This window comes from Rana temporaria, chromosome 7, assembly GCF_905171775.1.
Source record: "Rana temporaria chromosome 7, aRanTem1.1, whole genome shotgun sequence".
In the NCBI taxonomy this organism is placed as follows: domain Eukaryota; kingdom Metazoa; phylum Chordata; class Amphibia; order Anura; family Ranidae; genus Rana; species Rana temporaria.
The window spans coordinates 196,945,641-197,089,819 of NC_053495.1; the positions used below are offsets into that span (position 1 = coordinate 196,945,641).

General features: G+C 47.5%; 1 protein-coding gene, 1 long non-coding RNA gene and 1 pseudogene across 2 annotated transcripts; 1 reads left to right on the forward strand and 2 right to left on the reverse strand.

Annotated features, from left to right (window-relative positions):
• Positions 1–535: 535 nt before the first annotated feature.
• On the reverse strand, positions 536–2,382 carry LOC120946061. The gene is made up of 2 exons (XR_005750643.1): positions 1,667–2,382; positions 536–1,276 (listed from the first exon to the last, which is right to left on the reverse strand). It is a non-coding gene; the product is annotated as an uncharacterized LOC120946061 (long non-coding RNA).
• Positions 2,383–5,508: 3,126 nt separating this feature from the next.
• On the reverse strand, positions 5,509–94,221 carry AK4 (adenylate kinase 4). The gene is made up of 6 exons (XM_040360766.1): positions 94,013–94,221; positions 88,785–88,976; positions 42,092–42,211; positions 28,756–28,928; positions 20,501–20,619; positions 5,509–6,183 (listed from the first exon to the last, which is right to left on the reverse strand). Exons 2-6 carry the CDS (start codon positions 88,927–88,929, stop codon positions 6,045–6,047), a joined length of 696 nt encoding a protein of 231 aa, XP_040216700.1. The 5' UTR covers positions 88,930–88,976; positions 94,013–94,221; the 3' UTR covers positions 5,509–6,044.
• Positions 78,182–78,312, forward strand: LOC120946313 (annotated as a pseudogene).
• Positions 94,222–144,179: the final 49,958 nt, after the last annotated feature.

Consider the following 144,179-nt stretch of genomic DNA (forward strand, 5'->3'; position numbering starts at 1 on the left):
CCTCCATTTAAAGTGTATCTAAAGCCAAAACTTTTATTCTGGTTTTGGATGGAGTAAGGAAGAGTTTTTTCATCTGTGTTCTATTGGGGAGATTTCACTTCCTGTCCCACAGACACAACAGGAAGTGAGAGTAAATCTTATCAGGAGTGTTGTCACATGATCTTTATCGGTTCGAATGCCTTCCCAAATGTTTGCATTTCCCATCACCTTCTGTCCTGGGGGGTAAAGAGAGTTCACGGAGCCGCAGTTTACCGCCCCCAGCCGGCCACCTAAAGGCTAAACAGCCACAGTAGGACAGTCGATTTCGGTCATTCCGTACAATAGGGCAGCACAGAAAGCCAAATTATTGGCTCACAGTTCATGTTCCGGTGCTGTAGTCTGAGGTCATGTCCCCGTGTTCTCGTCTCAGGTCATGTCCCCGTGTTCTCGTCTCAGGTCATGTCCCCGTGTTCTCGTCTCAGGTCATGTCCCCGTGTTCTCGTCTCAGGTCATGTCCCCGTGTTCTCGTCTCAGGTCATGTCCCCGTGTTCTCGTCTCAGGTCATGTCCTCGTTTTCTAGTCTCAAGTCATGTCCCCGTGTGCTAGTTCAAGGTCATGTCCCCGTGTTCTAGTTCAAGGTCATGTCCCCGTGTTCTAGTTCAAGGTCATGTCCCCGTGTTTTAGTTCAAGGTCATGTCCCCGTGTTCTAGTTCAAGGTCATGTCCCCGTGTTCTAGTTCAAGGTCATGTCCCCGTGTTCTAGTCTCAGGCCATGCCCCTTTGTTCTAGTCTCAGGCCATGCCCCTGTGTTCTAGTCTCGGGCCATGCCCCTGTGTTCTAGTCTCAGGCCATGCCCCTGTGTTCTAGTCTCAGGCCATGCCCCTGTGTTCTAGTCTCAGGCCATGCCCCTGTGTTCTAGTCTCAGGCCATGCCCCTGTGTTCTAGTCTCAGGCCATGCCCCTGTGTTCTAGTCTCGGGCCATGTCCCTGTGTTCTAGTCTCGGGCCATGTCCCTGTGTTCTAGTCTCGGGCCATGTCCCTGTGTTCTAGTCTCGGGCCATGTCCCTGTGTTCTAGTCTCGGGCCATGTCCCTGTGTTCTAGTCTCGGATCATGTCCCTGTGTTCTAGTCTCGGGTCATTTCCCTGTGTTCTAGTCTCGGGTCATGTCCCTGTGTTCTAGTCTCGGGTCATGCCCCTGTGTTCTAGTCTCGGGTCATGCCCCTGTGTTTTAGTCTCAGGCCATGTCCCTGTGTTCTAGTCTCAGGCCATGTCCCTGTGTTCTAGTCTCAGGTCATGTCCCTGTGTCCTAGCTTGAGGTCATGTTCCCATGTTCTAGTATCAGGTGACGTCCTCTTGTTCTAGTCTGAGGTCATGTCCCTGTGTTCTAGTCTCAGGCCACGCCCCTGTGTTCTAGTCTTAGGTCATGTCCCTGTGTCCTAGCTTGAGGTCATGTTCCCATGTTCTAGTATCAGGTGACGTCCTCTTGTTCTAGTCTCAGGTCATGTCCCTGTGTTCTAGTCTCAGGCCACGCCCCTGTGTTCTAGTCTTAGGTCATGTCCCTGTGTCCTAGCTTGAGGTCATGTTCCCATGTTCTAGTATCAGGTGACGTCCTCTTGTTCTAGTCTCAGGTCATGTCCCTGTGTTCTTGTCTCAGTCAATGCCCCTGTGTTCTAGTCTCTGGTCATGTACCTGTGTTCTAGTCTCAGGTCATTCATATTGAAAATACCCCCCCACTGAGCCTTATTCACACCCCCCTATTCCAGCTTAAGTTCAGCAGCTCAGATCTCAAACGCCTTTTTCTCTTGCCCTGAAGAAGGGCAACCCTTCCATCCCCCGAAACTATTTTGGAATTTTCTTGCCGATTAGAAATAAAATGTTATTCTGGACTTCCACCATAGGAGTGGTGCTTCTATCCTCCACCCTTCCCCCATATTCCCATAAGGACCACCCTAGGCCTAGTACAGCTTCCTACCAAACCTCCACATGATACTTACCATGAAACATAACATGCCAGGCGGTCCAACGCTTCTCACCCTTACCACTGTATGAAGCTATAAAACTGGGAAAAAATGTGGCTACTTTAAAATAGAACCCATCATTTTCTGGGCTCTGCCAACACTCCAGAGAATGAGGCCTTATGAGAATGATCTACATAAAAATAGAGGGCCAGATTCAGAAACAACTTACGGCGGCGTATCTCCAGATACGCCGCCGTAATTCCAAATCTGCGCCGTCATATTTTTACACCGATTCTCAAAGGCAGATACGTTGAAAAAATAGGCTTCCTCCGCCGACGTAAATTGCAAACGCCGGCGTAAAATTGTGTGCCATTTTACGCTGGCCGCTACCGTAGATTTTCTGCGTCGAATATGCAAATGACCTAGATACGCCGATTCAGAAACGTACGTGCGCCCAGCGCATTTATTTACGTCGTTTGCGTAAGGCTTTTTTCGGCGTAAAGTTACCCCTGCTCTATGAGGCGTAGCCAATGTTAGGTATGGACGTCAGAACAGCGTCAAATTTTTCACGTTTTACGTCGTTTGCGCAAGTCGTCCGTGAATGGGGCTGGGCGTAAGTTACGTTCACGTCGAAAGCATGGAGTATTTGCGGCGTAATTTTGAGCATGCGCACTGGGATACGTCCACGGACGGCGCATGCGCCGTTCGTAAGAAGCGTCATTTACGTGGGGTCAGGAGTAATTACCATAAAACACACCCACCTCTTCCACATTTGAATTAGGCGGGCTTACGCCGGCCAATTTACGCTACCATAACTTAGGACGCAAGTGCTTTGTGAATACTGCACTTGCCTCTCTAAGTTGCGGCGGCGTAGCGTAAATAAGATACGCTACGCCCGCACAAAGATCCGCTCAGGTCTCTGAATCTAGCCCTTAAGATTTACCTTTGCAAGGGGTGGGGGCAAGGGTTGGCTGCTTGTCTTTCCTAGGTAATGACCAATAAGGTGATATACTTACCTTATTCCTCGCTCGCGCCCATTTCCTCCTCTTTTGTGCCACCGGTCCATTCGAAGCCTCCATTTGCAGCGGACTGACATCATCTTATACAATGCAGGGCCAGCAGTCCAGCACTGTAATGGAGGATGCTGAGGGTCCGCCCACAGAGCCTCTGACTTTGAAGGAGACCACCTACTGCCAGGGGAGGGAGAGACAAGATATGTATATAACCTTATTTATCACCCCCTAGGCAGAATGAGCAAGGCTAAATCTTTTTTTTTTTTTTTGCCTGGAGTTCCAAAATGTAGGGTAGTACTAGTTTCCAATGTATTACTAAGTGGATAATTCCATCAGCCCAACAAATAGCAGCTTTCACTGTGTGAGGCGGAGACAGGTACTCTTTAAAGGCGTCAGCCCACCCAGAACTGATTTCCCAGATCATTGCGGCAGCCGGTTCACTCGCTCTCTGCCATGTAACACATCTCTCCAGTGACCAGATCCCTACAGAGTTCCCAGTTCTACCATCATTTCGGGGTCTCACTCTCCTTATTGTAATTCCCATTTATTTCCAGATATGTAGAATGCAGCAGCAGAAGTGAGACTCAGTGCCTGCCAGAATCAGGATATCTGGTAGGGACATCTTGCTACTGGAGTTGACATCGGGATATAAAAACAAAAGCTAGCCTAAAAATGAAAAAAAAAAATTATATATTTTTTGTACTCACCGTAAAGTCCTTTGCTCCGAAGGACACACGTGGAGAGCATCTCTGACCATTGGGTTATGGCGCCACCTTCAGGAGTAGGACACTAGGCACAAAAAACAAAAAACAAAGCCTAGAGGCCTAAAAAAATGAATAAGCTATTGCACTGACTGAAACCCAACCGTCATTTAACAGGGCACATTAGAGGGTAAGGAACACCCGATGAAGTGGATGCAGCTCCTAAGTCTTGAGATCCCAACGCACATATAAAAAACAAACACAAGAGGGCGCCTCCATCTAGGTGTACAGATGTATTTTAAAAAATGATATAAAAGACAATAAAAATGCACTCACAAGATAAAAGTAGATGAAGGCTCGTCATAGACCCATATAGACCTCCATAGGATCACTGAGAAGCTGCAGAGCTCTGTAGGCATGTCTGCAGCCTCAGGGATCCGAATGGAGGTCTATATGGACCTATGACAAGCCTTGACCCACTTTTATCTTGTGAGTGCATTTTTATTGTCTTTTATACTTTTTTGTAACCACTTTACGACCGCCCTGTAGCAGTTTTACTACTACAGGGTGGCCGCTGTGCTCAGGATCACATATATATATATATATATGATATATATATATATATATATATATATCTCTCTATCTATATATATCTATATATCGATAGATAGAGATATATATATATCTATCTATATATCTATCTATCTCTATATATATATATATATATATATATATATATATATATATATATATATATATATATATAGATAGATAGATAGATAGATAGATAGATAGATAGATAGATAGATATATATTTGATCCCGCACGTTCGGGTAGCGGACACGGATGCTTGCTGCCGGTGGCTTGCTCCCGCTGTAATTATGCGTCAATTAGCGGGTACCACAAACTCGATGTCCGCTGGCATCATCATTCATTACAGAGACAGGACGGCAGTCTGTCTATGTAAACAAGGCAGATTGCCATTCTGTCCATAGGGAAGGCATGGATCCTGTGTTCCTGCAAACCCCCACACAGCGCACAAACACTGGCCAGGAACACAGTTAACCCCTTGATCACCCCTGATGTTTAACCCATTCCCAGCCAGTGTTAGTACAGTGACAGTGCATATTTTTAGCACTGATCACTGTATTAGTGTTACTGGTTCCCAAAAAAAAGTGTCAGTGAGTGTCAGATTTGTCTGCCGCAATATGGCAGTCCCACTTTAAGTCGCTGATGGCCGCCATTAATAGTACAAAAAAATAAAAATAAATATCCCATAGTTTGTAGACGCTATAAATTTTGCGCAAACCAATCAATATATGCTTATTGGGATTTTCCTTACCAAAAATATGTAGCAGAATACATATTGGCCTAAATTGATGAAGACATTTGATTTTTTTTTTTTTATATGTTTTAAAGCAGAAATGATATATATATATATATATATATATATATATATATATATATATATTAATTGTCTGTATTTTTTTTGTTTATATAGCAAAGAAAAAAAAACTGCAGAGGTGATCAAATACCACCAAAAGAAAGCTCTATTTGTGGGAAAAAAAAGGACGTCAATTTTATTTGAGTCCTCTTTCCTGGCAAGGAGCTCTGATTTTCCGGCAGCATCTGTCAGGCTTTTTAGAGCGCATGCGCCACTGACGTCAGCAGCTGCATGCGGGGTAAATATCTCCGAAACTGAACAGGTTTATGAGATATTCATTCAAGCCTACAATAAGGCTTTCCTGCAGGTAAAATGAATTATTATTCTAGGCTTGCCTGCAGGTAAAAATGTGAAAGCGGGGTACACAACCACTTTAACAAATTGCTGCACCTATAGGGAGGCGCCCTCTTGTGTTTTTTTTTATATATATATGTGCCTAGAGGCCCACCCTGATGGTATTATTCAAACCCCCTAACAAGGCTGTGTTTCTGGTTTATTTTGTGCCTACTGACCTACTCCTGAAGGTGGCGCCATAACCCAATAATCAGAGATTAAGATCTCCACTGCGTCCTTTAAAAAAAAGAGAAATCTCTTTTTGGCGCAATGACTCTTTATAGGGGAGAGTCGCCCCAAAGCTGATTTTGCTGGACCGCAAGGCTCCGCCTCCAACTAAAAAATGACTTCTGAGCGGACTGACCCTTTAAGTGATAGGCACAGTGTCCTGATTATAGTAGTAGGTTTGCAGCTAAATCAGGGGACTTCATTGGTTTTTGAGACACAAATCTCTGCAACACTGAACGAAATCGAAAAACACTTTCCCAAAACATAAGTGCTCAAAGCTTCTAAAAAGAGAAATATATATATAACAAAATACCATATACAGCAATTTATAGAGGAGAACAGAGCACCACATTGATACGGCACACAAAGACCAATAAATAGGTGTTGGCATTAGGACTCCTCGGGGCGGAAGGCCTGGCTCGTGTCCTCGGGGTGTACCGGCGTGATCCGGGCGCTCAGCAGCGTGTAGATATATGGCCAGATTCTGTTGGTCTCTGTCCCTGAGAAGGTGTGCAGGATGCCTTTACTCCTATGGACAACAGAGATTGTGTTAGTAGAACGCCGGGCCAAATACTGGAAGAGATATCGGGATTCCAGATTAGACATGTGCAATTTGTTTCGTTCCAAATTAGTTTAAAGAATTTCGACAAATTTGTTAATTCGGAAATATCCGAACAAAAACCAACTTAACAAACTTTTTCAAATATTAGTAAATTAGAATATTCGGGAAAAAACGTAAATTCAAAGGAAATTGGTAAAAAATAAATAAATCGAAAATTGGTAAAAAAAAAAAAAATAATCGAAATTTGGGAAAAAAAAGAAAAATTGTAAATTCGTAAAAAATAGGAAATCATAACTAATAACTATTACTAATTATTATAACCTTTCAAATTTGTCTGTTAGTGAACGTAACAAATTTATCCGAAGTTATGAATTATGCGCCATAATTCAGTATTTTTCTTGATTGAGGTATTTCTGGAAAATACCAAATTTTGCCCATTAGATGGAGCTGATGAAATAGGAAATTCACATTTTAGACACATTACAGTGAATGTGAGATATGGCAAAAACGGTTACCTTATATACTACATAGCGATCCAGCACTGCTTCCTTCTCCGCTATCTGATCTGACAAAACACCATCACCTTATATACAGACTGGGGTAGATTCAGTAACAATTATGCATTTTTTACGTAGGCGCAGGGTACCGTTTTTGCCCTGCGCCCCCGCAAATTTACTGCGCTACCCGCGATTCACGGAGCAGTAGCTCTGTAAATTGCGTGTGCGCTCTTTAAAATTGCCCGGCGTAAGCGCGCGCAATTTAAATGATCCCGTAGGGGGCGGGAATCATTTAAATTAGGCGTGTTCCCGCGCCGATCGTAGAGCGCATGCTCCGTCGGGAAACTTTCCCGACGTGCATTGCGGCAAATGACGTCGCAAGGACGTCATTTGCTTCAAAGTGAACGTGAATGGCGTCCAGCGCCATTCACGAATCACTTACGCAAACTACGTAAAGTTCAAATTTCGCAACGCGGGAACGACGGGAATACGTAACATTGGCTGCCCCTGCTAATAGCAGGGGCAGCCTTACGCGAAAACCGCCGTACGCAAACGACATAAACTGCGTACGCAGGGCTCGCGTAACGTTGTGAATCGGCGTTAGTATGCAATTTGCATACTATAGGCTGACCACTACGGGAACGCCCCCTAGCGGCCATAGTAAGAATGCAGCCTAAGATATGAGGGCATAAGAGCCTTATGCCACGCATATCTTAGGCTGCAGTTGGCGTAACGAAGTTCCTGAATCAGGAGCATTCGTTACGCCGGCGCAAGTAAGCAATTGCGCTGCGTAACTACGGTTACGCAGGCGCAATTGCTCTCTGAATCCGGACCACTGTGTATTGCTTTTTTCTATCGCTTATTCTACAACAATGTTTGCCACTCGGCCAGGGCCATGTTTTCCAGATCTCTTTGGAGAATCACAGATACACTAATTAGTAGATTTCCTCCCACACTCCAAAGACATGCTGGAAGGTTAATTAGCTTCTGTCTATATTGGCCCTGGTATGTGAATGGGAGTTAGAGACCTTAGATTGTAAGCTCCTTGAGGGCAGGGACTGATGTGACTGTACATTGTATATGTAAAGCGCTGTGTAAATTGACAGCACTATATAATAAGTACTGTACCTTAAAGGGGTTGTAAAGGTAATTTTTTCCCCCTAAATATCTTCCTTTACCTTAGTGCAGTCCTCTTTCACTTACCTCATCCTTCCATTTTGCTTTTAAATGTCCTTATTTCTTCTGAGAAATCCTCACTTCCTGTTCTTCTGTCTGTAACTACACACAGTAAGGCAAGGCTTTCTCCCTGGTGTGGAGTGTCGTGCTCGCCCCCTCCCTTGGACTACGGGAGAGTCAGGACGCCCACTAACACACAGCTCCTTTCTCTATCTGCGACGTAGAGAGCGTCCTGACTCTCCTGTAGACCAAGGGAGGGGGCGAGCACTACACTCCGCCGCAAGCTCCGTGAGTGTGACCGTGGGTCCCGCAGAACTCGATGTCCGCCGGGAGTCCCGCGATCGTCTCACGGAGAGGAAGAACGGGGAAATGCTGATGTAAACAAGGTATTTCCCCGTTCAGCCTAGTGACAGGACACTGATCACAGCTCTCTGTGATCGGGAGCGGTGACCAGTGTCGTGTCACACGTAGCCCATCCCCCCTACAGTTAGAATCACTTAACCCCTTCAGCGCCCCCTACTGGTTAACCCGTTACTGCCAGTGTCATTTATACAGTAATAAGTGCATGTTTATAGCATTGATCGCTGTATAAATGGCAATGGCCCCAAAATGGCGTCAAAAGTGTTCGCCATAATGTCGCAGTCACGAAAAAAAAAAATAAAAAAAAATAAAATAAAATCGCTGATCGCCACCATTACTAGTAAAAAAATAAATTATAAAATAAAAATGCCATAAAACTATCCACTATTTTGTAGCCACTATAACTTTTGGGCGAACCAATCAATAAATGCTTATTTTTTTACCAAAAATATGTAGAAGAATACGTATCGGCCTAAACTGAGAAAAACTTTTTTTTTTTATATATTTTAGCAAAAAGTAAAAAAAATTGTTTTTTTTTTAAAATTGTCGCTCTATTTTTGTTTATAGCACAAAAAATAAAAACCGCAGAGGTGATCAAATACCACCAAAAGAAAGAAAGCTCTATTTGTGGTGTAAAAAAATACGTCAATTTTGTTTGGGAGCCACTGTGCCGAATCGCAAAAAGTGGCCCGGTCATTGGGCAGCTAAATGGTCCGGGGCTGAAGTGGTTAAATAATAATAATTTCCGGAAAGCACCAAGTGTCAATTTAATCTGGAAATCTAAAAGACATGCCCTGCTGACCACCACGGGGACCGGAGCTGAGAATCCCTGCTCTAGAATATGCAGAGCTGAATAATAATCCGCACAGCGGGAGGATGGAAGCCGTTTTCATGAATAAGGGAATTCACGGACTTCCTTCAGAATGCATTTGCTGTGGTTCTATAAGAGATCTCATCCTGAAATGACCCCGTTGTGGATTCGCTGTATCCCCCCCCCCCCTCCCCCATACATCTCTGAGATTCATACATCAGCCAATGAGGATGATTCGGGGACAGAGCTGTAGACAGAACTCCCATGTGATGTTATATAAGAAGCTGAATCACTGTCCCCTCCAGGAGCTCACACACTGCAGTTATTCCCCCGACTGCAGAATTCAGTGTCCTCGTCTCCTCGCTGTCCCCACCAAGCAATAAAATATGTTTACTTATAATGTGCTCAGCAAATCGCACACCTTATATCTCCCCATCTAGCACTTTTCATTTCAGGCTTTCTGATTGGTCACCATGACTTAGGACTCCTCTTGTGCTGCTCTCTTGTTCTGAAACTCTCTTATATGGACCATTAATTATTCAGAAGGCCAGGGCCATTTGAAGGAATTTGGGGGCCCCAAGCACCCCACCCCCCTCTGCATGCAAAGCCTACGTTAGCGCTACACTAATTTTTTAAACCCATGTTCTCACTCACCCCCCCCCCTCCCCCCTCCCTTGTCCCTATGTTTTTCTAATCTTACCTCCACATCTTCCCTGTAGGCTGCCGCTGTAGCGTGGCCGAGCTCCTCTTCCTCCTGTCAGTTCAGTGTTCTATCATTATGGGTCCCCAGCCCTCTATCAGATAGTGCCCGGGCCGGGTACCGCACGGTACAGGAGATTCAGTTTCCTGTGTTACCGGCCGGACTGAAAGGAAGTGAGCACTCAGTGTGCACTTCCTGTCAGTCCGGCCGTGAACAGGAAACAAAATCTCCTGTACCGCGCGCGGTACCCGGCCGGACAGGACTCCAGGAAGAAAAGGAAGAGGAGCTCGGCCACGCTACAGCCTGGGAAGGAGAAGTTGGGGGCCCCAGGCCAGCTCGGGGGCCCCAAGCAATTGTTTGTTTTGCCTGTCCTGTAGCGACGGGCCTGCAGAAGGCTGACAAGTCCCATTGCGAGGGATCATTTTCAGATTTCCCGGAGTTGGGCTTTACCAGTGCAGTCTCCAACCAGTCTGTTAGCTTGGAGAAGGGAGGAGCAGAGGAGTAAACCCACAGCCATGTTTTTTTTCAACAGGTACACAAGTCATATTGTTATTAAAGTAATATTAAAGTGTTACTAAACCCACTACAGTAAAATCAGTCTGTATATGCAGTAAAGCATGCTTGTTATACTGACTGTGGAACCCAAGGGGTTAATCCTCTGCATTGTGTGAAAAGGCTGTCTGATCCTGTCTTCTCTGATCCTCCCCTTCTTCCACTGTCCCCAGTCCATCTGCTGATAGCACAGAGCCCTAGGAGGCACTCTGCGCATGCTCAGTTTAATGTGTATTGCTAGAGAGTTTTTTTTTTTGGAGGGTGCATGTGATCAGCACAGGACCAATCGGCACTGTCCAGGGTTCCTGCAGCCTCATAGGACAGTCAGGGGAGAATGAAAACTCCTAGTTTCCCAGTTTTAACCAGACACTGATAGAAGTCACAAGACTGCTATATACTGCTGATGAGAAAAGGTATTTAGCAGTATAATGAGAGACCAGACTGGTTTTGATAGGTACCCAGCTCCCACTTCCTGGTCTGGTCGCCTTTCCCCCTAGGTGACTCCTCCCTCCCTGCAATCTTCTGGGACACGTCCCTTAAAAATGCTTGGCCACTGGCAATTCCCCCTCCCCTGAAAATGCGGGTGAGTGAGTGGGCGGGCGGGCGGCTCCACGCGTGACAGTGGCGGCTCCGCCGATCTGCGGGTAAGAGTGGGTGGCTCCGCAGATCAAAGCACGGGCGGCTCCATGGGGTGTCAGGCAGGCGGGGGAGCAGAGAGATTACATAATTTCTCACTGCCCGGTGCCCGCCATGCATCCCTGCAGTGCAGTTCCCACCCCCCTCACTGTGCAGGCAGACGCAGGAAGCAGAGAGATGACATTATCTCTCTGCTGCCTGAATGATAATCTGCTGCCTGACTCTGGGACACAGCAGGAAAGTGACACAGCAAGTGACAATCCATAACGTGTGGCAGGCGACGTGGCGAGTGACAATCCGCAACTTGTGGCAGGCGACGTGGCAAGTGACAATCCGCAATGTGTGGCAGGCGACATGGCAAGTGATAATCCCTGACGTGTGGCAAGTGACAATCCGCAATGTGTGGCAGGCGACGTGGCAAGTGACAATCCGCATCTGGCGACAGGCGACGTGGCAAGCGACAATCCGCAACGTGTGGCAGGTGACGTGGCAAGTGACAATCCGCAACGTGTGGCAGGTGACGTGGCAAGTGACAATCCGTGACGTGTGGCAAGTGACAATCTGCATCTGGTGACAGGCGGAGTGGCAAGTGACAATCCGCAACGTGTGGCAGGTGACATGGCAAGTGACAATCCGCAACGTGTGGCAGGTGACATGGCAAGTGACAATCCGCAACGTGTGGCAGGTGACGTGGCAAGTGACAATCCGCAATGTGTGGCAGGCAACGTGGCAAGTGACAATCCGCAATGTGTGGCAGGTGACAATCCGCAACGTGTGGCAGGCGACGTGGCGAGTGACAATGCGCATTTGGCGACAGGCGACGTGGCAAGCGACAATCCGCAACGTGTGGCAGGTGACGTGGCAATTGACAATCCGCAATGTGTTAAATGCAAAAACGTGTAGAGGGTGCTCAACCACTCAGTGATAATAAATGGTTAATTATAGAAAGATAAATTAAAATAAATTAATTTAAACTGTATCTGAGTATATATATAATTGAATAATACTACATTCCAATAGTGTCTCTGTGTCCAAAGGAATCTGTAGACATAGTCCCAATAAGTGTTCAAACAATGTATCACATGTGAATGAAAAGAAAAGAAAAAACAAATCTTCTTTCTTGAGTGTTCTTTGTGCAAAAAGGAAAGCCGTCACCAACAAATCCAATCTTCTTAATCACCCTCTAATTGGTGTTAAAGCAAACGAATGTGCTTACCAGAATAAATGGACTATTATCGTTAAACAATAGTCAGCTAGACATATGCAGGATTGTGCCTGCATGCACATCGGACAGGAGATCACCAGTAAGCCTCAATGCCAGGGATTCCAGATGGGATATATAATGAAAAAAGGCAATGGAGATGCCAATAGTGTGATAGAATATAGAATATAGTGGTCAGACCGGCCGATAAGGGGGGGGGACTCGTTATACTGAAAAGAGAATATTATTACCAAGAGATGCAGAGACAGCTTGATGATTCAAAAGTATACCAATTGCTGAGGGGTGATCCCACCCTAAAGTTAAAAAATCTACTCATCGAATGGGTGAATGAGGGCATTGATCGAGGGATTTTAAACACAAAAGAAGCTGATTATTTAATCCTTCATACACCTAGGATTCCGGTCCTATACACTTTGCCAAAAGTTCATAAAAATAGGGAAAATCCACCGGGGAGACCCATAATTAGTGGCATCGGATCACTTTTCTCTCGGATGGGGGAATATTTAGATGGTTTTTTTAAACCACTTGTATCACAAAGTCCATCATATCTCAAAGATAGCAAAGATTTAATTATAGAACTCCAACATCTACAAGCCACCAACCAAACTATTATGGTAACAATTGACATCGAGTCTTTATATACTAATATCCGCCAGAAAGATGCTCTTATAGCCCTACGGTGGGCTTTGAAGCGAGAATCCAAACTTAAGAAAATCCAGATCAATTTTTTGATCAAAGGATTAGAGATAGCGATGTCTAACAACTATTTTTGGGCCAATAACCAATATTACAATCAAATTGGCGGGGTGGCAATGGGGGCCCGCTATGCCCCTAGCGTGGCCAACATTGTTCTCAATAAATGGGAGCAGGAAACCATTTTTTTGGATCAACATTTTTCTTTGTGTTTCTATAGACGTTATATCGATGATGTCATTTTGTTTTGGGAGGGTCCAGAGGAAAGTCTGAAGCTTTTTCTTGAAAAAATGAATAGGAATAACTATGGTCTGACATTTACAGCAGAAACCAGTATGACTAGTGTCAATTATCTGGATTTAACCATAAGAAAACAAGGAGAAAGATTTCAGACTCTTACCTACTTCAAGGCCACAGATCGTAATGGCTTTGTACCTACCAATAGTTGCCATCATCCCCTGTGGATAGGGGCAGTGCCCAAAGGGCAATACATGCGACTAAAACGAAATTGTGACACAGATGAGGACTTTCGTGTACAAGCTAAGCATCTTACCAACAGATTCCTAGAGAAGGGCTATAAGACTGAGACTTTACAACAAGTACTCAACCAAGTTTCTGCTTTGGACAGGAAAACTTTGCTAACCTCTAAAACAAAAAAAGAGTTTAAAAGTGAAGCCGCCTTTATATCTGGCTTTCACCGGCAATACCGGCAAGTAGAGGCCATTTTTAAACGTCATTGGCCGATCCTAATGAAAGACAAAGACTTGAAATCATCCATCTCTGGTGTACCTAAATTCATCTACAGGAAAGCCCCTGGATTACGTAACAAAATAGCTCCTAACGTACCCGATCCACCTAAGAAACTCGTCACCTTTCTAGATGGATCTGGTTTCCATCATTGCACTCGATGCAAAGCATGCAGAACCACACGCAAGCCTGGAGACAAGAAAAAAATTACACAATTTAAATCTAATGTGACGGGTGAGGGTTTTACCATCAAACCCCTGATCACTTGTGGGTCTGATCATGTAACCTATGTACTGGAGTGCCCGTGCTCTCTTCAGTACGTCGGAAGGACCACCCGAAAACTCAAAATACGAATAAATGAACATCTAACGAACATTGCAAAAGAATTCCCTAATCATAGTGTTTCTAGACATTTCACGAAATATCATAACAGTGACCCTAGCCTTTGCACCTTTTATGGTATAGATAAAATCAACAAGCATTGGAGGGGTACACACATGACCAGGAGTGTCTCACAGAATGAAATGAAGTGGGTGCATAGACTTCGTACTATGCAGCCCAATGGTCTTAATATCGAGCTAGACCTAAATTGCTTTTTAGCTAATGATTAATACCATGATCAACCTAGGGATTGTGTTGTTTTGGGTATTAATATTATATTCTATTTTATTTAATAACCCCCTTCCCGTTTTTTTACTGCTAATCATGGTCTGACATTAACACATGTAATCAAACCCTTTGTCCGTATTGGACTGGGCCCTGACATTTAGTGTCCCTCTAATTAATAATCTATCAATTTAATTGTTGGTTGTGAGGTAGAGACTTTTTGTACCATTCCTTCTCCACCTTTATGGATTTATTAGATTAATTTTCTATTTTCCATATACACAATTTTTTTATATTGTATATTCTTAGTTGTATACATAATTATTTTTCTCTCAGAATTTCAAATGTGCACATGTGTACCAATTTTTCTATATTTTTCTACTATTGTGATACTTGGGTTGGATGGGTGGCTTGCACTACTGGAGGGGTGCAAAGCTATTCATTTACCCACATTCATGTTATTAATGCTGTGGATTTTCCATTGAATGTCTACAAGATATACTTAATATATTCTTATAATATTTTTATAATTTTTTTAACTTATATCTATTGTCTAGTTAATAATTATTTTCTAGCCATGTATATGTATTGGTTTGGCTTGCGAGATGGCCTTTTATTATACATTGCTCCATTTTGGAGCTTAAACGTGCACATCCGGAGGGATGCGAGTGTAGTATTTTTTAACATCCCCCGGTTCTCTGGTACTTGCTAGTTTTTTTGTGGTTAAATTTATTTGCTGTTTGCCTTTTGTGTTTTTTGAGTGACCTAGCAAACACTTAAACTTCCGCTGTTGTATAGCTACTATTTAAAAAGTATTATAGAACATGACTGCTACGTTCTGTGTATGGCTTAAACGACACCGCGGCTGCTTTCCATTTACCCTCTGAATTTGGACCAATCAGTAGCCTCTATGAGACTACATTTACCATCATGCACTAGTGATCGGGCACGCCCCCCTGAAGACGTTGTACCTGACGAAACGTACGTCGGAGGCGGACCCGATCACGATACGTGCCTCCCTGCCCTCACGAGCTGCCAGCTGGGACGCCGAGCCGCGCTGCGGAGACAGCACCGGATCAGACGACCCTATTCATTACCGCACCGCAAGGTAGTGGTGACACGCCAGCAGCCCCAGTGCCGGGTAGGCACTTTTAGAAGTAAGAGGCCATATGGGCCATTTTGTCTTTTTGATTTTTTTAATTTTATGTACAATAAATTTTAAAGTGGTATCACACTATTGGCATCTCCATTGCCTTTTTTCATTATATATCCCATCTGGAATCCCTGGCATTGAGGCTTACTGGTGATCTCCTGTCCGATGTGCATGCAGGCACAATCCTGCATATGTCTAGCTGACTATTGTTTAACGATAATAGTCCATTTATTCTGGTAAGCACATTCGTTTGCTTTAACACCAATTAGAGGGTGATTAGGAAGATTGGATTTGTTGGTGACGGCTTTCCTTTTTGCACAAAGAACACTCAAGAAAGAAGATTTGTTTTTTCTTTTCTTTTCATTCACATGTGATACATTGTTTGAACACTTATTGGGACTATGTCTACAGATTCCTTTGGACACAGAGACACTATTGGAATGTAGTATTATTCAATTATATATATACTCAGATACAGTTTAAATTAATTTATTTTAATTTATCTTTCTATAATTAACCATTTATTATCACTGAGTGGTTGAGCACCCTCTACACGTTTTTGCATTTATCACAATTAAGATTGTTTTTTGAGGAGCAGCTTTTATGTATTTTATTATTTAAGATTTATTTTTATTTTGAATTTTATTGTTTTGGCGCTGATTATCACTTTTATATAATCCGCAATGTGTGGCAGGTGACAATCCGCAACGTGTGGCAGGCGACGTGGCGAGTGACAATGCGCATTTGGCGACAGGCGACGTGGCAAGCGACAATCCGCAACGTGTGGCAGGTGACGTGGCAAGTGACAATCCGCAATGTGTGGCAGGTGACAATCCGCAACGTGTGGCAGGCGACGTGGCGAGTGACAATGCGCATTTGGCGACAGGCGACGTGGCAAGCGACAATCCGCAACGTGTGGCAGGTGACGTGGCAAGTGACAATCCGCAACGTGTGGCAGGCGACGTGGCAAGTGACGTGGCAAGTGACAATCCCTGACATGTGGCAAGTGACAATCCGCAACGTGTGGCAGGCGACGTGGCAAGTGACGTGGCAAGTGACAATCCCTGACATGTGGCAAGTGACAATCCGCAACGTGTGGCAGGCGACGTGGCGAGTGACAATCCGGTATCTGGCGACAGGCGACGTGGCAAGTGACAATCCGCAATGTGTGGCAGGCGACGTGGCAAGTGATAATCCCTGACGTGTGGCAAGTGACAATCCGCAATGTGTGGCAGGCGACGTGGCAAGTGACAATCCGCATCTGGCGACAGGCGACGTGGCAAGCGACAATCCGCAACGTGTGGCAGGTGACGTGGCAAGTGACAATCCGCAACGTGTGGCAGGTGACGTGGCAAGTGACAATCCGTGACGTGTGGCAAGTGACAATCTGCATCTGGTGACAGGCGGAGTGGCAAGTGACAATCCGCAACGTGTGGCAGGTGACATGGCAAGTGACAATCCGCAACGTGTGGCAGGTGACGTGGCAAGTGACAATCCGCAATGTGTGGCAGGCAACGTGGCAAGTGACAATCCGCAATGTGTGGCAGGTGACAATCCGCAACGTGTGGCAGGCGACGTGGCGAGTGACAATGCGCATTTGGCGACAGGCGACGTGGCAAGCGACAATCCGCAACGTGTGGCAGGTGACGTGGCAAGTGACAATCCGCAATGTGTGGCAGGTGACAATCCGCAACGTGTGGCAGGCAACGTGGCGAGTGACAATGCGCATTTGGCGACAGGCGAAGTGGCAAGCGACAATCCGCAACGTGTGGCAGGTGACGTGGCAAGTGACAATCCGCAATGTGTGGCAGGTGACAATCCGCAACGTGTGGCAGGCAACGTGGCAAGTGACAATCCGCAATGTGTGGCAGGTGACAATCCGCAACGTGTGGCAGGCGACGTAGCGAGTGACAATGCGCATTTGGCGACAGGCGACGTGGCAAGCGACAATCCGCAACGTGTGGCAGGTGACGTGGCAAGTGACAATCCGCAATGTTTGGCAGGTGACAATCCGCAACGTGTGGCAGGTGACAATCCGCAACGTGTGGCAGGCGACGTGGCGAGTGACAATGCGCATTTGGCGACAGGCGACGTGGCAAGCGACAATCCGCAACGTGTGGCAGGTGACGTGGCAAGTGACAATCCGCAATGTGTGGCAAGTGACAATCCGCAATGTGTGGCAGGCAACGTGGCAAGTGACAATCCGCAATGTGTGGCAGGTGACAATCCGCAACGTGTGGCAGGCGACGTGGCGAGTGACAATGCGCATTTGGCGACAGGTGACGTGGCAAGCGACAATCCGCAACGTGTGGCAGGTGACGTGGCGAGTGACAATGCGCATTTGGCGACAGGTGACGTGGCAAGCGACAATCCGCAACGTGTGGCAGGTGACGTGGCAAGTGACAATCCGCAACGTGTGGCAGGCGACGTGGCAAGTGACGTGGCAAGTGACAATCCCTGACATGTGGCAAGTGACAATCCGCAACGTGTGGCAGGCGACGTGGCAAGTGACGTGGCAAGTGACAATCCCTGACATGTGGCAAGTGACAATCCGCAACGTGTGGCAGGCGACGTGGCGAGTGACAATCCGGTATCTGGCGTCAGGCGACGTGGCAAGTGACAATCCGCAATGTGTGGCAGGCGACGTGGCAAGTGACAAGCTGCATCTAGTGGCATGCTCTGGGCTCCCACTGATTCTTCATTATGGTGCAATGAATCATATAATTTTATATTACAATGTAATAATATAAATAATGCGCTTCAATCATCCTGACACCATAACAACCATGGTTGCTATGATGATTCAAGCGCCAACATCAGCCATTTCCCCGATAAATTGCCACCAAAAAAACATATTTTCTGGCAGTGCCCCTCCCGAGACTGGACTCTGGATCCGCCCCTGCCTTGTATTTATGTCTCCCTACACTGTGTGCATCAATAGAAACACACAGCCCCATAGTCTAGGATGGCTAGGCACTCCCCCGCTCCTCCTTTCTTTATGCTAGCAGACTGGCTGGACACTGCACTGTCCACTTTTAAAGGCCAACTCGAGGAAATCTGAAAATCGTCCCTTGCAGGATGGGGGGTCCAGGGAATAGAGGAGAAGGGCTTCACTTACCGGATCCTTCGCTCACCGGTGGATGGCACTTCCCTATACTCCACTGGTGGACTTTCGTCCTTGGCTTCCTCACATCCAGTGCGGGACTATGGAGTCTGCTCCCGATAACCCAAAGTCCTTAGACCACTGGAGCAGGGGGGAGAGGAAGCTGTGGGGACCGGTCTAGCAGCACAGAGTAGTGGTGGATCTGGTAAGCAAATCTTTTCTGTGCCCTCTAGCAGAGCTTTTTTTCTCAGAAAATAGGTGCAGGAACTCAACCACGACCCCGTTCATATTTCACAAACAGTAGAAGGGTCTTAAAGGGGCATTAAATACCAGGATTGCATTACATACAGAGTGCAGAGTTCAGGGGGGGTTACATACAGAGTGCAGAGCGGTCACTTGTAAACACAGAAACCAGACTTCTGTGATTACAAGTGATTGTGGTGAGCAGGCACCAAAGGGTCTGAGCCAGAGGTGGTGGAACCGAGTTCCCCCTGAAAAAAAGCCCTGCCCTCTAGACCTAAAAGAACAATTGACCCCCCACAGTGCACTGTACAGGAAGACGGTAACTTTTCCCAGAGTTGAGCTTTAAAGCGGGGTTCCAACCGCAATTAGCATTTTTTTAAATGTATGTCCTTTCATCCTGCGTTTTTATAATATAAATCCGGTCACTTACTATTTTACAATCCGCATAGTTATTCAAAAAAGATAGGGCTAGATTCAGCAAAGATTTACGCCGGCGTATCTATTGATACGCCGCGTAAATTCAAAGCTGCGCCGGCGTATCTTCTTTCTGTATTCAGAAAGCGAGACACGCCGAAATTTGGCTAAGATCCGACTGGCGTAAGTCTCTTACGCCGTCGTATCTTAGGGTGCATATTTACGCTGGCCGCTAGGTGGCGCTTCCGTCGTTTTCGGCGTAGAATATGCAAATGACCTAGATACACCGATTCACAAACGTACGTGCGCCCGGCGGAATTTTTTACGCCGTTTGCGTAAGGCTTTTCCGGCGTAACGTTGCTCCTGCTTCTATGAGGCGTACGCAATGTTAAGTATGGACGTCGTTCCCGCGGCGAATTTTGAAAATGTTACGTTGTTTGCGTAAGTCGTTCGCGAATAGAGCTTTGCGTAAATTACATCCACGTCGAAAGCATTGACGATTTGCGACAGAATTTCGAGCATTTGCACTGGGATTCTTTCACGAACGGCGCATGCGCCGTTCGTTAAAGACGTCATTTACGTGGGGTCATGTTTTATTTACATAAAACACGCCCACCTCTTGCAAATTTGAATTTGGCGCGCTTACGCCGGCTGATTTACGATACGCCGCCGCAACTTACGGAGCAAGTGCATTGTGAATACTGCACTTGCCCATCTAAGTTGCGGCGGCGTAGCGTAAATAACATACGCCACGCCCGCACAAACTTACGGCGGGCTACTTCAATCTAGCCCATAGTTTATAAAACTATGTCCACCCCGTTGTCATTTTGCTTGTGGGCATTGTGAAGCCCACAAGCACTTACTTCCTGGAAGTCTTGGATGGGGAGTGATAATTGGACAGCGCACTGCATCCTGGGAAATGATGACACACATTTTCCAGGAGCATTAGAGGGAGATGATGTCAGGATCCTAGGTGATTCCAAAGGCAGATTTTGTGGGACTGCATAGCAACAGGCATTTCCAGATGAGTAAAAAAACAAATTTGTTTTTTTTTCTTTTTTAGGTCTAATGAGCACATTAATGAAAAAAAAAAACAATTTGGGATGGAAACTCCACTTTAACTCTTTTCTTGTATTCTTAGAAGGTATATTGTCATTGTCAAACAGGATACATGTCGTATGTTCCCCTGAACAGCAATCAATAAATATAAAAAGTAAACGTATTTCTAAACCCAAGTCAAGTATGATAATATATGATTTGACACAATAAAATATTCAAGAATGGCATAAAAATCACCCCATTAAAAAGTGATATAATAAAAGTGAAATTAATAAAAGTTGAAATAAATTTTAAATAATAAATATAACTCACTTATATCTTTCTATAACCGGTTTGGCAACATCTTTGTATTGGCGCAGCCTGGAAACTACCGCCTCGGGTTTATCTGCTTCTTCATGGACTAATGGCTCTCCGGTGACATCATCAATGCCCTAAACATCAAACAAAGAAATATTTAGATTCATAGGAAACAAGTCTTGGCGTGTCTGTCCTTCAGACCGTTGTCATCGGATGGACCGACCGTGTGTACGCGGCCTAAACTGGCAACCTGTAAAAAAAATAATTAAATTTAAGCGTTGTCTATGGAGATTTTTAAGTACCGAAGTTTGGCGCCATTCCATGAGTGTGCGCAATTTTAAAGCGTGATATGTTGGGTATCTATTTACTCGGCGTGACATCATTTTTCACATTGTACAAAAGAATTGGGCTAACTTTATTGTTTTGTCATTTTGTTTGTTTTTCCAAAAAAAAGGTATTTGAAAAATGATTGCGCAAATACCGTGCGAGATAAAAAGTTGCAATGACCGCCATTTTATTCCCTAGGGTGTCTGCTCAAAAAAAAACATATAATGTTGGGGGGTTGTGAGTAATTTTCTAGCAAAACAATGATGATTTTTACATGTAGGAGAGAAGTGCCAGAATAGGCGCGGTATGGAAGTGGTTATAATAGTTATATAACAGTTATGATGATGATGTTAAATCTTTGAAATAGTTACATAACAATCATATGACTGGACAGCTTGTGATTTGTCCAACACTCTAAATCAAGGTTTTAGCAACAAAGTATCAGACAATACAAGCTTTGTTCCTAAGAGCGCTTTGTCACGGTGTTCCATTCTACATTGTAACGTCTTCAATCACCCGCTGCGAGTTCAATTCTCTCTTTCAAAGATAAAACTTTTCTTCATTGTATCTCTCCTCTCTGCAGCTGTGGCAAGATTCCCCTGACCTTCAGTGTCATGGAAGAGAAAAATCGGAGGGATAATACAATAGGAGGTTGATTTAGTAAAGGCAAATAGACTGTGCACTTTGCAAAGTGCAGTTTCTCCAGAGCTTAGTAAATGCACAGTGGCTGCGTTTGATTGGCACGGTGGCTGCGTTGGATGGGCACAGTGGCTGCGTTGGATGGGCACAGTGGCTGCGTTGGTTGGGCACAGTGGCTGCGTTGGATGGGCACAGTGGCTGCGTTGGATGGGCACAGTGGCTGCGTTGGATGGGCACAGTGGCTGCGTTGGATGGGCACAATGGCTGCGTTTGATGGGCACAGTGGCTGCGTTTGATGGGCACCACAGGCAGCTCATTAATTAGGCGGTCGCCTAAGGTCTCACAGGGGCCTCGTGGCCGCCTAATTCACCCAATGTATTACCTCCGTTTTGGAGGGACAGGGGACCTTAACTACTTGCCGACCAGCCGCCGTCGTTTTACGGCGGCAGGTCGGCTCCCCTGCGCGAGAGCCCGTAGCTATAGGTCGGCTCTCGCGCAGGCCACCAATGCATTTTTATAGCACTGATCGCTATAAAAATGCCAATGGTCCCAAAAATGTGTCAAAAGTGTCCACCATAATGTCGCAGTACCGTGGCTGTACGTTGGCCGCTTTAAGCGGGCTAGCAGGCGCGCAAGCACCTGCTGCATGGTGGGGGTGCAGATGCTCGTGAGCTACAGTCGCAATGACCGCCGGCCCCGAGCAATCTCTGGGCACGAGAGGCAGAACAGGGACGTGTGCAAACACACACATCCCTGTTTCTGTGAGGAGAGGAGATACAGATCGTGAGTTCCTAATAGCTAGGAACCAGGATCTGTAATTTCCTATAGGTCAGTCCCCTCCCCCTACAGTTAGAACACACATCAGGGAACACACTTAACCCCTTGATCGCCCCCTAGTGTTAACCCCTTCCCTGCCAGTGAATTTTTTACAGTAATTAGTGCATTTTTATAGCACTGATCGCTGTATAAATGCCAATGGTTCCAAAATAGTGTCAAAAGTATCAGATGTGTCCACCAGAATGTCACAGTCCCGATAAAAAAAAATAAAAAAATCGCAGATCGCCGCCATAAATAGTAAGAAAAAAAAAATAATAATAATAAAAATGCCATAAAACTATCCCCTATTTTGTAGATGCTTATAACTTTTGGGCAAACCAAGCAATAAACGCTTATTGCGATTTTTATTACCAAAACATTGTAGAATACATAATCGGCTGAGAAAAAAATTACAAAAAAAATAAATAAAAAAATTGGGGATATTTATTATAGCAAAAAGTACAAAATATTGTGTTTTCTTTCGAAATTGTAGCTGTTTTTTTGTTTATAGCGCAAAAAAAACAAAACAAAAAAAAAATAAAAGTGATAAAATACCAACAAAATAAAGCTCTATTTTTGGAAAAAAAAAAAATTACGTCAATTTTGTTTGGGGACCGGGCAATTGTCAGTTATGGCGACGCAGTGCCGAATCGCAAAAAGTGGTCTGGTCATTGGGCAGCCAAATCTTCCGGGGCTGAAGTGGTTAATAAGAATAGATCTACACACACACAAACCCCAGATCTATCTTTCACTATGTTTACTGAATACAGTTTTCTGTTTCAAATATTTATTTTTATTGTGAATCTGTAGAAATGTGTCTTACCCGAGATTCTCACAGTAAGGGCTTGTTTAGACCTGCGGCTGGGGGGTTGGGGTGGGCGTTAATTACACACAGTGGAGCCAAGTTTTTAGCATCCCCCCCCCCCCCCCCCCAGGGTGCACAAAGGCAAAGCTGTGTACATTTCAAGACTGGATGGACAGAAATACAAATCTTTGGCAATCGCCCCCATATGGATTTATCTGTACAGGCTTCAAAATAGATTCTGGCTTTTCATCTACATTGCTGTACTGTATGTGACCATTCATTAATGAGGGGGGGGGGGGGGCGCAATGCGTTTACATACATCTCACCTTCTGTACAGTCCATGGAGACACACACAGCGTCTGCTTGGAACTTTTCACACTGGTTTGGTGACTCTAATTTGTGCTCTCCCTCCTCCAGTGTCCCCCTGTGTGCTTCACCCCCCTCCCCCCACAGTGTCCCCCTGTGTGCTTCACCCCCATTAACAGTGTCCCCCTGTGTGCTTCCCCCCCCCCCCACAGTGTCACCCTGTGTCCCTTACCCCCCCTTAACAGTGTCCCCCTGTGTGCCTCCCCCCACAGTGTCCCCCTGTGTGCTTCACCCCCCTCCCCCCACAGTGTCCCCCTGTGTGCTTCACCCCCATTAACAGTGTCCCCCTGTGTGCTTCCCCCCCCCCACAGTGTCACCCTGTGTCCCTTACCCCCCCTTAACAGTGTCCCCCTGTGTGCCTCCCCCCACAGTGTCCCCCTGTGTGCTTCACCCCCCCCCCACAGTGTCCCCTTGTGTCCCTTACCCCCCCCTTAACAGTGTCCCCCTGTGTGCTCCCCCCCCCCAACAGTGTCACCCTGTGTGCTCCCCCCCCCACAGTGTCCCCCTGTGTGCCTTACCCCCCCTTAACAGTGTCCCCCTGTGTGCTTCCCCCCCCCCCAACAGTGTCACCCTGTGTGCTCCCCCCCCCCCACAGTGTCACCCTGTACGCTCCCCCTCCCCCAGTGTCACCCTGTGTGCTTCCCTCCTCCAGTGTCCCCCTGTGTGCTTCCCCCCACAGTGTCACCCTGTGTGCTCCCCCCCCCCCCCACAGTGTCACCCTGTGTGCCCCCCCCAGTGTGCTTCCCCCCCTACGGTGTCACCCTGTGTGCTCCCCCCTACCGTGTCACCCTGTGTGCTCCCCCCCCACAGTGTCACCCTGTGTGCTCCCCCCCCACAGTGTCACCCGGTGTGCCCCCCCCCCAGTGTGCTTCCCCCCTACGGTGTCACCCTGTGTGCTCCCCCCCTACCGTGTCACCCTGTGTGCTCCCCCCCCACAGTGTGCTCCCCCCACAGTGTCACCCTGTGTGCTCCCCCCCCACAGTGTCACCCGGTGTGCCCCCCCCCAATGTCACCCTGTGTTCCCCCCCCAAAGTGTGAACCCTTGGTGTGTCCCCCCCCCCACGGTGTCACCCTGTGTGGTTTCCCCCCACAGTGTCACCCTGTATGACCCCCCACAGTGTCAGCCTGTGTGCTTCCCCCCCCTCCCCCAGTGTGCTCCCCCTCCCCACAGTGCCACGCCGTGTGCTGCCCCAGTGTGCTTCCCCCTCCCCCCCAGGTCTCACTGTGCAGGTGTGGCTTGAGTGTGGGCGGGGACACAGGGGGCCCCATGATTTTATATCACCCGGAGGCCCCATGAGTTGTCAGTCCGCCGCTGGCTTTTATAAGACTGCATACAGCAAGACATGCTTAAAAATAGATTGTCTTTTTTATCTACGTTAATGTCCTGTATGTGAAGCCATTCATCAATTCATCACATATATGTCCCCTCCTGTACAGTACATGGAGACAGGGCTGTCTTAATGAGAGGGCACACCTAGGGCACTGCCCAGGGGCCCCAGCTGCATGGGGCCCCCTGCACTTTCCCCAAAGCAGCTGGTCCTTAAGCCCACACTGCCCTGAAAATGGGGGCCCCATGATGGCACTGAGAGTGATAGATGCAAAGGGGAGGCAGTCTACATCCTACCTACTGTCATCATTGTAGGGGCCCCACAGTATTACTTTGCCCAGGGGCCCATGATGCTATTAAGCTGACCCTGCATGGAGACACGCACGCCGTTCACTTTTCACACTGGTTTGGTGACTATAAATTTTGCCGAGTTACAATACAACCATTGTAGGGCTAAAATACAAGCAGCAATTAGGTGGTTTGGTGGTTGAGATTCGAATGGCAGAAACTTGAATTATTTATGTTGAACCCGAGCCAGATAAAATAATCCAACTATGTTTCCTCCCTCCGGGGTCAGTTCACGTTAACAAGGACAGATAAATAGAACCGACGGATGGAGATACATTTTATCATCTTCATCCAATGTCAAATGTAAAACTGAAATACCAGTTCTGGTCAGCAGATGGCACTGCAGACATGAAATCATTAAAGTGAATGTAAACCTTCACCATGGACTTCCTAAAGTCCCGGCTGACAGCTATGGCCCAGATTCACAGAGAGCAAGGCGCACTTTACGCCGCCGTAGAGCAAACACCGTACGCCACGCCAACCTAGCTCGGAGAGACAAGCATTGCATTCAGCAAGCCAGTGCTCCCAACGCTGTGCCAGCGTGGCGTGGGTTTTCGAAGGCGCACGCTGGCGTAGTTGGAAGTGGGCGTGACCCCATGCAAATGATGGGCCGAGCGCCAGACACGTACGTATCACGAGCTGTGCATGCGCCGTGACGTGGACGCATGCACAGCACCCCCCTGCTCACAACCACTCCGGCACAACTGCCCAAGCTACACCAGATCACTGCGTATGCCGTGAACATAACGTACGCCCAGCCAGACACACGTCCAACGCACAATACGCCGGCTTGTGTTCCCTGGTGCAGACCTGAGCATGTCTGTTGCCGGGTTGCACCTCCTTTATGGGGAATAACTTTACGCCGGACGTACAACTTACGCGCATCTCGCGTAGCATGCGCCGGGCACACGCATGTTCGTGAATCGGCGTATTTCCCTCATTTGCATGTTTGAATGGCTAATCAATGGGAGCAGCACCATGCTCCCAGCCCATATGTGAGCCCACCCTACGCCGGCGTGTGCAGGCTACGTCGGCGGGGTGTAGCCTGTTTTTAGGCGCATGTTGGTTCGTGGGTCTGCCGCACATATACGCTGGCGCACATTTGCACTTACGTTGGCGTAACGTGTTATACGTCGGCGTAAGTGCTTTGTGAATCTGGGCCTATGCGTTTTTTGGTGCCTTTTGCAGAAACGCACTGCAGTCCATACAACATGGTTTTTCCATGGGACACGATCACATCTACGCTTTTTTCAGCCGCTGTGTTTTTTGGAAAGGGTCATGGCCTTTTTTTTTAACCACTTAAGCCCCGGACCATTATGCAGTTAAAAGGACCGGAGCACCTTTTGCGATTCGGCACTGCGTCGCTTTAACGGACAATTGCGCGGTCGTGTGATGTGGCTCCCAAACAAAATTGACGTCCTTTTTTCCCCACAAATAGAGCTTTCTTTTGGTGGTATTTGATCACCTCTGCGGTTTTTATTTTTTGCGCTATAAACAAAAATAGAGCGACAATTTTGAAAAAAATTCAATATTTTTTACTTTTTGCTATAATAAATATCCCCAAAAATATGCGACAAACTTTCACCCTTAAAAATCTCCAAAGGCGACGTTTTAAAAATGCTACAGGTTGCATGTTTTGAGTTACAGAGGAGGTCTAGGGCTAGAATTATTGCTTCCTGACACCAGGAAAAAAAAAGGTGACTGGGGAGGGAGCTTTAGCACACAGCCTGTGACTGACAGCCTCGGCTCTGTGTGAAGGGGGCGTGTCCCTTCCTTCCAATCAGCTCTCAGAGCGCCTGTAGAGTGTGGAACTGCAGCTCCCCACCTCTGTGAGCCTGTGAAAAATCCTTTTAAATTTCTGAGTTTTACAAGGATGTAGAGGAGAAATTGCTGAAGATAATAAGGTACAACTTATGTAGGAGGATTTGTGTGTATCACTTGAGGCCAGTCACTTCACAGGGTATAAGTAAGAGTAGACATGTGCACCGCCGAAAAATCCTTTTTTTTTCCATTTTCGTTTCATTAGTTTTTTTGCTTTTTGCAGAAATTCGAAATTTCGGAAATTCATAGTTTCGGGGATTTTCAAAGTTTCGGGGATTTTCAAAGCTTCGGAAATTCAAAGTTTCGGAAATTCAAAGTTTCGGAAATTCAAAGTTTGGAAATTCAAAGTTTCTTAAAACCGGAAATTGAAAAATTTGGAAGTTTCGGAATTGACAAATTTGTCAAAATTAGTTAAAAAACATATTCGAAACTAAACTAATTGCACGTGTCTATGTAAGAGTTTACAACTACTTTAACCACTTGCCGCCCGCCAATGACAGATTGACGTCGGCAAAGTGGTTGTAGAATCCTGACTGGACGTCATATGACGTCCTCAGGATTCTGAGCCGCTGCGCGCCCCCGGGGGCGCGCATCGCGGCAATCGTTGTTGCAGGGTGTCAGTCTCACGGAGGCTCTTTACCACGTGATCAGCCGTGTCCAATCACGATGTAAACAGGAAGAGCCGTCGATGGCTCTTCCTCACTCGCGTCTGACAGACACGCGTAGAGGAGAGCCGATCGGCGGCTCTCCTGACAGGGGGGGTTCGTGCTGATTGTTTATCAGTGCAGCCCCCCCTCGGATCGCCACATGGACTACCAGGGAAGCCCACCCTGGACCAGGGAAGGGCAGATAAAAAAAAAAAGCCCCCCCCCCCCCCCAAAAAAAGTCTGTAAAAAAAACGGAAAAAAGTCAGTAAAAAAAAAAAAAAAAAGCCAATCAGTGCCCACAAATGGGCACTGACTGGCAACATAGGTAAATCAGTGCCGCCCCACAGTGTCCATCAGTGCCACCCCACATTGTCCATCAGTGCCACCCTACAGTGTCCATCAGTGCCACCCCACAGTGCCCATCCATGCCCAGTGCCCACCTATCAGTGCCCATCTGTGCCACCCATAAGTAGCCATCAGTGCCACCCATAAGTGCCCATCTGTGCCGCCCATGAGTGCCCAGTGCCGCCTATGTGTGCCCATCAGTGCCGCATATGTGTGCCCATCAGTGCCGCCTATGTGTGCCCATCAGTGCCGCATACAAGCGCCGCCAATCAGTGCCACCTCATCTGTGCTCGTCAGTACTACCTCATCGATGTCCATCAGTGCCATCTCATCGGTGCCCATCAGTGCCGCCATATCAGTGCCCGTAATTGAAAGAGAAAACTTACTTATTTACAAAAAAATTAACAGAAAAAAATAAAAACGTATTTTTTTTTCAAAATTTTCAGTCTTTTTTTAGTTGTTGCGCAAAAAATAAAAAATCACAGAGGTGATCAAACACCACCAAAAGAAAGCTCTATTTGTGGGGAAAAAAGGACGCCAATTTTGTTTGGGTACAGTGTAGCATGACCGCGCAATTGCCATTCAAAGTGCGACAGTGCTGAAAGCTGAAAATTGGCTTGGGCGGGAAGGTGCGTAAGTGCCCTGTATGGAAGTGGTTAAACCCACTAATGACTGGCTCACTACCTCTGCTGGAAGTCCCTTCCAAGCACACACTACTCCTTTGGTATAATAATACTTTCTGAGGTTAGTTTTGCACTTTCCCTGCTGAGCGGATCCCACAATCCTCTGCATCACACAGGAACAGGAAGTGATATATTAGGGTCCTTACAGATACATTTGGAGGATTGAACTCCATGTTGTAGACTCGTCCGCTGGGTGGGTGGATCCACCGCGTGTTCAGGCGATCTTTCAGCGTCTCGAAAGGAATATTTAATGTTATTACTAAGTCCAGGTCATAGATCTTATCCAGCGCCTCTGCCTGCGTCCGGGTTCGGGGGAAACCTAGCAAACAAAAAGAAAGAAGAGCATTTCAGGTGTGTTACAAAACGAGTTCCGCTATTGGTTCATTATTGCTTCCCTCCCATATCAACCACCCGGGAATTTTTTAAATTCGAAAATTTGGAATTAAAAAAAAAAATTTGAAATTTGGAAATCTGGAAATTTGAAAATCCAAAAACAAGAATAAAAATCCAAATTTTCAAAAACCTGAAAATTCGAAAATCTAAAAAAAAAAAAAAAAAAGAACTAATTAACTATTAAATGATAGGTATTGGAATTTCCTTTTAAATTTGTCTGTTAGTGAGCGTAACGAATATGAATTTATCAAGTTACGAATTATCCATAATAACGAATGCCGTATCTGAATGAATGGAACGTAATGAAGTAATTATAATAAATAACAATAATAATAATAATAATAATAATGTATTATTTATTATTATTTCATTCCGTTCCATTTGTTTGGATGCGGCATTCTTTATTTCGGATCATTCGTAACTTCAAATAAATTTGTATTCATTACGTTCACGAACAGCCAAATTTGAAAGGAAATTTCAATACCTATAATTTAATAGTTAGTTTTTATTAGTTAGCTCGTTATTTAGAATTTTTGGATTTTCGTTCTAATTTTCAGATTTTCCTTTCTTATTTTTGCATTTTCAATTTTCTGAATTTACGAATTCTGAATTTTCTAAAATGTATCAATGCCGAGTTTTAGAATTTTGTGAATTTTTGAATTTACGAATTCTGAATTTTCAAATGCAGAGTTTTCGAATTTTCAAATGATCAAATTTACTAAATTTCGAATTTTAAGAATTTTTGAATTTCTGAATTTTCAAATGATGGAATTTACGACTACCGAATTTAAAAAAAATTTAATTATCGAATGATGGAATTTACGAATACTGAATTTTTTAATTATCGAATTTTTTAATTTACAAATTTTCAAATGATGGAATTTACGAAATACCGAATTTTTTAATTATCGAATTTTTTAATTTCCGAATTTTCAAAATGATGGAATTTACGAATACCGAATTTTACGAATTATCGAATTTTCAAATGATGGAATTTCCGAATACCAAATTTTAGAATTTTCGAATTTTTTAATTATTAAATTTTTTATTTTCCGAAATTTCAAATACCGAGTTTTAAGAATTTTTTAATTATCTAATTTGCAAATGATGGAATTTACGAATATGAACTTTTCGAATTTTCAAATGATGGAATTTACGAATACCAAATTTAAAAATTTTAAGAATTTTCGAATTTTTTAATTATCTAATTTTTTAATTTCCGAATTTTCAAATGATGGAATTTCCGAATACTGAATTTAAAGAATTTTCGAATTTACACATTTTTTTATTTTACGAATTTTCAAACTTACGAAAAAAACACTAATGAAACAAAGACGAAAACAAAGGAAATTCTCAGCAGTGCACATGTCTAGAGCCAATCACCCTACCAGCATGTATAGGAGGAAACCAACATAAGAACAAGGAGAAAGCGCACACTCAATGCAGATAGTATCCTAGCTGGGATACAAACCAAGGACCCCAGCGCTGCAAAGCAGAAGTGCTAACCACGACACCACGTTGCTAAACCTTTATTCTGAGTTCTATATGATCTCCTACAGCAGGATTCAGCAGGCTTGTATGCTCCTAAGGCAGCACTGCAAGCTCCTGTCATATGTTCCTGTACTGTGTTACTTCCATTTTGGAAAATGAAAATTCAAGGAGCTCCGAACCAGGAGATCTTCAGCATGATTTAATCGTCCTTCCATCCTGGAAGCATTGCTACAGGTGAACTTTGACAGTTACATTGTCCTAGCCGTAGTGATTGCTGTGCGGTGAGGTTACTACAGGTAAAGTGTAGAGCGTTCCGCATGACGGAACCTCCCAACTATCTGCTTCAGTGCCAACATTTTTGGCAAAACACAAGGGCCCACGCCCCACCCGCCGGTCTCACACCCATCACTGCACATGGAACAAAAACACTCAGAACGTCAACACATCATATGTGTTAGGAGAAGAGCCATTCACGGCTACACTAAAGGCACAAAAATACAGGATGCTGCAGGGAGAAGCACCCTAAAATTCAGATTAGTGGGGGGCTGAGGAATACGATCGTGTCTTACAGGCTGTTTTCTTTATAAACTGCCAGCAGCTGCAAAGTGGCACCCTTGCCATCTCTGTGGAAGCAGTTGTCTCTCTGCAGAGGTCTGACACGCCTCCTACTAAATCAGACCTATAGATCTGCAATCAGCAAACCTCATTGCTCTCTCCTGATTGGAGAACTCTAGTTCTTAGCAGGGGGCAGGTTAGACCTCTGCAGAGAGACCACTGCTTCCACACTAAGAGCAAGGGTCCACTGTAAAGCTGTTGCTTTTGACTGCGCAGCCAATCAGTTCCAATTACAGAACCCATTGCTGGTCATGGCTTGGAGGGAGCCAGAAGAAGCAAGACCAGGAGGTGTCTGTTTCAACCGATAAGTATTTTATCCTCATCACATTATATTGGTGAAGAGGGTAGAAATGGGAGGAGAGGGGAGGTAGGTCCATCTTTCTATAAGGCTGCCCACCATCCACTGCAGCAGGTCATTGCACGGAGAGCCAATAAGCTTTACTGTTCTGCACCAGAATTACATGTTTCAGGCACTGGGAGCTCGAGGGGAGCCGTTTAGGCCGATTATAACTGGAATAGAGTCCAAGGAGGACCTCAGAACCGTGATGAGGATGCAAAGGCTGAAAGTTCTGGAAGTCCAGTGAGGGGAAAGACAAAAGCCCTTCCATGGTAAAGGGATGGCACCACAGGGGGGAGTATTGAGGAACCGAGGATCAGTATGGAAAGGGGTTCAAGACTGGGCCGGCCCTACCATGGGTCCCAGAGGGTCTATTAGACCCCTGCAGCACTTTGAGAGGGGCAGCAACTGAACTACGGCCGCCTCTCCTTCTCTTCTATTTATCCAGCAAATGACGACCAAGATTTCTTTCCAGCAGTTTTGGGTGCAATGACAACTGCCCCCCGGGCCGCTCCGCCTGCCCCTATACTACCCTTGACTGTCTAGATACTACCCCAACCTGTCCCTATACTACCCCAACCTGTCCCTATACTACCCAAGCCTGCCCATTTACTACCCGAGCCTGCCCATTTACTACCCTAGCATGTCCATATACTACCCTGGCCATGTACTACCCCAGCCTGCCCTTATACTGCCCACATACTACCCGAGCCTGCCCACACACTACCCCAGCCTGTCCACACACTACCCCAGCCTGCCCCTATACTACCTTAGCATGCCCACATACTACCCTAGCCTGTCCACATACTACCCTAGCCTATCCACATACTACCCTAGCCATATACTACCCCAGCCTGCCCCTATACTACCCCAGCCTGCCCATTTACTACCCTAGCCTGTCCACACACTACCCTAGCCTGTCCACACACTACCCTAGCCTGCCCCTATACTACCCTAGCCCATCCATATACTACCATAGCCTGTCTATATACTGCCCTAGCCTGTCCATATACTACCCTAGCATGTCCATATACTACCCTGGCCATGTACTACCCCAGCCTGCCACTATACTGCCCTAGCCTTCCCACATACTACCCTAGCCTGCCCACATACTACCCTAGCCTGCCCACATACTACCCGAGCCTGTCCACATACTACCCGAGCCTGTCCACATACTACCCGAGCCTGTCCACATACTACCCGAGCCTGTCCACATACTACCCGAGCCTGTCCACATACTAACCAGAGCCTGTCCACACACTACCCTAGCCTGTCCACACACTACCCTAGCCTGTCCCTATACTACCCTAGCCTGTCCATATACTAACTTAGCGTGACCACATACTACCCTAGCCTGTCCACATACTACCCTAGCCTGTCCACATACTACCCTAGCCTATCCACATACTACCCTAGCCTGTCCACATACTACCCTAGCCTGTCCACATACTACCCTAGCCTGTCCACATACTACCCTAGCCTGTCCACATACTACCCTAGCCTGTCCACATACTACCCTGGCCATATACTACCCCAGCCTGCCCCTATACTACCCTAGCCTGTCCACACACTACCCTAGCCTGCCCCTATACTACCCTAGCCTGCCCCTATACTACCCTAGCCTGCCCCTATACTACCCTAGCCTGCCCCTATACTACCCTAGCCTGTCCACATACTACCCAAGCCTGCCCATTAACTACACTAGCCTGCCCCTATACTACACTAGCCTACCCCTATACTACACTAGCCTGCCCCTATACTACATTAGCCTGTCTATATACTACATTAGCCTGCCCACATACTACCCTAGCCTGCCCATATACTACCCTGGCCATGTATTACCCCAGTCTGCCCATATACTACCCTAGCCTGTCTATATATTACATTAGCCTGTCCATATACTACTCCAGCCTGCCCCTATACTACCCTAGCCTGCCCACATACTGCCCTAGCCTGCCCACATACTGCCCTAGCCTGCCCACATACTGCCCTAGCCTGCCCACATACTACCCTGGCCATGTACTACCCCAGCCTGCCCACATACTACCCCAGCCTGTCTATATATTACATTAGCCTGTCCATATACTACTCCAGCCTGCCCCTATACTACCCTAGCCTGCCCACATACTACCCTAGCCTGCCCACACACTGCCCCAGCCTGCCCACACACTACCCCAGCCTGCCCACACACTACCCCAGCCTGCCCACACACTATCCTAGCCTGTCCATATACTACCTTAGCGTGCCCACATACTACCCTAGCCTGTCCACATACTACCCTGGACATATACTACATCAGCCTGCCCCTATACTACCCTAGCCTGTCCACACACTACCCTAGCCTGCCCCTATACTACCCTAGCCTGTCCACACACTACCCTAGCCTGCCCCTATACTACCCTAGCCTGCCCCTATACTACCCTAGCCTGCCCACACACTACCCTAGCCTGCCCACACACTACCCTAGCCTGCCCACACACTACCCTAGCCTGCCCACACACTACCCTAGCCTGCCCACACACTACCCTAGCCTGCCCCTATACTACCCTAGCCCATCCATATACTACCATAGCCTGTCTATATACTACCCTAGCCTGTCTATATACTGCCCTAGCCCGCCCCTTGGAATTGAACATAATGGTATGTCATATCATTTTGCATATAGTCAATGTGCTGTTGCATGTAAATCTGATTTCCTGACAAATTCAATTTTCATTCAATTTATCACAATCTAAAAAAATTGTATGTGGGGGCTTTCAGTGGGCGTGATTTTTTTTTTTGGAGGGGGGGGGGGTGGTGAGGGGCAGCATTTTATTCTTGGGCCCAGGCAGCACAATGTCTTGGGCCAGCCCTGGTTCAAGGTGATATCACCCAAATGACAGCAGGGACCCTCCATTGGTTGTAAAGATATGTGGGTGGGATCAGGAATACAGTAGTATAGCCTAGTGGCCCCTCGACCTTTCTTTCTGGATAGGGCCCCAGCCTAGAAGGGATGAACACCAGTCTTCCCAGCAGAACAGATGAAGGCTCAATACTCATCTCCTGGTACCTAGGAGGCCTCATGTGCCGCCCGGCGACAGCGGAGAAGAAATTCTTCAACAACATCAGTAATGAGGGATTTTCTCGCCGGCGACCTGGCGGAGGTGTTGTGTGGGCGCAAATCTGACCAGATAATGAAATCTCCGCCAGGCTGGAGGAAGGAGCTGTCCGACTTTCATCTTCCTAATGAGGATTCCGCTCTGCAAATCACGGTTATCCGGCACAGAGCCGTCAGACTCCTCACCTCCCGTACCCCCTGCGTTTAACCGATGAGCTGCAATGGGAGGCGATATTTAACCACTTAAGGACCGAGCCTGTTTTTCAGATTCTGCGTTTTACAAGTTATCCCGGTTGTGGCAGCAGCTGCCGTTACCGAGATATCCATCTTTAAAGTGCCGACGTATATGTACAGGAAATATTGTCAAAAGGTCGATATAAATCAATACCCATAATGAGCGAGATTAAATATAAACCAAGCAGCGCTTCAGCATGTATATATATCTCTAAAAGCATATACTTAATCCGATATATAAAAGGCCGTAATAAAATTCAAATTGAAATTTAAAAGACACAGGTATAGTTGAAAAAGTCCAAATAATCCCAGAAGAGATTTAGATTTAGGGCCAGATTCTCAAAGGGCTTACGACGGCGCAACGCCATTTGCGCCGTCGTAAGTCCTAATCTGGCCCGGCGTATCTATGCGACTGATTCTTAGAATCAGTTACGCATAGATATCCATTAGATCTGACAGGCTTAAGGCTCTTACGCTGTCGGATCTTAGATGCAATTTTTTTTCCCGCCGCTAGGTGTCGCCGACGTCGTTTTCCCCGTCGTCTATGCAAATTAGCTATTTACGCGAGATTCCCGAACGTACGCGCGGTCGACGCAGTGAATTTACGACGTTTCCGTAGCATTTGCGACGCGTAAAGTTGCCCCTGCTATATGAGGGGCAACCAATGTTAAGTATGGCCGTCGTTCCCGCGTCGAAATTTAAAAATGTACATCGTTTGCGCAAGTCGTCCGTGAATGGCGCTGGACGCCATTTACGTTAACGTCGAAACCAATGACGTCCTTGCGACGTCATTTAGCGCAATGCACGTCAGGAAATTTTAGGGACAGTGCATGCGCAGTACGATCGGCGCGGGAACGCGCCTAATTTAAATGATCCACGCCCCCCTACCTGGATCATTTGAATTAGGCAGGCTTGCGCCGGAGGATTTACGCTACGCCGCCTCAACTTTACAGGCAAGTGCTTTGTGAATCAAGCACTTGCCCATAAAACTTGCGGCCGCGTAGCGTAAACGAGATACGTTACGCCAGCATAGTTTTACGCCAGCATAGTTTTACGCCAGTATACGAGAATCTGGCCCTTAATCTCACTCATTATGGGTAGGGGTGCAACGGATCAAAAAACTCACGGTTCGGATCGTTCCTCGGATCAGGAGTCACGGATCGAATCATTTTTCGGATCGGCAAAAAAAAAAAATTCTCCCCCACGGTAATATACACATCTCCCCTCCCCCCACTGTAATATACACATCTCCCCCCCCCCCCACTGTAATATACACATCTCCCCCCCCCCACTGTTCACCCGCCCCCACCAACTATAGTACCCCCTTGGTGCAGACACCCCTCCTCCTCTCAGTACAGAGACCCCCCCTCCTTTCAGTACAGAGACCCCCCCTCCTCTCAGTACAAGAGACGCCCCCCCTCCTCTCAGGGCAAGAGACACCCCCCCTCCTCTCAGGGCAAGAGACACCCCCCCTCCTCTCAGGGCAAGAGACACCCCCCCTCCTCTCAGGGCAAGAGACACCCCCCCTTGGGCAGTACAGACACTCCCAGCATGTGTCCCACGAGTGCAGGCTCCTCCTCTGTGGGTGTAAACAGAGGAGGGCCGCCGCCGGGTGTACCAAGATGGCCGCCGCTCCGGAGCTAGGCCAAAGCCGCGGCCTTTCCTAATGTTATTCCTGCGGCTTCTGGAGCTAGGCCAAAGCCGCGGCCTTGCCTATCGTTATGGCCGCGGCTCCGGAGGTAGGCCGAAGCCGCGGCCATAACGTTAGGAAAGGCCGCGGCTTCGGCCTAGCTCCGGAGCCGCGGCCATAACATTAGGAAAGGCCGCTGCTTCGGCCTAGCTCCAGTGCCGCGGCAATCCGCGGATCACCGTGTGTTCCGATCCGAAGGGGGTGACCCGTTCAGATCACGGATCAACTGTGATCCGTTGCACCCCTAATTATGGGTATTGATTTATATTGACCTTTTGACAATATTTTATGTGACAGTGTTTATTACAAACTTCTGTTTTAAGGCAGCAGCTCCAACCAGCAATGGGGGAACTTTTTTAGATCTGGTGCAGTACTCCATAAGCGCTTGTTTTTTTGGTTTGGAGATTAGGCGTATATTTAATAAAATTCTTTGTCCTTTTAGGTATATGTACGGGAGGCGGTCCAGAGGTACTGGAATAAGGAGACGTACCTTATTCCACTAATCAGCAGGCTCCCTCTAGTGGTAGGACCAGTGGCGGTGCATCCATAGTGGGCGCAGGATCGCCGCCCCCTCTTGCTCCTGCACCACCACGGAAAACAATCTGGCGGCATTTTACGAGGCAATCTGGCGGCATTTTACGGGGCAATCTGGCGGCATTTTACGGGGCAATCTGGCGACAATGGCATGGCACAGTGGCGACAATGGCATGGCACAGTGGCGACAATGGCATGGCAAGTGGCGACAATGGCATGGCACAGTGGCTGCGTTTGGCATGGCACAGTGGCAACAGTTGATGGGCACAGTGGCGACAATTGATGGGCATAGTGGCGACAATTGATGGGCACAGTGGCGACAATTGATGGGCACAGTGGCGACAATTGATGGGCACAGTGGCGACAATTGATGGGCACAGTGGCGACAATTGATGGGCACAGTGGCGACAATTGATGGGCACAGTGGCGACAATGGCATGGCACAGTGGTGACAATTGATGGCATGACACAGTGGCGACAATTGATGGCATGGCACAGTGGCGACAATTGATGGCATGGCACAGTGGCGACAATTGATGGCATGGCACAGTGGCGACAATTGATGGCATAGCACAGTGGCGACAATTGATGGCATGGCACAGTGGCGACAATTTTATGGCACAGTGGCTGTGTTTGATGGGCACAGTGGCTGTGTTTGATGGGCACAGTGAGGCTGCAATTGATGGGCACAGTGAGGCTGCAATTGATGGGCACAGTGAGGCTGCAATTGATGGGCACAGTGAGGCTGCAATTGTTTTGTTTTGTTTGTTTGCGCCCCCCAAAAGATTTTGAGCACCAGCCGCCACTGGGTATGACTGGTTCCCTGCAGCCCTCTCTCTAAGCTGCCCCCACCATGCACTGTACAATGCAGGACCAATAGCCCCGCATTATATGCAATGACGCCAAGGGATCGCCGAGAGACGCATCGTTCGCTGTAAGTTATCCTTTAAGACATCAGTAGAATGAATTGTTTATTTAGGTGGAAAGTATGAAATATCTTCTGTTACTCATATACAGGATCACACCGCTAACTGACAGCGTTCTGTTAAACTGACACATATGCGTGTTAAAAATTAAAGGATAGCGATGAAATCAGTGACAGACGTTCCGTCCTTCTCCCCGCGGGGGGGGGGATACATTGTAACAGCTACAAGGTTCTGTTTTTACAAAGACAGATGACTCATCCCTTTCCGTTAATGTAACAGGCGGACACGCTCAGTCTGATCGCATGGAATATTCCACACACATCACCATTATCAGACCCCCCCCCCCCCCACACACACACACCGCCATTATCAGACCCCCTCGTTATCGCCATAACGATTTTGCCCTGCGCCCCCGCAAAATTACTGCGCTGCCCTTGATTCACGGAGCAGTAGCTCCATAAATTGCGTGGGCGCGCCGGCAAAATGCCCGGCGTAAGCGCGCGCAATTTAAATGATCCCGTTGGGGGCGGGAATCATTTAAATTAGGCGCGTTCCCGCGCCGATCGTAGAGCGCATGCTCCGTCAGGAAACTTTCCCGACGTGCAATGCGGCAAATGACGTCGCAAGGACGTCATTTGCTTCAAAGTGAACGTGAATGGCGTCCAACGCCATTCACGAATCACTTACGTAAAGTACGTAAATTTGAAATTTCGCGACGCGGGAACGACGGGTATACGTAACATTGGCTGCCCCTGCTAATAGCAGGGGCAGCCTTACGCGAAAGACGCCGTACGGAAACTACGTAAACTGCGTACGCAGGGCTCGCGCAACATTGTGAATCGGCGTTAGTATGCAATTTGCATACTATACGCTGAGCACAACGGGAACGCCACCTAGCGGCCATCGCAAGAATGCAGCCTAAGATATACGGGCATAAGAGCCTTATGCCGCGCATATCTTGGGCTGCAGTCGGCGTAACGAGGTTCCTGAATCAGGAGCATTCGTTACGCCGGGGCAAGTAAGCAATTGCGCCTGTGTAACTATGGTTACACAGGCGCAATTGCTTCTTGAATCCAGCCCATTGTTTCAAAACCAGGCTGCATTAACACTTTCCACAGAGGGGACAATCATCCCGCTAGAAATTCTATCTGAGCGATTTGCTGGCGATTTCTTGTGTCACTCAGGAGGTGAACATTTGCTCCAAGGGCTGCCCTAAGCGCGTTTCTCGCCCCGAAAAGAATCTCACGCTCAATGGCTTCAAACATGCTTGGGGGCAAACATAGATCTAATGTCTAATACCCCTCCCAAAACAGAAATGTTACAAAATGGGCAGATTTTCTGCCGTCACTTTTCTAGGGTTTCACTGCAATTGCTGCGCGATCACATCGCACGACGAGCGTATGGTGTTTGGGATGTCATTAAAGAATAATGGCGCCCAAATGCATGTCACACGTTCAGTGCAATTTGGAATGGTGGGCAGAATTGTTGGAAAAGAAAGAAAGAAAGAAAGAAAGAAAGAAAGAAAGAAAGAAAGAAAGAAAGAAAGAAAGAAAGAAAGAAAGAAAGAAAGAAAGAGGAGGAGGAGGGGTATTAATAAAAGGAAGGAAAAAGAAAAGAAACGAAAAGGCTTGGTTCACACTGCTGCAATAGCAAAGTCATACGACTTTGCCCTGCAACCCTTTTCTAAAGCCAGAGCAACTTGCGTAGCATGAGTTGAGAGAGAGAGAGAGAGAGAGAGAGAGGGGGGGGGGGGGGGGGGGGAGAGAGAGAGAGAGGGAGAGAGGAGGAAAGAGAAGAGAGAGGGGAGGAAAGAGAGAGAGAGAGAGAGAGAGATGGGACAAGAGGGGAGAGAGAGAGAGAGAGAGAGAGAGAGAGAGAGAGAAAGAAAGAAAGAGAGAGAGAGAGAGAGAGAAAGAAAGAAAGAGAGAGCGAAAGAGAGAGAGAGAGAGAGAGAGAGAGCGAAAGAGAGAGAGAGAGGAAAGAAAGAAAGAAAGAAAGAAAGAAAGAAAGAAACACACACAGAGAGAGAAAGAAAGAAAGAAAGAAAGAAAGAAAGAAAGAAAGAAAGAGAGAGAGAGAGAGAGAGAGACAGAGAAAGAACGAGAGAGAGAGAGAGAGAGAGAGAGAGAGAGAGAGACACACACACAGACAGACAAAGACACAGAGAGAGAGAGAGAGAGAGAGAGAGAGAGAGAGAGAGAGAGAAGAGAAAAGAAAGACAGGAAGAAAGCAGAAAAAAAGGAAAGGAAAGAGAAACGAAAAAAAAGAGGAGATGAGGAGAGAGAGAGAGAGAGAGAGAGAAAGAAAAAGAAGAAAAAATAAAGAGATATAACAGAGAAAAGAAACAAACAAACAAACAAAAAAAAGAAAGACAGAAAATAAAAAAAGGAAACAAAGAGAGAAAAGAAAAGAGCAAGGAAAGATAAAAAAATAAAAATAAAGAATGAAGGAAGGAAAGAAAGAAAAGAAAAAGGAAAAGAAAACCGTGAAATCTGCCTACACACAATCATGCGGTTGGATGTCGCACTCGGTGTCTGGGAACATTGCGGCGCCTCTACATGCTGAGATCTCGATGTTGGGATATTAATCCTCAGCTCCTGACCTACAAACTGTCACATTTATGGAAATCTCTTTCTACATGCATTCTCACACAGCTTACATCGGTCACACTGCTGCCAGAGGATCACAGAAATTCAAGGCAATCCATCTCCAAGAAAAGAGGACCTGTACTGTACTGTTGCAGTTCTCCAATGAGAAAACCCATGGAGGATCTGCGGATCCTGTGGGATCTCAGGATCCATTACAATGTACTATATTTCCTCTTGTTGAAGTCATTTAGAATCTGCGATGTCCAAGAAATACAACTGTTTGGTCACAGAAAACACCACTGATAATTACTCTGCAATTTTAGCACAAATTAAAAAAAGCTATTTCTACAGTGTGTGGCCAAGACTATGGTGACCCTGCCTTGAAGATGCCTGAATAAAGATGGTGCCTTCCTTCTGGAGAGAAAAAGCAGATGAAGGCATTTTTCGGGGGAGTACTGTGATCTCTGTGGCAGGTAATATCTGGAAGTGTTACCCTGACACCTCACTCAGCATGCATTGTCTGCTACATCCACTCTGCGTATCAATGTGTTATCTGTAAGAATTGGAATGACCTATCCTCACCCACCAATCAGCATCAGCCCTGGCTCAAAACTAAACCTGATTGGCTGTGGGGAAAACCCCAGTCCTTCAAAACAAATACATAAGGAACCCCAAAACAAGAATAGACCGACGAGTGGGGGATCTGCACTGAACTCTATACAGTGAGGGAAAAAAGTATTTGATCCCCTGCTGAAGAGAAGGAAGACATATAGGACTTCATAGGAGAAGGAAGACATATAGGACTTCATAGGAGAAGAAAGACATATAGGACTTCATAGGAGGAAGAGGAAGACATATAAGACTTCATAGGAGAAAGAGGAAGACATGTAGGACTTCATAGGAGGAGAAGGAAGACATATAGGACTTCATAGGAGGAGGAGAAGGAAGACATGTAGGACTTCATAGGAGGAGGAAGACATATAGGACTTCATAGGAGAAGGAAGACATATAGGACTTCATAGGAGGAGGAAGACATATAGGACTTCATAGGAGGAGGAAGACATATAGGACTTCATAGGAGAAGGAAGACATGTAGGACTTCATAGGAGGAGGAAGACATATAGGACTTCATAGGAGAAGGAAGACATATAGGACTTCATAGGAGGAGGAAGACATATAGGACTTCATAGGAGGAAGAGGAAGACATATACGACTTCATAGGAGGAAGAGGAAGACATGTAGGACTTCATAGGAGGAGAAGGAAGACATATAGGACTTCATAGGAGAAGGAAGACATATAGGACTTCATAGGAGAAGGAAGACATATAGGACTTCATAGGAGAAGGAAGACATATAGGACTTCATAGGAGAAGGAAGACATATAGGACTTCATAGGAGGAAGAGGAAGACATATACGACTTCATAGGAGGAAGAGGAAGACATGTAGGACTTCATAGGAGGAGAAGGAAGACATATAGGACTTCATAGGAGGAGAAGGAAGACATGTAGGACTTCATAATAGGAGAAGAAGACATATAGGACTTCATAGGAGGAGGAAGACATATAGTGAGAATTACCATCCAGTAACCAGCTGTGCGTTGTCCTCTTCTCCAGCTCCGACAGCATGACGCGGGTGATGAGTTCATCGGGGACGGGAAGACCCTGCTCGATGTACTGCTTGGCCAACACACCAGCCTCTATGGAGAGAGAAAAACCAATGAAATATTCTATCTGTATCTTCCCTTATAGAGCAGAATATATAATACCGGATCATATATAATGGGGGGAGCTTCAGAAATAATTTAACCACTTCCAGGCCGCCGCACGCCGATATACGTTGGCTGTTTAAAGAAGCACATCTCTGTTATGGCAGCAGCTAGCTACCATAACCCCGGTATCCATCTCTTTAGGTCGGCAGTCCGGTTTTCGATAATAATGGTCTCTGCGGCGGATTCGCTGCAAGATTACTTTTATTGGCAGCGGGAGAGGGCCCACCCAACCCCCCCCCCCCCCCAGCCACTCTCCTTACCGGTGCCTTCGGCGGTGGCGATCGGGTCCTCTCGCAGGCTGCGCCTTAAAAAAGCACTAGGGGGCGTGCTCGCCTGGCGTGCCACCGAGGAACCGGGCACCCGCGATTGCTCATTAACTGAGCAGGAAAGTGGATCTGTGCGTGTAAACACACAGATCCACGTCCTGTCAGGGAGAGGGGACCGATGGCGTGTCTCTTATATATAAGGACAACCATCGGTCACCTCCCCCAGTCACCCCCCACAGTAAGAATCACTAATTAGGGAATACATTAACCCTATGATCGCCCCCTAGTGTAAACCCCTTCCCTGCCAGTCACATTTATATAGTAATCGATGCATTTTTATAGCAGGGATCGCTGAATAAATGTGAATGGTCCCAAAAATGTGTCAAAAGTGTCCGATGCGTCCGCCGCAATATCGCAGTCACGATAAAAATCGCTGATCACCGCCATTACTAGTAAAAAAAAAATAATAATAATAATAATAAAAATGCTATCAATCTATCCCCTATTTCGTAAACGCTATAACTTTTACGCAAACCAATCAATATACGCTTATTGCGATTTTTTTTTACCAAAAATATGTAGAAGAATACGAATCGGCGTAAACTGAGGACATTTTTTTTTTTTTTTTTAAATGGATATTTATTATAGCTAAAAATAAAAAATATATATATATTTTTTTAAACTTGTCCCTCTTCTTTTGTTTATAGCACAAGAAATAAAAACCACAGAGGTGATCAAATACCACCAAAAGAAAGCTCTATTTGTAGGGAAAAAATGATAATTAAAATCATTTGGGTACAGTGTTGTATGACCGCGCCATTGTCATTCAAAGTGTGACAGCGCTGAAAGCTGAACATTGGTCTTGGCAGGAAGGGGGTGAAAGTGCCCGGTAGGCAAGTGGTTAACATCTAAATTGGTAACCTGCGAAATCGGAGCATCAAAAAGCATCCATAAAAACAAACAGAGAGCCAGCCAGCATGCAGTCTCCCGTCCTCAAGCGATGACGTCAGCGCATCTGCCTCCCGACGTACGTTTCGTTAGATAGCGCCATCTGAGAAACGGACCAAAATTCCCCAAGCCAATAAAAAAAAGCTGAAATGCCTAGCAACAAATAACGCAACAGATAATTTTCTCTATTGGCTAATAAAAAAAATGTCTAAGCTCAAAAAGAGTGAAAAAAAAGCTAAAAAAAAAAACAAAAAAAAACACAACACCACGCCAAATCACGCATAAAATAACCGCACGGAAAAATGCCAGAAAACCGCTCAAAGACGATACGCTCAGGTGTGAATGCAGCCTAAGCCCCCGTTCACACCTAGGCGTATATACGCCTGTAGTGCGACGCCGCTGCAGCCCCGAGACGCCAGAGGGATGATTTTACATTGCCCTCTATGGAGATGGTTCACATCTCCACGCCGAACGCTGTACGCCTGAAAAAAAGTCCCGGACCTTTTTTTCAGGCGGCTTCCGGCATAGGAGATGTGAAACATCTCCATAGAGGGGGTGAAGGCTGCATTCACAATCGTGGCGTTTTGTCGCCGCAAATCGCGGTACAAAACGCCGCTATTTGTCGCCGCAATTCACGGGACAAAACGCCACGATTTTGTACGCCGAGGTGTGAATGCAGCTTAACTGTCTGCCCATATGAGGTACGGGGCAACAGCTACACTAACAGCCTACAGGACCCAGAGATTGCACCCCCCAATCTGCTGATCACGGGGACAATGCTTTGCAGGCTCAGAATAAATAAAATAAATTCATCTTATTTTTACCTGCAAAAAGATGTGCATTTATTAATTTTATTTACAAAGGTGAACTTATCCTTTACTTCTAAAAACATTCTACTAACAAGAAAAAAAAAATACAACAAACACACTGATCAATCAAAAATCAATTTTCATCATATTTCCTGATGGAAATTTAAATCAAATTCTAATTATTTATTTTTTTGGTTGCATTCAGGAACATTTCTATGATCAGTCATTCGTTTATCGAGTGTGCCTAGCATAACGAATAAACAGTGATGTTCTTGTAGATCCGTCTCCCAGCTACTGCGCTTCTGGGAATGGTTCTCTCTTCACTCCATCCATACTGGATATCTTATCTTTCACTTATACACTTCAGAAATAACACTGCAAGTCAACACAAGCCAAGAGTGAGCAAAATCCAGAGTCATGGCACTCAAGATTCAAGTAGAAGATTTATATACCGTATATACTCGAGTAAAAGCCGACTCGAATATAAGCAGAGGCACCTAATTTTACCACAAAAAAAAAAAACTGAGAACTTATTGACTTGAGTATAAACCTAGGGTGTCCATCTCCATGCCTCACTGTGCCCGTGTGCATGCCTCGCTGTGCCCATGACTAGACTGACGTTTAACATAGGAGTCTATGGGAGGGGTGCCCGGCTTTGAAAAATCGGTGCTACCCGGCCGTAGCTCCCCTAGACAACAAATTTTGCACACTTATAGAGGAGAAAGTGTGCCAAGTTAGGGTCCAGAGGACCTACGACCGGCACCCAAATTCACCAGAGAAATGATCGTTTATCATGGGAGTCTATGGAAGGGGTGCCCGGCTTTGAAAAATTGGTGCTCCCCAGCCGTAGGTCCCCCAGGCAACAAACTTTTCTGAAAAAGTGCTGAAAAACTCGGCTTATACTTGAGTAATACTAAACTAAACCACTAAACTACGGTAATACTAAACTAAACCACCTTGAAGAGGACCTGTGCCCAAAAAACCCAAGCAGCAGAGAAAGCACTTTTCCCCAGTTATTGCCTGTGGTCTCCCTGAAGCGGATTTTTTCTCCATTACTGACTTACTATGACCTCATAGCAGGTCTACCTGCCGATGACTAGTGATTTTTTTTTTCTGTTTACAAACGGTTTATTGAAAAAATAAATTTTTTGTGACTGCAACATAATGGCGGACACTTCGGAAAATTTTGACACATTTTTGGGACCATTGTCATTTTCACAGCAAAAAATGCATTTAAAATGCATTGTTTATTGTGAAAATGACAGTTGCAATTTGGGAGTTAACCACTAGGGGGGCGCTGAAGGGGTTATGTGTGACCTCATTTGTGTTTCTGACTGTAGGGGGGTGTGACTGTAGGTGCGACGTCATCGATTGTGATTCCCTATATAAGGGAACACACGATCGATGACGGCGCCACAGTGAAGAACGGGGAAGCCGTGTTTACACACAGCTCTACCCATTCTTCAACTCCGGGGACCGATCGCGGGACTCTAGCGGCGATCGGGTCCGCGAGTCCCGCGGCGGCGGTCACGGAGCTTCGAACCGGGTGCGCGCCGCGGGCGCTCACCCGCGACCCACGGCTGGGCATTATACAATCACGTACAGGTAGGCGATTGTGCCCAGCCGTGCCATTCTGGCGACGTATATCGGCGTTAGGCGGTCCTTAAGTGGTTAAGCGAAAAATCGTACGATCTGGCATCATAAAAACATTTTTCGTGCATGTTCGATCAAATAATAAATCGGATAAACGGTCCTGATCGGCTCTCGAAAGCTCTGTACTAACGATCAGATTATCGGACGATCGCGCCAAAATCTGTGTTTTTCGTCCGATTTTCTGATGGTGTGTACCGGCTTAAGTGTTAGAGGGGCTGAGTGAGGGAGGCGGCTGCACACAGAAGGCTTTTTATCTTAATGCATAGAATGTATAAAGATAAAAAAAAAACCTTCTGACTTTACGATCACTTTACGATCACCTGTACTGGGAGAAAGATGGACGCAATACAGAATATCTAGGAGTGAATTATATGACAAGTTCAGTCTCAGAACACTTCAAAGAATTCAAAAGGAAAAAACTTTTCTCACCAATACTTCACATGCTTGTCACAGGCACCAACCTGCCCTCATCAGTTACACATCATCTTTGACAACTAAAATGACATCTAGCTTCAGGGCATTTATTGTAAATACTGTATGTCACAAAAGTGAGTACACCCCTCACATTTCTGTAAATATTTTATGATCTCTTTTCATGTGAGAACACTGAAGAAATGACACAATGGGGCAGATATAGGAGATACGCTACGCCGCCGTACCTTACATGGCGTTCTTTCAAATCCTCAAAGATTTTGCGCCGTAAGTTACGGCGGCGTAGTGTATTTCTGGCGGCGGAATTCAAAACGGCGATTAGGGGGGCGCGTTTCATTTAAATGAAGCGCGTCCCCGCGCCGATTGAACTGCGCATGCTTCGTTTCGAAATTTCCCGCCGTGCATTGCGCGAAATGACGTCGCAAGGACGTCATTTTTTTAAACTTAGACGTGACTTACGTCCATCCCGATTCGTGGACGACTTACGCAAAAAAAAGAAAAAATTCAAATTTCGACGTGGGAACGACGGCCATACTTAAAGCGGTTGTAAACCACATAAACTTTTTTTTTTTTTTTTTATGAACCTGCAAGGCAAAAGGCATAATCGGCTAGTATGCACCGCATACTAGCCGATTATGAAATACTTACCTTGGAACGAGGTGAACACCACTTACCTGGTCCACGCCGAGCGAGATGTCATCTTGCTCCGGCGGTTTCTTCCGGGTATCGCCGCTCCAGCGCTGTGATTGGCTGGAGCAGCGATGACGTCACTCCCGCGCGTGCGCGCGGGAGATTTAAAATCGGCAGGGTCCGGCGGATGCAGATCCTTTCGCCGTGGATTCCCCCCCGCGCATGTGCTGCCCGCATTGCGGGGGGAATATCTCCTAAACCGTACAGGTAAGCCTCATTATAGGCTTACCTGTAGGTAAAAGTGAAAAAGTGGGTTTACAACCACTTTAACATGGCAAATCTAACTATACGCCGGAAAAAGCCGACTAGAGACGACGTAAGAGAATGCAAAAGGCCGCGCATACGTTCGTGGATCGTCGGAAATAGCCAATTTGCATACCCGACGCGGAAAACAACGCAAACTCCACCCAGCGGACGCCGAAGTATTGCATCTACGATCTAATGGCGTACGAAGCCTTACGCCTGTCGGATCAAACCCAGATGCCGTCGTATCTTGGTTTGAGGATTCAAACTAAAGATACGACGCAGGAAATTTGAAAGTACGCCGGTGTATCAGTAGATACGCCGGCGTACTCCGTCTGTGGATCTGCCCCTTTGTATCTACAATGTTGTGTAGTGAGTGTATAGCTTGTATAACGGTGTAAATTTGCTGTCCCCTCAAAATAACCCAACACACAGCCATTAATGTCTAAACCGCTGGCAACAAAAGTGAGTACACCCCTAAGTGAAAATGTCGAAATTGGGCCCAAAGTGTCAATATTTTGTGTGGCCGCCATTATTTTCCAGCACTGCCTTAACCCTCCCGGGCATGGAGGTCACCAGAGCTTCACAAGATGTCACCGGAGTCTCTTCCCCTCCTCCATGACGACATCACAGAGCTGGTGGATGTTGGAGACCTTGCGCTCCTCCACCTTCCATTTGAAGATGTCCCACAGATGAACAATAAGGGTTTAGGTCTGGAGACATGCTTGGCCAGTCCATCACCTTTACCCTCAGCTTCTTTAGCAAGCCAGTGGTCGTCTTGGGGGTGTGTTTGGGGTCGTAATGTTGAAATACTGCCCTGTGGTCCAGTCTCTGAAGGGAGGGGATCATGTTCTGCTTCAGTATGTCACAGTACATGTTGGCATTCATGATTCCCTCAATGATCTGTAGCTCCCCAGTGCCGGTGATCTGCCGATATAGTTCCTCCTATCGATATGGTTCCCCCCTTGACTGCGCAGGCGCCATCCGAGCCGACAGAAATCACCGAACCTGATCAGCTGTAGCAACAGGTCCAGGGCAACATGGAATTCGCTGAAAGTGGCCAGGCGGCCTCACGTCCTCGCTGCGCTCGCTCAGCCTCCTGGATCTTTTTTTTAACATCCTACAAGTCAACGGGAATGGTAAGGAATGAGGCTGGATGCCGCGCATTCGCTGTGTACAGCTGATCAGGTTCGGAGATTTCTGTGGACTTCGCCTGCGCCTACGCAGTCAAGCAGGGAACCATATCGATAGGGGAACTAGCTCGACAAGACACCGGCAGCACTCATGCCTCTGACTGTAGGCAAGACACGCTTGTCTTTGTCCTCCTCACCTGGTTGCTGCCACACACACTTGACACCATCTGAACCAACTTAGGGCCAGATTCTCGTGGTTCTGCGTATCTTTGCGCGGGCGCAACGTATCCGATTTACATTACGCCTCCGCAACTTAGACGGGCAAGTACTGTATTCTCAAAGCACTTGCTCCGTAAGTTGCGGAGGCGCAGCGTAAAAAGGCGCGCCCAATTCAAATTTGGAACAGGGGGGCGTGCTTTATGTTAATAACTTGTGACCCGCCGTGATTGACGTTTTTCACGAACGGCGCATGCGCCGTCCGTGGAATATCCCAGTGTGCATTGCTCCAAAGTACACCGCAAGGACGTATTGGTTTCGACTCGAACGTAAAGGACGTCCAGCCCCATTCACGGACGACTTACGCAAACAACGTAAAATATTCAAAATTTGACGCGGGAACGACGTCCATACTTAACATTGGTACGCCGCATGTACGCCAACATATAGCAGGGGTAACTTTACGCCGGGAAAAGCCTAACGTAAACGGCGCAACTGTACTGCGTCTGCTGGGCGTACGTTCGTGAATTTGCGTATCTAGCTGATTTACATATTTCTAGGCGTAAATCAGCGTACACGCCCCTAGCGGCCAGCGTAAATATGCAGTTAAGATCCGACGGCGTAACAGACCTAATAGAAATCTATGCGTAACTGATTCTAAGAATCAGGCGCATAGATACGACGGGCCAGACTCAGAGATACGCCGTCGTATCTCTTTTGAGAATCTGGCCCGAAGTTTATCTTGGTCTCAGACTATGGACAGTGCTGATTGGTTTAGACACACCCCCTGCTGAATCATAGCCTAATCTCTCCAATCAGCCGGAACGTGAGCTTTGCCGATTAGCTCTGACCCAGCAGGGGTTGTGTCAGAGAGACCACTGCTTCTTTATAGAGAGCAAGGGTCCTTCTCTACACCATGCAGGGACAGGCTCTTCTACTCGATTTAACCCCTTCCCAACCGCCGCATGTACATATACGTCGTCAGAATGGCACGTACAGGCACATTGGCGTACCTGTACGTCCCTGCCTAGACGTGGGTCGGGGGTCTGATCGGGACCCCCCCCCCCCCCGCGACTTGCCGCGGTCGGGTCCCCTCGGGGAGCGATCCGGGACGACGGCGCGGCTATTCGTTTATAGCCGCTCCGTCGCGATCGCTCCCCGGAGCTGAAGAACCGGGAGAGCCGTATGTAAACACGGCTTCCCCGTGCTTCACTGTGGCGGCTGCATCGATCGAGTGATTCCTGATATAGGGAGACTCGATCGATGACGTCATTCCTACAGCCACACCCCCCTACAGTTGTAAACACACACACAGTGATCCCTATCTCCTACAGCGCCACCTGTGGTTAACTCCCAAACTGCAACTGTCATTTTCACAATAAAGAATGCAATTTAAATGCATTTTTTGCTGTTAAAATGACAAAAATCCCAAAAATGTGTCAAAATTGTCCGAAGTGTCCGCCATAATGTCGCAGTCACGAAAAAAATCGCTGATCGCCGCCATTAGTAGTAAAAAAAAAAAAAATTATAAAAATGCAATAAAACTATCCCCTATTTTGTAAACGCTATAAATTTTGCGCAAACCAATCGATAAACGCTTATTGCGATTTTTTTTACCAAAAATAGGTACAAGAATACGTATCGGCCTAAACTGAGGAAGAAAAAAAAATGTATATATGTTTTTGGGCGATATTTATTATAGCAAAAAGTAAAAAATATTGCATTTTTTTCAAAATTTTCGCTCTATTTTTGTTTATAGCGCAAAAAATAAAAACCGCCGAGGTGATCAAATACCACCAAAAGAAAGCTCTATTTGTGGGGAAAAAGACGCCAATTTTGTTTGGGAGCCACGTCGCACGACCGCGCAATTGTCTGTTAAAGCGACGCAGTCCCAAACTGTAAAAACACCTTGGCAGCAATATGGTCCGGGGCTTAAGTGGTTAAAGAACACAAAAGCTGCAAGACTTTGAACACCTTCTGGTTTATTGCACTTTAAGGGTATTTAGCTGATTTAAACTGAAAGTTCATTAATTTAGCATGAAAAGCCTCGGATGTCTTTCGCGGTTCGATAGTTGGCCTCGCGGACGACGTCGGCCTCACAGATTGAAGGTCGCAGGTCTACAGGATAAAAAAGTGTTTCTTCAAAATGTGTCCTGACAGTTCCCTTCCAACGCTTCATGCTGAACAAGCGACAGATGGAGCGCGAGGGAACGAGGAGAGGCGAGGGCTGTGTGCCGGGCTCAGCATGCCTGATCTGCACCGACAAAAGGGAACCAAGCCAATTATTTCACACCAACAAAACATTCTTCCTAGAAATCTTGGGAAGTGCTGTGTTATCATTTACAATCAACTGGCCGAATACCACGTAATCCCCAGCTCACAGTAATGGGGCCGGCCACTTAGGGCACTCCAATTATAGGACCACGTTGGAGCTGTGAGGAACCCTCCGACTGTGGAGGAACTGCAGAAACGTTTTTTCTGTCCCCGTCCACGCTTCTGGATCCACTGATCAGGGCCACTATTAGAAACTGTAGGGCCCCATACAGCTTACCTAATAGGGCCCCTTCTACAGCCTACCTGGCCTCCTCCCCCTCAGGTGATCCGGGTGTTGGGAATCCCACCCTAATCTACTACACCATCTAGATTTCAGATATTGGGAAACCCACCCCCAAAGAAGACACCGCAGTACTGGTGGGAACACGCACAGAGGAGAAGGGGCACACACCGCTCTCTGGTGTCTGTACTTCGGGGGGCAGGGGGGGGGTCTCTACTGAGGAGGGGGGAGGGTGTCTATACTGGAGGGAGAGGGGGTCTGTACTGAGGGGGATGACACTTTTTTTTTGCACCAGTGCCACCTGCCAGTGCCAATTAGTGCCACTTGCCATCCAGTGCCATCTGTCAATGCCACCTGCCAGTGCCAATAACAGTGCCACCATCCAGTGCCAATTAGTGCCACCTTCCATCCAGTGCCATCTGCCAATGCCACCTGCCAGTGCCAATACCAGTGCCACCATCCAGTGCCAATTAGTGCCACCTTCCATCCAGTGCCACCTACCAGTGCCAACTAAAGCCATCAGTGCCACCTGCCAATGCCAACCAGTGCCATCTGCCAGTGCTAACTATTGCCATCCAGTGCCAATTAGTGCCACCTGCCAGTCAGTGCCAACCAGTGCCACTTGCCAGTGTCACCTGTTAGTGCCATGTGCCAACCAGTGCCATCTGCCAGTGCCAACCAGTGCCATCTGCCTGTGCCAACCAGTGCCATCTGCCAATCAGTGCCACCTGCCAGTGTCAATTAGTGCCACCTGCATCTCCAAGAAACTCTAGAACACCTTTTTTAGCTTTCTGGCATTACAGTTGCTTGGGAATCCCACACTTAATCTTCTACATCACCTGTAAACAGGTGTTAGTACAACTGCAATTGGAAACCAAACACTTGATGAGTGTAAACCAGCAAGCATGGGGTGACTGCGGGATGGCACAGTGGGCTTTCCGTAAATGGCACCCTCATTAACTTGTAAGCAGACCAATCTGATACTGTTATGCACATTCTGGAGATGGCATTGTGTTATCAGTACTTTAGTTTCAATAAGTAAAGGGAGAAAAAAGAAACTACAGTAAAACCTTGGTTTGAGAGCATTTTGCAAGACAAGCAACATTTTTTTTATAAATTGTGACTTGATATACAAGCGATGTCTTGATATAAGAGTAGCGTCATGTCACAACTGAGTATTAACCACTTAAGGACCGGACCAATATGCTGCTAACTGACCCAAGGGGTTTTTACAATTCGGCACTGCGTCGCTTTAACTGACAATTGCGCGGTCGTGCGACGTGGCTCCCAAACAAAATAGGCGTCCTTTTTTTCCCCACAAACAGAGCTTTCTTTTGGTGGTATTTGATCACCTCTGCGGTTTTTATTTTTTGCGCTATAAACAAAAATAGAGCGACAATTTTGAAAAAAATTCAATATTTTTTACTTTTTGCTATAATAAATATCCCCCAAAAACATATATAAAAAAAAAATTTTCCTCAGTTTAGGCCGATACGTATTCTTCTACCTATTTTTGGTAAAAAAAAAAATCGCAATAAGCGTTTATCGATTGGTTTGCACAAAATTTATAGCGTTTACAAAATGGGAGATAGTTTTTTTTTTTTTTTTACTACTAATGGCGGCGATCAGCGATTTTTTTCGTGACTGCGACATTATGGCGGACACTTCAGACAATTTTGACACATTTTTGGGACCATTGTCATTTTCACAGCAAAAAATGCATTTAAATTGCATCCTTTATTGTGAAAATGACAGTTGCAGTTTGGGAGTTAACCACAGGGGGCGCTGTAGGAGTTAGGGTTCACCTAGTGTGTGTTTACAACTGTAGGGGGGTGTGGCTGTAGGTCTGACGTCATCGATCGAGTCTCCCTATAAAAGGGATCACACGATCGATGCAGCCGCCACGGGGAAGCCGTGTTTACATACGGCTCTCCCCGTTCTTCAGCTCCGGGGAGCGATCGCGAGGGGGCGGCTAGAAACGAATATCCGCGCCCTCGTCCCGGATCGCTCCTGAAGCCACGGGAACCGGCGCATGTACGGGGGGGGGGGGGGTCCCGATCGGACCCCCGACCCACGTCTAGGCAGGGACGTACAGGTACGCCAATGTGCCTGTCCGTGCCATTCTGGCGATGTAAATGTACATGCGGCGGTCCGGAAGTGGTTAAAGAGAACAGCGGCGCCTCCAAGTGTAGCAATATGGTTACATATAATGAAGGTACAACATTTAGCAACATATTGCTACACTTAGGGCCCTTTCACACTGGTGCGTTTTTGCCACGTTTTCACGGTAAAAATAGCGCTATTAAAATGCTCCCCATGCCCCTCTCCATTGAAATGAATTAAAAACGCGGTAAAAACGCGGTAAAATCGCAGTGTTTTACCACGATTTTAACGCTCCGTTTTTACCGCCTTTTTACAGCGGATTTTAATTCATTTCAATGGAGGGGGCATGGGGAGCGTTTTATGAGTGTTTTAATAGCACTATTTTTACTGCGAAAATGCGGCAAAAAACGCACCAGTGTGAAAGGGCCCTTAAGAGGCGCCTCTCTTCTCTTTTATACTCTGGAGCTCCTGCTGGATTTTGCTTCTAATCCCCTTGTGGAGGCTTCCATTTGTGGATGGACATTTTATGAATAAATGGTTGTGGAACGAATCATTTGAGTTTACATTATTTCTTATGGGGAAATTTGCTTTGATATACAAGTGCTTTGCATTACAAGCCTGTTTCTGGAACGAATTATGCTCGCAATCCAAGGTTTTACTGTACTTCATAGGAAGCCAGCACAATTATGAGTATTTAAGACTGAATAATCAGCTTCTTGCTGAGGCCCAACCATGACAGGTTCTCTTTAAGGCTTTGAACACGCGCTGAGAATATGACCAGACTATCCAGGTCCATACTCATTCTAACAAGGACACATTGTGCGAACCCACCCGTCCCCCTCGTTCCCGTTCTTTATTTAGCTCAAAACAACTAAGATGAGCTTTCATGACCTTTTCACTGCGGCCTTTTCAAATCCTCCTCTAGCATGGACCCTCACACTCTTATCATTACATGAGGGCGTTATATAAAGGAGTGCAAAAGAAGCGACTTCTAGCACTCTAATGCATCTCCTTGTTCTGCCTAGTGACAGGACGCCGATCGTCTGTTCCCTCTCATCGGAAGCAGTGATCATTGACGTGTCACTGTAAGCTTCATCCCCTAACAGTTAGAATCACTCCCTAAGACACACTTAACCCCTTCCTGCCCCCCTAGTGGATAACCCCTTCACTGCCAGTCACATTTATACAGTAATCACTGCCTTTTTATATCACTGATCGCTGTATAAAATGTGAATGGTCCCAAAATAGTGTCAAAAGTGTCCGATGTGTCCGCCATAATGTCACAGTCACGAAAAATTATCGCAGATCGCCGCCATATTAAAGTGGAAGTAAACCCTCCTATTGTTTTCAGCCAAGGAAGCTGCCATCTTGGCCTCTCTTTAATCTGCAGCTGCCATGATGCTGTACATGTGATCCGTTATAAAACCAGCCATTGGATGGTTTGACAGTTTGGTTGAGACCACAAGCAAATATGACATCTAGCATTTCCGGCATGCCGGGAATGTTAACTGTTTTTTTTAAACTATGAAATAGATGGGTTTACTTCCGCTTTAAGTTAAAAAAAAAAAGCCATAAAACTACCCCCTATAACTTTTGCGCAAACCAATCGATAAACGCTTATTGTGATTTTTTTTTTTACCAAAAATATGTAGAAGAATACGTATTGGCATAAACTGAGAAAAATGCTTTTTAAAAGAAAAAAAATTGGGGATATTTATTATAGCAAAAACTACAAAATATTGCTTTTTTTTCAAAATTGTCACTCTATTTTTGTTTATAGCACAAACAATAAAAATCGCAGAGGTGATCAAATACTACCAAAAGAAAGCTCTATTTGTGGGGAAAAAAAAAAAAACAACATAAATTTTGTTTGGGTATCACATTGCACGACTGCGCAATTGTCCGTTACAGCGACGCAGTGCCGAATCACAAAAAGTGGCCTGGTCTTTGGGCAGCTGAAGTGGTTAACACCCAACCCAAACCCCCCCCCCCCCTTATCACTTCCCCCGGGCCTGCTGGTGTCTATAATTATATCCTCTCATATTGTAAAGGTCACCTGCAAGGAGCAACAATACCCAGTAAGTACATTCCTTGTGTCACGCTCGGTCCTGTTGATCGCTCACTTAGCATTTATAGGTGGCGTCACGTTCCCCCCCATACCTGAAAGTACAGGATTTCGACCAGGTAGTAGCGCACTGTCTGCGCTCGAGGAGACGCACGCATAAGTCTGTCTCAAACTGGGACCAGCGGCTGTGTCTGTGCAGCCCCTGCATTCCAACAGAATGGGAACTGGCTGAACACAGAAGTGCGGAACACCTGTACATCCCGTACAGACAAACAGCGCCCTTCACAAGGCGGCACGGACAGTGCCATCTTAAGAGCATTGTAGGCCCCCGGGCAATACAGTGCACTGGGGCCCCGTCTACACAATCACACAAGAGAATAAAAATGCTAAATTATCAATAAGGTGATATTTATTGGTACTTCCAACAAAATCAGCGTTTAAACATTAACACAACGTTTGGACAATATAACACGAGCTTGAAAATCAAGAAATTACAGATTGAAATGGCACAGTGGCTGCATTTGACGGGCACAGTGGCTGCATTTGACGGGCACAGTGGCTGTGATGGAATGGCACAGTGGCTGTGATGGAATGGCACAGTGGCTGCATTTGATGGGCACAGTGGCTGCGATGGAACGGCACAGTGGCTGCATTTGACAGGCACAGTTGCTGCATTTGACAGGCACAGTGGCTGCATTTGACAGGCACAGTCGCTGCATTTGACAGGCACAGTCGCTGCATTTGACAGGCACAGTCGCTGCATTTGACAGGCACAGTGGCTGCGATGGAACGGCACAGTGGCTGCGATGGAACGGCACAGTGGCTGCATTTGACAGGCACAGTGGCTGCATTTGACAGGCACAGTGGCTGCATTTGACAGGCACAGTGGCTGCATTTGACAGGCACAGTGGCTGCGATGGAACGGCACGGTGGCTGCGATGGAACGGCACAGTGGCTGTGATGGAACGGCACAGAGGCTGTGTTTGACGGGTACAGCAAATTACTTACAGGGTGAGGCCGTAGGTCAGGTCAGGTGGCAACGCAGTCACTCACACTCACAGCAAGGCAAGCTCAGGACAGGTTCAGCTCAGTCAGGCCGCCCTTCTCAGAAGTGCTTCGCTGTCCGCTCGCTCCCCTCCCTCTGAGCCACGCCGAGTCTGAAGATGGCAGAGGTGGGTGGAGCTAGTTTTCCAGCCGCGGTACGCTCTGAATCCTGGGGCGGCTGCGGCGCGCTCTGAATCTTGGGGCAGCCGCGGTGCACTCTGAATCCTGGTGCAGCCGCGGCCTCTGACATCACTGGTTGCTAGGCGCCGGGCGATTCTAGCAACCAGTGCAGTCGAGTGAGTGGCGGGCGGCGTGCCACAGCTTTGGCGCCCCTTCTCTTAGCCCCCCAGGCAAGTGGGGCCCCCCCATACGCGTGCCCATGCGAAAAGACGGCCCCGGGTACAGATCGGTACGCCAGTGTGAATCAGACCTAAGGCTCCATTCACACCAATGAGGTATTTTTTATGCTTTTTGGCAGAAACGCAGGCCTTTTTTTTTTTAACATGGGTTCCTATGGAAAGCATTCACTTCAATGCATTTTTGTGCCTCCGTGTTTTTGGAGAGGGTTGGGGACTTTTTTTAAATGCAAACAGTGCATTTTTGGTTCAATAGAAGCTGCAGAAAAAGCATACAGTGCGTTTTTACCACGATTTGCATTTTTAAATGTGCCCCCCAACAAATTCCCCCCCCAAAAAAGCATAAAAAAAAAATAAAAAATAATGCAAAAGCGGTAAATAAAAAAAAAAAATAGAAAGCACAGCAAAAAGCACTGCAGAAACGCTCAAAAGCAACATGCATAGATGTGAATCGTGTCTAGGGCCCCTTTCACACTGGGGCGTTTTTGGAGCGTTATTACAGCATTATTACAGCGTTTTTCAAGCGTTATTACAGCATTTTTCAAGCGTTATTACAGCGTTATTCGAGCGAAGCCTCATCTGCAATCCCAATGTGCTGGTAAAGCTCTGCTAAGACCCTAAATTTTTAGTGCGTTTTTGCAGTGCCTCGGTGTGAAAGGGCAAGGCGTTTTAACAGCGCTTTTCAATTCATTTCAATGGAGAGGGGCGTTTTTGGAGCGTTTTTTTCAGCGCTCAAAAGCTGCTCCAAAGCTGCTGCTTGCAGGACTCAGTGCGAAAGGGTCCATTGAGATGCATGGACGCTAAAACTCTGTAAAAACGCTTCAGTGTGAAAGGGGTCTAAGGCTTTATTCACACCAATGCGTTTTTTCATGCATTTTGCAGAAACGCAGGACATTATTTTTAACACAGCGGTCTAAAAATAAGAATTCTTAGAAGAAATAGGCTGACACGGATAAGAAGCAACGCCTAAATCCACATTGTGATATACTACAGCTGTGCTATGTCTACATGCATGTCCCTCCATAATGTCGCATGCCATTGTGCCAACCTCATTGACAGGTGTTGTCAAAGTCACCGGCTGCACGGGGCCCGCTGACCCCGGGACAATCTGGACTGGGAGCCAAACTCCGCACATCGTTCACTAGTGGCGTCAGCTGTTTGTGCCTCTCTATGCTGTCCAGCAGTGTAGCTGCAAAGATTTAGGCCTTCATGTCTGTAGGCGGCACCTGGGCTTTCCTAGGAGGGAGGATATGGCACAATTTACATTGCATTGGCTCGAGTGCCCATGTGTTAGTCTGGCCATACACAATACTTAAGCGAGAAAATAAAACCCTACGTCACCAAGCGCGTGCTCCGGTCAACCAACCAAAACCTTCTCCAAATTCCTAAATCCCGCTACAAATCTAAGGGAGAACGCAGATTTTCGGTCCAAGGACCACGGCTCTGGAATGCTCTACCCACTACCATCCGCTTAGAGGAAAACCATCGGGCATTTAGGAAAAAACTAAAGACCCACCTCTTCTGAAAGACCGGTACGACGCTGGATTCTAAGCGCCTTGAGGCGATTAAGTTCGCATTTGCTGCGCTATACAAGTTACTCACTCACAATTCAGCTCAGCAGGAACCAGCCAAGATCCGAACCATTATTGGGCAGCCTGAATTGTACCAAGTTGATCGATCGATCAACTTGGGTATAACCAGCCTCCCAGGATCTCTTGCAATTATCGCTAGCGGCTTATATAGCCAATAGTGATAATCACTGTCTTCTCATAAGTGCCCATCAGCGGCGGTCCGTCCATAGAGGGCACTGGAGCGCCGCCCCCTCTGGCTCCGCACCGCCACTGAAAATAACATACATTCATGCATTGCATGAATGCATGTTATTATTGCCAGCTGCGGCTGGTCTATTCAGAGATGGCTGGACATTGAGCGCCGACCACCTGAATAACGGCAGCTGGTTGGCTGTGCTGAAGTGCCTATCAGAGCCAGCGGCTCTGGTAGGCTTTCCGTGTACAGCCCTCGTCTCCCGGATGTCTTATCCAGGGAACGTATGGGGTGCGTTCCTTGGATAAGACTGACGGCCGTCTCAGCCAATCAGGTTAGCCGATTCTGGTTATCAGTAACCTGATTGGCTGAAGCATCTCCAAGGCGGGAGAATAAGACATCGAGGGACGTCGAGGATTAAGGTAAGTGCATTTTACAGGGCACAGCGGCGACAAAGGGCACAGTGGCATCAATGGGCACAGTAGTGACAATGGGCACAGTGGCAAAAATTAAAGGACATAGTGACATGCACAGTGGCATCAATGGGCACAGTGGCGACAATTAAAGGGCACAGTGGCAACAATTGAGGGGCACAGTGGCTGCGTTTGATGGCATGGCACAGTGGTGACAATTGATGGCACAGCGGCTGCGTTTGATGGCATGGCACAGCGGCTGCGTTTGATGGCATGGCACAGCGGCTGCGTTTGATGGCATGGCACAGCGGCTGCGTTTGATGGCATGGCACAGCGGCTGCGTTTGATGGCATGGCACAGCGGCTGCGTTTGATGGCATGGCACAGTGATGACAATTGATGCCACAGGGGCTGCAATTGATGGGCACAGTGAGGCTGCAATTGTTTTCTTTTTTTTTTTACGTTTGCGCCCCCCCAAAAATTTTGAGCACCAGCCGCCACTGGTGCCCATCAGTGCAGCCTCGTTGGAGCAGCCTTACCACTGCAGCCTCACCGGAGCAGCCTTATCAGTGCAGTCTACTAGAGCAATCTCATCAGCACTACCTAGTGAGAAAGACCAACCTGGTACTGGCCACGCCAGCCAAGCTCCGCTTACCATCTGTGGGTTCTGGATATCCGTAACAAAGGTGGATTTTCCGGATTTTGCCCAGGACAGGCTCAGACCGGGACATCGGTCCGATTTTTGGGAATGTCCCGGGCAAAAAAAAAATCAAAAAAAAAAATCGGGACTGTTGGCAACTACGGGAGTGTGTTTGCAGTACAGAACACCTCCCCCTCTCCTTGTCTCCATAACAGGGGAGTGTTTTGTAGTTCACAAAGAGAACAGGGAACAAAATTATGTTTTTAAGTTAGTGGAAGAAACTGACATACCTGGAGGAAACACATTAAGGGCCAGATCTTTACGACTTACGACGGGCGTATCAGTAGATACGCCGTCGTAAGTCCGAATCCGCGCCGTCGCAACTTTAAGCGTATGCTCAAACTGAGATAGGCTTAAATGTTGATGAAATACGGCCGGCGTAAGTCTCCTACGCCGTCGTATCTTAACTGCATATTTACGCTGGCCGCCAGGGGCGTATACGCTGATTTACGCCTAGAATATGTAAATCAGCTAGATACGCCTAATTACGAACGTACGCCCGGCCGTCGCAAGATACGCCGTTTACGTAAGGGGTTTTCAGGCGTAAAGATAAACCACCAAAAACATGGCGCAGCCAATGTTAAGTATGGGCGTCGGAACCGCGTAGAATTTTTCAAATTTTACGTCGTTTGCGCAACTCGTCCGTGAATGGGGCTGGCCGTCATTTACGTTCACGTCGAAAGCATGACGATTTGCCAACGTCATTTGGAGAATGCGCACTGGGATACGTCCACGGACGGCGCATGCGCCGTTCGATCGAAACGTCATTTACGTGGGGTCACAGTTAATATACATAAAACACGCCCACAGCTTCAACATTTGAATTAGTCGGGCTTACGCCGGCCCTAATACGCTATGCCGCTGTAACTTTGGCGCCAAAATCTTTGAAAATACCATACTCGCCTCTCAAAGTTACGGCGGCGTAGCGTATAGGAGATACGCTATGCCCGCCTAAAGGTACGTGAATCTACCCCTAAGAATATACAAACTCTATGTCGAGCATGGAACTGGGACCCCAGAAATACACGGGTAGCAGGTTGATACTCGGCTGCCCTTGGAGGTGGGCATCACAGTCTATTATTAGAATGAATATGCAGCTTGGCTTCAGAATGGAATCTAACGTACCGTTATCAGGCTATAAAAGACGGGTTCTATTCACTCATGCCATCTGTATGGGAAAAGGAATGTAAGAGAGTATTTCATACTATGTTCTATGGCAGCGGCTGTCAACTTACTAGGTAAGGGTCTCACATAAAGTAACATGTGACCCAAATACGCAAAAATTGTGGTGCCATTTTACCATGATTTTGCCGCCACTTCAATTCATTTCAATGGGAAGTTGCATTTTTGGTGCGGCAAAGCCCGCCCTGCCCCAAAGCAGGCGCTGGCTCGCTCCCCCCCTTTCCTGACCTGCATGCTCGGATCAGGGTCTGATATGGAGTTTTGGGGGGCCCCACACTATTTTGTATTTTTTATTTTGGCTTGGGGTACCACACAATCCATAGGAGGGACCCTACGCCATTTTTTCTAGATTTCAGCTGTCAGCGGGGGAAGCCCGCTGACAGCTGATGACTCATCAGTTTTTAAAGTGGAGGTTCACCCTAAAAAACATCTATATACCATAACATCCAGCATACTTCCGACATCTACAGTATGCTGTTTTTTTTTTTTTTTTGCCGCACATACCGTTTTATTGTTATTTCCTCCCTGGCTTCCGGGTCCTGGGTCCCGCGGGAGTGGGCGTTCCTATCCAGAGGTTAGATGATTGACGTCTGGTGAAAAACTTCCCCTGGCGCATAAGGCGCGTCACCAGTTTTCCGTAACTACCCGACCTGCGAGTCTGCTCTATATGGCGCCTGCGCCCGCTTTATAGAGCTGACTGCGCAGGAGCCATATAGAGCCGACTCGCAGGTCGGCTAGTTACGGAAAACTGGTGACCTTATGCACCAGGGGAAGTTTTTTTAAGACATGACATACAAAACACATATACGGACTCGGCACAACACCGAGCCCGACAGTCGGCCAACATGGCCGGCAATAACATTCACTGACAATCTGCCATGAACTGACAGCACCACTTCATAGATCCCAGGAAAACCAAGCCCCCCCCCCCCCCCAACCACCCCCATTGGTCAGTCGTCCCCCAAGCGCTGTCACACTTTGAATGACAATTGCGCGGTCATGCTACACTGTAACTATGTGATTTTTTTTTATCATTTTTTTTTACACAACTAGAGCTTTCCTTTGGAGGTATTTAATCACTGTTGGGTTTTTTATTTTTTTACTAAAGACCGAAAATTTTGAAAAAAATACGTTTCTTAGGGCCAGATTCTCGTAGATCGGCGTTAAACTATGCGGCCGTAACGTATTTCGTTTACGTTACGCGCCCACAAGTTTTACGGGCAAGTGCTTGATTCACAAAGCACTTTCCTGTAAAGTTGCGGTGGCGTAGCGTAAATTCTCCTAATTCAAATGATCCGGGTAGGGGGCGTGAATCATTTAAATTAGGCGCGTTCCCGCGCCGATCGTACTGCGCATGCGCCGTCCCTAAAATTTCCCGACGTGCATTGCGCTAAATGACGTCGCAAGGACGTCATTGGTTTCGACGTTAACGTAAATGGCGTCCAGCGCCATTCACGGACGACTTACGCAAACAACGTACTTTTTTACATTTCGATGCGGGAACGACGGCCATACTTAACATTGGTTGCCCCTCATATAGCAGGGGCAACTTTACGCGACATAAATTCACTGCGTCGACCGCGCGTACGTTCGGGAATCTCGCGTAAATAGCTAACTTGCATAGACGACGGGTAAAACGACGTCGGCGACACCTTACGGCGGGGAAAAAAAATGCATCTAAGATCTGACAGTGTAAGAGCCTTACACCTGTCGGATCTAATGGATATCTATGCGTAACTGATTCTAAGAATCAGTCGCATAGATACACCGGGCCAGATTAGGACTTACGACGGCGCAAATGGCGTTGCGCCGTCGTAAGCCCTTTGAGAATCTGGCCCTTAGTTTCTGTCAGTAAATTTTGTAAATAAGTAATTTTTCTCCTTCACTGATGTGCACTGATGAGGCGGCACTGACGAGTACTGATTAGGTGGCATTTATGAGGAGGGACTAATGTCACACTTATGTATATGTCACACTTATGGGCACTGATAGGTGGCACTAATGGGCATTGGTGGGAAGCAATGATGAGCAGCACTGGAGGCGGCACTGATAGCCAGCACTGACTGGCATCACAAATGGGTACGGATTGGTGGCACAGATTGGCAGAACTGATGGGTGGCACTTATAGGCACTGATGGGCAGCACTGATGGGCAGCACTGATGGCTGGAACTGGTGGAGCTTCATTGTAATCAGGGCACTGATGATCAGTGCCCTGAATACAAGTCTCGATGTCCACTGCGAGGAGATGCCGCTGATCGGCTTTCCTCACCACACACTCTGTCAGTGTCAGGCAATGAGAGCCGATTACCGTCATTTCCATATTTACATGCGACCAGCTGTGATTGGATAGCGATCACATGGTTAAAGACCCGCGGCTCTTAACAGAGATCGGAGTCGCACGTGTTCTAGCAATACGGCACGATCGCCACGCTGCGCAAGAACGTCTGTTTTGGGACAACATCATATGACATCGTCCCAGAACAAGAGCCGCACCGCCCCTCCGTCATTTGACGGTAGGTGGGCGGCAAGCGGTTAACAACCAGCTAAAAAAAAAAAAAAATGCATGAAAAGTGCATGCAAAAACGCATTAAAAACGCTGTTCAAAAACGTGCCTGAAAATTGCATTAACTGCTCAGTGTGAACAAATACTGGACAGAATAAGGATCAATAACCAATAAGTTAGTTACATAAATAAATTCTAGCTCAGATTTGTCTGTTTTTATAGGTTTGCTTTCCCTTTTCCGTTTGGAGTTTTCCTTTATTACGCCAATTTGTAATTCGCAGAGGAGACAGGTACAAATAATTGCAAGGGTTATTTTTTGCAACCAAGGGAAATTTACAATCTTGTTTAAACAGTTCTCCTTCAGGAACACAATTTATGACGACAATTGCGCGGTTGTTACCAATTTTGCACCTAATTAGACAAATCGCTCACGGCCGGTCCCGTCTCTTTACAGATCGCCTTCTCTAATAGGCACAGCTGCCGGGGAACCACAAAGAAATCTCTTCTCTCCGCTATCCCTTTAAATATCTGTTGATACGAGAGATCCATTATTCTTATCTCTAGAGGACCAACAAGCAAACGCTTTGCCAAGGCCAATGGCAGAGATAACCATGAATACGATCACCGGAGGCGTCTCAAGTGTTTATTCACTTGAAAATGTTATCTCTGGAATAGAAGTGTGTTTAGCAGCTCACATACAGGAAGCGTGGCTTTATATGCCACCAATCTAGCCAGATCGCGACTCAGATTTGGTGTTTTTCTTCTGTAATACATAGAAGAGATCAAACTCCATTAAAGTGTTACTAAACCCAGGAGCCTGCATTCATTATACAGCGGAACCTCGGATTACGAGCATAATCCGCTCCTAGACATGTGCAGACTGCAATATTTTGTTTTGTTTTTTCGTTTTCGTTTGGAAAATAAATTTATTTAGTTACTCCCGAAAATCGTTTTGATTTATTTCGTTTTTCGTTGGGGAATAGCTTTCGTCCGAAAATCCAATACAGTACTTGGTTTCTGTCGAATGGTCAAAAGAATATTCGACGGAACGTCGAATATTTTTGGTTTCTGTCGATTGGTCAGAATATTCGACGGACCGTCGAATCTTTACGTCGAATCGTACATTTCCGTTCGAATATTCCGCCTACAAGAATTCTAATGTTGTATGACTAGTAATAATGTCGAATCCATTTTCTCATGAATCGAAATCTATTCTCTGTAATGTCGAATCTATTATTTCTATAGTGTCGAATCTTTTCTCTATAATGTCGGATCTTTTCTCTATGATGTCGAATCTTTTCCCTATAATGTCGAATCGCTCTAATATCTAATTTTTACCGAAACGAAAACGAAAATAAAGCATTTTTATGTCGGATCTTTCGGTTTTCGTTTCTTGCACTTTCGTTATCGTTTGTTAAAACCATAACGAAAAAAACTGATTTTTGGACGAAAATGCATTCTAACGAAAACGAATGCACATGTCTATCCGCTCCAGGAGAATGCTCGCAATCCAAAGTACTCGCATATCAAAGCGAGTTTCCCCATTGAAGTCATATGACGTCCTGTCAGAACAATAGGGTATTCAGCCCGCCGTCATTTGACGGCGTGCGGTTCCCTAGTGGTTAAACAGTGCTGATTGGCCCTGTGCTGATCACATGTACTCTAAGAAAAAAAAAATTCTCTAGCACACCAAACTGAGCATGTGCAGAATGCCCCCAAGGCTCTTACTATCAGGAGATGGATTGGGGACAGCAGAAGGGGAGAATCAAAGATGATAGGCTCAAACAGCCTTTTTACACATTGCAGAGGAATAACCCCTTAGGTTCCACAGCGAGTATAACAAGCATGATTTACTGCAAATACAGACTGATCTTATGGTTGTATTGGGGTTATGGTTACAGGGAGGGTTATTTTTGTTTCGGTTACAGGGAGGGCTAGTGTTGAGGTTATGAGTACAAGAAAGAATAGTATTAGGGATTTGGTTACAGGGAGGATTAATGTGAAGGTTAGTATTAAAGAGGGTTATTGTTAGGGTAACAGGGTGTTAAGGAGTTTTATTGGAGTTGCAGTTACAGAGACTGTTAGGGTTTTAGTTAGAGGGAGCAATAATATTAGGGCTATAGGGAAAACTAGTGTTAGGGTTACAGGAATAGATAGTGTTAGGATTACAGAGAGGGATAGTTTTAGGTTAGGTTAGTGTTAAGGTTACAAGAAGCATAGGTGTGCGCAGCCTATTGCATTAGGGTGTGCACTCCAATTGTATTAAAACATGGATGGCGTCAGTAGAGCAGAGGTTGGTGTCAGAGCAGAGGGCGGTGTCAGTAGAGCAGAGGGCGGTGTCGAGTAGAGCAGAGGGCGGTGTCGAGTAGAGCAGAGGGCGGTGTCGAGTAGAGCAGAGGGCGGTGTCGAGTAGAGCAGAGGGCAGTGTCGAGTAGAGCAGAGGGCGGTGTCAAGTAGAGCAGAGGGCGGTGTCAAGTAGAGCAGAGGGCGGTGTCGAGTAGAGCAGAGGGCAGTGTCGAGTAGAGCAGAGGGCGGTGTAGAGTAGAGCAGAGGGCAGTGTCGAGTAGAGCAGAGGGCGGTGTCAGTAGAGCAGAGGGCGGTGTCAGTAGAGCAGAGGACGGTGTAGAGCAGAGCAGAGGGCGGTGTAGAGTACAGCAGAGGACGGTGTCAGTAGAGCAGAGGGGGAATCTGCGCCTCATGGGGTAATTATGGTGTGCCCAGGCACACCCCCTGCACATGTCTATGACAAGAAGGGTTTGTTTTTTGGTTATAGTTACAAGGTAATAATAATTTTCTCTAGTTTTCATGATGACCATTATCGCAGAGACTAAAAATGATTTGTTACAGTGACAACTTTGGCGAGATATCTTCTTGCTGCCTGCTGGGAAGCAGGACGGTGTCGGTAGGGCAGAGGACGGTGTCGGTAGGGCAGAGGACGGTGTCGGTAGGGCAGAGGACGGTGTCGGTAGGGCAGAGGACGGTGTCGGTAGGGCAGAGGGCGGTGTCGGTAGGGCAGAGGGCGGTGTCAGTAGAGCAGAGGGCGGTGTCGGTAGAGCAGAGGGCGGTGCCAGTAGAGCAGAGGACGGTGTCAGTAGAGCAGAGGACGGTGTCAGTAGAGCAGAGGACGGTGTCAGTAGAGCAGAGGACGGTGCCAGTAGAGCAGAGGACGGTGTCAGTAGAGCAGAGGACGGTGTCAGTAGAGCAGAGGACGGTGTCAGTAGAGCAGAGGACGGTGTCAGTAGAGCAGAGGACGGTGTCAGTAGAGCAGAGGACGGTGTCAGTAGAGCAGAAGGCGGTGTCAGTAGAGCAGAAGGCGGTGTCAGTAGAGGGGGAATCTGCGCCTCACGGGGCAATTATGGTGTGCCCAGGCACACCCCCGGTACACGCCTATGACAAGAAGGGTTCGTTTTTTGGTTATAGTTACAAGGTAATAATAATTTTCTCTAGTTTTCACGATGACCATTATCACAGAGACTAAAAATGATTTGTTACAGTGACAACTTTGGCGAGATATCTTCTTGCTTCCTGCTGGGAGGCAGGACGGTGTCGGTAGAGCAGTGGGCGGTGTCGGTAGGGCAGAGGGGGGTGTCGGTAGGGTAGGGCAGAGGGGGGTGTCGGTAGAGCAAAGGGCGGTGTCAGTAGAGGGGGAATCTGCGCCTCATGGGGTAATTATGGTGTGCCCAGGCACACCCCCTGCACACGCCTATGACAGGGAGGGTTCGATTTTTGGTTATAGTTACAAGGTAATAACAATTTTCTCTAGTTTTCATGAGGACTATTATCACAGAGACTAAAAATGATTTGTTACAGTGACAACATTTGGAGAGATATCTTCTTGCTTCCTGCTGGGCCCAATAAGATTTTTCTTGCTTGACAAGAACAAGGATTGTGCCCGAAACAGAGACAAGTCTTGGCTTCAGATGCACCTTACATTGGAAACATACTTCAGTCATTGTCATTTTTTTTCACCACTGGCAGTAATTTGACGCTAAGCACACAATCACTCGTAGGACAGTAGACATGACCTCGGGTCATAGAGGGAGATCACGCAAGTAGTCCCATCATTATGTACTAATGTGTCCCTGCTCCTTTAATTCTCGCACGTTGCAGTAATATTCCACAACAAGCATTGTTGTCTCTTCCTATGGGGTGGTTGGCAGGATCCCAAAGCAAACTCCATCATCAAAGAGTCCTCCCTTCTCTGGGCTGCAGGGAGGAGATCTGTCACTGTCTTCTGTCTAAACAGGAAGATTAATACGGAGAGGGACTGTGATCATGGAGGCAATTTACCTTACATCTCCCCTCTTATAAGCTGATCTCCAGACTGAGTTAAAAAAAACACCATTAAATTCAGTTATTTAAATCATTAAAAAATCATTTATTTTTAAATGTTGCTCACATAAACACCCAATCTCTCATGATAACGGATTTCCGTTATCTCTGGTATATTAGAACTGGGAGGGGCAGAGCCGTCATCTAACCAGGAAAGCAATGAAGTGGAGGACAAGGCGGGGAGATGACCTTGTCTGTTGTCTGCTGTTGCTTCTTCACTGTCCAATAACAGGATTTTAGCGGTGCTTTATCGTAATTTTTGTGGCGCTATTCGGCCACCAGCGTGGCGCTTTTAACCCACCCTAGCGGGCAGAAAAAGGTTAAAACCGCACACAAAGTGGCACTTTGCCGGAGGTGCTGCCCATTGATTTCTATGGGCCGGGGCGTATTAGGAGCAGTGTATTCACCACTCCTACAGCGCCTCAAAAATGCGGCTAGCAGGACTTTTACTGCCTTGCCAGCGCACCGCTCCAATGTGAAAGCCCTCGGGCTGCGCCAGGGTGAAACACCTCGGGCCCCTCCAGCGTGAAACACCTCGGGCCCCTCCAGCGTGAAACACCTCGGGCCCCTCCAGCGTGAAACACCTCGGGCCCCTCCAGCGTGAAACACCTCGGGCCCCTCCAGCGTGAAACACCTAGGGCCCCTCCAGCGTGAAACACCTCGGGCCCCTCCAGCGTGAAACACCTCGGGCCCCTCCAGCGTGAAACACCTCGGGCCCCTCCAGCGTGAAACACCTCGAGCCGCTCCAGCGTGAAACACCTCGGGCCGCTCCAGCGTGAAACACCTCGGGCCGCTCCAGCGTGAAACACCTCGGGCCGCTCCAGCGTGAAACACCTCGGGCCGCTCCAGCGTGAAACACCTCGGACCGCTCCAGCGTGCAACACCTCGGGCCGCTCCAGCGTGAAACACCTCGGGCCGCTCCAGCGTGAAACACCTCGGGCCCCTCCAGTGTGAAACACCTCGGGCCGCTCCAGTGTGGCTCCTGGGCTTTCACACTGGAGTGAAAGGAGCGGCTCTTTAAGGGCGCTATTTTTAGCATTATAGCGCCTGCAAAGCCCCTCAGTGTGAAAGGGGTCTTAAAGTGGTTGTAAACCCTAGGGCAAAAAAAAACCCTGCACGACAAAAGGCATAATGAGCTAGTATACATAACATACTAGCTCATTATGAATTACCTGAGATCGAAGCCCCCCCGCAGCCGTCCTCGTACACCGCTCCGGTGGCCGACATTGCTCCCGGAGTTACCTCTGGGTAGCGCAAGCTCCGGCTCTGCGATTAGCCGAAGCTGCAATGAAGTCACCCCCGCTGTGGTGTGCGCAGGAATCTGGAAGCCCCCTTAAACCCCACATCCCACCCCATGTGAATTACAGCATTTTTAAGTTGCGCAAATGTGAATGTAACCTTAGGCAGCATTTGACAAAAGCACCCGTCTACAAAAGCCCATAATGTTAACCTGAAGCCTTCACCTACATACCGGCATCACAGGTTCGGGAACTATGCCTACACTGTAAGGGTTAACTACTCCTTTAGGTCTAGGGGACATGAAAAAGAAGACTGACTTACCTGACCCTCGGTACCGCTAGACCAGTCCCCCATTCCCTAGTGGTCTACAGATCTCGTGTCATCAAAACTCATACAAGGTCCATAGCCCATCATTATACAGGAGCAGGCCGAGGGACAGTCCACCCCCGGAGTGTGGAGAAGCGCCACGTGTCTGGGGAGCGGAGGATCAGGTAAGTAAAAGTGCTTTCAGTCTCCTATGGACCTAAATGAGCAGTCAGGGGAAGCCCAAGAGTAAGGAGGAACTTTAGATTTACCGGAGTTGGCCTTTAACATTACTGCATCCAATCTATGGCAATTATATCTCCTACCTGCAAATACCAACTCCCCAGTCTGTCCCCCTTCTCCACAACTGATATGACTTTTGGGTGCCCTTCATCGCTGCAGCCCACAGCCCGTCAGTCACTAGTTAAGCAGCTAGAGAAAAAGGTTAAACAGTTAGAAAAGCAGGTCATTAAATCCCCAGCCAGCAAAACAAGCTGTTCATTCAAAGCGCATCAATCCGCTTACTTGGTTTCTTTCCCCATCTTAGCTCGTTAACCATTTGATTGACACAAGCACTGACAGTCTTGTTATGGGGGAGGGGGAACTGTACGGCACGCCAATAAGTCACAGGTCCCAATGGCAAGAGACGTTCTCGTCGTGAACATGTACGCTCAGATTGCCCAGGCGTCCCCATGTATCCCTGCGCCATAGGCGTGCGCACAGGGTGTGCCAGGTGTGCCCAGGCACATCCTCATCACCCTGTGCAGCATAGATCCCCCTACTGCCCTAGCTCCCCCCTTCCCGCCGCACCGCTGCTGTCTTACCTCCACTCCCTGCAGCTGCAGGATGTTTTAGGATGAATGGGGGAAGCGGACGGTAAATATGTAATTTACTGACCCCTTCCTTTTCTGAATAAACAGTGAACAATCGGTAGTGTGTTTAAGCTTTGGGGTGCACACCCTAATGCAATAGGCTGCGCACACCTATGCCCTGCGCTCAACAGAAGAAAATCCTCCAACGCCCCCTTATCTCAGCACACCCCACATAATCCCATACGGTTCCACTTCAGGTCTCTACAGAAGACAATCTCAACCCGGGGTTCCTCCAGAGGGTTCCGGGGGTTCCTTGAGCTGTGGCCCATTGACCTCCCATGATGACGTCTGAATAATAGTTCCAGGGCCCATGCCACTTGGCATAGCCAGCTGAAAGACACTGTTGATATTTTTAGCTGCTGTAAAGGTGGTTTTCTTTCTACTGGCCAACAATATAAAGGGGCATTTTCCCACTGACCCCCCCCCCCCCAATCAATTTGTTTTAGCTGGGATTCCCCAATACATAAACATTATTGCAAGGGTTCCAATGGGGTAACAAGATTGGGATCTCCAAACGTTTGAAGCAAAGGGCTAATTTACTGCCTTGGGCTTTAGGGAGGCTAGAATGCGGCTATTGAGTGAAGAAAATGCCCCAAGCATCAGTGCCCCATTATTGGTTTTAAATGAGAAAAATAGTGCCCCATTGATGGTGTAAGTAGAGGGAATGATGCTCCATATTAGAAGTGAACTTTTTGCAATAATTACTATTACTTGTATGCGTACTGCAACCTATAATATATATATAAACTATTGCATCTGTATTATTGTGTATGAGCCATTCGCTTGCGAGTGCATATATGAACCACCATGTGCTCAAGGCCTGAAGCCTGAAGTTAGTTAAAGGCAGACACCTTTGAATCAAATCGTTATATTTATTCTAACAAATGACGTCCATTACATCATAAACAATGCTTTAACAGAAATATCTATTACACATAGGATAATACTCTAACAAAATGTCTAACTATAACACTGGTAAATAACACAAGTATACTCAGCCCTCTCAAAGATGGTATGTTCTTCTGGCCTGCCCTAGATGATAAAGAGAGAGAGAAGGCTTCGGCATTGCCCCACATGGCTGGGTCTCCAAACTACAAGCCAGGCTTAAGGCTTCCATAAGGCCCAGTCCATGTGGTTCTAGCCTAGGCCTTCCTCCTGCTGAGCTCTTGACTCAACCTTGCTTTGATGATAATAGAGACCTCTGTATAGCCAACACTCCCTTTTACAACAACTCAATTCACTCAAAACTTCCTCCCACTTGGCTTGGACCAATCACTCTTCATCAGGCAGCCCCCTTCTCCAGCTGGCTTGTAGAATATTGTCTTACACTAAGCCAGCCCCCCTGCTGTGCAGCTTTTGCCTGAGGGTAAAACTCCTCTGTGCCTTTTCAGGATTGCAAAAGTAATTTGCTGTACAGGCAAGCTGAATTATTCTGCAACATATGCCGCTTTGCGCCTAACAAGGCGCATAACCTCCTTCTTCAGACATGGGTCCCATTGAACAGTCCATATGGTCTTAACACCCAACATGTGTCTCCAAACCAGTACCCCTGGAACGTGTTGCATTTTTCAACATGTGAAACAGCTCCTTTGGAACAGTCCATAAAGGTCTCAACGCGTGTGGCTTTCCCACCTGTTTTTCCGGACCAGTACCTATAGAGCAGCCCTTAATGATTTTACCGTGCTGCGCCTCTCAACATAGGCTTCAGAACCGGCTCCTATGAAACAGTCCATAAATGACTTCCAACATGTGACCTTTGGAACAGTCCTCAACTGTTTTCCAACATGTGTTTCAGAACCAGTACTTCCGGAACAGTTCTCGACTGTTTTCCAACATGTGTTTCAGAACCAGTATCTCCGGAACAGTTCTCGACTGTTTTGCCAACATGTATTTCAGAACCAGTACCTCCGGAACAGTTCTTAACTGTCCTCCACCATGTGTTTCAGAACCAGTTCTTTGGAACAGTCAATAATGGTTTTAACATGCTGTGCTTCCCAACACGTGCCGCTTTGCTACTGGGTGACGCATCAACTTCTGTGACGGCTTTCAGGTCACCATTCCGTGTCTTCTTTTCTTCTTTCTGATATCTTCATGAAAGGGGTGTAGTACAGGCAAGGCAAGGGATGTCCATTCACTCATCATTCACCAGCACACACTCAGAACAGTATATTAACCAGCTTTCAGATACAGAGTCTCGAGGAGGGCCTTTCTTGCCCATCTTACTAGCCAAAAATATACCATTATCACACTACACCATGACATAAATCAACCTATTACCATAATATCTACATATATGCATATGACCCATCAAACTACATATCCCGCTCCCAACCTTCTATAACTCTTTACTGTAAATACGGGTCGGGATTATGCAGGCTTGTTAACAGTGGTTTTTCCTACTGCAACTTGGCCTGTCTGCGGTACCTCAGGGATCTAAATTGGTAGCAAAGTCTCTCATTTGTATGAAGATACCCCACCATCAATTCGTCCCTCAACTTGCATAGATAAGCAGGAGAGCTTTCCATATAAGTTTTGAGTCTAACAACACATATAAAACTCAAACAATGACAAACAAAAACCCACACAATTCTATCCCTGTGACTGGATTCCAGTGACCATGCCCAGGGTATATCCTGCACCCCTACCTACTGTTAGGCTCAAGAAATACCCTTGTTTCATGACTGACGTTACATTGGTATCATCTAGGACAAGGAAAACTTGTCTACGTCCTAAATAATACCCGGGTGCTTCCTTCCCAGCAATGATCTCTCCATCCAGAACACAGAGTACCGTGTATTGACCTGGTATGCAGAGGAGATCATGGTCATGCTTTCGACAGAGGGAAATACAAACCTGCCCCCAGCTTCCGTACCCTCTGACCACATGTGGGTCATTTAGCCACACATGCAACAAGATAGAATCCCCAGTCAGTAAGCCCATTGACGCCACAAAATCTACAGACCGAGTCTGCACTTCTGTACATGGATCATACAGCACACCCTTTCACAATCCAAACCAGTACAGCCCATCCAGGCATTTGACTACCTCTTTGGATTAGTGTAAGAGACGTGTTTTGCAAAGTCTTACTGAGCGGTGATGCTAACTCATCAGGCCACTGCCCCTCATAGAGAGACTGTACAATCAGCTTGATGGTGGTCTATAACTCCGCCTGCCGCTGCGTGCACGCCAGAGCCACTGACATATCTATCCTATACCATCTCACACTCTCTACCAACCTCTCACCTTGGTTGACAAAATCTTGAGCCACTTTACAATGGGTCCCATTCCCCCCAATATAGTGCTGAATACATCCCTCCTCTCCTGGTTACTCCTCAGAGATAAGCGCCCTGAACCTCACTCTGCGTCCGCACATCTCTGAGAGCAAGCCACAAATATATTGCCTTTGATTCAGAGTAAATTCAGCACATATAGGGTACTAGGATTCTATCAACCACTGCAAGATGCTGAAGCACCTTGTGATGATGGCATACTGTACCCTGGTAGCCAGCGTTTATTGCTTTTTACTGGCATTACCCATGCAGGGTTTCAACCTCTCAGGTAAGACATCAATTAGGTGTATCTCCCACATGTCCAGTAACCGAGAGCTTCTCTATAGGACTGCTAAGATTGAGACACCGCCCCTACGAGGACGTTTTCACCCCATTGACGTATCACCTGGCACCTTCTAGTCTGGCCAACAGACACGGTATTATGCATAAGTGCCAGCCTCCTAGGTACCTGCACCATATTCAGTCACGTCAATACATCTAAACAAAAAAAAACATTTCCTTTCTTTCATAATCAAAAAACATATTTTACATCTCTTGTTCTGAAGGATTGGAAAAGTTATATTCCTTCCCCAACCTCCAACCCATTGCATTTGTATTCAAGTCTGTTTGCATCCATAAATGACAGGAGAGACTTTGGCAAAATGTTTCATGCGTCTCGTTGTTGGACAAAGTCTTTCAGATTCAGTATTAGTGCAAAAATTGTCCTTAAGAAAGAGAAACCCTATATTTCAAGTATTACTCTGAATCTTTTCTCTCCTGAACATTTATCAGAACAAATTTTCGGTGTGGTATGGCACAGACGAACTGCCAACCAGATGAACATTCTTCATCTCTGTTCCAGAATCCTCTCCAATTTCGCTCCACCAAGATTCTGGAATTAAAGAACAAGGGCAGAATCAAATTCTTATCGATAACATCTCATAACATAGTAATTTAGTGTTCCTGACTTCTGAACAAATTATCAAAACAACCATGATTCCTCTCGGATGACCCATTCTAAAATGGATCCCCATGGTACAAGCAAAAATCTAAAATAATAAAAAAATGAATGTGAACGTTGCTTCTCAAAAACTCAAAATTTTAAGCATTAAAAAGAACAATGCATTATCTGTATTTTAAGATCTATGCACTACTCCCCCTTTCAGGTGGATAAATCACAAAATATTGGAATTCTTTCCACCTGAATGAAACAAAAATAAAATAGATGAAACACTAGTGACCAACAAATGAAAAAAAAAAATTTGAAAAATAAAGAAAAAAAAAATAATAATAACATTTTTTTGAAAAATTAATAAAAAAAAAAAAAGAAAAATGAAAAAATTTGAAAAATGGATAGAAAAAATATGAAAATTAATAATAATAATAAAAAAATGATATAAAAGAAAAATGAAAACTGAAAATTAATAACAACAAAAAAAAAAAAAAAAAAAAGAGAAAAAAAATGACAAATAATATAATAATAAAGAAAAATGAAAAGAAAAAAAAAATATGATAATAAAAAGAAAATTGAAATAAAAAAAAATGAAAATGAAAAATAATAAAAAACTTGAAAAATGGGAAAAAAATTTTTTTTACAACCAAGAATTTTTATTTTAAAAGGTTAGATTAAAAAGAAAACTGAAACTAAGAGGCTTATCCTCGAAATATGCATATATCAAGGTCCTCTATAATTTTCCATACACGACCGGCAAATCTCTGTTCCACACATCTAAATCCTTATTCATAGCAAAGAAACGTTAGCCCCGAAAATTCTCACCATCCCTGCAGCTCTTTAAGGGCTGCTCCCATTGTTTCCTCCCCTTGCTAAATTTGAATGAACATGTGGCTCCTCCCCTTTATCATAATAGTGACTGCCCTGTCTTAATTGATTATTATGGACCCTATGCCTAGGGTTACCCCATCTCACCGAATACACTTCATAACGCTTTGGGGCAATTTTGGGGTGTTGAGATCCTATTTTGATATTATTCGCCGCCGCCCAACAATATCTGGCAATGTGACCCCCCTTTTTACATAAAAAACACTTAAGGATCGGTCTCCCTGCCTGGGCCCTTCTCTGAGTATAAAGCGATGGAACCCCACATTGTTGCATACCATTACTCTGAACAGACTTAATACTTTCATCGCCCGAGGAGTAATCCCTAGCGATGGATTCATCAGATGTCTCCACTGATTCAATACCAGAATCATTTTCTAATGCGCTTACCGCATTTCCATTTAAATTTTCAACCTTGATTTCTATCATATTATTATTACTTGCATTAACCATAGCATATGGTTTTCCTGCATCTTGCTTAATCTGTATCTTTATTGCGCACTGGGCATTTGCGGAGGGTGTCACCACTACTGTACTTTCCGCTAATTCTTTAATATGCTCATTAGCGGATTCTCTCTGCTTTAAGTAGGCAATGCAATTATCTTTTTGCCTACAAGACTTCTCTAACATACTAACCCTCTTTTCCAACACACACTTCTCATTTATTAATTGTTCCATACGTTTACATGCATCTGCATCACACTGTTTAGCTATATTCATTATATTGCCAAAGATATCCATAATTTCATGTCTTATAGCATTCTTTTGTACAGTATTAAAACCATACTCGTTAAGTAGTCTTCCAAGAAGGTCCATTGTTACGTTAATCTGCAATTAGCTTCACTGAAAACCTGTTTGACCAGTTGCTTAGACACTACACACCTGAATCCACACAGATCAACACATATACAGCTTTACATGAACCAACAATAAAATAAAAAAACTGGACTATTTTTGTAGTCCTACCGAGCGCACTCTAAGTCAACGCTCGCTCTGTCAGAACGCAGGCCACATTGATCCTCTTTAAGAACAGAACGCTCTTTCCACATTCACATGGGTACAAATGAAATAAAAATAAAAACTTCAAATTTTTAAAAAAAAAATTTAAATATTATAAAAAAATAATAATAATAAAAACAATATTTCTCCCACTTTTTCCACGAATGGGAACAGAAATCTCTTTCCAATTTCACATGGGTAAAAATAAAATAAAAATAAAACTTCAAATTAAATTTTTTTTTCAAAAAAAATTAAAAACAATATTTCTCCCACTTTTTCCGCAACTGGGAACAGAAATCTCTTTCCAATTTCACATGGGTAGAAATGAAATAATAAAAAAAATTCAAATTTAATAAAAAAAAAATAAAATAAACAAAAATCTATATTTCTCCCACTTTTTCCGCAAAGATGTGTGGTTTATCCTGTCAATCTACAGGCTACATCCAGGGGTGATCAATCCCCTTTACTCACCAGTACACTTGACTGGTTACAGGCCTAACACACATGAACATTACAACATCAGTAAAACAAACAAACAAAAAAAAAAAGGACGTTTAAAAAAAACACAAACATATCGGCCAAAAAATAAATAAATAACTCTCACCAGTTCATGTACGTCTACAATCCTGTTGAAATTTTACAGAACTTCCTCGATCATCCAAGCAGGGTTTCAAGATTCGCGAGCCAGCGCCAATTTCTTATCCACGCTAGAGACGATTTCAGTTCTGGGTTATTTAGAGGGTATTAGCTTAATGGACTCAAAACAAAAATACATTAGGATTTGTGAACTCTATGTCCAAACATCTGAAGGGTGCCAAATATTAGAAGTGAACTTTTTGCAATAATTACTATTACTTGTATGCGTACTGCAACCTATAATATATATATAAACTATTGCATCTGTATTATTGTGTATGAGCCATTCGCTTGCGAGTGCATATATGAACCACCATGTGCTCAAGGCCTGAAGCCTGAAGTTAGTTAAAGGCAGACACCTTTGAATCAAATCGTTATATTTATTCTAACAAATGACGTCCATTACATCATAAACAATGCTTTAACAGAAATATCTATTACACATAGGATAATACTCTAACAAAATGTCTAACTATAACACTGGTAAATAACACAAGTATACTCAGCCCTCTCAAAGATGGTATGTTCTTCTGGCCTGCCCTAGATGATAAAGAGAGAGAGAAGGCTTCGGCATTGCCCCACATGGCTGGGTCTCCAAACTACAAGCCAGGCTTAAGGCTTCCATAAGGCCCAGTCCATGTGGTTCTAGCCTAGGCCTTCCTCCTGCTGAGCTCTTGACTCAACCTTGCTTTGATGATAATAGAGACCTCTGTATAGCCAACACTCCCTTTTACAACAACTCAATTCACTCAAAACTTCCTCCCACTTGGCTTGGACCAATCACTCTTCATCAGGCAGCCCCCTTCTCCAGCTGGCTTGTAGAATATTGTCTTACACTAAGCCAGCCCCCCTGCTGTGCAGCTTTTGCCTGAGGGTAAAACTCCTCTGTGCCTTTTCAGGATTGCAAAAGTAATTTGCTGTACAGGCAAGCTGAATTATTCTGCAACACTCCATCATTGGTGTCAGTAGGTAGAATAATGCCCCAAGGGCCAGATAAAGGCAAGCAAAGGGCCTTATCCACTTTGGAGATCACTGCTCTACACAGTGGCGGCTGGTGCTCAAAATTTTTTGGGGGGGGTGCAAACAAACGGATAAAAAAAAATCATCAATTGCAGTCACTGTGCCCATCAAACGCCGCCACTGTGCCCCATCAAATGCCGCCACTGTGCCCCATCAAACGCTGCCGCTGTGCCCCACCAAATGCTGTGTGCATCGCCCGGCACTTACCTGCCTCGCAGCGGGTCACGTGGCGTCCTCCACGTCCACGCTCCTCAATGTCTTCTTCCGTCCTCTCCATCAGGCGTCCAAACACAGCAACTGATTTTTCAGCCAATCAGGTGGCTTCTCGGCCTTTTGGCTAAGATCAAGTGTAGTATCTGTTCTTATCAGTTGCCAATAGGTGGTGCTAAGCTGACTGTCCCCGGTACCCTGTGTCAGGGGGAAAGGGATGGCAGTCGGCGGACGTTAAGCCTGTTGGTGTGGAGGTGGAAGCCTTCTGATGTGGACAGAGAGGCATGAGGTCGAAGCCAAGAGGCCGGGTCCCTGGCCGTTGGCCTGGATTTGGTGGTATCTGCCCCAGTCAGTTGTTCTGGAGGGAACCCTTGCTTCTCCTTTAACCGGGATGGAGCGGGTAGTACTTCCAGAATGTGATTAGGTGGGAGAGATAGGGGTTGTGGGTAGAGTCTGCGTCAGTAGGCTCTCCCCGACCTCTTCTCCCACCTTCCTGGCTGGGAAGGGTGCTGCCGGTCCGGACCGGGGGCTAGGGACCGTTGAAAAGCCCGTGGAGATTGTGCCCCTGGAGTGGCAGTCCAGGGGTGCCATACATTGCACGAGTGTTTGAGGGGCACTCATCGTGTGGCACCTTCAGGTCACCGATCTCCACAACACACTTTTCACACCTGCCGCTTGGGCCGGGCCTTTTGGATAGGACCAGTGGAATTATTATCCTGGCCGGAGGGCCGGCCAATGTATTTCACATTGGTCACTTTCCTCACTCTCCCATCTTCCTTTTCCCCACTTTCTTTTATTATTTTTCCCCTGTTTAGTCTTGTTTTGTCACTTTTTCTGTTTGGTGCTTGCACTTTTAGTGTGGCGAGTAGGGTGCTGGTCCTCGGGCCGGTCTCTGAAAGTCTTGGGAGTTGGTGGACTCGGCCTTCTGGTTAGGTTCACCGGCTCTCATGGGGTCTCCCTTCGGGGGAGCCTCACCGAGGAGGGTTCTGTTTCGGCAGTCCCTCCGAGGATGTTGGGTCCTTGTGGCTTCGGCTGCTTGGACCAAGATGGGTCCATATGGCTTCGGCTGTATGGACCACAGTAACTCTTTTCCCTGTCAGGAGCCTAACGCCCCGGGGGATCAGAGACGGGTCCTTTTCGGAGGACCACTGACGTTTGCACCCGTCGCAGTTTTTTGTGATGTCACTCTTTAGGTGTGTGCACATTTTTCCCTGCACCGGGTGGAGTTTTTGGGTTGTGTTTTGCACGCCACAGGCTTTTCAACAGAAAAAAAATCAGGTGACAGGTAACAGACCCGAGCACCTGATTGGCTGAGAGGCGGTTCAGTGGTAGGAAAGCGAATAAACGGCATAGACATCTTGCCCAGTCCCACATTACCAGGCCGAGGGTAGCCAGGGCCGAGCCTGCCCGACAATACACGAGTGTACTGCGCTCTGTATATGTCGGCACAGTATTCAAACTCAACGCGGGAAACGAGCGGGGAGGACGCCGCAGAAGGACGCCGGACCCGACGAAGAGGATACCCGAAGCCGCAGCCGCAGACGGGTTAAATGCTCATTTTGCCGAGGGTAGCCAGGGCCTACTCATTGTCGCTGTTGTACTCCTACAACCTACCGGTACAATACAGAGTTAGTGGCCCTCAAACAATAGGTGCTGGAACTCAACCACGACCCCCTAAAACCCCTCCATCCTCCAAATCACATCAAGTAGTGGGTGTGGTCAGTCAAACTTCACGAACAGTAGGAGGGTCTTAAAGGGGCATTAAATACCAGGATTGCATTCCATCAGTGGCGGCCCGTCCATATGGGGGTCCCGGACCCCCCCCCCCCCTGTAGTCATAAAAAAAAAAAAAGACGGGTCCTTTAGGGGTTTTAAAAATTCGTTTTGCAGCACCGCGCAAATAACATACACTCATGCATTGCATGAGTGTATGTTATTGTGGCCAGCCTATTCAGATAACCAGACATTGGGCGCCGATTATCTGAATAAGGACAGCTGGTTGGCTGTGCGGAAGTGCCTATCAGAGCCACCGGTACAGCCCTTCAGCTCCCGGATGTCTTATCCTCGGAACGTAGTGGGCTACGTCCCTTGGATAAGACTGACGGCCGTCTCAGCCAATCAGGTTCACTGATTCTGGTTATCAGTAACCTGATTGGCTGAAGCGTCATCGAGGGTGGCAGAAGACATCGAGGGACCGTGGAAGGAGGTTGGCGAGCCCCAGAAAGGTAAGTGCCGGGCGGGGGGGGGGGGGGCAATCTTACTGGCAGCATTTTACAGGGCACAGTGGGGACAATTGATGTGGGGACAATTGATGTGGGCACAGTAGCGACAATTGATGTGGGCACAGTGGCGACAATTGATGTGGGCACAGTGGCGACAATTGATGGCATGGCACAGTGGCGACAATTGATGGCATGGCACAGTGGCGACAATTGATGGCACAGTGGCGACAATTGATGGCACAGTGGCGACAATTGATGGCATGGCACAGTGGCTGCCTTTGATGGACACAGTGGCTGCCTTTGATGGGCACAGTGGCTGCCTTTGATGGGCACAGTGGCTGCCTTTGATGGGCACAGTGGGGCTGCAATTGTCTTTTTTTTTTCTCCATTTGTTTGCGCCCCCGTACAAATTTTGAGCAACAGCCGCCACTGCATTCCATACAGAGTGCAGAGTTCAGGGGGGTTACACACACAGTGCAGGGCAGTCACTTGTAAACACAGAAACTGGACTTCTGTCTTTACAAGTGATTGTGGTGAGTAGGCACCAAAGGGTCTGAGCCAGAGGTGGTGGAACCGAGTTCCACCAAGTTCCCCCTGAAAAAAAGCCCTGCCTGCATTGTACATGACAACACTGATTGGACTGCCCACAGAGCAGAGCTTAGGGGAGATAAGGAATATACCGGTGTCGGCTGGAGCGGGGGTGTAAGGTAATTAATAATGCTCATTTCCGTACCCCCCAGACATAATGAGTAGGGGGTCTGTTCAATGGGTAGAGCATTTCTAATTTTCGGAGTCGGCTATACTCTTCATAATCAGTGAATTCTAACTTGAGATGGCCGATCCTTTATAAAAGAGAAACTCAGGGATGATGTACCCCCTCCACATTGGCACCGGTACCTTTAATCTTCAAGTTGCACTGACCTCTGCGGTGTCCTTTGCCAAATTCTTCCTTTCCAACTGCCGTATACACATTTCCGGTTCCTATCCTCAATGGGAGTCTCCCAACTGCCGTATACACATTTCCGGTTCCTGTCCTCAATGGGAGTCTCCAACTGCCGTATACACATTTCCGGTTCCTGTCCTCAATGGGAGTCTCCAACTGCCGTATACACATTTCCGGTTCCTGTCCTCAATGGGAGTCTCCAACTTCCGTATACACATTTCCGGTTCCTGTCCTCAATGGGGATCTCCAACTGCCGTATACACATTTCCGGTTCCTGTCCTCAATGGGGGTCTCCAACTGCCGTATACACATTTCCGGTTCCTGTCCTCAATGGGAGTCTCCAACTGCCGTATACAAATTTCCGGTTCCTGTCCTCAATGGGGGTCTCCAACTGCCGTATACACATTTCCGGTTCCTGTCCTCAATGGGGGTCTCCAACTGCCGTATACACATTTCCGGTTCCTGTCCTCAATGGGAGTCTCCAACTGCCGTATACAAATTTCCGGTTCCTGTCCTCAATGGGGGTCTCCAACTGCCGTATACACATTTCCGGTTCCTGTCCTCAATGGGAGTCTCCAACTGCCGTATACAAATTTCCGGTTCCTGTCCTCAATGGGGGTCTCCAACTGCCGTATACACATTTCCGGTTCCTGTCCACAATTGGAGTCTCCCAGCCGGAGTCCCTGAGAGCCCAATGCAGCCCCCGAGGGATGGAGGCCTCCAGGCTTGACCCAAATATCAGATTTGGGTGGACTGGAAATCTTGGCAAACGTTCCATCGCCATGTAAACAAGAAAAAAGGATTGCTCCACGCAGGACTATTCCTCCTAAAATAGATTGTTTGCCACATCGTGCTGCATGTTGACTTCAGATACCTCCAGGGAGGTCACCCTCCCCCTCCCCCGGTACACACCGCATACAAATTACAGGTCTCCGATGATCTGATAGAGAATTTTATAAACCAGCTACCAGAACCGGTCGTGCCGAACAACGCACCCTCTCAACCCCCGAATATTTGGCATTTGATCTCAAGTGACGCAACGCAGATCCCAAACCACACCCAGCTTTCCATGAGAAGCAAAACAGTCCGGCTTCAGGCACCAGAGCCCAGACTGAGGAAAACCACGACTACCAGTCCAATACCAGTCCAACATTTCTCGGTCTAAAGCTGGCAATACACATTAACCATTTCAATACCAGACACTTACCCCCCTTCCTGCCCAGGCCAATTTTCAGCTTTCAGCGCTGTCGCTGTTTAAATTACAATTGCGCGGTCATGCTACCCTGTACCCAAACAGAATTTTTATCATTTTGTGGCAAAAAAATAGCTTTCTTTTGGTGGTGTTTGATCACCTCTGTGGTTTTTATTTTTTGCTAAACAAATAAAAAAAGACCCACATTTTTGAAAAAAATAATGTTTTTCTTTTGTTTCCGTTATAACATTTTGTAAATAAGTATGTTTTCTCCTTCACCGATGGGCACTGATAAGGCAGCAGCGATGAGGTGTCACCAATGAGGTGGCACTGATTATGGGGACTGGTAGGTGGCACTGATATGCAGCACTGAAGGGCATTGATGGGTACTTATGAGTGGCACTAATAGGCAGCACTGCTGGGCACTGATACGTGGCTAGGGGAAAAAACAATTTGAATCGAGTTTGAAGGTCAAATCGATTCAGATTTTGACCAAATCGTTTTTTTTTTTCCCCCATAGGACCGGCGCTCCGTGGACTAGGCCGAAGCCGCGGCCTCGCCTAAAAAAAAATCCTGCCCGCAGCTCGCCGCGATCCTGGGGAAAGGCGGCGAGGCCAAACACTGCGGACTAGGCCGAAGCCGTGGCCTTGCAGCTTTTTCCCAGGATCGTGGCGAGCTGCGGGCAGGATTTTTTAGGCGAGGCGGCGGCTTCGGCCTAGTCCGCTGCCTTTTTCCCAGGATGGCGGCGGACTAGGCTGAAGCCACGGCCTCGCCTAAAAACTTCTGCCCGCAGCTCCTTAGGACCAGCACGGTGTCCAACTGGCCATCAGAAAAAAAATAAAAATACTTGATTTGAATCGTGAATCATGTTTTTTTTTAAATTGAAGATTTTTTTGGGGCCCAGCTCTATACGTGGCACTGATATGCGTCACTGAGAGGCATCTCTTGTGGCACTGGCAGGCATTGTGGGTGGGCACTGATTGGCAGCTGCCTGGGCACTGATTGGCATTTCCCTGGTGGTCTAGGTGCCATACCTGGTGGTCCAGTGGGGTGGCTATCCCTGGTGGTCCATTCTGGCATCCAGGTGGTCCTGGGCAGGCATCTGAGGGGGGGCTGCGCTGATAAACAATCAGCACAGACCTCCCCTGTCAAGAGAGCAGCCGATCAGCTCTCCTCGACTCGCGTCTGTCAGACGTGAGTAAGAAAAACCCGATCAACGGCTCCTCCTGTTTACATCGTGATCAGCTGTGATTGGACATGGCTACTTTGTGGATATCGACTTCAATGCAAAAACGACCCCTATCGACTTCAATGCAAAAACGACCCCTACTGACTTCAATGCAAAAATGGCAGCCACATTAATAAAAACAATTGACCAAAAACTATCCGTTTCGGTTACGACCAAGTGCATTCTGAATTTTCAGTTTCGACACAGGAATTTTTATTTTGGTGCACCACCGACCGAGACAACCCATTGACTTTGTATCCAATCAGTCAGGCCCCTCGCACTACATGGTTGATATTGGATCCAAAGAAGATTTTACAATCAAATTGCATAGTGTATGGGGACACGTTAGACGGCGACTGGTTGACACGCACTATTGCCTTTTGCCTTGCCGTTCCCCCCGGATGTCCTTGTGTCCGTCCGGCTCCACTGTGCCTGACAGATGGAAAACTACAGGCGAGTTCACGTCTGCCAGGCTGCCAGCGCTGGGAGTGGCACAATAAAAACATAATGGGCTTCAGCCGTTGGATTTGGCTCAGTCTGACCTTGAAGAAGTAATTTAGTATTCAGCCCAAAAAAATGCAGCGCCCCCATTGGTCGAGGCGAGTACTTCTATACACAGGAGCTGCCTCATAGCAAAGAGTCCAGTGCTGGCTGGGAGCGCGCCAAGGAGCGGGCACAACCCGCTCAGGAATCATTAAAGAGAAGTGCTGGCAACGAAACGGGAAAACGCCATTCCTCTGACCCCTCCCCCCACCCAAATAAAGGCACACTTTTATTATGCGGTCGGATTGGTTCACTTTAACCCCTTGTGGCCCAGAATATACAGTATCTCACAAAAGTAAGTACACCCCTCTCATATTTTCTTCTATCTTTTCATGTGACAACACTGAAGAAATGACACTTTGTATCTACAATGTTGTGTAGTGAGTGTACAGCTTGTATAACGGTGTAAATTTGCTGTCCCCTCAAAATAACTCAACACACAGCCATTAATGTCTACACCGCTGGCAACAAAAGTGAGTACACCCCTAAGTGAAAATGTCCAAATTGGGCCCAATTAGCCTCCCCGGTGTCATGTGACTCATTAGTGTTACAAGGTCTCAGGTGTGAATGGGGAGCAGGTGTGTTACATTTGGTGTTATCGCTCTCACTCTCTCATACTGGTCACTGGAAGTTCAACATGGCACCTCATGGCAAAGAACTCTCTGAGGATCTGAAAAAAAGAATTATTTCTCTACATCAGGGGTCTTCAAACTACGGCCCTCCAGTTCTTCAGGAACTACAATTCCCATCATGCCTAGTCATGTCTGTGAATGTCAGAGCTTTACAATGCCGCATGGGATGTGTAGTTCCGCAACAGCTGGAGGGCCGTGGTTTGAGGATCCCTGCTCTACATAAAGATGGCCTAGGCCAGTGATGGAGAACCTTGGCACTCCAGATGTTTTGGAACTACATTACCCATGATGCTCATGCATTCTGCAGTGTAGTTGAGCATCATGGGAGATGTAGTTCGAAAACATCTGTGGTGCCAAGGTTCGCCATCACTGGCCTAGGCTATAAGAAGATTGCCAAGACCCTGAAACTGAGCTGCAGCACGGTGGCCAAGACCATACAGCGGTATAACAGGACGGGTTCCCCTCAGAACAGGCCTCGCCATGGTCCACCAAAGAAGTTGAGTGCAGGTGCTCAGCGTCATATCCAGAGGTTGTCTTTGGGAAATAGACGTATGAGTTCTGCCAGCATTGCTGCAGAGGTTGAAGGGGTGGGGGGGTCAGCCTGTCAGTGCTCAGACCATAGGCCGTACACTGCATCAAATTGGTCTGCATGGCTGTCGTCCCAGAAGGAAGCCTCTTCTAAAGATGATGCACAAGAAAGCCTGCAAACAGTTTTCTGAAGACAAGCAGACTAAGGACATGGATTACTGGAACCATGTCCTATGATCTGATGAGACCAAGATAAACGTATTTGGTGTCAGATGGTGTCAGGCGTGTGTGGCGGCAACCAGGTGAGGAGGACAAAGACAAGTGTTTCTTGCCTACAGTCAGGCATGGTGGTGGGAGTGTCATGGTCTGGAGCTGCATGAGTGCTGCCGGAACTGGGGAGCTACAGATCATTGAGGGAACCATGAATGCCAACATGTACTGTGACATACTGAAGAGAGCATGATCCCCTCCCTTCAGAGACTGGGCCGCAGGGTAGTATTCCAACATGATAACGACCCCAAACACACCTCCAAGACGACCACTGCCTTGCTAAAGAAGCTGAGGGTAAAGGTGATGGACTGGCCAAGCATGTCTCCAGACCTAAACCCTATTGAGCATCTGTGGGGCATCCTCAAACGGAAGGTGGAGGGGCGCAAGGTCTCTAACATCCACCAGCTCTGTGATGTCATCATGGAGGAGGGGAGGAGACTCCGGTGGCAACCTGTGAAGCTCTGCTGACCTCCATGCCCAAGAGGGTTAAGGCAGTGCTGGAAAATAATGGCGGCCACACAAAATATTGACACTTTGGGCCCAATTTGGACATTTTCACTTAGGGGTGTACTCACTTTTGTTGCCGGCAGTTTAGACATTAATGGCTGTGTGTTGAGTTATTTTGAAGGGACAGCAAATGTACACTGTTATACAAGCTGCACACTCACTACTACCCATATGTGTCCATATGTGTCCATGGGGGGCAGAGGTTTCTACGAGGAAAGCACACTCACAATGCGCTCCCAGCACAGTGACCGAGCTGTCAATATACGCCGGATCACTGCCTACGGCGTGAACGTAACCTACGCCCAGCCATATTCCCCTACAACGTAAACTGCGTTAAATACGACGGCTTGAGTTCCCTGGTCCATACCTTTGCATGGGTTGCGCCTCATCTATGGGGAATAACTTTACGCCGGACGTACGACTTACGAAAACCGCGTATATTATGCGACGGGCGCAAGTACGTTCGTGAATCGGCGTATCTCCCTCATTTGCATAGAAAATCAATGGGAGCGGAAAATGCCCCCAGCGTAAATATGCGCCCACGATACGACGGCGTAGGCAAGTTACGTCGGTCGTAGGAAGCCTGTTTTTAGGCGTATCTCAGTTTATGGGCACGGCGCACAGATACAACGGCATATTTGCACTTACGCGGCGTATCTCGAGATACGTCGGCGTAAGTACTTTGTGAATCCGGGCCCATGTCCGTAGTAATGATTGGGACCTGCTACTGATCATGTGATCACTGTGCTAGCCAATCACAGCAGTCATATGATTGAGCAGACCTTCCTCCCCCCCCCCTGGGCATAATAACCCAGTTAAGGGACAGGAAGGCTAAAAAAAAAAAAAAAAAAAAAAAGGGAATATTTTGATTTTTAGTTTTAAAAGTAAAACTAAAGACAAATATATATTTTTAGTTTTGGACGCAGTGGAGAGAGGTTAGAACCTCTGTCAGGTTTGTAGTGCTTCCTGCACCCCCCACCAGGGGCATCACCTTCTCCATTTGTCATGTTTACTGTTATTACAGAGAGTGGAAGAGAATCTCAAAATCTGGGTTGTTTGTAATAATATTCCGGAAAAAATAAAAATAAATAAAAAAAAAAGTAGCAATTTTCATACAAAGTTAAAGTTCTGTGTCTGCTCGTTAGATCGTAATCTGTGGATATAATCAATTTATATAATTCATAGATAGAATTAATGGATACAATCAGGAGGATATAATCAGTAGATGTAATTAATGGATATAATTGGGGGATTTCATCTGTGGCTGTAAACAGTGGATATATTTAGTGGATATAATTAATTGATATAAGTAGTGAATATAATTAGTAAATATATTTAGTGGATATAATTAATGGATATGATCAGTAAATATAATCAGTAAATATAATTAGTGGATATAATCAGTAAATATAATTAGTGGATATAATCAGTAAATATAATTAGTGGATATAATCAGTAAATATAATTAGTGGATATAATCAGTAAATATAATCAGTAAATATAATCAGTGGATATAATCAGTAAATATAATTAGTGGATATAATCAGTAAATATAATTAGTGGATATAATCAGTAAATATAATCAGTAAATATAATTAGTGGATATAATCAGTAAATATAATTAGTGAATACGATCAGTGGATTTTTTTATTTTTTTAACAGGGAAAATTAATGGATATAATTAGTAGCTATAATCAGTGGATATAATTAATGGATATGATCAGTGGATATAATTAGGTGATATAATCCATAGTTATATTTAGTGGATATAATTGGAGGATACAATCAATGGATATAATCTGTTAAATCTAATTAGTAGATATAATCAATAAATATAATTTGTAGATATAATTAGTGGATATAATCAGAGAAAATAATTAGTGGATACAATTAATAATAATAATAATAATAATAATAATAATCATACTAATAATAATGAATGGATATAATCAGTGAATATAATCAGTGGATAGAATTAATGAATATAATTTGTAGACATAATTAGTGGATATGATCAGTGGATATAATTAGTGGATATAATTAGTGGATACAATTAATGGATATAATCTGTGAATATAATTAGAGGAAATGATCAGCGGATATAATTAATAGATATATATAGTAGATATAATTAGTGGATATAATCTGTGGTTATAATAGGAGGATATAATTAGTGGATATGATCCGTGGATATAATTAGTGGATATAATCAGTAGATATAATTAGTGGATATAATAGGAGGATAAAATTAGTAGATATGATCAGTAGATATAATTAGTGGATATGATCAGTAGATATAATTAGTGGATATAATCTGTGAATATAATTAGTGGATATGATCAGTGGATATAATTAGTGGATATAATCTGTGGTGATAACAGGAGGATATAATTAGTGGATATGATATAATTAGTGGATCTGATCAGTAGATATAATTAGTGGATCTGATCCGTAGATATAATTAGTGGATCTGATCCGTAGATATAATTAGTGGATCTGATCAGTAGATATAATTAGTGGATATAATCCGTGGCTCGTCCACATTTAGGTGACATATTTCTGTACACAGTCCTGTACGGCGGTGCCAAATAAAGGACTTTTCAGGGACACAGAGAGCAGCCCCCCCCCATCGTCCCCCTCCTTACCAGTGCTGGATTTGATGTTCTGCCTGAGGAAGTTTCCGCTGGAGAGATGCTGCAGCCCGAAGTTTTTGGCGATCCTCTGGCACAGGGTCCCTTTGCCAGAACCCGGGGGTCCCAGAATGACAGCCCGCAGAAGTTTGGACGCCATCAGAGGGGAGTACGCAGGGCGAAGGAGTCCAGCTCTTGCGAAGGGATCTGTGTGACAGCCAATAGGAAGGAGAATTCGGTTACTGCCTCTCACCACTGTCCCCGCCCCTCTAAGATGCCAGGAAGGAAAAAAATGATTTAACCCTTTTATGGCTCAAAACCAAAATCTGCTTCTAGAAAGTTACAAAATGTGTCGTTTTTGAGGCTGCGGGGGATCCGGAGATCTTCAATCTTCTACAACTATCAGATGATTGTAACAATGTTACACTGGGGGGGGACTCTGTACAATGTTACACTGGGGGGGGGGGACTCTGCACAATGTTACACTGGGGGGGGGGGGACTCTGCACAATGTTACACTGGGGGGGGGGACTCTGCACAATGTTACACTGGGGGGGGGGACTCTGCACAATGTTACACTGGGGGGGGGGGGGACTCTGCACAATGTTACACTGGGGGGGGGGGACTCTGCACAATGTTACACTGGGGGGGGGGGGACTCTGCACAATGTTACACTGGGGGGGGGGGACTCTGCACAATGTTACACTGGGGGGGGGGGGACTCTGCACAATGTTACACTGGGGGGGGGGGGGGGGACTCTGCACAATGTTACACTGGGGGGGGGGGGGACTCTGCACAATGTTACACTGGGGGGGGGGACTCTGCACAATGTTACACTGGGGGGGGGACTCTGCACAATGTTACACTGGGGGGGGGGACTCTGCACAATGTTACACTGGGGGGGGACTCTGCACAATGTTACACTGGGGGGGACTCTGTACAATGGCAGGGGGTGTTCCGGGTTCTGGAGTCGCCTTGTGGGTCCTTTTAAATGTCAATCATTTTGCAGAGCATGAAACAAAGTCAAGGGGGGAGGGCTTTGCCAGCTGGGACTTGTAGTTCCACCGCAGCTTGAGACAAGGCCCCTTTCACACTTGTGCGACTTGGGACTGCAAACACCCCGTGATTTCCAATGAGTACCGATCATATCGGTGCGACTTCAGAGTAGTCCCTGCATTGCTTTGGTCCGACTTTGATGCGAGTTGAGGTCCATGGACCTCGAGTTTTGCGCAGGCATTCCCTGAAATCGCAGCAAAATCGTGCGACTTTGAAGTCGCAGTTGTGTGAAAGAGGCTTCAAGTAACATCAGGAGGGTTCCCCCCCCCCCATACATATATAGTTCAGGGTTGTTGGCAACCAATTCATTTCAAATTCATGCGACTTTTTGAGGGTTTACATTGCAGTCGGTGCCACTCAAGTCGCATGAAAGTCGGACCAAAGTAGTGCAGGAACCTTTTCAAAGTGGCTGCAACTTTAAGTCGCACATATATTTGAATGTCTGTCATCGAAAAAAAAATGGGGAGCGACTTGTCCTGCGGCATTAGTACCCAAAGTCACATGACAAGTCGCACAATTGTGAATGGAGACTAAGGCTCTGTTTCCACTAGTGAGAATTGTCATGCGATTTGGGGGCCTATAAAGACGGCATCTCGGCTCGATCCGACAGGTGTACGTCTTTTTGGCGGCCGCTAGGTGGCGTTTCCGTCGTAATCCGCGTCGAGTATGCAAATTAGCTAGTTACGGCGATCCACGAACGAACGTCCGGCCGGCGCATTTTTTTTACGTCGTTTGCGTTCGGCTTTTTCCGGCGTATAGTTAAAGCTGCTATATGGTGGCGTGCTCAATGTTAAGTATGGCCGGCGTTCCCGCGTACAATTTTGAATTTTTTACGTCGTTTGCGTAAGTCGTTCGCGAATAGGGATTTACGTAGAATGACGTCACCGTCGTAAGCATTGGTTTGTTGCGGGTTAATTTCGAGCATGTGCACTGGGATACCCCCAGGGACGGCGCATGCGCAGTTAAAAAAAAAAACGTAGTTTGCGTCGGGTCACGACGTATTAACATAAAAAACGCCCCCATTACATCCATTTGAATTCCGCGCCATTACGCCGCCAAAGATACACTACGCCACCGTAACTTACGGCGCAAATTCTTTGAGGATTCGAAAAAAAAAAAGAATAAAGTTACGGTGACAACTAGGGATTCCCTCTCTTTAGAGGGATTTCCTCTCACTTCCTGTTTAAACTATGGGACAGGAAGTGAAGGGAAATCTTCCAATGGGGACACTAGTTCTGGTGACAACCAGGGATTCCCTCTCTTTAGAGGGATTTCCTCTCACTTCCTGTTTTGACTGTGGGACAGGAAGTGAAGGGAAATCTTCCAATGGGGACACTAGTTCTGGTGACAACTAGGGATTCCCTCTCTTTAGAGGGATTTCCTCTCACTTCCTGTTTTGACTATGGGACAGGAAGTTGAGGAAAATCTTCCAATGGGGACACTAGTTCTGGTGACAACCAGGGATTCCCTCTCTTTAGAGGGATTTCCTCTCACTTCCTGTTTTGACTATGGGACAGGAAGTTGAGGAAAATCTTCCAATGGGGACACTAGGTCTGGTGACAACTAGGGATTCCCTCTCTTTAGAGGGATTTCCTGTTTTGACTATGGGACAGGAAGTGGAGGGAAATCTTCCAATGGGGACACTAGTTCTGGTGACAACTAGGGATTCCTTCTCTCTAGAGGGATTTCCTCTCACTTCCTGTTTTGACTATGGGACAGGAAGTGAAATCTTCCAATGGGGACACTAGTTCTGGTGACAACTAGGGATTCCCTCTCTTTAGAGGGATTTCCTCTCACTTCCTGTTTTGACTATGGGACAGGAAGTGAAATCTTCCAATGGGGACACTAGTTCTGGTGACAACTAGGGATTCCCTCTCTTTAGAGGGATTTCCTGTTTTGACTATGGGACAGGAAGTGGAGGGAAATCTTCCAATGGGGACACTAGTTCTGGTGACAACTAGGGATTCCTTCTCTCTAGAGGGATTTCCTCTCACTTCCTGTTTTGACTATGGGACAGGAAGTGAAATCTTCCAATGGGGACACTAGTTCTGGTGACAACCAGGGATTCCCTCACTTTAGAGGGATTTCCTCTCACTTCCTGTTTTGACTATGGGACAAGAAGTGAAGGGAAATCTTCCAATGGGGACACTAGTTCTGGTGACAACTAGGGATTCCCTCTCTTTAGAGGGATTTCCTCTCACTTCCTGTTTTGCCTATGGGACAAGAAGTGAAGGGAAATCTTCCAATGGGGACACTAGTTCTGGTGACAACTAGGGATTCCCTCTCTATAGAGGGATTTCCTCTAACTTCCTGTTTGGACTATGGGACAGGAAGTGAAGGGAAATCTTCCAATGGGGACACTAGTTCTGGTGACAACTAGGGATTCCCTCTCTTTAGAGGGATTTCCTGTTTTGACTATGGGACAGGAAGTGGAGGGAAATCTTCCAATGGGGACACTAGTTCTGGTGACAACTAGGGATTCCTTCTCTCTAGAGGGATTTCCTCTCACTTCCTGTTTTGACTATGGGACAGGAAGTGAAATCTTCCAATGGGGACACTAGTTCTGGTGACAACTAGGGATTCCCTCTCTTTAGAGGGATTTCCTCTCACTTCCTGTTTGGACTCTGGGACAGGAAGTGAAGGGAAATCTTCCAATGGGGACACTAGATCTGGTGACAATCAGGGATTCCCTCTCTTTAGAGGGATTTCCTCTCACTTCCTGTTTTGACTATGGGACAGGAAGTGGAGGGAAATCTTCCAATGGGGACACTAGTTCTGGTGACAACCAGGGATTCCCTCTCTTTAGAGGGATTTCCTCTCACTTCCTGTTTTGACTATGGGACAGGAAGTGAAATCTTCCAATGGGGACACTAGTTCTGGTGACAACTAGGGATTCCCTCTCTTTAGAGGGATTTCCTGTTTTGACTATGGGACAGGAAGTGGAGGGAAATCTTCCAATGGGGACACTAGTTCTGGTGACAACTAGGGATTCCTTCTCTCTAGAGGGATTTCCTCTCACTTCCTGTTTTGACTATGGGACAGGAAGTGAAATCTTTCAATGGGGACACTAGTTCTGGTGACAACCAGGGATTCCCTCACTTTAGAGGGATTTCCTCTCACTTCCTGTTTTGACTATGGGACAAGAAGTGAAGGGAAATCTTCCAATGGGGACACTAGTTCTGGTGAGAACTAGGGATTCCCTCTCTTTAGAGGGATTTCCTCTAACTTCCTGTTTGGACTATGGGACAGGAAGTGAAGGGAAATCTTCCAACGGGGACACTAGTTCTGGTGACAACTAGGGATTCCCTCTCTTTAGAGGGATTTCCTCCCACTTCCTGTTTAAACTATGGGACAGGAAGTTAAGGGAAATCTTCCAATGGGGACACTAGTTCTGCTGACAACTAGGGGTTCCCTCTCTTTAGAGGGATTTCCTCTCACTTCCTGTTTTGACTATGGGACAGGAAGTGGAGGGAAATCTTCCAATGGGGACACTAGTTCTGGTGACAACCAGGGATTCCCTCTCTTTAGAGGGATTTCCTCTCACTTCCTGTTTTGACTATGGGACAGGAAGTGGAGGGAAATCTTCCAATGGGGACACTAGTTCTGGTGACAACCAGGGATTCCCTCTCTTTAGAGGGATTTCTTCCCATTTCCCGTTTGGACTATGGGACAGGAAGTGAAATCTTCCAATGGGGACACTAGTTCTGGTGACAACTAGGGATTCCCTCTCCATTAGAGGGATTTCCTCTCACTTCCTGTTTTGACTATGGGACAGGAAGTGAAGGGAAATTTCCCCATTGGGGACACTGACGGCAAAAAAAGTCCCTTACTTTATCCAAAATGAAAAAAAAAAAGTTTTGCCTTCAGTTCTACTCTAAACCGGAAGCAACTTCTTCACCCCCCCCATCCAATAAATATTTACATGTAAACCCCCCCCCCCCCCCAAAAAAAAGTAAAATATTTTCTATAATGAGATATTTTTTTTTATTCTGCTAAAAAAAAAAAAAAAAAAAAATTTCCAGGGACAGTTCTTTCAAACTTTAAAATCCAAGCCCGGCCGGCGTTCCCGCGGTCCCCGGTCGGCTGCGCTGAGCGGCGGTCAGATCTGATTGGCCGGCATGTGCGGGGGATCAGGACTGCGCTCACATACATTGTTGCAATTTGTAAAAAAAAAAAGTCCAAACTCACCTCCTGTAGTCGTGATTTTCTTTTTCCTCCTGTAATGTGATGTGTAATAGGCGGCCGGCTCCTTACATTACATGATTCTCCTCTACACACCGCTCTGCGACTGGAGGAGAGGGAGAAGAGTCGGAGCCGCAGGAGGGGACCAGGAACAGACGCCCAGCACAGGCAGCTCCCTCACACATCAGCAGGAAAGAATGCTGGACAATTCATTGTAGCTGGAAAAGAAAAAAAAAACCTTGCGCTGAGCATCATGGGAAATGTAGTTGTTGCCTACAGCCAGAGCATCTTGCCATAGGAAGGGATACTGCAGCAGCCTGGCGCCCCCTAGTGGAAATTTATCATTACTGCAAAAATAATTTGGGAATTCTTTAATCTCTACCAATTTTTTTTTTTTTTTTAACAATCATCAACCTTTATACTTTCTAATGCGGGGGTCAGCAACCGGTAGATCGTTGCCAGGCGACTGGTAGATCGCGGTCTGGACTTGCTGACCCCGCCATCCCAGAGCATCAAACACAGTACAAAGCAGAGGGACGCCTTGTAAAGTTGGATCTGTAGTAAGGAGCCATGCTGGGCCATAAGCTATATGAAAAATTGGGTGAAATTCAGTCATTTAGACAGGTTTGCTACATTGTTCGGCCAGTTAATTTAAGCCCAGAGCTTATTTTTTCTTTATTTTTTTTTTAAAAAAAACAGGGAAAAAAAAAACACACATGATTTTTCTCCAGAGCCGAGTGATGACATCATTGATCAAATTAAATGAAAAGAAAATGGTTTTATTTAAAAAAAACACAGAATACATGATTTTTCCCCAGAGCCGAGTGATGACATCTTTTAAAATAAGGATTAAAATTAAAAGAAAAATGTTTAATTTAAAAAAAAAAAAAAAACATACATGTTTTTCCCCCAGAGCCGAGTGATGACATCATTGATCAAATTAAATGAAAAGAAAATTGTTTTATTTAAAAAAAAAAAAAATGACATAAAAAAATCATACATAATGTTTCCCCAGAGCCGAGTGATGACATCTTTTAAAAATAGAATTAAAAGAGAAATGTTTCATTAAAAAAAAATTAAAAAAATGTTTTAAAAAAAAAAAAATGTTTAAAAAAAAAAATCATACATAATTTTTAAAATTAATAAAATTAAAAAAGAAATGTTTTATTTAAAAAAATTACATAAAAAAAAACAGAAAAAAAAACATACATGATTTTTCCCCAGAGCCAAGTGATGACATCATTTAAAATAAAGATTAAAAGAAAATTGTTTTATTTAAAAAAAAAACATTTTTTTACAGAAAAAAACACATGATTTTTCCCCAGAGCCAAGTGATGACATCATTAATCAAATTAAATATTAAATGAAAAGAAAATTGTTTGATTTAAAAAAAATCACAGAAAAATAACAGAAAAAAAAACATACATGATTTTTCCCCAGAGCCGAGTGATGACATCATTTAAAATAAAGATTACAATTAAAAGCGAAATGTTTCATTAAAAAAAAAATGTTGTAAAAAAAAATAGAATGTTTAAAAAAAAAACACACACATGATTTCATTTAAAATAAGGATTAAAATGAAAAGAAATTTTTTTATTTAAAAAACATTTTTTTAAATAAAAAACAAAAAAAATAACAAATATGATTTTCCCCAGAGCCGAGTGATGACATAATTTAAAATAAAGATTAAAATCAAAAAGAGAAATGTTTTATTAAAAAAAAAATGTTTTACAAAAAATAAAATGTTAAAAAAAATTTTAAAATGTTTTACAAAAATAAAATGTTAAAAAAAAAAACATACATGATTTTCCCCAGTATCAGTATTGGAGGGGATGTGCCCCCCCCCCCCCGGTTCATTCTTGCAGGGACTGCCGCACTTTTCTTTATCCCTTTCACGCCGAGCGTACGCATATATGCGTCCTCGGCTTTCAGGGGTTATACCGGGATGATGCCTGCAGCTGCAGGCATCATCCCGGTACCGTTGTTTAGAGCCGGCGATCGGCTTTCCAAACATAACAACCGATGCGGCTAAAAGCCGCTCGGTTGTTATGCCGGAGGAGCGGGAGGGGACATCCCCCCCTCCCGCCGCCTCTCGCCGCTCTGACCGGGCCTCCCGTCCCACCGGGAGACCCGATCCACGATCCAGCGCCTCGGCACGCTCTGAAACAAAGCCGTAAACGGCTTTGATTCAGTGTCCGCATTGAAACCACGGAAGCGGCGTCATGACGTCACTTCCGGGTTTCTCAGATGCCAATGGCGCCGGATTTAAAAAAGTACACAGTATTCAGAATCGCCGTTTTCGGCGATCTGAATACTTTGAAGTGCAAAGGAGGGCTCGGAGGTCTTTTAGACCCCGATCCCTCCATAAAGAGTACCTGTCACCACCTATTGCTGTCACAAGGGATGTTTACATTCCTTGTGACAGCAATAAAAGTGATCAAAATGTAAAAAAAAAAAAAAAAAAATTTAATATTAGAAAAAATAAATAAATAAATAAGAAAACAAAAAAATAAATTTTTAAAGCGCCCCCCTCCCCGCGAGCTTGCGCAGCAAAGAAAGCGCATACGGAAGTCGCGCCCGCATATGAAAACGGTGTTCAAATAACACATGTGAGGTATCGCCGCGATCGTAAGAGCGAGAGCAATAATTATAGCACTAGGCCTACTCTGTAACTCTAACCTGGTAACCGTAAAAAAAGTTTAAAGCGTCGCCTATGGAGATTTTTAGTTACCGTAGTTTGTCGCCATTCCACGAGTGCGTGCAATTATAAAAGCGTGTCATGCTTGGTATCTATTTACTCGGCATAACATCATCTTTCACATTATGCAAAAAAATTGGGCTAATTTTACTTTTTCATTTTTTTAAAATTCATGAAAGTAAATTTTTCCCAAAAAGTTGTGTTTAAAACACCGCCGCACAAATACCGTATGACATAAAATATTGCAACAATCGCCATTTTATTCTCTAGATTCTCTGCTAAAAATATATATATAATGTTTGGGGGTTCTAAGTAATTTTCTAGCCAAAAATATGGATTTTAACTTGTAAATACCAAATGTCATACATAGGCATAGGCATGAAAGGGTTATTCCTCTGGAAAATGAAGAAGACATTTTTCTGATCTGGTCTCTGTGAGAAGGTCATACATAAGTAAAGAGGTCGAGCCGCGCATTCCCACACGATGGATGACATCACTGGAAGTGGCGTGGAGAGAAGCAAGCAATCTCTGGACCATTCTGACCGCCCCCCCGCGGCTGACTATGAAGTATTCATATCGATCGATAAGTCCATCAACGAGAAACAAAAACAGCAACTTACAGATGTAAAAGAGGAACCGCGGGCCTTTCTTAACCCCTTCCTATCCAGCCCCGGAGGCTCCAGATCACAAAGATATCTGAATCTGGCCCGGGATCAGCTTCTTGCAGAGATCAGACTGGCAGAAGTGGCAGCAGTTCAACCAGCCAATCAGTTTAGGTGAAGTGCACTAACAAGGAACGTGCCAGAGCTGGGATTGGGGGGGGGGAGGGCAGGGCGCCCCAGGCAGGGCCGGATTTGCTCTCCCTGCCGCCCCAAGGCCAGGTTCCGCAATGCACCCCCTCCCCGCCAACCGAACACCCCCCCCCAAATCAACGGAGAATGGGCGGCGCGGTTAGTTAGATTTTTATTTATTTTTTCCTTTTTTATCAAATTTTTTTTTGTAGCTTGTCGCTTACTTTTTTTAATTTTTGTATAATTTTCTTATTATTTTCCTTATTATTTTTCTTATTCTTTACATTTTTATTTTATTAATTTAATTATTATTTATTATTATTTATTTATTTTTTAGCAATTTTTTTTTCACTTAACTTTTTTTGCTATCACACAGGAGAAAACAATTTCCTGTGTGATAGCAATTGGAGGTGACATGTTCTCTTTATTGACCCTGTCACCTCCAAAACAGGAGTTATAGGATTCCCCCATAACTTACCGCCCTTAACTGTATGTTCCGGGCGTCGGGGGACTCCATGCCAATGCCGCCCCTTGGCGCCCTGCCGCCCCAAGGCCTGGCCTCAGTGGCCTTGTGGGAAATCCGGGCCTGGCCCCGGGCACAGTGCTAGGGGGGTTGCCCCCTCACTGCATGCTGCAGATCAGTGGCTTCATTTCTGCGCTTACGGTTACTGCTGTCAAATCGAGCTCCGATGTGTCCGCCACAATGTCGCAGTCCCGCTAAAAATCGCAGATCGCCGCCATTACTAGTAAAAAATAAAAGAAATAATAAAAATGGCATATATCTATCCCCTGTTTTGTAGACACTATAACGCGCAAACCACTATATAAACGTTTATTGCGATTTTTTGTTTTACCAAAAATATGTAGAAGATTACGTATCGGTCTAAACTGATTTTTTTTGTTTTTTTTATTTTATTTTTTGGGATATTTATTATAGCAAAAAGTCAAAATTTACGCTCTTTTTTTTTTTTTTATATCGCAAAAAATTAAAACTACAGAGGTGATCAAATCACAATAATCAGTTAAAGCGCCGCAGTCGCAAAAAAAAATGGCCTGGTCATTAAGGGGGCAAATCCTTCCAGTCCTTAACCACTTCAGCCCCAGAAGAATTTACCCCCCTTCCTTACCACAGCACTTTTTGCGATTCGGCACTGCGTCGCTTTAACTGACAATTGTGCGGTCGTGCGACGTGACACCCAAACAAAAGTATCGTCCTTTTTTTCCCCACAAATAGAGCTTTCTTTTTGGTGGTATTTGATCACCTCTGCGGGTTTTTTTTTGCGCTATAAACCCCCTTCCCCCAAAAAAAAAAATTTGAGCACCAGCCCCCACTGTGTAATTTTTCTCAGTTTAGGCCGATACGTATTCTTCTACATATTTTTGGTAAAAAAAAAAAAAAAAAATGGCAATAAGCGTATATTGATTGGTTTGCGCAAAAGTTATAGCGTCTACAAAATAGGGGATATTTTTATGGCATTTATTTTTTATTAGTAATGGTGACGATCTGTGATTTTTATCGGGACTGCGACATTATGGCGGACACATCGGACACTTTTGACACTATTTTGGGACCATTGCCATTTATACAGCGATAAAAATGCACTGATTACTGTGTAAATGACACTGGCAGGTAAGGGGTTAAACACTAGGGGGCGAAGAAGGGGTTAAGTGTGTCCTAGGGAGTGATTCTAACTGTGAGGGGGATGGGCTACAAGTGACAGGACACTGATCGCTGCTCCCGATCACAGGGAACAGTAGTTCTCTATCATGTCACTAAGCAGAACAGGGAAATGCCTTGTTTACATAGCCATCTCCCTGTTCTGCCCCTTGGTCTCACGATCGCGGGCCGCCGGCGAACATCGAGTTCGCAGGACCCGCTGGCGCGCTATGCGGCGTGTGCGCCGTCGACGGCTTGCCCGCAAGGCACAAAATTCAAAGTAACGTACCTGTACGCCCATTTGCCTGCCTGTGCCATTCTGCCGACGTATATGTGTGTGCGGCGGTTGGCAAGTGGTTAAGTTAGTTAATATATGAAATTTGTACACGTATACGCCTCAATATTTGTGTTATGGTATTAAGAGATTTGTAGATTAGCCACTAGAGGGAGCAGTTCGATAGCAGGAAATGTGCCAGCTTCTTTCTGATGTGTCCCCACTGGGGAGATTTCCCCTCACTTCCTGTCTCTTTGACCACACAGGAAGTGAAAATAATCCCCAGACAGCAGAAAAAAACCTATAAGGGATCTAACCCTCCCCAATAAATTATATATATATATACACACACACACACACACAAAAAGTAAAGTTTTAGTTTTCTTTAATTTAAATATTGCACAAAATTGCCATTATTTAAAAAAAAATAAAAAATTAAGAAACATGATGGGGGATACCAGAAGTAGAATGTGATCCCATGGAAAAGCTTCACTGACCTCCTTCCTTTATTGTCCCTTCAGATAAAAGGCGAAGAAAAACAGAGGCCGGTACAATATAAATAGTGACAGAGCGAAGCGCTACAAGGTTTCCAGAAACTGTCAGAGACTCTTCGAGGAGCTCCAAATGAATTGCATTTCTTCTGTAATACCGCAGGGAAAGGATATTGGAGCGGCACTGCGACAAAATGAAAAAGTCCTCGCTAAGCCCATACAGTCACCTAATAAATACTCCTTGTCTACAGAGCTGACAGGGAACCTGTGCCCAGAGCCAGAACACCAAAGTATTTCCCTATCCTGAACACAGTGGTGGCTGGTGCTCAAATTTTTTATTTTTTTTGGGGGGTGGGGGGCGCAAAAAAAACATCAATTGCAGCCTCACTGTGCCCTCGAACGCAGCCACTGTGCCCTCAAAACGCAGCCACTGTGCCCTCAAAACGCAGCCACTGTGCCCTCAAAACGCAGCCACTGTGCCCTCAAAACGCAGCCACTGTGCCCCTCAAAACGCAGCCACTGTGCACATCAGACGCAGACACTGTGCCTATCAGAAGCAGCCACTGTGCCCATCAGACGCAGCCGCTGTGCCCATCAAACGCAGCCGCTGTGCCCATTAAACGCAGCCGCTGTGTCCTCAAAACGCAGACACTGTGCCCTCAAAACGCAACACTGTGCCCTCAAAACGCAGACACTGTGCCCATCAGACGCAGACAGTGTGCCCATCAGACGCAGACACTGTGCCCTCAAAACGCAGACACTGTGCCCATCAGACGCAGCCACTGTGCTCCATCAGACGCAGCCACTGTGCTCCATCAGACGCAGCCACTGTGCTCCATCAGACGCAGCCACTGTGCCCATCAGATGCAGCCACTGTGCCCATCAGACGCAGCCACTGTGCCCATCAAACGCAGCCACTGTGTCCATCAAACGCAGCCACTGTGTCCATCAAACGCAGCCACTGTGTCCATCAAACGCAGCCACTGTGTCCATCAAACGCAGCCACTGTGTCCATCAAACACAGCCACTGTGCCCATCAGACGCAGCCACTGTGCCCATCAATTTCAGCCTCATTGTACCATCAAACGCAGCCACTGTGCTCATCAGACGCAGCCACTGTGCCCATCAGACGCAGCCACTGTGCCCATCAGACGCAGCCACTGTGCCCATCAGACGCAGCCACTGTGCCCATCAGACGCAGCCTCATTGTACCATCAGACGCAGCCACTGTGCCCATCAGACGCAGCCACTGTGCCCATCAGACGCAGCCACTGTGCCCATCAGACGCAAGCCACTGTGCCCATCAGACGCAGCCACTGTGCCCATCAATTGCAGCCTCATTGTACCATCAAACACAGCCACTGTGCTCATCAGACGCAGCCACTGTGCCCATCAGACGCAGCCACTGTGCCCATCAGACGCAGCCACTGTGCCCATCAGACGCAGCCACTGTGCCCATCAGACGCAGCCACTGTGCCCATTAATTGCAGCCCCATTGTACCATCAAACGCAGACACTGTGTCCATCAAACGCAGCCACTGTGCCCATCAGACGCAGACACTGTGTCCATCAAACGCAGCCACTGTGCCCATCAGACGCAGACACTGTGTCCATCAAACGCAGCCACTGTGCCCATCAATTGCAGCCTCATTGTACCATCAAACACAGCCACTGTGCTCATCAAACGCAGCCACTGTGCCCATCAAACGCAGACACTGTGCCCATCAAACGCAGCCACTGTGCCCATCAGACGCAGCCACTGTGCTCATCAAACGCAGGCACTGTTCTCATCAAACGCAGCCACTGTGCTCATCAAACGCAGCCACTGTGCCCATCAGATGCAGCCATTGTGCCCATTAGACGCAGCCACTGTGCCCATCAGACGCAGCCACTGTGTCCATCAGACGCAGCCACTGTGCCCATCAATTGCAGCCTCATTGTACCATCAAACGCAGTCACTGTGCCCATCAGACGCAGACACGGTGTCCATCAAACGCCTGAATAGGGGGTGGCAGCGGCGGCCATTTGATAGATTCATGCTATGTATGAATCTATCTATCCATAGTGCACAGAGGGTGGTGGCTGGAGAGAGGGGGCGCCGCCCACGCGCCCCTATGGACGCACCGCCACTGTTCATATATAGTAAGGTGATCTGGGTTTTTCCCCCCGGGATCACCACTAGGGCACTTAGCAAACAATTGCCTTCTATGTGCCCCGCTCATACCAGGGGTTGCGATGAGCAGAGCTAAAATGCATTTCACTGCAACGCTCCAGAAGGAGCCACATGTCACCACAGAGCAGAACACTGGGCTTGATTTACTAAAACTGGAGAGTACAAAAAGTAGGGAGGTATGCTGTTGCCGTCCGGGAGCTGTGGGAGGATCCACATCACTGAAGGGCGGGGCGATGATGTCAGCAAGAGCAATTTGGCTACACCCACTTCTTACAGCGGCACAATATAAGCGCCGCATTACTACTAGGGGTGCAACGGATCAAAAAACTCACGGTTCGTATCGTTCCTCGGATCAGGAGTCACAGATCGGATCATTTTTCGGATCAGCAAAATAAAAGAAAAAAATCTCCCCCACTGTAATATCCACAGACATCCCCCCCCCACTGTAATATCCACAGACATCTCCCCCACTGTAATATCCACAGACATCCCCCCCCCCACTGTAATATCCACAGACATCTCCCCCACTGTAATATCCACAGACATCTCCCCCACTGTAATATCCACAATCTCCCTCCACTGTAATATCCACAATCTCCCTCCACTGTAATATCCACAGACATCTCCCCCACTGTAATATCCACAGACATCTCCCCCACTGTAATATCCACAATCTCCCTCCACTGTAATATCCACAATCTCCCTCCACTGTAATATCCACAGACATCCCCCCCCCCCCCCACTGTAATATCCACAGACATCTCCCCCACTGTAATATCCACAATCTCCCTCCACTGTAATATCCACAATCTCCCTCCACTGTAATATACACAATCTCCCTCCACTGTAATATCCACAATCTCCCTCACTGTAATATCCACAGACATCTCCCCCACTGTAATATCCACAGACATCTCCCCCACTGTAATATCCACAGACATCTCCCCCACTGTAATATCCACAATCTCCCTCCACTGTAATATCCACAATCTCCCTCCACTGTAATATCCACAATCTCCCTCACTGTAATATCCACAGACATCTCCCCCACTGTAATATCCACAGACATCTCCCCCACTGTAATATCCACAGACATCTCCCCCCACTGTAATATCCACAGACACCTCCCCCACTGTAATATCCACAGACATCTCCCCCACTGTAATATCCACAGACATCTCCCCCCACTGTAATATCCACAGACACCTCCCCCACTGTAATATCCACAGACATCTCCCCCACTGTAATATCCACAGACATCTCCCCCACTGTAATATCCACAGACATTTCCCCCACTGTAATATGCACAGACATCTCCCCCACTGTAATATCCACAGACATCTCCCCCACTGTAATATCCACAGACATCTCCCCCACTGTAATATCCACAGACATCTCCCCCACTGTAATATCCACAGACATCTCCCCCACTGTAATATCCACAGACATCTCCCCCACTGTAATATCCACAGACATCTCCCCCACTGTAATATCCACAGACATCTCCCCCACTGTAATATCCACAGACATCTCCCCCACTGTAATATCCAGACATCCCCCCCCCCCCACTGTAAAGTCCAGACATCTCCCCCTCCCCACTGTAATAATATCCACAGACATCTCCCCCACTGCTGTAGTATTATCCACGTCATCTCCCCCACTGTAATATATCCACCATTGCCAAAACTCACTGTAACATCCAGTCATCCACCATTGCCCCCACTCAACACTGTAATGTCCAGTCCAACATTGCCAAAACTCACTGTACTTGAAGCGCTCTTGCAGATTAGTCGGCTAGAAGATCCACGAGCAGATGAGGGAGAGGTGATGACGTCAGCGCGCACCTAAGCAGCCGCCGCCAGGTGTACCAAGATGGCCGACCGCTCCGGAGCTAGGCCGAAGCCGCGGCCTTTCGTAAGGCCGAGGCAGCGATGCGCTCCACGGATCGCGTTCTGTGCTGATCCGAACAGGTCGACCCGTTCGGATCACAGATCGGTCACGATCCGTTGCACCGCTAATTACTACTCCGGGGCATCCAAAGGTGTCCCGGGTCTTTTATAATCCTATAATGTTTTCTATGAAAAAAATAAATAAATTGCCCTGTACTGCTAAAGTGATCGGGTTTGGCTTGAGGAGAAGGTGGCAACCCTACAGCTGCCCCTCCTGCTCACCCCTTGTCCCGGCCCTGGCTGCCAAGCATCAGTTGGCTGTCACTGAGAAGGTAAAGGCTGATCTGTGTGCTGATGCCAGCCATGGTCATTCATTGGAAGGCAGTCCGAGGATATAATTCGGAGCACACAGATCCAATTCCCCAATTAGACAGTAAGGACATTCTGAGCGTGTGCTGAGCATGTGATCCCCTCATTGGTCGGATCCACATCACATGCTGAACGCTGCTAACCGTGGGCCGGATTCAGATACATTGGCCCGCGTAACGTATCTCCAATGTGTGTTCCGGTAACTATATCTCCGATACGTTACGCCGCTCTAACTTTGGGCGCAAGTTCTTTATTCACAAAGAACTTGTGCTCTTAGAGCGGCGTAGCGTATGTGTTGCGGCGTAAGGCCGCGTAATTCAAATGGGGATGTAGGGGGCGTGTTTTATTTAAATTTCCCTTGACCCCGCGTTTTTTACGTTTTACTTGAACGGCGCATGCGCCGTCCGTAAAATCTCCCAGTGTGCATTGCTCTAAATGACGTCGCAAGGACGTCATTGCTTTCATCGTGAACGTAAATTACGTCCATCCGTATTCGCGAACGACTTACGCAAACGACGTAAAAATGCCAAAACTCGGCGCGGGAACGACGGCCATACTTAACATTGGCTGCGCCTCATAGACCCAGGGGTAACTATAGGCCGGAAAAAGCCGAACACAAACAACGTAAAAAAAAAACGCCGGGCGGTCGTTCGTTTCTGAATCGGCGTAACTCCTCATTTGCATATTCGTCGCGTAAAAAAAAAAACGAAACGCCACCTAGCGGCCGGCCTGGAATTGCAGCCTAAGATCCGACGGTGTAAGACACTTACACCTGGCGGATCTTAGGAATATCTATGCGTAACTGATTCTCTGAATCAGGCGCATAGATACGACGACCGGACTCAGAGATACGACGGCGTATCAGGAGATACGCCGTCGTATCTTCTTTCTGAATCTGGCCCCGTGTGTTCAGAATGGAACTGACCATAATGGGACCGGTGAGAACAAGTCGCATGTTTTTGGAGTCGCTGCGACTTGAGTCGCTCCAATTAGAACGGGGACCATTGAAATACATGGATTTTGACTTGTCATGTGTCAAGTCGCACAAAAACTCGCAGTAATAGAGCCTAGCTTGCACCAGAATCAGACCAAAGTAGTACAGGGACTACTTTAAAAGTCAGTTTGACTTGAAGTCGCACAGATATGAATGGAACTCATTGGAAATCATGGGATACAATGATTTGTCATGCGACTTTGCAGTCCTGAGTCGCAGTACAAGTCACACAAGTGTGAAAGGGGCCTAAAAGTGGTTGTAAAAAGTCAGAAGGTTTTTTTATCCTAACCACTTCAGCCCCGGACCATTTTGCTGGTCAAGGAACGGGCCACTTTTTGCGATTCGGCACTGCGTCGCTTTAACTGACAATTGCACAGTCGTGCGACGTGGCTCCCAAACAAAATTGGCGTCTTTTTTTTCCCCACAAATAGAGCTTTCTTTTGGTGGTATTTGATCACCTCTGCGGTTTTTATTTTTTGCGCTATAAACAAAAATAGAGCGACAATTTTGAAAAAAAATGAATATTTTTTACTTTTTGCTATAATAAATATCCCCCAAAAAATATATTAAAAAAATATATTTTTCCTCAGTTTAGGCCGATACGTATTCTTTTTACATATTTTTCGTTAAAAAAAATGCAATAAGCGTTTATTGATTGGTTTGCGCAAAAGTTATAGCGTCTACAAAATAGGGGATAGTTTTATGGCATTTTTAATAATATTTTTTTTTTTTTTTACTAGTAATGGCGGCGATCAGCGATTTTTATCGGCACTGCGACATTATGGCGGACACTTCGGACACTTTTGACAAATTTTTGGGACCATTGCCATTTTTTTAGCGATCAGTGCTATAAAAATGCATTGATTACTATAAAAATGCCACTGGCAGGGAAGGGGATAACACTAGGGGGCAAGGAAGGGGTTAAGTATGTTCCCTGGGTGTGTTCTAACTGAAGGGGGGGTGGGACTGACTAGGGGAAATGACAGATCGCTGTTCATACATTGTATGAACAGACGAACAGTCATTTCTCCCCCTGACAGGACCGACATCTGTGGCCCGGATTCAGATACATTGGTGTATCTATTGGCGGGCGTAACGTATCTCAGATACGTTATGCCGCCGTAAATTACGGCGCAAGTTCTGTATTCAGAAAGAACTTGCGCCCTAAGTTACGGCGGCGTAACGTATGTGGTCCGGCGTGAGCCCGCCTAATTCAAATCTGGATGATGTGGGCGTGTTTTATTTAAATTTCATGTGACCCCAGAAGCGCAGAAGCGATTCAGTTCGCATGTGCCGCGCTATATAAGTTTTTCATTCATTCATTTTAAATTTTTTACGAACGGCGCATGCGCCGTTCGTGAAAGAATCCCAGTGCGCATGCTCGAAATTAGGCCGCAAATCGTCATTGCTTTAGACGTGAACGCAACTTACGTACAGCCCTATTCACGAATGACTTACGCAAACGACGTGAATTTTTCAAAATTCGACGCGGGAACGACGTCCATACTTAACATAGGAAACCCCTCATATAGCAGGGGTAACTTTACGCCGGAAAAAGCCGAACGTAAACGACGTAAAAAAATGCGCCGGGCGGACGTACGTTTCTGAATCGCCGTATCTACCTAATTAGCATATTCCTTGCATAAATCTACGGAAGCGCCACCTAGCGGCCAGCGTAAATATGCAGCCTAAGATACGACGGTGTAAGACACTTACGCTGGTCGAATCTTAGGGAAATCTATGCGTAACTGATTCTACGAATCAGTCGCATAGATACGACGCCGAAACTCAGAGTTACGACGGCGGATCGGGAGATACGCCGTCGTAACTGCTCTCTGAATCCGGGCCTGTGTGTTTACACACACAGCTCCCGGTTCTCGCTCTGTAACGAGCGATTGCACCCGCCGAGCACGCGCGTCGGCACCAGGGGCGAGCAGGGAAACCGATGATAAAAAAACAAATACAGATACATATAATCAGTATATGAAGTATACAGAAATACAATGACTAAGGTAGGCTGTAGATGGCGATAATAAGTAATTCTCACCAGCGATTCTGCGTTTAGCGGATGCAAGTTTTAGTCCAACATGTGCTCTGAGAACTGCTTCCTTCTTTCAGTCTCTGAAATGGAGTTTGAGTTCCCAGGATGCACCTGTTTCCCTTCCTTAGACTGAAGAATGGTGGGAACTTTTGTTAAAGGTGAACAGTTTCTAGTTTCTGCAAAAACAGTAACTTACCACGAGCTCCATCTTGTGGTCAAATCTGATATTGCAGGCAAAACATGGAGGCAGAACAATAATGTTTGCAGTGTGTGTCAAGCACTCAATGGTCAGCATAACCAATGAGAAGTGCTTTGTTCTTCTGGGTAGTGTTTCTGAACCCGGGTGCCATCTGGGGTGCCGCAAGCCCAGAACCCAGTTTGCCCTGGATCAGTGGCATGAGTAAAAGATGAAAATGACTGCGTCATAAACAGCAGATGTAATATCAGACACCATTACACATCCGGTATCCTTTCATAGATATATAACAAATTGTAGCCTTCCAGAAATGTAAAGATAATGATGATTCTTTAGCACAATAGTTTTATCCGGATGTGAATTCTCGACGTGTTTCGCAAGTAGTGCTTCTTCAGGAGTGATGATGGCGAACTGATACTTATTCGGATGACGCCAGCGTGCCAGTAAGAGAAAAACCCACAGTAAAAGACGAATGTCCAGGGGCTTCCACAACATTATTGCGCCTGCCAGGAGGGTCACTGAGGGGGCTTGGACAGTCAGCAGACATGAGGTTGATACTAAGGGGGCTGGGATGTCTGCTGCCCATCCCAGCCCCCTCTGTAACCATCTCATGTCTGCTGCCCATCCCCCTCAGTACCCATCTCATGTCTGCTTCCCATCCCAGCCCCCTCTGTACCCAGCTCATGTCTGCTGCCCATCCCAGCTCCCTCATTACCCATCTCTCATGTCTGCTGCCCATCCCAGCCCTCTCAGTACCCATCTATCATGTCTGCTGCCCATCCCAGCCCCCTCTGTACCTAGCTCATGTCTGCTGTCCATCCCAGCCCCCTCTGTACCCAGCTCATGTCTGCTGCCCATCCCAACCCCCTCAATACCAATCTCATGTCTGATGCCCATCCCAGCCCTCTCAGTACCCATCCAATGCTGCCCATCCCAGCCCCCTCAGTACCCAGCTCATGTCTGTTGCCCATACCAGCACCTTCTGTACCCATCCCAGTCCCCTCTGTACCCATCTCATGTATGCTGCCTATCCCTGACCCCTCAGTACCCAGCTCATGTCTGCTGCCCAGCCCAGCCCCCTCAGTACCCATCTCATGTCTGCTGCCCATCCCAGCCCCCTCAGTACCCATCACCTGTCTGCTGCCCATCCCATTCCCCTCTGTACCCAGCTCATGTCTGTTGCCCATCCCAGCCCCCTCAGTACCCAGCTCATGTCTGCTGCTGCCCATCCCCCTCAGTACCCATCTCCTGTCTGCTGCCCATCCCATTCCCCTCTGTACCCAGCTCATGTCTGTTGCCCATCCCAGCCCCCTCAGTACCCATCTCATGTCTTCTGTCCATCCCTGCCCTCTCTTTACCCATCTAATTTCTTCTGCCCATCCCTGCCCTCTCTGTACCCAGCTCATGTCTGCTGCCCATCCCAGCCCCCTCAGTACCCATCTCATGTCTTCTGCCCATCCCTGCCCTCTCTGTACCCAGCTCATGTCTGCTGCCCATCCCAGCCCCCTTTGTACCCAGCTCATGCCTGCTGCCCATCCCTGCCCCCTCTGTACCCAGCTCATGTCTGCTGCCCATTCCAGCCCCCTTTGTACCCAGCTCATGTCCGCTGCCCATCCCAGCCCCCTCTGTACCCAGCTCATGTGCTTTTTGTTATTTTCCTGTCATGAGACCCGGAAGTTTTTTTTTTTTCTCTTTCCATCACATGGCTGGGGAGAGATTTCATAAAAACAGAAACATGGCGCCAGTCACGTTACAGCTGCTGCGTCACCATCCCGGCCCCGGGCAGATCTGGGCACCGACAGAGCTGGCAAAGGGGGCAAGAGGACGGGGGTGCTACGCCTGCCACCGCCAGGGGCGTACCTCCCCGCCCAATGCATGGCACTACATGGCACTGCATGGTTGGGGGCACAGCTGGCACGGAGGGGGCTCCCATACCATGACATTGTGCTGGAGATCGGACATGCGGAGGATGGCACTGAGTGTCTGCACCTTGCTCTGGATACAGGTTGGTGGTGGACATTTAACCTTGGCATGGTTGGTGGGGAAGAGAAGGCTGCCACTGAGAGGTAGTGGGTTGGGGGGTGAAGGGTTAAAATCTGGCATGTGGGTTAAAATCTGGCATGTGTGCCCCATTTTCCTGCCCACTGGTGTAAATATAGCAAAGTTGTTTACATGAGAGGTGCAGCAGGAGGGGCAGAGAGGCTGGGCTGAGGATCCACACAGAGGAGGGCTGAGACTCTCTACAGACCCTGGGGGGCCACAGAGGAGGGCTGAGACTCTCTACAGACCCTGGACAGAAACTGGGGGGCCACAGAGGAGGGCTGAGACTCTCTACAGACCATGGGGGCCACAGAGGAGGGCTGAGACTCTCTACAGACCATGGACAGACCCTGGGGGGCCACAGAGGAGGGCTGAGACTCTCTACAGACCATGGACAGACCCTGGGGGGCCACAGAGGAGGGCTGAGACTCTCTACATACCATGGACAGACTCTGGGGGCCACAGGGGAGGGCTGAGACTCTCTACAGACCATGGACAGACTCTGGGGGCCACAGGGGAGGGCTGAGACTCTCTACAGACCATGGACAGACCCTGGGGGGCCACAGAGGAAGGCTGAGACTCTCTACAGACCATAGACAGACTCTGGGGGCCACAGGGGAGGGCTGAGACTCTCTACAGACCCTGGGGGCCACAGAGGAGGGCTGAGACTCTCTACAGACCATGGACAGACCCTGGGGGGCCACAGAGGAAGGCTGAGACTCTCTACAGACTCTGGGGGCCACAGGGGAGGGCTGAGACTCTCTACAGACCATGGGCAGAAACTGGGGGGCCACAGAGGAGGGCTGAGACTCTCTACAGACCCTGGGGGCCACAGAGGAGGGCTGAGACTCTCTACAGACCATGGACAGACTCTGGGGCCACAGGGGAGGGCTGAGACTCTCTACAGACCATGGACAGAAACTGGGGGGCCACAGAGGAGGGCTGAGACTCTCTACAGACCATGGACAGACTCTGGGGGGCCACAGAGGAGGGCTGAGACTCTCTACAGACCATGGACAGAAACTGGGGGGCCACAGAGGAGGGCTGAGACTCTCTACAGACCATGGACAGAAACTGGGGGGCCACAGAGGAGGATTGAGACTCTCTACAGACCATGGACAGACCCTGGGGGGCCACAGAGGAGGGCTGAGACTCTCTACAGACCATGGACAGAAACTGGGGGGCCACAGAGGAGGGCTGAGACTCTCTACAGACCCTGGGGGCCACAGAGGAGGGCTGAGACTCTCTACAGACCATGGACAGAAACTGGGGGGCCACAGAGGAGGGCTGAGACTCTCTACAGACCATGGACAGAAACTGGGGGGCCACAGAGGAGAGCTGAGACTCTCTACAGACCATGGACAGACTCTGGGGCCACAGGGGAGGGCTGAGACTCTCTACACACCATGGACAGACCCTGGGGGCCACATAGGAGGGCTGAGACTCTCTACAGACCATGGACAGAAACTGGGGGGCCACAGAGGAGAGCTGAGACTCTCTACAGACCATGGACAGAAACTGGGGGGCCACAGAGGAGGGCTGAGACTCTCTACAGACCCTGGGGGCCACAGAGGAGGGCTGAGACTCTCTACAGACCATGGACATAAACTGGGGGGCCACAGAGGAGGGCTGAGACTCTCTACAGACCCTGGGGGCCACAGAGGAGGGCTGAGACTCTCTACAGACCATGGACAGAAACTGGGGGGCCACAGAGGAGGGCTGAGACTCTCTACAGACCATGGACAGACTCTGGGGGCCACAGGGGAGGGCTGAGACTCTCTACAGACCATGGACAGACTCTGGGGGCCACAGGGGAGGGGTGAGACTCTCTACAGACTCTGGGGGCCACAGAGGAAGGCTGAGACTCTCTACAGACCATGGACAGAAACTGGGGGGCCACAGAGGAGGGCTGAGACTCTCTACAGACCCTGGGGGCCACAGAGGAGGGCCGAGACTCTCTACAGACCATGGACAGAAACTGGGGGGCCACAGAGGAGGGCTGAGACTCTCTACAGACCATGGACAGAAACTGGGGGGCCACAGAGGAGAGCTGAGACTCTCTACAGACCATGGACAGACTCTGGGGCCACAGGGGAGGGCTGAGACTCTCTACACACCATGGACAGACCCTGGGGGCCACATAGGAGGGCTGAGACTCTCTACAGACCATGGACAGAAACTGGGGGGCCACAGAGGAGGGCTGAGACTCTCTACAGACCATGGACAGAAACTGGGGGGCCACAGAGGAGGGCTGAGACTCTCTACAGACCCTGGGGGCCACAGAGGAGGGCTGAGACTCTCTACAGACCATGGACAGAAACTGGGGGGCCACAGAGGAGGGCTGAGACTCTCTACAGACCCTGGGGGCCACAGAGGAGGGCTGAGACTCTCTACAGACCATGGACAGAAACTGGGGGGCCACAGAGGAGGGCTGAGACTCTCTACAGACCCTGGGGGCCACAGAGGAGGGCTGAGACTCTCTACAGACCATGGACAGAAACTGGGGGGCCACAGAGGAGGGCTGAGACTCTCTACAGACCATGGACAGAAACTGGGGGGCCACAGAGGAGAGCTGAGACTCTCTACAGACCATGGACAGACTCTGGGGCCACAGGGGAGGGCTGAGACTCTCTACACACCATGGACAGACCCTGGGGGCCACATAGGAGGGCTGAGACTCTCTACAGACCATGGACAGAAACTGGGGGGCCACAGAGGAGAGCTGAGACTCTCTACAGACCATGGACAGAAACTGGGGGGCCACAGAGGAGGGCTGAGACTCTCTACAGACCCTGGGGGCCACAGAGGAGGGCTGAGACTCTCTACAGACCATGGACAGAAACTGGGGGGCCACAGAGGAGGGCTGAGACTCTCTACAGACCCTGGGGGCCACAGAGGAGGGCTGAGACTCTCTACAGACCATGGACAGAAACTGGGGGGCCACAGAGGAGGGCTGAGACTCTCTACAGACCATGGACAGACTCTGGGGGCCACAGGGGAGGGCTGAGACTCTCTACAGACCATGGACAGACTCTGGGGGCCACAGGGGAGGGGTGAGACTCTCTACAGACTCTGGGGGCCACAGAGGAAGGCTGAGACTCTCTACAGACCATGGACAGAAACTGGGGGGCCACAGAGGAGGGCTGAGACTCTCTACAGACCCTGGGGGCCACAGAGGAGGGCTGAGACTCTCTACAGACCATGGACAGAAACTGGGGGGCCACAGAGGAGGGCTGAGACTCTCTACAGACCATGGACAGAAACTGGGGGGCCACAGAGGAGAGCTGAGACTCTCTACAGACCATGGACAGACTCTGGGGCCACAGGGGAGGGCTGAGACTCTCTACACACCATGGACAGACCCTGGGGGCCACATAGGAGGGCTGAGACTCTCTACAGACCATGGACAGAAACTGGGGGGCCACAGAGGAGAGCTGAGACTCTCTACAGACCATGGACAGAAACTGGGGGGCCACAGAGGAGGGCTGAGACTCTCTACAGACCCTGGGGGCCACAGAGGAGGGCTGAGACTCTCTACAGACCATGGACAGAAACTGGGGGGCCACAGAGGAGGGCTGAGACTCTCTACAGACCCTGGGGGCCACAGAGGAGGGCTGAGACTCTCTACAGACCATGGACAGAAACTGGGGGGCCACAGAGGAGGGCTGAGACTCTCTACAGACCATGGACAGACTCTGGGGGGCCACAGAGGAGAGCTGAGACTCTCTACAGACCATGGACAGAAACTGGGGGGCCACAGAGGAGGGCTGAGACTCTCTACAGACCATGGACAGACCCTGGGGGCCACAGAGGAGGGCTGAGACTCTCTACAGACCCTGGGGGCCACAGAGGAGGGCTGAGACTCTCTACAGACCATGGACAGAAACTGGGGGGCCACAGAGGAGGGCTGAGACTCTCTACAGACCCTGGGGGCCACAGAGGAGGGCTGAGACTCTCTACAGACCATGGACAGAAACTGGGGGGCCACAGAGGAGGGCTGAGACTCTCTACAGACCATGGACAGAATCTGGGGGCCACAGGGGAGGGCTGAGACTCTCTACAGACCATGGACAGACTCTGGGGGCCACAGGGGAGGGGTGAGACTCTCTACAGACTCTGGGGGCCACAGAGGAAGGCTGAGACTCTCTACAGACCATGAACAGAAACTGGGGGGCCACAGAGGAGGGCTGAGACTCTCTACAGACCCTGGGGGCCACAGAGGAGGGCTGAGACTCTCTACAGACCATGGACAGAAACTGGGAGGCCACAGAGGAGGGCTGAGACTCTCTACAGACCATGGACAGACTCTGGGGGCCACAGGGGAGGGCTGAGACTCTCTACAGACCCTGGGGGCCACAGAGGAGGGCTGAGACTCTCTACAGACCATGGACAGACCCTGGGGGGCCACAGAGGAAGGCTGAGACTCTCTACAGACTCTGGGGGCCACAGGGGAGGGCTGAGACTCTCTACAGACCATGGGCAGAAACTGGGGGGCCACAGAGGAGGGCTGAGACTCTCTACAGACCCTGGGGGCCACAGAGGAGGGCTGAGACTCTCTACAGACCATGGACAGACTCTGGGGCCACAGGGGAGGGCTGAGACTCTCTACAGACCATGGACAGAAACTGGGGGGCCACAGAGGAGGGCTGAGACTCTCTACAGACCATGGACAGACTCTGGGGGGCCACAGAGGAGGGCTGAGACTCTCTACAGACCATGGACAGAAACTGGGGGGCCACAGAGGAGGGCTGAGACTCTCTACAGACCATGGACAGAAACTGGGGGGCCACAGAGGAGGATTGAGACTCTCTACAGACCATGGACAGACCCTGGGGGGCCACAGAGGAGGGCTGAGACTCTCTACAGACCATGGACAGAAACTGGGGGGCCACAGGGGAGGGCTGAGACTCTCTACAGACCCTGGGGGCCACAGAGGAGGGCTGAGACTCTCTACAGACCATGGACAGAAACTGGGGGGCCACAGAGGAGGGCTGAGACTCTCTACAGACCATGGACAGAAACTGGGGGGCCACAGAGGAGAGCTGAGACTCTCTACAGACCATGGACAGACTCTGGGGCCACAGGGGAGGGCTGAGACTCTCTACACACCATGGACAGACCCTGGGGGCCACATAGGAGGGCTGAGACTCTCTACAGACCATGGACAGAAACTGGGGGGCCACAGAGGAGAGCTGAGACTCTCTACAGACCATGGACAGAAACTGGGGGGCCACAGAGGAGGGCTGAGACTCTCTACAGACCCTGGGGGCCACAGAGGAGGGCTGAGACTCTCTACAGACCATGGACATAAACTGGGGGGCCACAGAGGAGGGCTGAGACTCTCTACAGACCCTGGGGGCCACAGAGGAGGGCTGAGACTCTCTACAGACCATGGACAGAAACTGGGGGGCCACAGAGGAGGGCTGAGACTCTCTACAGACCATGGACAGACTCTGGGGGCCACAGGGGAGGGCTGAGACTCTCTACAGACCATGGACAGACTCTGGGGGCCACAGGGGAGGGGTGAGACTCTCTACAGACTCTGGGGGCCACAGAGGAAGGCTGAGACTCTCTACAGACCATGGACAGAAACTGGGGGGCCACAGAGGAGGGCTGAGACTCTCTACAGACCCTGGGGGCCACAGAGGAGGGCCGAGACTCTCTACAGACCATGGACAGAAACTGGGGGGCCACAGAGGAGGGCTGAGACTCTCTACAGACCATGGACAGAAACTGGGGGGCCACAGAGGAGAGCTGAGACTCTCTACAGACCATGGACAGACTCTGGGGCCACAGGGGAGGGCTGAGACTCTCTACACACCATGGACAGACCCTGGGGGCCACATAGGAGGGCTGAGACTCTCTACAGACCATGGACAGAAACTGGGGGGCCACAGAGGAGAGCTGAGACTCTCTACAGACCATGGACAGAAACTGGGGGGCCACAGAGGAGGGCTGAGACTCTCTACAGACCCTGGGGGCCACAGAGGAGGGCTGAGACTCTCTACAGACCATGGACAGAAACTGGGGGGCCACAGAGGAGGGCTGAGACTCTCTACAGACCCTGGGGGCCACAGAGGAGGGCTGAGACTCTCTACAGACCATGGACAGAAACTGGGGGGCCACAGAGGAGGGCTGAGACTCTCTACAGACCCTGGGGGCCACAGAGGAGGGCTGAGACTCTCTACAGACCATGGACAGAAACTGGGGGGCCACAGAGGAGGGCTGAGACTCTCTACAGACCATGGACAGAAACTGGGGGGCCACAGAGGAGAGCTGAGACTCTCTACAGACCATGGACAGACTCTGGGGCCACAGGGGAGGGCTGAGACTCTCTACACACCATGGACAGACCCTGGGGGCCACATAGGAGGGCTGAGACTCTCTACAGACCATGGACAGAAACTGGGGGGCCACAGAGGAGAGCTGAGACTCTCTACAGACCATGGACAGAAACTGGGGGGCCACAGAGGAGGGCTGAGACTCTCTACAGACCCTGGGGGCCACAGAGGAGGGCTGAGACTCTCTACAGACCATGGACAGAAACTGGGGGGCCACAGAGGAGGGCTGAGACTCTCTACAGACCCTGGGGGCCACAGAGGAGGGCTGAGACTCTCTACAGACCATGGACAGAAACTGGGGGGCCACAGAGGAGGGCTGAGACTCTCTACAGACCATGGACAGACTCTGGGGGCCACAGGGGAGGGCTGAGACTCTCTACAGACCATGGACAGACTCTGGGGGCCACAGGGGAGGGGTGAGACTCTCTACAGACTCTGGGGGCCACAGAGGAAGGCTGAGACTCTCTACAGACCATGGACAGAAACTGGGGGGCCACAGAGGAGGGCTGAGACTCTCTACAGACCCTGGGGGCCACAGAGGAGGGCTGAGACTCTCTACAGACCATGGACAGAAACTGGGGGGCCACAGAGGAGGGCTGAGACTCTCTACAGACCATGGACAGAAACTGGGGGGCCACAGAGGAGGGCTGAGACTCTCTACAGACCATGGACAGACTCTGGGGCCACAGGGGAGGGCTGAGACTCTCTACACACCATGGACAGACCCTGGGGGCCACATAGGAGGGCTGAGACTCTCTACAGACCATGGACAGAAACTGGGGGGCCACAGAGGAGAGCTGAGACTCTCTACAGACCATGGACAGAAACTGGGGGGCCACAGAGGAGGGCTGAGACTCTCTACAGACCCTGGGGGCCACAGAGGAGGGCTGAGACTCTCTACAGACCATGGACAGAAACTGGGGGGCCACAGAGGAGGGCTGAGACTCTCTACAGACCCTGGGGGCCACAGAGGAGGGCTGAGACTCTCTACAGACCATGGACAGAAACTGGGGGGCCACAGAGGAGGGCTGAGACTCTCTACAGACCATGGACAGACTCTGGGGGGCCACAGAGGAGAGCTGAGACTCTCTACAGACCATGGACAGAAACTGGGGGGCCACAGAGGAGGGCTGAGACTCTCTACAGACCATGGACAGACCCTGGGGGCCACAGAGGAGGGCTGAGACTCTCTACAGACCCTGGGGGCCACAGAGGAGGGCTGAGACTCTCTACAGACCATGGACAGAAACTGGGGGGCCACAGAGGAGGGCTGAGACTCTCTACAGACCCTGGGGGCCACAGAGGAGGGCTGAGACTCTCTACAGACCATGGACAGAAACTGGGGGGCCACAGAGGAGGGCTGAGACTCTCTACAGACCATGGACAGAATCTGGGGGCCACAGGGGAGGGCTGAGACTCTCTACAGACCATGGACAGACTCTGGGGGCCACAGGGGAGGGGTGAGACTCTCTACAGACTCTGGGGGCCACAGAGGAAGGCTGAGACTCTCTACAGACCATGAACAGAAACTGGGGGGCCACAGAGGAGGGCTGAGACTCTCTACAGACCCTGGGGGCCACAGAGGAGGGCTGAGACTCTCTACAGACCATGGACAGAAACTGGGAGGCCACAGAGGAGGGCTGAGACTCTCTACAGACCATGGACAGAAACTGGGGGGCCACAGAGGAGGGCTGAGACTCTCTACAGACCATGGACAGACCTTGGGGGGCCACAGAGGAGGGCTGAGACTCTCTACAGACCATGGACAGACCCTGGGGGCCACAGAGGAGGGCTGAGACTCTCTACAGACCATTGACAGACCCTGGGTGCCACAGAGGAGGGCTGAGACTCTCTACAGACCATGGACAGACCCTGGGGGCCACAGAGGAGGTCTGAGACTCTCTACAGACCCTGGGGGCCACAGAGGAGGGCTGAGACTCTCTACAAACCCTGGACAGACCCTGGGGTGCCACAGAGGAGGGCTGAGACTCTCTACAGACCATGGACAGACCCTGGGGGCCACAGAGGAGGGCTGAGACTCTCTACAGACCATGGACAGACCCTGGGGGCCACAGAGGAGGGCTGAGACTCTCTACAGACCATGGACAGACTCTGGGGGCCACAGGGGAGGGCTGAGACTCTCTACAGACCCTGGGGGCCACAGAGGAGGGCTGAGACTCTCTACAGACCATGGACAGACTCTGGGGCCACAGGGGAGGGCTGAGACTCTCTACAGACCATGGACAGATCCTGGGGGCCACAGAGGGGGGCTAAGGCTCTCTACAGACCATGGACAGACCCTGGGGTGCCACAGAGGAGGGCTGAGACTATCTACAGACCATGGAAAGACTCTGGGGGCCACAGGGGAGGGCCAGGGCTCTCTACAGACCATGGACAGACTCCGGGGGCCACAGGGGAGGGCTAAGACTCTACAGACCATGGACAGACCCTACAGGGCCACAGGGGAGGGCTAAGACTCTCTACAGACCATGGACAGACCCTGGGGGCCACAGAGGAGGGCTAAGACTCTACAGACCGTGGACAGATCCTGGGGGGCCACATAGGAGGGCTGATACTCTCTACAGACCATGGACAGACTCTGGGGGGCCACAGGGGAGAGCTCTACAGACCATGGACAGACCCTACGGGGCCACAGGGGAGGGCTAAGGCTCTCTACAGACCATGGACAGACCCTGGGGGCCACAGAGGAGGGCTAAGACTCTACAGACCCTGGGGGGGCTACAGAGGAGGGCTAAGACTCTATAGACCCTGGGGGGGGGCCACAGGGGAGGGATGAGACTCTCTACAGACCATGGACAGACTCTGGGGGGCCACAGGGGAGAGCTAAGACTCTACAGACCATGGACAGACCCTACAGGGCCACAGGGGAGGGCTAAGGCTCTCTACAGACCATGGACAGACCCTGGGGGCCACAGAGGAGGGCTAAGACTCTACAGACCCTGGGGGGGAGGGCTGAGACTCTCTACAGACCATGGAATTACCCTGGGGGGGGGGGGCACAGGGGAGGGCTGAGACTCTCTACAGACCCTGAGGTGTCACAGGGGAGGGCTGAGACTCTCTACAAATCATAGACAGACCCAGGAGGGCCACGGGGGCCCCTTCCTCCTCTGATTTGCAGGTAGGTGGTGTGAATGTTGTGTTTGTTACATTGTATCAGCAGACTGTGTTATTCTAACAATGTCTTATCTCCTATTTGTTTGTTACATTGTAACACTCTGTTATTGTAACAATGTATCATCTCTTGTATTTGTTATGATTGCTGAGATTCTATCTGGCAAATGGCAACATTCCATTAATAATTTTAGATAGCAGCTTGACTTCTTTTTAGTTGTGTGTCTGCATTAGTTTCTTTTTTTTGGAGGCTTTTTTCACTTGGTGATCATTTCAGTAATGACCATACACTGTACAATCTGTACAATCTCCTTTAGATCTCCCATCAATTTTGTAGTGCACAGGGTCATCTGATTGGATGTACATTAAAGGGATTGTTTAGGCTTGTCCTCATATTACATTGTTTTGAGAAATCTAAAAGAGATTGTACAATGCATGGTACACACTTCGTTTTTTTTCCAATCAACCTTGCGGTTTGAAAAAAAAACAAAAAAAACTGTCAGCTCCAGTTGGAGCCGCTGCACTAACAATCCAATGTTAGTACAGCTATTTCCCTGCTGAGCTATTGTGTATCTGATGTGGCATCTGCCATTTTAAAATGTGGCAGAGCAGTAAGTGACGTCAGTCGTTTTTTTTATTTTATTAATTTTTTTTGTATTTTTTTACAATTTTATTTATATATTTTTATTGTTTTAAAAAAAAATGTTTTTTTAGGAGGTTTGGTAAAATATTAGGGGGGATTTGCACCACACGGGGTGATTTGGGTGTGCCCAGGCACAACCGGCACACCCCCTGCGTACGCCTATGTATATACCGACTGTGTCAGTGGGGCAGAGATTGGTATCAGTAGGGCAGTGGACAGTCTCAGTATTTTTTTATTATTTTATTTTTATTATTTTTTACAAGTTTATTTAAAAAAAAAAAAATTTAAACCTTACATATTTAAAAAAAAAAAAATTTATACTTCCCCGCTGTGTGTAATGATTGTGCACAGAGCGGGCCCGCTCTTCCTCTTCTGGGGTCCCCCGCTGGCGTTTCTGGCTGCTCCCCTCTGCCAAGCCGCTTGCCATTGAGGGCACTGGTGCATGCTCGCTCCCAAGCCAGCTCTGTGTCTCTACGGATACACAGATACGCAGATTGGTCCCGCCAATGTCTGCAGTCTCTTAGCCAATGTGGAGGGAGAGAGCCTCTGCTCTTGTGCACAGTGCTGGACTCTGGACTGATGGCCCCCACTCTCCTCTCCTCTCCTCTTTCTCCTCTCCTCTTTCTCCTCTCCTCTTCTCTTTCTCCTCTTCTCTTTCTCCTCTTCTCTTTCTCCTCTTCTCTTTCTCTCTCCTCTCTTTCTCTTTCTCTTTCCTCTCTCTCCTCTCTTTCTCTCTCCTCTCTTTCTCTCTCCTCTCTTTCTCTTTCTCTTTCCTCTCTCTCCTCTTTCTCTTTCCTCTCTCTACTCTCTTTCCTTTCTTTCTCTTTCCTCTCTTTCTCTTTCCTCTCTTTCTCTTTCCTCTCTTTCTCTTTCCTCTCTTTCTCTTTCCTCTTTCTCTTTCCTCTCTCTCCTCTCTTTCTCTTTCCTCTCTCTCTCCTCTCTTTCCTCTCTCTCCTCTCTTTCTCTTTCCTCTCTCTCCTCTCTTTCTCTCTCCTCTTCTCTCCTCTCTCTCTCTCCTCTCTCTCTCTTTCTCTTTCTTCTCTTTCTTTTTTTTTTCTTTTTTTTTTTCTTTCTTTCTTTCTTTCTTTCTCTCTCCTCTCTTTATTTCTCTCTCCCTCTTTATTTCTCTCTCCTCTCTTTCTTTCTCTCTCCTCTCTTTCTTTCTCTCTCCTCTCTTTCTTTCTCTTTCCTCTCTTTCTTTCTCTCTCCTCTCTTTCTTTCTCTTTCCTCTCTTTTTTTTCTCTCTCCTCTCTTTCTTTCTTTCTCTCTCCTCTCTTTCTTTCTTTCTCTCTCCTCTCTTTCTTTCTCTCTCTTCTCTTTCTTTCTCTCTCTTCTCTTTCTTTCTCTCTCCTCTCTTCCTCTCTCCTCTCTCTCCTCTCTTTCTCTTTCCTCTCTCTCCTCTCTTTCTCTTTCCTCTCTCTCTTCTCTCTCTCTCTCTCGTAAATGTGAGGTCTTTTTGATCTCACATTAACCACTTATGAACCGATCGCCGTCGGTATTTGAAGAGGAATATCGTTGTTATCGCAGCAGATAGCTACTATAACCCCGGTATCCTTTTCTTCAGCGGGCGATCCTTTTTCAGATAAAAGTGGTCTCTGCGACGGATTCGCAGCAAGATCACTTTTATCGGTGGTGTGAGAGGGTCCTCCTCCCGCTGCGCTCCAGTGCCCTCCACCACTTACCAGCGGTGGTGATCGCGTCCTCACCACCCGTCTCCATTCCCTTGCAGAGCGGAAGCAATGTCAAAACTTCACTTCCGCCCATAGCTCTTACAGTAAAGCAAAATTTTATTTTTTTCCAAATAACATTTATTTTATATTTTTTTTATTGCATTTTAGTGTAAATATGAGATCTTTTTGACCCCAGATCTCACATTTAAGAGGACCTGTAATGCTTTTCTATTACAAGGGATGTTTACATCCCTTGTAATAGGAATAAAAGTGACACAATTTAATTTTTTTAAAGAATAGTGTAAAAATAAAAGGTAAAATAAATGAGAAAAAAAAGTATCAATTTTTAAACGCGCCCCGTCCTGCCGAGCTGGCGTTCCGAAGTGCCCGCCGTGTACTCCACGACCGTGCCCGCGGGTGTCCTGTGATCGGGAGCAGCGATCAGTGTCCTGTCACTAGTAGCCCCGCCCCCTACAGTTATAATCACTGCCTAGGACCCTTCCTCGTCCCCTAGTGGTTAACCCCTTCCCTGCCAGTGTCATTTACACAGTAATCAGTGCATTTTTATAGCACTGATCGCTGTATAAATGTCAGTGGTGCCAAAATAACGCCAAAAGTGTCCGATGTGTCCGCCATAATGTCACAGTCACAATAAAAATTGCTGATCGCCACCATTACTAGTAAAAAAAATTATAATAATAAAAAGCCATAAAACTATACCCTATTTTGTAGTTGCTATAACTTTTGCGCAAACCAATCAATATACGCTTATTGCGATTTTTTTTTTTTTTATTACCAAAAATAAGTAGAAGAATACGTATCGGCCTAAACAGAGAAAGAAATTCTTTTTTTTTATATATTTTTGGGGGGATATTTATTATAGCAAAAAGTACAAATTATTGCTTTTTTTTTCAAAATTGTCGCTCTAATTTTGTTTATAGCACAAAAAATTAAAACCGCAGAGGTGATCAAATGCCACCAAAAGAAAGCTCTATTTGTGGGAATAAATGACGTAAATTTTGTTTGGGAGCCACGTCGCACGACCGCGCAATTGTCAGTTAAAGCGACGTAGTACCGAATCGCAAAAAGTGCTCTGGTCAGAAAGGGGGTAAATTCTTCCCGGGGCTGAAGTGGTTAAAGAGGAACTTTTAGTGATTTTTTTTCATCTTTCCTTCTTCTGCTCTTGTTGTTGTTTTAACTTTGGATAGTAAAACATTTATTTTCTGCCAGTAAATCCCTTATACAGCCCACTTCCTGTTTCTTGTCTAGTCATTAGCCTAGGCTTATGACATCATGCACAGCTCTCTCTCACTGTCCTGGGAGTTTCCCAGGAAGGGAGGGGGGAGAGTCATAAGAGGGCCAATGAGAGCTGGAGGTGCGCCTCTGTGTAAATCCAGGAAGTGAACAGGCAGCAGTTTCAGCTGCCCACAGTTAAAATGGCTGCACCCAGACTCAGTGGAGGGAGAATTCTGCAGCATATTTGGCAAGTACAGAATCACAGTATATATAAAATAATATGCAAAGTGGTTGGAGGGAAGCTTCAGAATGGCAAAGATGTTTTTATTACAAATGATGTGAGCAGACTTCAGTTCCTCTTTAACTGAGGAAGAGAAGAGAGTACAGGACGTTTGCTGATCACGAGATTTCTGACTTTGCAAGTGTAAGGAGGATAACAAACTGCTTTCCATGGTAAATGTAACAAACTGTAATGGGAAAAATAAGAGAAGTTTATTAGAGTTTACAGACACTGTAAGGGGAAAAATAAGAGAAGTTTACTAGAATTTACAGACACTGTAAGGGGAAAAATAAAAGAAGTTTACTAGAGTTTACAGACACTGTAAGGGGAAAAATAAGAGAAGTTTATTAGAGTTTACAGACACTGTAAGGGGAAAAATAAGAGAAGTTTATTAGAGTTTACAGACACTGTAAGGGGAAAAATAAGAGAAGTTTATTAGAGTTTACAGATACTGTAAACCATTCTGCCCGCAATTTCAAGACACTCTGACAAAATTACAAATCTCACAGCACGAATTTCAGATGCCATTCATCTTAATGGCACCTGAAACACAGTGCGGTTCTGCCCCGATTGTCGCGCAATAAAACCTGCAGGAATCACGGCAAACCGCATCGTGTGAAGCTTGTCGCCCAAAAGTAGCTTCTGAACTTTTTTCGCCGTCCCTATTCCGAGCCCCGCACATGAGCATTGTGCTCTCCGCTGGGCAGCTACGACGGGAGAAAGAGAATTGCAGCTGCTGAGGTCAGCAACAAGTGATAGCGCTGCGCATGTGTGGGGCTCAGAAGGACGGCGTTGGCCCCTTTACCACTAGGGGGCGCTCGTCCCAATGGGGAACTAACCCTTTAAAGCGGTTCTCCACCCTAAAGTGGAGTCCCGCTGATCGGAACCCTCCCCCCCTCCGGTGTCACATTTGACACCTTTCAGGGGGGAGGGGGGTGCAGATACCTGTCTAAAGACAGGTATTTGCACCCACTTCCGGCCCGGCATTCACGGGCAAAAGACGGGCATTCCGTCACTTCCCGTCACCCCCCCGCCCCCCGTTGTGTGCTGGGAACACTCGGCTCCCAGCACACAGCGGGAGCCAATCGGCGGGCGCGGCGCGACTCGCGCATGCGCCGTAGGGAACCGGGCAGTGAAGCCGCAGCGCTTCACTTCCTGGTTCCCTCACCGTGGATGGAGGGGGGAGCAGCAGGGTGACGAGCGATCGCTCGTGCCCTGCTGCGGACGGCGCTGGACTCCAGGACAGGTAAGTGTCCTAATATTAAAAGTCAGCAGCTGCAGTATTTGTAGCTGCTGGCTTTTAATATATTTTTGGGGTGGAACATCCGCTTTAAAGTGACTTTAAACAATACCATATAATCTGTACACATCTACTACTTATTTGCTCTGTAATCTTTTACTTGAAATTGTTTCTTGGTGTGTTTTTTTTTTACATTTCTTATGTGGGCTCGGAGGAGGCTGACAGCCAGAGGGGTGTGGTGTTTTGTTTTCTTTTTTTTTCTTTTTAAGTTTAGAATACATACTTGAATAGAATTAATTCTTTTGAAAGCAGATTGTAATGTCATTTTAACTTCCGCAGTGCCAGAAGTTCAGCAGCAGGAAGAGGACAGGGCAGCCCTGCAGTGACGGTCAGCAGCAGGAAGAGGACAGGGCAGCCCTGCAGTGACGGTCAGCAGCAGGAAGAGGACAGGGCAGCCCTGCAGTGACGGTCAGCAGCAGGAAGAGGACAGGGCAGCCCTGCAGTGACGGTCAGCAGCAGGAAGAGGACAGGGCAGCCCTGCAGTGATGGTCAGCAGCAGGAAGAGGACAGGGCAGCCCTTCAGAGACGGTCAGCAGCAGGAAGAGGACAGGGCAGCCCTTCAGTGACGGTCAGCAGCAGGAAGAGGACAGGGCAGCCCTTCAGAGACGGTCAGCAGCAGGAAGAGGACAGGGCAGCCCTTCAGTGACGGTCAGCAGCAGGAAGAGGACAGGGCAGCCCTGCAGTGACGGTCAGCAGCAGGAAGAGGACAGGGCAGCCCTGCAGTGACGGTCAGCAGCAGGAAGAGGACAGGGCAGCCCTGCAGTGATGGTCAGCAGCAGGAAGAGGACAGGGCAGCCCTGCAGTGACGGTCAGCAGCAGGAAGAGGACAGGGCAGCCCTTCAGAGACGGTCAGCAGCAGGAAGAGGACAGGGCAGCCCTTCAGTGACGGTCAGCAGCAGGAAGAGGACAGGGCAGCCCTTCAGTGACGGTCAGCAGCAGGAAGAGGACAGGGCAGCCCTTCAGTGACGGTCAGCAGCAGGAAGAGGACAGGGCAGCCCTGCAGTGACGGTCAGCAGCAGGAAGAGGACAGGGCAGCCCTGCAGTGAAGATTTCTACAGAACCCAGAAGCCTGCACACTGTGGAGAAATCCTTCATTACAGGTAAGTATTGTAAATAAAGCTGTAGAGAATTTTCTTTTTTTTTTTAAACGAACCTTCTGCTTTATAATTGCTTTGCTTACCTTATAATAGAAGAGCAGGAACAGTCCAATCCAGCAAAGCTTAACCACTTCAGCTCTGGAAGATTTACCCCGCTTCATGACCAGGCCACTTTTTGCGATACGGCGCTGGATTACTTTAACTGACAATTGCGGCAGCTGTACCTAAATAAAATTGGAACCCCATCGGAGTCTTCCCATACATCGGAACCCCATCAGAGACTTTCCATACATCGGAACCCCATCAGAGTCTTCCCATACATCGGAACCCCATCAGAGTCCCGTGTCACAGTGGAGTCCCCATCAGTCTTACATTAGAGCAGTGCTTCTCAAATAGTGGGGCAAACCCCCCAGGGGGGGCCCGAGGCTCCATAAAGGGGGGCTCGTTCCCGACCACGGCGATCGCGCAATTTAGTATCCGCTTCTGTCCCCAGCCTCCTCCGCTAGTTAGAGGAGCGGACGGCGGGAGGCGGGACATTTTTGAACTGGGGGACGGGACCAGAGAGGTAGCAGCCTGTCATGTTGGACGGCAGGTGATTGGCTGCTAGGAGGCGGTCCTAGCAGCCAATCACCAGTTCGCCCAAAAGTCTCCCCGCCCCGCCCAGTGCTGCTGCGGCTTCACTTGACGAATGTCCCGCCTCCTGCTCTCCACGCTGAAAAGTTACAGGTAGGAGTGGAGAGGGAGGAAGGGAGGATAAATATATGGAAATGTTAAGGACGAGGAATGGGGGCTGTGCTGTGGGGGGGAAAAGGGGGGTTATGTGATGGGGGAAACTGTGTGCAGGATATGTGATGGGGGTCATGTAAAGGGGGCAATACTTTGTGGGGGGGGTATGTGATGGGGTCATGAAAAGGGGGCAATACTGTGTGGGGGGATATGTGATGGGGCAATACTGTGTGGGGGGGATATGTGATGGGGCAATACTGTGTGGGGGGGATATGTGATGGGGCAATACTGTGTGGGGGGATATGTGATGGGGCAATACTGTGTGGGGGGATATGTGATGGGGCAATACTGTGTGGGGGGGATATGTGATGGGGCAATACTGTGTGGGGGGATATGTGATGGGGCAATACTGTGTGGGGGGGATATGTGATGGGGCAATACTGTGTGGGGGGGATATGTGAAGAAGGGCAATACTGTGTGTGGGGGGATATGTGGATACAGTGTTATGCAGAGGTGTACTTATAACAATTTTATAGACAAATGATACTATTTACAGTCGCGCGGGGGGCGCGAAATGTTTTCTTCTTCCTAGGGGGGGGGCATGACAGAAAATAATTGAGAAGCACTGCATTAGAGGGACGCATCAAATCTTGCATCTTGCATCAGGGTTTGGCCCATAGTTCTGATCTATACAAATTGTATCCTTTTAAACTGTGCTTAGAATGAAGATGCTTTGACCTCCATACTCCCATGTTATTATCGCTCAGAACTCTTTAATGGCGAAATTAGAAAATTAAATACATATATATGTATTTTTTTTTTTTCAGCAAACTTTTTTCCTTCCCCCAGATTCTGCTTGGAGGTCGGCCAGATCTGCCATCCGTTGCCCTATAATTTAATTCCACAGCGTCTCATGAGACTCGAGCCACTCCTAAAATAAACTGCGAGCACAGGAGCCGAGCGCGAGCTGCAAGATAAATATTTATAGGGATTGGCTGCCAGGTAGGTTATTTTGAATGCAATGTACAATGTAAATAAGCGCGGGGGGTGTTTGGGGCGCGCTTATATTGTGAACTTATAACTAGTCAGTAGGTAACCCCTTCCTGCCTGCAACTTATATATTCGCATTGCGAGCCCAGGGAATGGGAAGAAGATCTGTTAATATAAATACTCCCCTTTAACCACTTGAGACCCGCGCTATAGACAAAAGACGTCAACAGCGCGGCTCTCAGGTGCCAAGTGGACGTCTTTGGATGTCATTTCAAGTGCATTACCCGCGCGCGCTTCTAGGGGGCGCGCAGCGGGTAAACACTGTCCCGGCGCATTGCTGGGAAGCCGATGCGTGTACCTGGCGGCCGCAATGTCCGCCGAGTACACGTGATTGTCGGGAACACAGCAGGGACGTGGAGCTCTGTGTGTAAACACAGAGCTCCACGTGCTGTCAGAGGAGAGGAGACCGATCTGTGTCTCTTGTACATAGAGACACAGCATCGGTCACCTCCCCCAGTCAGCCCCCTCCCCCCACACAGTTAGAACACACCCAGGTTACACATTTAACCCCTTCCTCACCCCCTAGTGTTAACCCCTTCCCTGCCAGTCACATTTATACAGTAATTAGTGCATTTTTATAGCACTGATCGCTGTATAAATGTGAATGGTCCCAAATTTGTGTCAAAAGTGTCCGATACGTTCGCCGCAATATCGCAATCCCAATAAAAATCGCAGATCGCCGCCATTACTAGTAAAAAAAAAACATAATTCTGTTCCCCATTTTGTATGCACTATAACTTTTGCGCAAACCAGTCGCTTATTGCGTTTTTTTTTTTTTTTTACAAAAATACGTCAAAAAATACGTATCGGCCTTAACTGAGAAAAAAAAATATTTAAAAAAAAAAAAAAATTGGGATATTTATTATAGCAACAAGTAAAAAAAATATTTTTTTTTTTTAAATTGTCGCTCTTTTTTTGTTTATAGCGCAAAAAATAAAAACCGCAGAGGTGATCAAATACCACGAAAAGAAAGCTCTATTTGTGGGGAAAAAAGGACGTCAATTTTGTTTGGGAGCCACGTCGCACCACCGCGCAAATGTCAGTTAAAGCGACGCAGTGCCGGAAGCTGAAATTTCGCCTGGGCACGAAGGGGGTTTATGTGCCCAGTAAGCAAGTGGTTAAGACCCAGCAACTGACACTTTCCACGGCTGCTGGCTCTCAATCCCGACGGTCCCCGCTGACAATTGGGAGCCAATCAGAACGGTTCCCATTTAGGTGATCACTGTGTCCGCTCTAACATAATGATCACTTGTAGTCTGAGGGGCAGATTCAGAAAGATCGGCGTAATTTTCGGCGGGCATAGCGCATCCCATATGCGCTACGCCGACGTAACTTAGAGAGGCGAGTGCCGTATTCAGAAAGAACTTGCGCCCTAAGTTATGGCGGCGTAGCGTAAATGGGCCGGCGTATGCCCGCCTAATTAAAATTATCAAGGCAGTGGGCGTGTTGTATCACAATGAGCCGTGACCCCATGTAAATGAGTGGCGCGCGCATGCTCAGAGTCACGTCGCAAATACTCCCTAAGATACGTCGGCTCAATGTTTTGTCGACGTGAACGTAACCTACGCCCAGCCCCATTCACATACGACTTACGCAAATGACGTAAAATACGACGCTGTTCCGACGTTTCCGACGTCCATACCTTAACATGACTTACCCCTGCTTTATGAGGGGTAAAGTTACGCCGGACGGACTGCTTATGTAAATGGCGTAGCTAAATCCGACGGGCGCAAGTACGTTCCTGAATCGGCGTATCTAGCTCATTTGCATATTCTACGCGAAAATCGACGGAAGCGCCCCTAGCGGCCAGCGTAAATATGCAACCCAAGATACGACGGCGTAAGAGACTTGCGTCAGTCGTATCTTGGACAAATTCTGGCGTATATGATTCTTTGAATCAGGCGCATAGATACAACGCCTCACATTCGGACTTACGACGGCGTATCTGGAGATACGCCGTCGTAAATCCTTTGTGAATCTGGCCCTGAAAGTTCCATTGACAAAAGTGAAAGCCTGCGGGTGAACACTGCCACCTTCTGGCTGTAGTGTTTGTCTGCAGTCCACTGTATTCAGATCTGGAGTTTAACCACTTCAATACCAGCCACTTATACACCTTCCTGCCCAGGACAATTTTCAGCTTTCAGCGCTGTCGCAATTTGAATGACAATTGCGCGGTCATACAACACTGTACCCAAACACATTTTTTATCATTTTGTTCCCACAAATAGAGCTTTCTTTTGGTGGTATTTAATCACCTGTGCGGTTTTTATTTTTTGCGCAACAAATAAAAAAAGACCGAAAAATCTTCTTAAAAAAAAAAGTTTTTCGTTGTTTCTGTTAATTTTTTTGTAAATAAGTAAGTTTTCTTCTTCAATGACAGGCACTCATATGGCTGCACTGACTGGCACAGATGGGCACCGATGAGGCGGCACTGATAGGTGGCACTGGTATGCGGCACTGATGGGCACTCATAGGGCTAGATTCAGTATCTGTAGATACGCCGTCGTAAGTTCGAATCCGCGCCGTCGTATCTTTAAGCGTATGCTCAAACTGAGATACGCTTGTCTGTTGCTAAGATACAACCGGCGTAAGTCTCCTATGCCGTCGTATCTTAGCTGCATATTTACGCTGGCCGCTAGGGGCGTGTACGTCGATTTACGCCGAGAATATGCAAATGATCAAGATACGCCTATTCACGAACGTACGCACGCCCGTCGCATGTAAGATACGCCGTTTACGTAAGGCGTTTTCAGGCGTAAAGATAAACCACCAAAAAGATGGCGCAGCCAATGTTAAGTATGAACGACGGATCAGCGTAGAATATTCCACGTTTTACGTCGTTTGCGTAAGTCGTCCGTGAATGAGGCTGGGCGTAAGTTACGTTCACGTCTAAAGCAATGACTATTTGCAGCGTAATTTGGAGCATGTGCACTGGGATACTTTCACGGACGGCGCATGCGCCGTTCGTTAGTAACGTCAATTACGTGGGGTCACGATTATTTAGCATACAACACGCCCCCTACCAGCCTATTTTGAATTAGGCGGGCTTACGCCGGCCCATATACGCTACGCCGCCGTAAGTTCAGGCGCAAGTTCTTTCTGAATAAGGGACTTGCCTCTCAAAGTTACGGCGGCGTAGCGTATATGAGATACGCTACGCCCGCCTAAAGATAGGCATTTGTTTCTGAATCTAGCCCATAAGCGGCACTGATGGATACTCTTGGGTGGCACTGATAGGTGACATGGATGGGCACTGATAGGTGGACACTAATGGGCATGGATGGGCACTGAGAGGTGGCATTACTGGGCATCACTTATCTGAAGTGATCCATATTGTTGCAAGTCAGTGCCCATTTGTGGGCACTGATTGGCATGTATTGGGCATATTTTTGCATATGTGGATGGCCATGGGGGATGTACCTGGCCATCCACATGTTGGGGGCCTCCCTGGTGGTCCTGGCTGCTTCCCTGGTGGTCCAGTGTGGGCATCCGCGGGTGGGCTGTGCTAATAAACAATCAGACCCTGTCAGGAGAGCCGCCGATCGGCTCTCCTCTACTTGCGTCTGTCAGACGCGAGTGAGGAAAAGCCGCTCAACGGCTCTTCCTGCTTACATCGTGATCAGCTGTGATTGGACACGGCTGATCACGTGGTAAAGAGCCTCCGCCGGAGGCTCTTTACCCAGATCGGTGAAGCAGACTGACACACCACACCACCGATCGGCGCATGGTGGCTGTTATCCTGCTGGACATCGTATGACGCCCAGTCAAGATAACAAAACCACCGCCTGGCTGTCATTTTAATCACTTCAGCTCCGAAAAAGATTTTACCCCCTTCATGACTAGGCCATTTTTTGCTATTCAGCACTGTGCTAATTAAGGCCTAATTCACACCTATGCAGGTGGCAGTTTGCATATTGCAGGCACATTTTGCGTTTTTTTTTTTCATTGAAGTCTTTGGAAACAAAAACCAGAAAAAAGTCCCTGGCCCTTTCCATAAAATGCACTACATCCATAGGAAACCATGTTAGATCCACCCTCTCTATTTGTCCTGTTTATTGTTATTTTTGAAAGTGAAAGTATTCCTTTATGGGTGTCCCCATAAAGCAGTGGTCTCAAAGTACCGGCCCGCGGGCCATTTGTGGCCTGCGGACCAGTTATAAATGGCCCGCAGGCAGGGCCATTTTTTTTATGAGCTAGCGCCATCTGGTGGTGAGCCGTTGGTATTACAAGTTAAGCATTACAAGTTAAACAGCAATTCTAATGTCATTTTTCACTATTTTCACTGCCATCTTCTTGCCTCTAATTAGAACCCCCAAACATTATATATATTTTTTATCCTAACACCCTAGAGAATAAAATGGCGATCGTTGCAATACTTTCTGTTACGCCGTATTTGCGCAGCGGTCTTACAAGCGCACTTTTTTGGAAAAAAATTACACTTTTTTTTAATAAAAAAATAAGACAACAGTAAAGTTATCCCCATTTTTTTTAATATTATGAAAGATAATGTTCCGCCGAGTAAATTCATACCCAACATGTCACGCTTCAAAATTGCGTCCGCTTGTGGAATGCCGACAAACTTTTTTACCCTTTAAAATCTTCATAGGCGACGTTTAAAAAAATCTACAGGTTGCAAGTTTTAAGTTACAGAGGAGGTCTAGTGCTAGAATTATTGCTCTCGCTCTACCAATCGTGGCGATACCTCACATGTGTGGTTTGAACACCGTTTACATATCCGGGCGCTACTCACGTATGTGTTCGCTTCTGCGCGCAAGCTCGTCGGGACGGGGCGCGTTTTCTGGCTCCTAACTTTTTTAGCTGGCTCCTAGATTCCAAGCAAATTTGTCAAACCCTGCCTTACACCAGTGCTGGTGGTAATAATGCGCTCGCTGACACCAGTGCTGGGGGTTAATAATGTGTTCGCTGACACCACTACTGTTGTTTTTGAAGTTTGAAAGTTTGCATGCGGCCCCCCATGGCATATGAAAACTTGTCTTGTGGCCCTCAGGTAATTTGAGTTTGAGACCCCTGCCATAAAGGAATTGAGGGAAAATCTTCCAAATGGGGCACTAGTTCTGGTGCCAACCAGGGATTCCCTCACCTTTTTTTGGAGGGATTTTCTCTCACTTCCTGTTTTGGTTAAGGGACAGGAAGTGCAGCAAAATCTCCACAATGGAGAGAAAAAAAAAACATACTGTATCCAAAATGGGGAAAAAAAATCTTTCTTCTTCAATGAGAAAAAATTGAAATGTTGCTGGAAGATGTACGATGTATCTGATTGTATTCTTTATTCTTCACCCCCCCCCCCCCCATATACAGGTGGAAGAGCGGCAAGGCCCCCCATGACTGACAGGCTACCCTGGCTCAGTTATCACAGTGCTGATGCTGTCAACTATAAAGGTACAGTACTGTGATAACTGAAGGATGGCAGCCATCTTACCTTCACTCTCCTGATGTGCGACGCAAGACAACGGCACGCCTTAAGGAGGAATTTCCGGAATTTCTAAACTGCCAGATATTATTTTAGAATGAGGAAGTGTTGAAATTGCAAAATACTCCCTTTTCCTGCAACTGAAGAGTGTTCACTAAAACACAGCATGGTGTCCTGACACCTTTATAAACTATGTGACTGCATTTATTCTCTCCATTGTATGAAGACAGTACCGCTCCTGACGGTAACCCCAAAATCATGGAGGTCACCCCATCTTCTGCTCACCCAACCTCAGTGTCGATCCTGACCTCCTTGGGGCCCTAAGCAAAATGACATTAACCACTTGACCACCGCCCCATGTCAAAAAGACGTCCTGTTTTTAAAGTTGAATATCTCGGTAACGGCAGCAGCTGCTGCCACAACCGAGATATTCATCTTTTCAGGGGGCGGTGGTGTACACGATAACGGCGGTCTACGCGGCGGATTCCGTTATCGGTGGCGGGAGAGGGCCCGCCGCTCTTCCGCGCCCTCCGCCGCTTACCGGAGCCGTCGGTAGCGGCGGAGGGGATCGGATGTGTCCGGCAGCTGAGCGGGGACGGGACTGAAGGAGAAATCTCCTTCACCCGTCCTCATAGCTCTGCTGGGCGGAAGTGACGTCAAAACGTCAGTCCCGCCCAGCCTCTTAAAGAAACATTTTTTTTTTTGTCATTTGAAAAAATGACATTTTTTTTTATTTTTTTATTTTTTTGCATTTAAGTCTAAATATGAGATCTGAGGTCTTTTTGACCCCAGATCTCATATTTAAGAGGACCTGTCATGCTTTTTCTATTACAAGGGATGTTTACATTCCTTGTAATAGGAATAAAAGTGATCAATTTTTTTTTTTATTTCAGTGTAAAAAATTATAAAAATAAATAAGAAAACAAAAAAAACATTTTTTAAAGCGCCCCATCCCGACGAGCTCGCGCGCAGAAGCGAACGCATACGCGAGTAGTGCCCGCATATGAAAACGGTATTCAAACCACACAAGTGAGGTATCGCCGCGATCGTTAGAGCGAGAGCAATAATTCTAGCCCTAGACCTACTCTGCAACTCAAAAAATGCAACCTGTAGAATTTTTTAAACGTCGCCTATCGAGATTTTTAAGGGTAAAAGTTTGACGCCATGCCACGAGCGGGCGCAATTTTTAAGCGTGACATGTTGGGTATCATTTTACTCGGCATAACATTATCTTTCACAATATATAAAAAAATTGGGCAAAATTTATTGTTGTCTTATTTTTTTATTCAAAAAAGTGATTTTTATCCAAAAAAAGTGCGCTTGTAAGACCGCTGCGCAAATACGGTGTGACAAAAAGTATTGCAATGACTGTCATTTTATTCCCTAGGATGTCTGCTAAAAAAAAATATATAATGTTTGGGGGTTCTGATTAATTTTCTAGCAAAAAAATTGTGATTTTCACATGAAGGAGAGAAGTGCCAGAATAGGCCCGGTGGTCAAGTGGTTAAAGTGGAGAAGCGGGGGGTAGGGGGGACATTTGCTGTCGAAAATGACATCTTACATTAAAGTGAGGAAGCGGGGGGGGGGGACTTCTTACCTCTTCTCCCATGCAGCCAGCAAGTTGAGAAGCGGGGTGAGGGGCCGAAAATTACTTCTCACCAGGCGGGGCCTCTGGTAAAATTTGGGGGGCCCTCCACGGCTTTTTCGGGGCCCTAAGCGGCTTGTATAGTGAGCCTATAGGGCGGATCGGCCCTGCCCAACCTCCTATTCTCTACACAATATATGGAGTCTGCACAGTAGCACTTCTCTTCTCCTGTATGCCGGGTGTAATTCTCAGTATCTGTTCATATTCTGTATGCATCAGTGGTGGCCCCCCCCACCAATCCATGCACCAGGCACCTGATCTACACGCAGGGCGCCGGACGCATGTATTCCAATGTTTGTTTTTTTTTGTTTGAAGCACATGATTCGAAACTGAGGCTCTAATTGGCTACAAAAAAGGGTGGGCTCGGGGCGCAGAGCCCTGCACCTTGAGTCCAGTCAGTTGTGTGACAATAGGAAATTAATATTCGCTATTGTCTTCTTGATTCTCCTCCCGGCCAATCAGAAAACTGGTCCTTAAACCCGATTGGCCAGGGAGTCTTACGACTCCTTGGCCAATCGGGTCTCCGGACACACTTCCTGTTCAGCCGGGAGGAGAAGCAATGGCGCCGGCTCTTCCTTCCTCCTGCCTCCTAAAGTAACGATCGCTCTCTTGTCCTGTGTGCCGGGTGTAATTCTCGAGTTATGTGATCATAAAAGTGTTTTGTTGAATCTGTTCTGAAAGTGCAACAAAAAACCTGTTGATCCATAAATGCAGTGCTGGCTGCTCTGTGCCCCCTGCTCATACAGTCTTAACAGGTTGTCTCTATGAACTACAAAACATCCACCACTTTTATTATAGAGGGGGAGCTGGTTTGTAGTTCAGCAAAACGCAACCGGTCAGGGCTGACACCATTCTTTGCAATTTCACTCCAGCAAAGACAAATATGTTGTCAGCCTACAACAGGAATTTAGGGTCAGATTCACAGACTAAGTACGCTGGATTATCTGCTGATTCTCCGGCGTACTTTCAAATTTGCCGCGTCGTATCTTTATTTGTAATTCACAAACAAGATACGACGGCATTTGGCTAAGATCCGACAGGCGTACGCCTTCGGATCTTAGGATGCAATAATTCGGCCGCCGCTGGGTGGAGTTTGTGTCGTTTTCCAGTGTCGGGTATGCAAATTAGCTTTTACAGGGATCCACGAAGGTACGCGCGTTCGTTACGTCGTCGCTAGTCGTCTTTTCGCTTCGCAAAGTTACGGCTGCTATTGAGGTGGTAACAATAGACAGCCCATGTTAAAGTATGGCCGTCGTTCCCGCGTCGAATTTCAATATTTTTTTTGCGTAAGTGGTCCGGGAATACGAAAGTACGTTACGCACGTCACCATTTAAAACATTACGTCGGGGTGACGTCATTTCGCGCAAAGCACGGCGGGAAATTTCAAAACGGAGCATGCGCAGTACGTTCGGCGCGGGAACGCGCCTAATTTAAATGGTACACGCCCCGTTTGAATTAGGCGGGCTTGCGCCGGACGGCTTTACGTTACACCGCCGTAAGTTTACACGCAAGTGCTTGGTGAATCAGGCACTTGCGCTGAAAACTTGCGGCGGTGTAATGTAAAGACGATAGGTTACGCCGCCGTGGATCACTGTGAATCTGGCCCTTAGAACCTGGATGTATTTCTGACAGGATCAACTGGAATTTTACTGTATTTCATGATCTTCAAAGGGTTAAAATATGGAAAAATGTATCGATATTGCTGAGATTTACTGCTAATGATTTTATCTTTATTTTACCCTGATATACATAAGCAAAAATAAATCCATTTGTCATGTGTATTCTTGAATCTTGGTGATCTCTGTGTATTTCTTCCAGATCTGTACAATAATCCAGTGTGAGACTTTCCCTCTGTGCAGGAACTCCCTGTAATAAAGACCGTTCACTGCTGCTCTCTCCCTGTGCGGGGTGACTGGTCTTGTCTCCTCCCCCCTCCTGTAGTTTTTTGCAGGCAGCCTGTAGCCCCTCCCACACCTGCTCCCCATTCACACCTGAGACCTTGTAACACTAATGAGTCACATGACACCGGGGAGGGATAATGGCTAATTGCGCCCAATTTGGCCATTTTCACTTAGGGGTGTACTCACTTTTGTTGCCGGCGGTTTAGACATTAATGGCTGTGTGTTGAGTTATTTTGAGGGGACAGCAGATTTACACCGTTATACAAGCTGTACACTCACTACACAACATTGTAGCAAAGTGTCATTTCTTCAGTGTTGTCACATGAAAAGATAGAATAGAATATTTACAAAAATGTGAGGGGTGTACTCACTTTTGTGAGATACTGTGATATAATAAAAGAGATAGTCAGAGACGGCAGATGTGATAAAAGTCATGGTAAGTGACTGCGGACATAACTGTACGGGTTGTTGAAGACTAAAGACATGCTTAACCGACCCTATAGCAAGCTCCGTGACCGCCTGACCCACTCGATGTCCGCCGGTGTCCCGCAATCAGGTCACAGAGCTGAAGAACGGGGAGATGTCAGTGTCAACACAACATATCCCCGTTCTTCCTAGTGACATGTCACTGATCGTCTGTTCCATGTCATCAGGAGCAGTGATCAGTGACGTGTCACTCATAGCCACGCCCCCCACAGTTCGAATCACTCCTTAGGTCACACTTAACCCCTTCAGCGCCCCCTCGCTGTAAACTGAGGGGAAAAAAATGTTTTATATATTTTTTGGGGATATTTATTATAGCAAAAAGTAAAAAATATAGATTTTTTTTCCAAATTGTTTCTCTATTTTTGTTTGTTTATAGCGCAACAAATAAAAACCGCAGAGAAGATCAAATACCACCAAAAGAAAACTCTGGGCTAGATTCAGCAAGAATTTACGCCGGCGTATCTATAGATACGCCGCGTAAATTCAAAGCTGCGCCGGCGTATCTTCTGTCTGTATTCAGAAAGCAAGATACGCCGAAATTAGGCTAAGATCCGACTGGCGTAAGTCTCTTACCCCGTCGTATCTTAGGGTGCATATTTACGCTGGCCGCTAGGTGGCGCTTCCGTCGTTTTCGGCGTAGAATATGCAAATGACCTAGATACGCCGATTCACAAACGTACGTGCGCCCGGGCGGAGTTTTTTTACGTCGTTTGCGTAAGGCTTTTTCCGGCGTAACGTTGCTCCTACTTCTATGAGGCGTACGCAATGTTAAGTATGGACGTCGTTCCCGCGTCAAATTTTGAATTTTTTTACGTCGTTTGCGTAAGTCGTTCGCGAATAGGGCTGGACATAATTTACGTTCACGTTAAAAGCGATGACGATTTGCGGCGGAATTTCGAGCATGTGCACTGGGAATCTTTCACGAACGGCACATGCGCCTTTCGTAGAAAACGTAAAATATGCGGGGTCAACAATAATTTAAATAAAACACGCCCACATCATCCCCATTTGAATTAGGCGGGTTTACGCCGGCCCACATACGTTACGCCGCCGTAACTTAGGGCGCAAGTTCTTTATGAATACGGAACTTGCGCCCTAATTAACGGCGGCGTAACGTATCTCTGCACTAAATTACGCAGGGCTATCTAGCCCTATATTTGTGAGAAAAAAGGGACGCCAATTTTGTTTGGGAGCCACGTCACACGACCGTGCAATTGTCAGTTAAAGCGACACAGTGCCGAATCGCAAAAAGTGGCCTGGTCTTTGGCCAGCCAAATGTTCCGGGGCTGAAGTGGTTAAAGGGGTTGTAAAGCTTCTCGTTTTTTCACCTTAATGCATCCTATGCATTAAGGTGAAAAAACATCCGATGCTTACAGGCACCCCCAGCCCCACGTTTACTTACCTGAGCCCTCGAAACTCCCGCGTCCTGAACCCGCTGGCTTCTAAGCCCGGTCTTCTCGGCTCTTCATTGGAGATTGATAGCAGCGCAGCTATTGGCTCTCGCTGCTGTTAATCAAATCAGTGACGCAGCGCGCTGGGGGGCGGGGGGCCGAGTGATACACTTGGCGGCCATGGCCGCGGACTGTATCACACGGGAGCGCGCCTGCAAGCTAACCCCCTTGGGAGAGAGCTTCCCATGAAGGAGGGTTAGCTCTTGCGGGGAGGAGCCAAGACAGTCGCCGAGGGACCCCAGAGGACGAGGATCGGGGCCACTCTGTGCAAAATGAACTGCACAGCGGAGGTAAGTATGACATGTTTGTTATTTTAAAAAAAAAATTCCTTTACAACCCTTTTAACCGCTTAAGGACCGCCTCACACCGATATAAGTCGGCAGACGTGGGTCGTCCTCTTGCAACCCGGTCCTGAGCTCCGTGACCGCACCCGCGGACCTGACCGCCGCTGGTGTCCCGCGATTGGGTCACAGAGCTGAAGAACGGGGAGAGGTAAGTGTAAACAAACCTCCCCCCGTGCTTCCCAGTGAGCCTGTCCCTGTCATAAGGGAACAACGATCAGTGACATCAAACGCCCCCCACAGTAAGAATCACTCCCTTAGGGCACACTTAACCCCTACAGTGCCCCCTGCTGGTTAACCCCTTCACTGCCAGTGTCATTTTTACAGTAACCATTTTTAGAGGACTGTTCGCTGTAAATAGGACAATGGTCCCAAAATAGTGTCGGATGTGTCCGCCATAATGTCACTGTCACGATAAAAATCGCTGCCGTTACTAGAAAAAAAATTATTACCGTATTTATCGGCGTATACCGCGCACTATTTTGCCCTGAAAATCAGGGCAAAATCGTGGGTGCGCGATATGCGCCGATACCCGCTTTCCCGCCACGAGTTTGAATACTGCGCCGGCATATACCGAGCGCAGTACACTCGTGTATCTTCGGGCAGTCTCGGCGCCTCTCGCACTGACGTCCTGAGCGTACAGGACGTCAGCGCGACAGTTGCCGAGCCTGCCCGAAGATACACGAGTGTACTGCGCTCGGTATATGCCGGCGCAGTATTCAAACTCGTGGCGGGAAACGAGCGGGGAGGACGCCGCAGAAGGACGTCGGACCCGCCGAAGAGGACACCAACCCGCCGAAGAGGACACCCGACCCACCGAAGAGGACACCCGACCCGCCGAAGAGGACACCCGACCCACCGAAGAGGACACCCGACCCGCCGAAGACGGACGCCGGACCCGCCGAAGACGGACGCCGGACCCGCCGAAGAGGACACCCGAAGCCGCAGAAGGACGCCGGACCCGACGAGGCCGCCGATGGACGCCGCGCAAGACACAAAAACTGTAAGTACAAAAAACTTTTTTTCCACAGGATTGGGGGCCACTTTAGGGGTGCGCGGTATACGCGGGAGCGCGTTATACCGCGATAAATACGGTAATAAAAATGCATAAAACTATCCCCTATTTGGTAGACGCTATAAATTTTGCGCAAACCAATCAGTAAACGCTTATTGCGATTTTTTTTTTTACCAAAAATATGTAGAAGAATACGTATCGGCCTAAACTGAGAAAAAAATATTTTTTTATATATATTTTTGGGGGCCATTTACATTTTTTTTTCAAAATTTTCGCTCCTTTTTTTGTTTATAGCGCAAAAAATAAAAACCACAGTGGTGATCAAATACCACCAAAAGAAAGCTCTATTTGTGGGAAAAAAAGGACGTCAATTTTGTTTTTGGAGCCACGTCACACGACCGCGCAAATGTCAGTTAAAGCGACGCAGTGCCGAATCGCAAAAAGGGGCCTGGTCCTTTAGCTGCTAAAATGGTTAAAAAGTGGTTAAAGAGACAGTCATAGATGGGAGACATATTACATGAGACTGCCATAACAGGGCTATAGGGAAACACATATTAGTGCCTGCAAGGGGCCCCAAGGGCAAAAAGGGCCACATGTGGCCCCCCAGATGACAGGTTGGGCCCCAGGGATCAAAGAGGCAACTGTCTTTTTTTCTGGTGTGTGTGGGAAAATAGAAAGATTCCAGCAGATTCCTTCTCTTCTCTCCCTGAGAGGTACATTCGTTCTACAGACGGGCACGTCCTGAATTTTATAGGCTGGGCACAGATTGTTGTCGCTGCAAGCCAAAACTAAGTTAAAAAAAGAAACCGCGATTCCTGCCAAAAGCAATATACTCCATAACTGAGTTTCATTATTGCGAAATAAAATAAAAAAAACTATAAAAAATAAAGTATTGCCACATGATGAGATAGTAAACAATGGTGCTTGTAAATCGAATCGCAGATATCCGTAACACTGTATCTGTCGGCTGTTATGTGAAGTGCTATAATCAGGCTGATTTATCCAGCCTCCAATCACACGTAGGTGATTTGAATCGCGGGCGAAATCGGCGCGATTCCAGAATTGCCGCAAAAAACATGGGACGAGTTTGCAATGCCATTATTTCTCAATGGCACTCTAAACACGGTGCGACTTTGCTGCGATTGACATATCGCGGGCAAAATTGCTCAACGTTTGTCGCCCAAAATAAGTTTGGGGGGGGGGACACGCGTTGAGCAATTTTGCCCGCTATATGTCAATGGCAGCAAAGTTGCACCGTGTTTAGAGTTTATATCGCGGTCAAAATTGCTCAACGCGTGTCGCCCAAAATACGTTTGCGGGGGGGGCGACAAGCGTTGAGCAATTTTGCCCGCTATATGTCAATGGCAGCAAAGTTGCACCGTGTTTATAGTTTATATCGCGGGCTAAATTGCTCAACGCGTGTCGCCCAAAATACGTTTGGGGGGGGGGGGACACGCGTTGAGCAATTTTTCCTGCTATACGTCAATGGCAGCAAAGTCGCACCGTGTTTAGAGTTTATATCGCAGTCAAAATTGCTCAACGCGTGTCGCCCAAAATACGTTTGGGGGGGGGACACGCGTTGAGCAATTTTTCCCGCTATACGTCAATGGCAGCAAAGTCGCACCGTGTTTAGAGTTTATATCGCGGTCAAAATTGCTCAACGCGTGTCGCCCAAAAAAAGTTTGGGGGGGGGGGGGGGGGGGGGACACGCGTTGAGCAATTTTGCCCGCTATATGTCAATGTCAGTAAAGTCACACCGGCCCGGATTCAGATACAATAGTGAATCTATCGGCGGGCGTAACGTATCTCAGATACGTTACGCCGCCGTAAATTAGGGCGCAAGTTCCGTATTCAGAAAGAACTTGCGCCCTAAGTTAAGGCGACGTAACGTATGTGGTCCGGCGTAAGCCCGCGCAATTCAAATGTGGATGACGTGGGCGTGTTTTATTTAAATGAATTGTGACCCTGCGTATTTGACGTTTTTTTACGAACGGCGCATGCGCCGTCCGTGAAAGAATCCCAGTGCGCATGCTCTAAATTATCCCGCAAATCACCAATGCTTTCAACGTGAACGGAAATTACGCACAGCCCTATTCGCGAACGACTTAGGCAAACGATGTAATCGACGGAAAATTTGACGCGGGAACGACGGCCATACTTAACATAGGATACGCCTCATATAGCAGGGGTAACTTTACACCGGAAAAAGCCTAACGTAAAATAATGCGCCGGGCAGACGTACGTTTCTGAATCGGCGTATCTACCTAATTTGCATATTCCTTGCGTAAATCTACGGAAGCGCCACCTAGCGGCCAGCGTAAATATGCAACTAAGATACGACGGTGTAAGAGACTTACGCCGGTCGGATCTTAGGGAAATCTATGCGTAACTGATTCTATGAATCAGTCGCATAGATACGACCCCGCACACTCAGAGTTACGACGGCGTATCCGGAGATACGCCGTTGTAATTCCTATCTGAACCCGGGGCACCGTGTTTAGAGTTTATATCGTGGTCAAAATTGCTCAAGCTATGCTATCAAAAATCAAAGTAGCCTCCTATCTGCTGCCGCAGTGGAGGGTTCCGCCAACCATTTAGACCAGACCCTGTCTTATTTTTGCGGACAGCCTCTATGTATATAGGTATCTTTGTATAAGGGTATCTAGGGGAGGCCCTCGGGCAATAGGAGATTATGGGGCCCCCGGGCAATAGGAGATTATGGGGCCCCCGGGCAATAGGAGATCATGGGGCCCCCGGGCAATAGGAGATTATGGGGCCCCCGGGCAATAGGAGATTATGGGGCCCCCAGGCAATAGGAGATCATGGGGCCCCCGGGCAATAGGAGACTATGGGGCCTCCGGGCAAGAGGAGACTATGGGGCCCTCGGGTAATAGGAGATCATGGGGCCCCCGGGCAATAGGAGACTATGGGGCCCTCGGGTAATAGGAGATCATGGGGCCCCCGAGCAATAGGAGACTATGGGGCCCTCGGGTAATAGGAGATCATGGGGCCCCCGGGCAATAGGAGACTATGGGGCCCTCGGGCAATAGGAGATCATGGGCCCCCCGGGCAATAGGAGATCATGGGCCCCCCCGGGCAATAGGAGACTATGGGGCCTCCAGGCAATAGGAGATTATGAGCCTCCCGGGCAATAGGAGACTATGGGGCCCCCGGGAAATAGGAGACTATGGGGCCCCCGGGCAATAGGAGATTATGAGCCTCCCGGGCAATAGGAGATCATGGGCCCCCCGGGAAATAGGAGATCATGGGCCCCCCGGGCAATAGGAGACTATGGGGCCCCCAGGCAATAGGAGATTATGAGCCTCCCGGGCAATAGGAGACTATGGGGCCCCCGGGAAATAGGAGACTATGGGGCCCCCGGGCAATAGGAGATTATGAGCCTCCCGGGCAATAGGAGACTATGGGGCCCCCGGGAAATAGGAGACTATGGGGCCCCCGGGCAATAGGAGACTATGGGGCCCCCGGGCAATAGGAGACTATCAGGCCCTCGGGCAATAGGAGACTATGGGGCCCTCGGGCAATAGGAGACTATGGGGCCCCCGGGCAATAGGAGACTATGGGGCCCCCGGGCAATAGGAGACTATGGGGCCCTCGGGTAATAGGAGATCATGTGGCCCCCAGGCAATAGGGGATTATGGGGCCCCGGGCAATAGAAGACTATGGGGCCCTCGGGCAATAGGAGATCATGGGGCCCCCGGGCAATAGGAGACTATGGGCCCCCCGGGCAATAGGAGACTATGGGTCCCCCGGGTAATAGGAGACTATGGGCCCCTTGGGCAATAGGAGATCATGGGGCCCCCGGCAATAGGAGATTATGGGGCCCCCGGGCAATAAGAGACTATGGGGCCCCCGGGCAATAGGAGATTATGGGCCCCCCGGGCAATAGGAGGCTATGGGGCCCCCGGGAAATAGGAGTCTATGGGCCCCCGGGCAATAGGAGATTATGGGGCCCCCAGGCAATAGATTATGGGGCCACACAGTATATACACACATACACAGTATACGCACACAGACACACAATATACACACACAGGGGTAGATTCAGGTACCGCTGCGCACTCCTTACGGAGGCGCAGCGTCCCGTTTTTGCCCTGCGCCCCCGCAAATTATTTGCGCTACGCTTCATTCACGAAGCAGTAGCCACGTAATTTGCGTGGGCGCTCCTCAAAAATGCCCGGCGTAAGGGCGCGTAATTTAAATGATCCCGTAGGGGGCGTGGATCATTTAAATTAGGCGCGTTCCCGCGCCGAACGTAGTGCGCATGCTCCGTCGGGAAACTTTCCCGACGTGCGTTGCGGCAAATGACGTCGCAAGGACGTCATTTGCTTCAAAGTGAACGTGAATGGCGTCCAGCGCCATTCACGATTCACTTACGCGAACGATGTAAAATTTTAACTTCGTGACGCGGTAACGACGGGTATACGTAGCATTGGCTGTCCCTGCTATTAGCAGGAGCAGCCTTACGCGAAACCCGACGTACGCAAACGACGTAAACTGCGTACGCAGGGCTCGCGTAGGGTTGTGAATCGGCGTTAGTATGCAATTTGCATACTATACGCTGACCACAACGGGAACGCCACTTAGCGGCCAACGTAAGAATGCAGACTAAGATATGACGGCATAAGGAGCCTTATGCCAGTCATTTCTTATTCTGCAGTCGGCGTAACGAGGTTCCTGATTCAGGAGCATTCGTAACGCCGGCGCAGGTAAGCAATTGCGCTGCGTAACTACGGTTACGCAGACGCAATTGCTCTTTGAATCTACCCCACTGTATACATACTCACAGAATACACA

Bases quoted from the DNA above. Each gene is read 5' to 3' on its own strand.
- AK4 (XM_040360766.1), bottom strand. From the start codon at position 88,929: ATGGCGTCCAAACTTCTGCGGGCTGTCATTCTGGGACCCCCGGGTTCT. The intron at 20,620-28,755 runs GTAAGGACCCTA...TTTGATGTTTAG, and splicing joins TCAATCCTCCAAATGTATCT to GGCATTGATGATGTCACCGG. The intron at 6,184-20,500 runs GTGAGTTATATT...TGTTGTCCATAG, and splicing joins CCGGTTATAGAAAGATATAA to GAGTAAAGGCATCCTGCACA.